The sequence below is a fragment of the Oryx dammah genome, unplaced genomic scaffold (genome assembly GCF_014754425.2).
Source record: "Oryx dammah isolate SB20612 unplaced genomic scaffold, SCBI_Odam_1.1 HiC_scaffold_5, whole genome shotgun sequence".
Taxonomy (NCBI): domain Eukaryota; kingdom Metazoa; phylum Chordata; class Mammalia; order Artiodactyla; family Bovidae; genus Oryx; species Oryx dammah.
Window position 1 is genome coordinate 32,874,349 of NW_024070189.1, and position 144,179 is coordinate 33,018,527.

Here is a 144,179-nt window from a genome sequence, read left to right on the forward strand (position 1 = left end):
CATGGGGTCGCAAAGAGTCAGACACGACTGAGCGACTGAACTGAACTGAACTGAATATATATACTTAGATACACACACACACTACATTTATAAACACACATATATACTTTTATCAAATTCAATTTATGATTGTTTTGATCTATGGGTAATTCTACATAGAATTGGTCTGGTACTACAAAAGAAAGAACAAGAAAACAGAATGCTGGGTTTCCAAGCAACTTATTTTAACAGCAGATTCCTTGGCATTTACAAATTGTAAGTTAAAAGAAAAAAAAATTTTTAATTTTTCCTTTTCCCTCTCTCTCTATCCTACTTCTTTTCCTTCCTCCCTCCATCCCTCCCTGACTTCTCTCCTTTTCTTAATTTTTACTTTTGCAGATGGCCCTGAAGTGAAAATATTCTTTCCTCATGTGAGATATCCTCCCTTCAAATTCAGATGTAAATGTAGATTTACAGCTATAGCTAGTTTTGCGATAAACAAACAAATGCAGAATTCATAGTAATAGAACTAGCCAGATAAAGAGAAGGACAATGAATATGGAAAGAAGGTAGCTTTTTTCCTCTTTTAATCTAATCTGCAACAAAATGTCTAGAAGAGCTTTCCTAAAATGTTTTATACAAGAGAGACAGTTTATTAAGGATTGTGTTTCAGAATAAGCTAATTTGTACTATGTTCTTACTTCAGAAATCTTTATTAACTCATTCAAACCCCAAGGGCATTATTTAGCAAATGCTTGCTTTAGTCAACCAGCTAAGAATGCAAAGGAACTTTAGATATAGCACAGAAAAAATGTTACAGAATACATATTCTAACTTCAGTCCAAAATTTCTATTTCTCTTTTGCTTAATGTTGTATCAAGTTTTCTTTGTTTTAAAATATTACTATTTCTTCCTATTATTTTTGAGGAGATCCATTAATAAGGGGTAAGATACTGAAAGTGAAATAAGAAAGAACATATTAAGAAAAATATTGAGCACAAACTCTTTCTGGGTCAATTTCCTGAGCTTCTCTGGGTATCAGGTTTTATTTTGACGAGATAGTTTCCACCATCCTCCATTGCAGACGTTACTTATTCTAAGCTATGTTAAAATGCACAATTAGTGCTTGAATAATTGCATTAAAGATTCTATGGTCTAAAAAAATTAAAACCAGCTTATTTAAAACAAAAACTTAAAATGTTACAATAATATATGACTTTTAAACCAGTGACAATAGCCCAATTGCAGGCCAAGTTTCCCAGGGCCATTATTATTCTCACAAGTTCCAACTTATCAGATACGATTTCAGCAAATCTTTAATATTAAAAACATTACAAATATTAACACATATGACCTAAAATGACAACATAGGTTTCATTATAACAGAATTTCTTTTAAAAATTGCTTACTACAAAACTGTTACTTTTTATGTTACTTGAAAAAAATACATTTTAAAGCATTAATCCCTTATGTCTCCAGGCTTTAATAACAAGCAAGAAACTTACAGATATTTCCAGCATTTATTTCTAATCTATAACTTTCCTGGAGTCTCTCTCACTCCATGACATTTGGATAATTATGCAATACTTTTAAAGTTCCACATTCCCTGTTATAATTAACGAGAATCATTAGGAAGCATTGGTAATTCTCTAGGTCCATAATATTTCCAGATGTCTTAGTTGGCATTACAATTAAGGAAAGAAATCCTTTTTATGTATGTATGTATGTATATATTTATATCAGTGTGGTCTCATTGATATTTATTTGATTCAGTTATTTTATTTATTACCATTGGATGCTCAGCTTATACATCCAGATCATATGTCCAGATATGATCAGATAATTCACTTTCACATGTAGACACCTAAATTTTTATCTGCCAGGCTCTATCTTCTCTTACAAATTTTTCAGAAATGGTTTTTTTTCCCACTTCCATTTACTTAGTTCATATGGAGTGGCCATGTTTTTCAGTGGGACACTAATAAACTTGTCCTTGTTTACTTTTTATGAATGGCCACATGACTCAAACTAGTGAAATTAAAGTCATCTCTGTATATGCCACAGGCTAATTTGTCACTGGAAGTCATCTAACCCTACTCAGGATTTGGAAATGAGATTAAATGATAATTACAATTTGGTAAATCCTTTACATGGAAAACAAATTCATTTTTAAGTTATAAGTGACAACTACTTGAACACTCTTCATGGATCACAGCCTTGTCATGGCAAAGGGGCTTGCCTAACTCAATGACATTACAAGCCATGCCATACAGGGCTACCCAAGATAGCTGGGTCATAGTGAAGAGTTATGACAAAATGTTGTCCACTGGAATACAAGCCATTCCAGTATTCTTGCTTGAGAACACCATAAAAGCATTATAAAAAAACAAAAAGATATGACGCTGGAAGATGAGCCTCTGAGGTCGAATGTTATCAACCATGCTTCTGGGGAAGAGCAGATGGCAATTATTAATAGCGCCAGAAAGAATGAAGCAATTGGGCCAAAGTGAAAATGATGCTCAGTTGTGGATATGTCTGGTGGTAAAAGTAAAGTCTGATGCTGTAAAGAACATTATTGCATAGGAATCTGAAATGTTAGGTCCATGAGTCAAAGTAAATTGAACATGGTCAATCAGGAAATGGAATGATTGAATGTCAATATCTTAGGAATCTGTAAACTAAAATGGATGGGAATGGGTGAATTAGTTCAGATGATCATTATATCTGCTACTGTGGGCAAGTAACCTTAGAAGAAGTAGCCCTCAAAGTCAACAAAAGAGTCTGAAATACAGTACATGGGTGCAACCTGAAAACAACAGAATGATCTTGGTTAATTTCCAAGTCAAGTAATTCTGAATCATAGTAATCCAACCACTGATGCCAAAGAAGACAAAGTTGACAAGTTCTGTGAAGACCTACAACAACTTCTAAAACTAATGCCAAAATAGACATCCTTTTCATCGTAGAGAATTGGAATGCAAGAGTAAGAAGTCAAGAGTACCAGGCAAGTTTGGCCTTAGAGTACAAAATGAAGCAGGGAAAAGGCTAACGGTTTTGTCAAGAGAACATGCTGGTCATGCAAACACCCTTTTTGAACAGCACAATAGATGGCTCTACACATGGACATCACCGATGGTCAATGCTGAAATCAAACTGTTATGTTCTTTGCAGCTGAAAATGAAGAAGCTCTATACAGTCAGCAAAAACAAGACCTGGAGCCGACTATGACTCAGATCATGAACTTCTCATTGCAAAATGTAGCCTTAAATTGAAAAAAAAAAAAAAAAACAAACAAGTGCAGAAAACCACTAAGCCATTTAGACATGACTTAAACCAAATTCTTTGTGATTATAAAGTGGAAAGAAAGTGAAAGTGAATGTGAAGTCGCTCAGTCATGTCTGACTCTTTACGACCCTATGGACTGTAGCCTACCAGGCTTCTCCATCTACGGAATTTTCTGGGCGAGAATACTGGAGCTGATTGCCATTTCCTTCTCCAGGAGATCCTCCCAACCCAGGGATTAAACCCAAGTCTTCTGCTTTGTAGGCAGACGCTTTACTGTCTGAGCCACCAGGGAAGTATTATAAAGTGGAGGTGATGAATAGATTCAAAGGATTAGATCTGATAAAATGTCTGAAGGACTATAGATAGAGGTTTGTAACATTGTACAGGATACAATGATCAAAATCACCCCAAAGAAAAAGATACGCAATAAAGCAAAGTTGTTGTCAGAGGGGGCTTTACAAATAGCTGAGAAAAGAAGAGAAGTGAAAGGCAGGGGAGAAAGAGAAAGACATACTCAACTGTGAGTAAGTTCCAGAGAATACCAAGAGAGATATGAAAGCCTTCTTATGAACAATTCAAAGAAATAGAGGAAAACAATAGAATGGGAAAGTCTAGAGATCTCTTCTAGAAATTTGGAGATATCAAAGGAAAACTTCTTGAAAGGATGGGTGCAATAAAGAACAGGAACAGTAAGGATCTAACACAAGCAGACAAGATTAAGAAGAGGTGGCAAGAATACACAGAAGAACCATGCAAAAAAGGTCTTAATGACCTGGATAACCATGATGATGTGGTCGCTCATTTAGAGCTGAACATCCTGGAGTGTGAAGTCAAGTAGTCCTTAAGAAGCATTACTATGAACAAAGCAAGTGGAGGTGATGGACTTCCAGTTGAGCTATTTCAAATCCTAAAAGATGATGCTGTGAAAGTGCTGCACTCAGTAGGGCAGCAAATTTGGAAAATAAAGCAGTGGCCACAGGACTGTAAAAGGTCAGTTTTCATTCCAATCCCAAAGAAGGGAAATGCCAAACAATGTTCAAACTACCCCACAGTTGAACCCATTTCACGTTAGAAAGGTAATGCTAAAAATCCTTCCAGCTAGGCTTCAGCAGTTCATGAACAAAGAACTTCCAGATATACAACCTGGATTTAGAAAAGGTAGAGGAACCAGGGATCAAATTGTTAACATTGGTTCAGTTCAGTTCAGTCACTCAGTCGTGTCCGATTCTTTGTGACCCCATGAATCACAGGACACCAGGCCTCCCTGTCCATCACCAACTCCCAGAGTTCACTCAAACTTATATCCATCGAGTCGGTGAAGCCATCCAGCCATCTCATCCTCTGTTGTCCCCTTCTCCTCCTGCCCCCAATCCCTCCCAGCAACAGTCTTTTCCAGTGAGTCAACTCTTCGCATGAGGTGGCCAAAGTACTGGAGTTTCAGCTTCAGCATCAGTTCTTCCAAAGAAATCCCAGGGCTGATCTCCTTCAGAATGGACTGGTTGGATCTCCTTGCAGTCCAAGGGACTCTCAAGAGTCTTCTCCAACACCACAGTTCAAAAGCATCAATTCTTCAGCGCTCAGCTTTCTTCACAGTCCAACTTTCATATCCATACATGACCACAGGAAAAACCATAGCCTTGACTAGATGGACCTTTGTTGGCAAAGTAATATCTGTGCTTTTCAATATACTATCTAGGTTGGTTATAACTTTCCTTCCAAGGAGTACTGTCTTTTAATTTCATAGCTGCAGCCACCATCTGTAGTGATTTTGGAGCCATTATTACTACCTAAAAGCTGATTCCCAATAAGGTAATCCATTCTTCTGTATTATTTTAAGAACTAATCTTTATGAAGATAAAATGTTAGTGGGAGAAGAGCACTCCTTCCAAGGAGTAAGGGTCTTTTAATTTCATGGCTGCAGTCACCATCTGCAGTGATTTTGGAGCCCCCCAAAATAAAGTCTGACACTGTTTCCACTGTTTCCCATCTATTTCCCATGAAGTAATGGGACCAGATGCCATGATCTTCATTTTCTGAATGTTGAGCTTTAAGCCAACTTTTTCACTCACCTCTTTCACTTTCATCAAGAGGCTCTTTAGTTCCTCTTCACACTGGGCCATAAGGGTGGTGTCATCTGCATATCTGAGGTTATTGATATTTCTCCCAGCAATCTTGATTCCAGCTTGTGCTTCCTCTAGCCCAGTGTTTCTCATGATGTACTCTGCATATAAGTTAAATGAGCAGGGTGACACAGCCTGCTTATTATTAAATATACAGCCTTGACGTACTCCTTTTCCTATTTGGAACCAGTCTATTGTTACATGTCCAGTTCTAACTGTTGCTTCCTGACCTGCATACAGATTTCTCAAGAGGCAGGTCAGGTGGTCTGGTATTCCCATCTCATGGAAAAAGTGATATTTACATTTAAATATTATTCGTTGACCACACTAAGGAAACGGCAGCCCACTCCAGTATTCTTGCCTGGAAAATCCCATGGATGGTGGAGCCTGTAGGCTACTGTCCATGGGGTCACAAAGAGTTGGACACGACTGAGCAACTGCTCAATGCTCAAAATCTTTTTGACTGTGTGGATCACAACAAACTGAATAATTCTTAAAGAGATGGGAGTCCAGACCACCTTACCCAGTTCCTGAGGAATGTGTGTGCAGGTCTAGAAGCACAGAGCCAGACATGAAACAATGGACTGGTTTAAAATTGAGAAAGGAGTATGATAAGGCTCTATATTGTGTAGCCCTGCTCATTTAACTTATGTGCAGAGTACATCATGAAAAATGTCAAGTTGAATGAATCACAAGCTGGAATCAAGATTTCCAGGAGAAGTATCAACAACCTCAGATATGCAGATGGTACCATTGTAATGCCAGAAAGTGAAAAGGAACTAGACAGCCTACTGATGAGGGTCAGAGAGGAGAGTTAAAAAGTTGGCTTCTAATTGAACATGAAAAAAACCTAAGATCATTGCCTCTTGTCCCATTACCTCATGGCAAATAGAGGAGAAAAAGTGGAAGCAGTGACATTTTATTTTGGGGGGCTCCAAACTCACTACAGATGGTGACTGCAGCCATGAAATTAAAAGACACTTTATCCTTGGAAGGAAAGCTATGACAAACCTAGAAAGCACATTATAAAACATCCCTTTGCTGACAAAAGTCTGTATGCATTGTTAAAGCTATGGTTTTCCAGCAGTCATGTACGGAGAAGCTTGGACCATAAAGAAGGCTAAGTGCCAAAGAATTGATGCTTTTGAACTGTGGTGCTGACTTTCAGAGTCCTTTGGACTACAAGGAGATCAAACCAGTCAATCCTAAAGGAAATCAACCCCGAATGCTATTGGAAGGACTGCTGCTGAAGCTGAAGAGCCACCTGATGTGAAGAGCCGGGTTGTTGGAAAAGACACTGATGCTGGAGAAGATTGAAAGCAAAAAGAAAAGAGGGCGACAGAGGATGAAATGGTTACATAGCATCACTGACTCAATGGATATGAGTTTGAACAAACTGTGAGATATTGGAGGACAGAGGAGCCTGGCATGCTGCAATCCATGGGGTCACAAAGAGTTGGACATGACTTAGCAACTGAACAGCAACTTGAACACAGTTAATTTGCTTTCTGAATGTCCTATCATAGTGGATTGAGAACATTTTATATCTCATCTTTAATGTTTATTCATTTGTTTTTTGCTTCTAACTAAGACATGGCTGGCAGGAAACATTCAGTCTATATCTATACTCTCTTGTCTTTACATCATTAAGATGCCTGAATTTCTTACAAATAGCCCTTAGGCAATATTTTTTACACTTACAATTTCCAGTTTATCCTTTCCTACTCCTATCCCTAATATTAATAGAACAACTACTGTATACTTTTCCCTCTACCATAAAATTTCACCTGTTCTTCTTATTTGCCTGATTTAAAACATCTTCCTTATGTCTTATGTTCTGAGAGTGGAAGAAAAAAGCAAATCAAACTTGAAGTTCACTCTGAGTTAATAACTTGGGGCAGGGAAAGGGTTTATAGCCTTTGCTAAAGGAAATGTTTGCCTCAACAGAAAGAATCAGATGACATTCTTCCTTGATAAGATATAAAGGGCATTATGGTGTTCTGATTTACATATCTTATATGAGTATGTAAATTGTAAAAGCTATATATAGGCCATTAAGAATAAAACATTCCAGTGTGCCTTATCATTTAATTCCTATGTATAATCATACTATGTTGCTCAATCAAAATCACCTTATAAAATGACAATATTTTTTCCCTTCAGTGCCTCTGCTAATCATTTTAAAGTAACTCAAAAGATAAATTCATGTTTGAATTTACTAGGAAATATGTTCTCTGTGTGTGTATACTACCTATGTATTGTTTTATATTTCCATTCTTACCTCCAAAGAGGTATTTCCATTCTTACCTCCATTCTTACCTCCAAAGAGCAGAAAACTTTGAATCGATTTTATTGCCCAAATCTGACAATCCAATGAAATAAGCATGTGAAAACATATTGGTTTTTATTTTAATGATTTTTCTTCAACATTATCCTTATATGCATTTCCCCAAAGTTTTATGACTTTAAACAAATAATAAAAATATGTAACAACTTATAACATGAGAAACATATTCTTGAGAAGAGATGAGCAATAAAAAATGTATCAATCATAGATTTTGCCAAAGTTGGTTTATTTCTTTATGAACAGAATCTTTAATTTGCATACCCTGGTGACTTAGGTCCTGAGCATTGAGATGATATGGCACACAAATAGTAACCTATAATGTGTGTGTATCCCTCATTATAGAAAATAATTACTGTCTTTATCCTACCTTTTACTTTTGCATGCCTCACCTGAAGTTCATTTTACCTACTTCTGTACTGTTTTGGTCAATTCTACTTAGTTTGATTCTACTTAGATTCATTCTTACTTGGAAACTATAGAAATCACACCACTGATTCTATAATCTTAAATGTCAAAAGAAGTCCTTGAGACATTAATAAACATGGTTTTACTTGATCTCCATCCTCAAATATATTTTTAATTGTTTTGGATAGAGCCAAGGCATCTGCCTTTTTAGCAACCTCCCCAGATTATTCTGTTACAGATGTTCCAAGGACCATATTTTGCAAAACACGACCTTAGAGTAATGTAGACATTAACTTGTTTCTTTGTACCTGAAGGATTCTAAGGGAGTCCCTCACCAGATGCCTTCTTGCCTAGGGCTTGGCTAAACTAAAGCATTTCAGGGAGAGGTGAGTTAACTTCTCCAGGCTTCCTCAAGACTATTCAGTCAACCAGAAATTGAATATTCTAATGAGGAGAAGGAGCACAGGAGCATATTCCTCTTCTAGGTAGCAAACCTGAATAAGAGCAGTGGCCTCCTGAAAGAAGAGATATTCAAAGATCAAGGCACCCTTCTCTCAGATGGTGAGAAATGGATGCCCTTCAGGACTGAAAATTCTGTCACTTAATTGGACAAAGGAACCAAAAGAAATGTTAAATGATGTGCTAAGTACAAAGATTACGAGAAATACAAAGGTTACTGCTACAAGTTGAAAGTTTAAATACTAAACATAAGATATATTTTAAAAGTATAGGGAAGGTGTCACTTACAACTTTTCAAATTGTTCTGATGAAGATATAATGGCAAACTGAAATTGGGTCTTTGAAAACTTAGGACAAGTAGTTAATCTTAGAGGGTCTATTTTTTATATTTTTCACTTTAATAGTATTTTTTTTTAAACATTAGTAGATAAAATATAGAATTAAAGAAAAATAAAAAAATTACTCATAGTCTCATCATGCAAATATATATGCTGGTATCTTTTTATAAGGACTTCCTCAGGATCAGTTTTATTATATATAAGAAACATTTTCCAGCTTGGCATATGAATGCTAATTTATATATTAATATTTCAAATATATTTCTGTAAGTACTTTACCATTTAATAATTTTTATAAAAAATTTCAAATATGGCTGTGTTTTAATTTTCCAAAAGTGTGTTATCAATCCATCCCTTGCATTTGGATATTGTAGATGTTTAAGTTTCAATATAGTAATAACAATAATGACAATGATGATGATAATAATGATAATTATAATAATATAACAAAATGTCTATTATTTATGAATGTTAACTATTTGCCAAATACTATTCCTAATGTCTCTGTATCTGTTACTTGATATAAAAATTATTATATTACAGAATATATAGGGATTATTAGAAGATACATTTAAAATAATCATAAGGTTAAATTTTGGAGGATTTGCTCATGTGACAAAAAGGAAACCATTCTACATAAAAGAAATCTTCTGCCAAGTGATGATTTGTTATTTTAATATTTAAAATTAACATGTGAATTTGCAGAGGGGAAAGGAGACAATTATTCAGCTTACTATTTGAAAAGATAAAACATTTTAATAGCTACATTTTTAAGCAGATAGAAAATGTAGCCTTGATGCTTTTTTGTCACTTTTTCCATCACCACACTGATTTTGTATGAAAGAGGTAACTAGTAGAATTGATCTCAAAGCTAACAAAGACAAAAAGAAAAATAGAAATAAAATAGCTGATTTCCCTCTAACTTCTCATCTTTTTTTCTGAACTTGAAGGAGGATAAAAACACTAGGTTGGCCTCATGTAAAGAAGCCCCTCTTTGTCTAGTGGCAGCTATAGATGGGAAGTGGGTAAAAAGGAGTCACCAAAAGCCTTACCTAGCAGATTAGGGATGTTCAAAGATTTGGAAAAGACATGAAAGCATATATTTTACAGTGGCTAACAAGGACATGGCTTTTCTCTTTGCTAAGGCCTGCACTTTGTATCATTTATTTATTTGTTTTGGCCCTTTGGTGCACCTTAGCAAAACACTAAGTGGATTCTCTGTAAATATATGACATAGATTAATATTGGCATCACTGAACAGAAGAAACTTCTCAAATAAACCCTTTGTATTGTGGCTAATCTTAGTTATTTTGTGGATAAAAACCATTTCAGAACCATGAATTGCAATATTATTAAAAGATCCCCTTTATAAGATCAAAGAAAGAAAATATTTCAATCTTATCCATCCTTCCTTCTACCGTAACTTAGAGATTTTAGGAACAGAATAATCTTTCTTCTTAACTAGGATAAACTATATTTGGAGTAGGTTAGAGATTTATACATTTTTACCTTTCTACTCATTTTTTTTTAAACCAGAAGTTGCCTTTACATGGTGATTTCCACTTGCCCAAATAGTCCTAAAACCACTACTAAGAAAATACTTACAAATATAAAATTGCTACCTAGGGTTTGATCAATTATGAAAGAAAAGCTATCATTTCTCACACCCTTAAAAATGACATTTTCAACTGTCTCACACAGAGTATGCCCTGGGGGGTTCTTGGAGATGTAGAAGCAAAAATTATCCATTTTCATTTTTCAAAATTTTAGAAGTATGAGGCATATTTTCCTTAAGTTTCTTCACCAAAAATCACAAGTAATAATCTATCTCTTTGTACTCATGAAATAATTCTCACTCACACTTTTTCTTTCTGATCAGGAATATATTTATTTTTGAGGTAAGACCTTGGCATCCTTGTGCATTTTTTAAAAGGGTGAAAAAAAAAAACAAAAAACAAGGACTGTACATAATTTACTAAAGTAATTGAGTAATTGAATTCAGATTATATAGTGATAAAAAGTGGAGGGGGTGGTTTACAGGGAAGAATAGGAAATTGAATATAAACAAACTAGTTATCTTTTACCTCAGGACTTGACTAGAAGCAATTACACAAGGACTACATTAATAAAATATCAATTGTTTAACCATTTAGAAAATGATTTTATGTATTGTCTCTAATTAAAAAAGAAAAATTAAGAATGTTACAGTTTGAGTAGAGTTCATGTGTTAAGAAAGCAAAACCAAATACAGTTTCTCTTTTCAAGGAGGGGATTCAATGAATCCCCTTGAAATCCCCTTTTCAAGGGGATTCAATGAATTCTACTTTCTTGAGGAAAATCAGAATATATTCACTATACTGAGGTCTTCTGAAGAGTCTTTAAGAAAACAAACACCCAACTTTATCCAAATATTTGCCAATTCTATTTGATCATGGAATGGGTTTTTCACGAGACATAAGATAGCTTCTTGTGGAAGGACATCCGTTGCCCATTGCTCAGTGAACACTGAACTAGAATGATACCATTATGAATACATGAAGAAGTCAATACCTAGGCTATTCCCTCAGCCACAACCACAGGGGCATTCAAACAAATCAAAAACAAGGCAAAATAATGTAGGTTAAAACTTCAATGTTCCATTAATTAATTAGATAAAATACCATATTGAAAAATGAATTTCACCAGATGCTTTGCCTCAGAAATCTTTCATTAATATTGCTACTATTTTAAGTGTTAGTAGCATATAAATAAAACTTATGTTAAATTATGGTTCTCAGAAAAGGGTGAAGTATTACCTTTATTTGGTAGAAGTGAAATATAATAAATCATTGAATTCTGGGCAGATGTCGTGAAAAAGAGACTAATGTGCCCACATACTTTTAAACATAAGAATGAATGATCCAAGTGGAGAGTTCCAGGTGGACCAAATGGAGCAGGAATTGCAACTAAAATTTTCAAATGTGGTAACTGATGGTGTTCAGGACAGGCTAGCTCAATATATGATACCTTGCCATACTGAATATTTTAAGCTGAAGACATTTGAAAAAATAGCAAATAGAGGAAAGGCTTTCTGACCTCTTCTTCTTTCCTGAAGCAAGTCAAAAGACCCTCATGTGAGAAATTCCCTATGCTTGGAGAAAAAGAGTATCCTTCTATCTGAAGTTACAAGGGAAACAGAGGAATCTGAACAAACAGGCCTACTATGCTTCCCTCAGTTTACTTCCATTAGCTCATTCTCCTTTGTTCCATCACATTTCCCCATGACTTTCCATTCTCGTCACGGCTGGTATAAAAATGTTCAGGTTTAACCATATCTGCGGGCCTTCATTTCCTCATTAAGGCTCTTGTGTCATATAAAATTTGTATTAAATAAATGTGTGTGCTTTTCTGTTATTAATCTTTCGTCAGTCCCATTTATAGGATCCCAGCCAAGAAACCTAAGTTGAGTAGAGAAAGATTTTTCCTCCCCTACACACTTCCAGTTACCTCAATTACTAGGCTCCTTCTTGATATTAACAATAGAAGAATGAAAACTGCTACATCAAATAAAATAAAGAATGAACATGATAATATGTCTAAGCACACTGGTTCAAATTTAAAGGAGATATCTTGGTTTATAAGGGAATTTCACAAAGTCTGTGACCTTGCCACCCTCTTGAGCATTACAGACCTGTGTCTGCTAATGTGGCTATCATCAGTGTAAATAATTCCATGTTGTCTGACCTCCTATCTATGAGGAAATCCCAGAACTGACCACTGCTGTGACTGGTAAATCAGCTTAAGTTATCAGCAATTAGAGGGGCTTCATTCTTTAAATATTCTCCCTTGTCCTTCTTGACACCAAGGAAGTTGCTCACGATCAGACCGTAGTTAAAATCGGCTATTAGAAACATTTTATCTATCTCCTATATTTCAGTCAAACAATTTTAAAAATCCTTGAGATTGATATAAATCAAAATGAAAACCTGTCCACTTCTAGTCACAAGAAAATAAACTAGCTTTGATAAAGACTTTGAAAAATGGAAATTCCTTAACTATCCTTGGTAATAACAAAACATTGCAAAGTTAAATAAATAATAATAGTTAACATCTGTGTGATTTGTTAGCACTATGTATGAATCATTCTTCTAAATTCTCGTGCAATTCTGAGATGGGTACTACTATTCCAGCGTGCATGTTCAGTCATGTCCGACTCTTTGCCATCCCATGGACCATAGCCCACCAGGCTCCTCTGTCCATGGGATTTCACAGGCAAGAATGCTGGAGTGGGTTGCCATTTCCTACTCCAGGGACTACTATTAATAAATTCTTATTAAAAAAGAATGAGCTTCCCTGGTGGCTCAGATGGTAGTGTCTGCCTGCAACGTGGAAGACCCGGGTTTGATCCCTGTGTTGGGAAGATCCCCTGTAGAAGGAAATGGCAACCCACTCCAGTACTCTTACCTGAAAAATCCTATGGATGGAGGAGCCTGGTAGGCTACACTCTGTGGGGCTGCAAAAAGTCAGACACGACTGAGCGACTTCGCTTATTACAAAAGAAGGGATTTCCTAGGTGGCGCTAGTGGTAAAGAACCTGCTTACCAATGCAGGAAACTTGAGACATGGGTTCGGGTTTGATGCCTGGGTGAAGATGATCCCCTGCAAGAGGACATGGCAACCTATTCCAGTGTTCTTGCCTGCAGAATTCCAAAGGCAGAGGAGCCTGGCATGTTACAGTCAATGGGGTCACAGAGAGTTGGACACGACTGAAGCAACGGAGCATACATGCACACACTTTACAAAAGAAAACTCTGAAATACAGAGAAAGGCATGATTTGCCCAGTTATCAACATTACAAACAGTACTCAATTTTCAAACACAATTTGACTTTAGAGCTTATTTGCATAAACGTTATTCTATATGAATTAGTCTTCAGTGACTGCTGTTAACAAATTACCACAAATGTGGTACTTTAAAGCAATAGATATTCATTCTCTAAAGGTTCTGGAGGCCAAAAATCTGAAATTAATTTCACTGAAACCTGAGGTGTCAGCAGGGCTGTGCTCTTTCTAGAGGCTCAAGTGGAGATTCCAGTCCTTGTCTTCAGCCTATGGTGGCTCAAGGCATTCCTAGGCCTGTGACTTACCCTGCTTGATAATCTCATTACCTTTTCTAGTTCTGTCAAGAAACCTCCTTCTGCCTCTTTCCTACATGAATATTTGTGACTATACTTAGAGCCTACCAGATTATCCAGGATAATCTCTCCATCTCAAAATTATTAACTTAATCATACCTGCAAAGATCCTTTTTCCATATAAGGTAACGTTCACCGGTTCCAAGGATTAGGACCTTATACCTTTATGGACATTATATGGCCTACCACACAATACATTCTCTTACATGCTTGTGCATATCTAATTTAAGACTCTAATGACACTGATGACAATCAGTGTTCTTCAGTTAGTTAGAAAGAAACTCAACCTAATGATTCGTGAGTTCTTCTCTTGTACTTGGTAGAGACACAAGATTAGGGGGTTAACAAAAGGGGCTTTTGACAAATTCTCCAAGAAGAAATGGAAACATGGGCCTGGATTTCCTTTCTGGAAGGCTTAGCCCAGGGCATCATGTCTATCTAAGGCTGCAAAGCATGGGATTTTGGAATATCAAAAAAGAGCATCCTATTTGGGATTACTCCATGAATCTAGTCAGGCAAACTTACACAGCATCACTCTAAAATAAGAGATAGAAAAACAAGGTAAAATAAACAGTTTTGAGAAAGAAAATAGATTTAAAACCTGGGTGTAATCTTTGAGACACTGAAAGTAGGTCCTGGAGCCTTATTTAGAATAAAGGTAGAGGTTGAAGACAGAATAAAGAAAGTAGAGGGAGTAGGAGAACAAAAGTGGAAAGGAATAATCTGGATAATCAATTCAGTGTTTCTTTGTTAATGTTACCAACATCTAACCAATTTCTTGCAAAAGAAATATGAGAGTCATATGTGGCATCTTCCTCTCTGTCCATATCCATTTCACCCCACTGCTGCTGCTGCTGCTAAAAGTTGCTTCAGTCGTGTCCAACTCTGTGTGACCCCATAGACAGCAGCCCACCAGGCTCCCCCATCCCTGGGATTCTCCAGGCAAGAACACAAGTGGGTTGCCATTTCCTTCTCCAATGCCTGAAAGTGAAAAGTGAAGTAACTCAGTCATGTCTGACTCCTAGCGACACCATGGACTGCAGCCTACCAGGCTCCTCCGTCCATAGGATTTTCCAGGCAAGAGTACTGGAGTGGGGTGCCATTTCCTTCTCCGAGTTAACCCCACAAGACATAATGTTAGCCCTTAGAGAGCTCCCAAATCCACTTATCATCAGCACTGTCTTTACTCTGCTAAGAATAGCTCGTACCAGGATAATTTTAATAGTCTACCAACCAGCATTTGGGAAGATCCCATGGAGAAGGAAATGGCAGCCCACTCCAGTATTCTTGCCTGGAAAATCCCATGGACCACGGAGCCTGGTAGGTTACCATCCATGGGCTCACAAAGAGTCGGAAACGACTGAGCAACTTCACTTTCACTTTCAACCAGCATTCAACATGACGTGTAGCCTATTTTCTGTTGATATATTAAAAGTTCAATGTATGTAGTATTGTTTAAGAAGCTAGAGTGGTTATAGTTCTCAGACATTCTAACAAGAGCGGTTATAGTTCTCAGTCTAACAAGAATTCTCTACATAAAGAAAATTTTGTAATTCAGATATAAGCTACTAGCCTAGAATTAATATTAACTAGAGTGTAGATGTGAATGTCATGAGAAATGGATCAAAGATATGTGAAAACACATTTTATGATATTAAACTAATGTTTTCCCTTCAAAAAATCCATTAAAAATGAGTAAGAGTGAGCTCGTATCCTTTGTTGAAATTTACAAAATGATTTACTAAATTATATTAAGCTCCTGAAAGAAATGACACATATGGGATGACTTTTTATTTGAATTTTTGTTTCTTATACCAGGGTTCATCAAGCTGTTTCATATTTATTTCTCTGATTAATAATATGTCAAAATTCTAATTCTAGTACCAATTTATGGTGTGTTGGCAACTGGAGAATGAAACAGCAATGTAGACAACAGGCAAAATTGATTTTTATCCATCTTAGTTGAATTCCAGTAAATGTTTCCCAAATGTGCTTTTTCTGTTTCAACCAAACTAAATATTATAGTCTTATTTCTTTCAACTGTTAATTATGTTATTTCTGAGAATAAGAATTTCTTAAAGCACAACAGTATAGCTGGATGATATGATTTAATGTGTCAGTCATTCTGAATTAGAGGCTGCACGTTTAAGAGTTCCTACTATTGTTTCCTCATTCATAAAGACACATCATATCTTTATTTAGTCATTTAGTGCAAATGGGTTTCATAAGAGTTTTTAAAATAAACATGAATGCTCTGAATTAATAAGAAGTGAAATAAAACTGGATGATTCTATTACATATGGAGTCAATCAGAAAGTGAAAAAGTAAATGAGTTAATAAAAAACAAAACAGAAAATGAGAAAGAAAAACTTACACAGGAAGTGCCTGGAAAACCCAGTGCATCTATTGAGAAAGTGGAACACTTATTCCACCTGTTTAACAAGTGAGATAATATCAAGAGAGTTCTAAAGAAATAAGCACTTCTTCCAGAGGCAATCGTAGCACCATCAAAATGGAGATTAGGACATTGAAACTGCCTGTGTTTTCAATGTTCTTATGGATTCAGGGCATGAACTATTGAGTCAGATGAGAAAAATAACTATTGGCATTCATGGTAAAATGCTAATAAGACCAACTTCTTATTCTCTTTCTATATCAAACAGTATTAAAAAATATCCCCAAAACCTGTTTGTAAAGATTAATGAGCATATTCTTTCAGATATAACCATCTTTGCCAAAGTTCAAATAGTGCAACCGTGCTTAAGAACACACAATTCATACTTAAGAATCTTGCCACTTTACGAGTAATGACAAAAATGTTATTTCAACAGTATTTATCAAACAATACTCCTTGGAGACCTGATGATAATGGGATTTTGAATGTTGACTACAGGGAATGCTGCTTAGTCCATTTCAAATCACTGTTGCAACAAGTCATCTTATTCTACCAGGGGTTTAACTTATACAGGAGTTAATTGGTGACATAGAGGTTCACCTTCCTTCCATTAGTCAAGGAGAAACTGGAGTCCTGCATGCACAATCAGTACATATCTAGGGATTAGGGAATGTGACTCAAACTGAGAGACTTAACTTAAAAGTTTGAGAGATGCCTGATTAGTTTTTCAAACAAGATGCACTTCAGGTATAGATGCAAAGAAGAAAATATGTCTGTGTAGCTGAAAAGTGCTGCACATACCCCTTGTAGAACCATTTCATAATGTTGTAAAGATATATCATTTGAGGTCACTCAGGTTTAGTCTCTCCTTTTATCTCCTCTATTTTCTTCTTGGGGATTATATCGTCATCCCTGTGTATAGGCTTGGTGGGAAGGTTATATCTATTGCTAGTTTCCCAGATTGGATGATAAAAGGACTGAAGTTGTAATTCAGAGATCCTTTAATCCTCTCCTGTCTGAGGCGATCTAGGGGGCCAGTTTGTGATTTAAACACTGTTAATCTCCCAGGTGCTAGGAAGTAAAGAGGAGGTGATATACACAGGTCATTCAGCAGAGTGTTATCCATTCAACATCCTGACTACATTGTTTCAGTTATAAGACCACACTGGGCATCTTTGTTCTTGCCTTCTGCTTATTTCAAAGTTTCGTCCTCCAGTTTCCTGTTGATTGACTGAGCCTCCATAATAATTCCAAAAAATTCATTTTACTTAGATGTAGATATCATCAGTGAATTCATATTGAAATGAGCAAAATAGAAAACATTAGAAATGAATTTATTGCCATGGGAACAATCTCTAACATTAATACATTGAGTTAGATTTGAATTTTGTTCACTTTAAAAATGAACAATTAAATCCTTAAGAGTATATTCATGGACTTTTATAATTTAAAAGATCCTTAAAACTTTCTAATCTAATCTCTCATGTGTGGTTCCCTTGACTCTGCATGAATAATGGCAGTGATGTAAGTGCAAGAACACAAACTATCTCTGAAAAAAATTCATAAACTTGGTGTTTAGAAGGAGGAATAAAAATTCAATTACTTTTATTTCTGTACATTCAAAATGATACGTTTAAAAGAGAGAAAATTAATGCTTTTCTTATCTTGCCAAGAATTTTGAGGGGTTTTATACAACTGTTGCAGTATGCAAGACATCCCTTTACCTTAGGATCTCAATTCGTGTCTAACGATGGGGGTTAGACATTTAAGTTTTAAAAATATTCTCAATCAAGTCACAATATTTATTGAGTAATTATCATATGATTAACTCCGATACACAAAAAAGAAAGCAATGAAGAAATAGTCAACGGTCACTGTATCTTATTCTCCAGTAAAACATATTGGGGATTGAGATCCCTTATTAGATGACTCCGTATAGCATCACTATTAAGACCATAAATGCTAAGACTAAAATGAACTATAGGATTGAGATCCCTTATTAGATGACTCCGTATAGCATCACTATTAAGACCATAAATGCTAAGACTAAAATGAACTATAGCAACAGCTTATGTATTTTATGAGACATGCAAAACCTCCTGTATAACATGGTAGAAACTGAAATATACCAATAGGTTTAAACTACAGGGGGGCAGAGTTGCAGTTTGAGAAAACAGATGTGTACGATAAGAAAAGTTTTCCAGTAGAAAAGAAAGAAAGCAGGGACATCTGCCTAATACCAAAAAGCCCTGCCAGCTCTACGTTTCTTTTTTGTCACTCTTATGTCCTAGCCAGACTAACTCTACAGATCTGTCACTGGGAGTCTTGAAGCTTTTTGATAAGTGGACACATAACTCAAACTAAAATGACCCGGCTCACTGAGAATATGGAGTCTGTTTCCATCATGATTTTGGAAAACACTTGGTGTTGATGATGTTGAAGACCACAACCTGGAGTCAGCAATGGTGAGAGTCAAAGATATCAGTGCCCTGAAGCTTGGGAGAATAATAGGCATTTTCAGGAAAAATAGTTCCAAATCCTTCTTGCCCCTATATTCAACTGAGAACATATCCCTTTCTCTCTCTCTCTCCCTGGGAAGGAGGGGGAAAAAAAGCTCTTCTGTACTCTTGCCTAATTTAAACACTGGACAGAAAATATGGGATCTATTTTAAAATCCATATAGAGATTCAGGATATATTGGAAGGAGAAAAGCTTTCACAAAGCTAAGCAAGAGGGTGCATCTGTGATTGGAGGAGTCAGACAGATGCACCTGATGCTCAACCAATTTCTGAGGAGCCTTGGAAAAAGCAACACACTTCCCTTTTTATTGGAAATGAATCACAACCATTCTCTGCTTATGGTGTTGGAACACAGTTTCCTATTTTTATTCAAAGAAGCACTATCTGGCAAGAAAAATGAAACAACACCCATGCACTTAAAGAAAAATAAGTGCAAAAGAAAATGGCATTAATTGATCCTTCTTAACAAGTTCCTCCACATCTCCATTTTAATTTTCATCATCATCTCTTTTAAATGAGTCTTTTTCTTCCCTGTTCTGAATTACTGCTTAAATTAATATTGTTCTTTTAAGTCAATGAAAACAAATAAAAAAGAGGGCACATACAGAAAAGCATAATTTTCTTTGAATATTGGCATTCAGATACCATAAGTCATGATTATCAGAATTAAACAAAAGGAGATATAAAAATAAGTTTTCTAAGGATTTGAAAAAGAGGTACCATAGAAATTATGGGTCTTATATCATTATACCTGCCTACTTCATTAACATAGTATATGGTTGCCTACCTGTGCACTTTTGGGTACATGGTTCTATTCTTAAAATTAGTTTTTGAATCACCTTGGTCAGCTCCCTCATTATCTTTAGTGTCTTCTTCAAATCCTGAATAAACCTGGTTTTTGATCTTGGCTTAAATTTCCCTGGTTTTAACTCTCCTATTTTTCCCCTTTGAATTCACACTCTGGCTCATCCTTAGTCTGAACACTCAGAGAAGCAGCTCACACGATGGGAGCCTTGGCACTTGGGATCCTTCCTAGAGCCAGCCTGCTGGATGGCTTTACATCTCATCCCCACCCAACACCCCTAACAAGTTAGCAAATGTATGATAGAACAATAGTAGTTATTCAACATTTTAAAATGTATTTCATATTCTGAAAAGTAGAAAGGTGAAAACAAACTCAGTAGGGGCAATTACAGAAAACTCAAAGTAGATTCTTATTGGCATAATGTTTGCTTTAATATGTTGGATTTCCATATATTTGAAATTATGATAAGTAGGACATTCTGTATCTAGCTGAATAAAATGAAAGGAGAAATTATTCATCTAATAGATTATAATTATTAGCATACTCTGGAGTAGAATGTGTTCATTTAATTAACCATTTGATCAACACAGTTAATTTTAAGTAATTCTTACTGAGAATGGTATTACTTTGCTGCAATGCTTAGAGCTCCTTGCGGTGCTTTTTGCTTATGGTAGTAATAACGTTGCAATTAGTTAGGTGTTTACTACTTTATAATAAAGTAGAATTCTTTATCATGGTTTATATACAAAGCTCACTTTTCTTTCACTTCTACATTAATCTCCTTCAGTGCTTAAATATAAAAATACTTGATAAAGCGAATAATTTGGAGTTCCTCTACGTATTAAGTATTTTCTGGTGCTATTTTATTAGCAAGAGTCTATCTTCTCCTTTCATGATTCTGATGAACTATTATTCAACTATCTCTCAGGACATATCAGCCATCATTGTCTTTGGAAGCCTCTCCTGACCAAATCTCCAACCAGCCCCTCTAGCATGACTGTTTCCTTTTTCTGTTCTTAAATCATGCTCTGTAGGTACTTCTATCTCTCACAGAATATGTGGCACAAAATAAATATAGCTTTTACTTCTATCTTCTCCAATCTGATCCCAGCTAACTTTAAACTCCTGGATCTTATTTCTCCCATTTATTCTCAGATCCAGCACAATATCTGACATACAGGAGGTACTCAATAAATATTGTTGAACTGAGTAGTATTTGTTAATTATTGCTAGTTTTCAGTGAATAAAACCTTATGCTGTTACTAATGTTTTAAAGATTAAAAAATAATTCATATGAAGACTGAGAGGATGCTCTGATGCTTTTTAAAATGTCTACAAATTAGTTGATACCATTTCTTTTAAGAAGTAGAGCTTAATTCCTCTCTTGAGTATAAGCTGGACTTAATTAATAACTTGCTTTGGATGAATAACAGGTGATGAAATAGCAATGTGAAATTTTCAAGATTAGGTCACGTACGCATTGTGGTTTCCTTCTTAGCTCTCTGTCTTTCACCTATTCTAAGGAAAGTGATCTGCATATCAATGAGAACACTCAGCAGTTTATGGAGCGACCCATGCAACCAGGAACTTGAGGCTTCCTGCCAACAGCTATGTGAATGAGTTATCTTGGAAGCGAATATTCCAGCCCCAATTCAACCTTCAGATAACAGCAGGCCCTGCTGACATCTGGAATGCAAATTCATAAGAGACCCTGAACTAATGCTACATGAATAAGTCATGCTGATTTTTCATCCCTGAAATTGTGAGGTAATAAATGTTTGCTGTTTTATTCCACTAAATTTGGGAGGCTTTTTTATCGTAACAATACCTAAGTAATTGTTGTTGTTGTTTAGTCACTAAGTCATGTCTCTCTTTGCAACCCCATGGACTGTAGCCTGCCACTCTCCTTGCTCAATGGGGTTTCCCAGGCAAGAATACTGAAGTGGGTTGCCACTTTCTCCTCCAAGGGATATTCCTGACCCAGGGATCAAACCCAGGTCTCTTGCATGGCAGGCAAATTTTTTATCACTGAGCCACTAGGGAAACCCATACATGTCCTTTAAATAACACTTAAATAGTGCAATATAGATCTTTTATAATTCTTTTACTAATAGCTAAATATTGTCAACCATAGAGAGATATAATGGAACAGTTATGAGACCATACATTAATATAAATGGAGAAAAATTTGAGACCAGAGGATGTTTATTATTTAAACGGTGACTTTTCTAATAAGAGTATGAAACACCAATATAGGCTACTTAAAGGATATTGCTGCATCTCCCAATGCTTCTTAAATGAAATAGATTGAATTTTGCCTGCGTATGACCTCTAGTAAAGCATAAGATGTTATTATCCTATAATATCAGAATTAACTGTTTCCAGAACTTGATACGTGTATTGCAGTCCTGTCATGTATATCACGTAAATTATGAATATTTACTTTAATCTCACTAAAACTCATGAGTAAAATGAAAACTATATAGGGCCTTTTAAACCTATTTGCTAAAAATAAATATAGTACAATCAATGGGCTTGTTGAATACTTAAGAAATTTGGAATATGATACTCAATACTAGCTATACATCACAATTGCTTGAGGAAATTTAAGCAAGAATGATGAATGGATCTCACTCTTATAAGATCTGATTCATTAGGTTAAGAAGAGGCATGGATATTTGGATCTTAAAAATGTCCCAAGATTAATCCCTGGTCAGGGAATTAAGATCCTGCAAAAAAAAAAAAAAAAAAATGTCCCAAGATGATTCAAATGTACAGCCTCATCAACACCTAATTACAACTATGAAGTGGCTCACCAAATTATACACCAGTAGTTCATGAATGTTAGGGTGCGTAAGAATCACTTGCAGAATTTGTGACATACATAGCGTATTGAGTCATGATTCTAAGAGGTTTCAATTCATTAGATCGAGAATTGGGCCCAAAATACTGCAATTAATAAGAATCTTAGAGGATTTTTGATGCATGTGGGACATACAATCTGAAACACTGACCTACACAAAAAAGACCAATAAACTCACTAGTAAGATCACTTAAAACCTAACAAAAAGAAAAAAAAAAAAAACACTCCCAATTTAAAAATGAGCAAACCATTTGTAGAGACACCTCACTAAAAAAGATGTACAGAAGGCAAATAAATATTACTCAACATAATGTCAGCAAAGAAATACAACTTAAAACAACAATAAATACCACTATAAACTGATTAGAAATAGCTAAAATTAAAAAAAAGAAAACCGGTGGTAACAAGTGCTGACAAGGATGCAGAGCAACATGAGTCCTCATTCTTTAGAGAATGAAAAACGGTACAGTCACTTTGAAAGTTGGTTTGGCTGTTTCTTACAAAGCTAAACAAAGACAACACACAACCCATTAATTGCCATCCTAGGTATTTATGAACATGATTTGAAAATGTATGTCTGTATGGAAACTCTCACAGCTTTATTCATAACCACAAAAATGGAAACAACCAAGATGGTCTTGGATAGGTAAATGGACCAGCTAATTGTGATGTATCCAAACCTTGCAGTAGTCAAAAGGAATAAGCTCTTAATCCACGTTTAAACATACATGAATCTGAAATGTACATTGCTATGTAAAAGAAGCCAGCTTGAGAGAGCTTGATGGAGTATGACTCTATTTATATAACATTCTGGAAAATAGAAAAGTATACCGACTACAAACAGATTATTACTTGTTAGGGGCTTGGAAGAGTATTAAATGGAGGGAACACAGGAGATATTTTTAGAACTATGCAAATATTCTGTGTAGTACTGTAGTTGAAGATTCAACACTAACCATTTGCTATAACCCATAGAATTATATGCAAAATACAAAACAATAAAATCAACTAGAGGATAGACAGAGGTAACAAAATGGAATGAAAACTATGAGAGAAGAATCTAACTGTATTACAAAAATATGACATAATCTCACTGAAGGGAATTAATGAGGAGAAAGCTATGCTGACCTACTATATTTTAGTTGATAAAGTTATTTTCCATGGGAGTGTAGGTTAGCAATTCTGAAACTGCTGTAAATTCATACCAGGGTTGAACAAGTATGTAAATGAATGTCAGTTGGAGGAAATCAGATTTCTTAATGTTGGAGTGAGAAGTTACGGACCGGCAAGGGCCATGTCCCACCACGCTCCTCTGTCCATGGGATTCTGCAGGCAAGAATACTGGAGTGGGTTGCCATTCCCTTCTCCAGGGAATCTTCCCAAATCAAGGATTGAACCTGGGTCTCCTGCATTGCAGGCAGATTCTTTATCATCTGAGCCACCAGGGAAGTCCAGAAAGTAATTAAATGATAAAACAAAAAACAAATATGTCAAAGGGACACAGGAGCCAACTGAAATAACTCTCAATGGCAAAGTTACAGCAAAATAAGTAACAGTATTGGATTTTAATTCAAAATGTAAATATCTATGAATCCATACTGATACAAAAAAAAGCACTGAATTAATCAATCAATGAATATGGGAAGTGACACATTTCTGGTATAGAATTGCAAACAATTTATGTAGATACTCCTCACTCAATAAAGTGGAATATAAATCTTCACCTCTCAACTGTGGTCTACACTTAATAATTTGCTTTCAGAGTGTGGTATAGAAGAAGAAGTGGACAAGTTTACTATCACCAGTAATAAGTCATGATGATAAGATGCATGTTATAGTATGCATGAAATGCTGTGTTGAGAATAGCATTTCTACCTCTCTGATCTTCCTCCTAATAACTCATAATATCAGTTTAACCATAAGAAAAATAGCAGTCAAATTCAGATTGAGGGATATTCTATAAAATACCCAACAAGTATGCTTTAAAAGTGTTAAGATAACAAAAAAACAGGAAAAGTATGAAAAAAATTCCCAGTCAAAAGGAGCCTAAGAAAACATGATGATTAAATGTAGTATCTTGGATAGGATCCTGGAATAGACAAGGGACTTTATAAAACAAAAATGAAAGTCTGAGTAGTGTATGGAGTTTAACATCTGTATATCCATATTTATCCATTAATTGCAACAAATATACTACAGTAGTACATCAACAAGAAGGGAAATTACATACTGGGTGTATAGGAAATCTCCATACTATCTTTGCAACTTTTCTGCAAATCTAACCCTCCTAAAATAAAAACTTTATTTACAAGTGATAGGCCCAATTCCCCTTGCCTATGGCATAAAGCAAAGCATGGTCCCAGTAAATTATGGTAAAAGAAGCAGCCTTAATTAAGCTCTCTCCCTAGACTTGAGGGCTTAGCTGGGCCTAACGTTTTATTGAAAAACAATGAGCGAGTTTGCTCACTACGGCAGCAGTTTTTCAAGTTCACGTAGCTCTAACAGAAATCTATTAAAGATAAAAAGAAGCTTAAACAGCCTATATTACTACTTCTTGCTTTTGTTTATACACAGTGAAGAGTATTCAGAATGGACCTCATCTCAAGCTTGTGCTAATCCTTAAATAATTACAATTCATCTACTCGATGCTGGAAACACCTCCTGGAATGTGACTTTGTTCTGCTGGTTTGTCTAATCCGATTCAATTACTTCAGTTCCCTCTCCCAGAGGCTTCACACTCAGAAACTGAGCTCTGTGTGGAAAGGAAAACTTGGGAGGGGTGATTCAGTTTCAACAGAAATGGGCTGAACAGTAAAATAAAATTTCTGTAGTCCTTTCCCAAATATCAGTGCATCAGTAAACACGAGAAACAGCATGTAATTCACAAAGTTTTTGGCACCTCTGTTGTGATAACGGCAGATTGGTCTGGCTGAAAGAATGCTGGAGATGGGAATAGTTCACTGGCTTGGACCAATTCGAATGGATGGAAATCACAAAAGTCTCTGAAGCTGGAGGATATGAAGTTCTGAAGCTGGCAGAAGCTTGTCATCTACATGCAGAAAGCGACAGAGAGATTACAGATTTCCGGTACAAAGGGAACTCCTTCAGTCACCTGTAAAGTGTTCCCTTGTCAATTAGGGCCTTCAGAGAAAGGCCGCAACAACTAAGCGGTGCCTCCTTCCTCTCCTTGCCAAGAAGAGCCACCTGCCCAGAATTAAAACTTTGATTTAAAAAGAGAATAAAATATCAGAGTTCAGTGATTGCTCACAGAATTCCATAAAAGAAATTGCAATCCAAAAGAGCCGAGAGGCAGAGCACATGCTCTATCACACATAAGGATGAGTCTGAGATTGTGTGATCTTCTCAAGATGAAAAAAGAAACCAAGGTCTTAATTAATCACCAATTTTTTGCCAGCAGTAAATGATGTAATGAAATAAAGTGTATTGTCATTCTCTCTTTTGTCCAATTCCTGACCCTTTGTTATATTACTTTCAGTGAATCATGTCTTTTATCTCAAAATCATCTTCATCACTTTCCTAAACTGCCTACAATTTTACAATTGAAGAATGAATAATGAAACATCAGGATGCATGAGAGATGAATTTAGAGACAGTGATCTTTAAATGGAAATTTATGTCTTTTTCCAGGTTCCTGCCTGCAGTGAAAGTGAAGAAAAAATTTACTCCTCAGAATTTAAAATGTGTTTTGCTGTTGCTGTTATCTTCTGGGTAATTGGCAAACTTTCATGGATGCTTTTAAAAGCAGCTAAACATTCCAAAATAAATGCTGCTATATGAAAAACACCACAAGCATTTTCACTTCTGGAAGCTTAATTCTCTTCCCTGACATTGAGAGATGATGGTAGACAGATTATCAGGATTGGGGGATGTGGCTGAACACAGATTAAAGAGCTGTTTCCAGAAGCAAATAGACAGGAGTGTGCTCAGTTGCTAAGACATGTCCGACTCTTTAGTGACCCCTTGGACTGTAGCCTGCAGGCTTCTCTGTCCACGGGGTCCTCCAGGAAAGAATACTAGAGTGGGTTGCCATTTCCTCCTCCAGGGGATCTTTCCAACCCAGGGATCCAGCTCATGTCTCCTGTGTCTCCAGCAATGGAAGGAAGATCCTTTACTCCTAAGCCAGCTGAGGAGTCCATTGCTTCTTACTGAATGATTTGGGGTTAAATACTTGAATACTTTTAGCCTCAACTTCCTGTAAAATAGAGACAGCCATAATACTTAATATAGTATTGTGGGGGTTAAGAGGATTCTTTCCCAGCTGAGCCAGAAGGGAAGCCCAAGAATACTGAAGTGGGTAGCCTGCATTGCAGGTGGATTCTTTACCAACTGAATTATTAGGGAAGGCCAGTAAAATATATATAGTCATAATACTTACTATCGTGTTGTGGGGATTAAGAAAGACAATGTCTGTGGAGCATACACCTGCAGAGGTTATCACGTTAGAAAGTATCCAATCTTTATGATAATATTCTGGAAGAAACTACATTTATACTATGGTGAATGTTTCAGATAAGGGAGACACTTAAAAATCTAGTGGGTGACATAAAAAGAGAACGTAATTCATTATCTCATTTATTCAGAAAATGTTTACTGAAGTTCCCTTGTATACCTGGTACTGTTTTTTTTATACTGAGGAAAATGCTACAATGAAAAAAGCTAGACAAGATCATTGTGCCTAGGAAATTTTACATTCTGGCCTAATATGCTATCGTATTAAATCAAATGACTTAAAATTTCAAATTATTTTTGTAAAGAGACTATTCATGCCATCACTGGTTTTTTATTTTCCCAGCAACTATTAGAGAAATTACTTAGAGATATTAAAATCAATTTTTACTATACACTTTGACTAAGTTGATTTTATTGTCACAAAGTAAAGGATAGGGGAAGTTTGGCAAAGAGATTTCACAGACAGCAAGGTTTTTAATTGACTGTTTTGTATAAATATCTTTACAGCTTATATTATTTATTACACCAAGTGATCTACCTGGATTCAATCTCTGGGTCTGAAAAATCCCCTGTATTCTTGCCTGGAGAATACCATGGACAGTGGAGCCTGGTGGGCTCCATGAGGTTGCAAAGAGTCAGACATGACTGACTAACAGACATATACACGTATACACACACACGTGATCTTCGACAAATCTTGATCCTTCTGAAATGTAGCCACTTAAATGGATAAACATAGTAGCATGAAAGAATACTGCAGAGATGTTTTCACTAAATTCCTAGGTGGAATTTTAGTCATAGAGATTTCAAATGGCCAAAGTTCTCAAAAGTTTATATATGAACCCTCACGTGGAATCCACAAAAAGAGTAAAGCATCCTTCCAAAGAGTCCACCCTGTGGAACTGTAAGGGTACTGAGGCATTCAATTCAGTTCAGTCGCTCAGTCGTGTCTGACTCTTCGTGACCCCAGGGACCACAGCCAGGCCTCCCTGTCCATCACCAACACCCGGAGCTTATTCAAACTCATGTCCATTGAGTTGGTGATGCCATCCAACCATCTCATCCTCTGCCGTTCCCTTCTCCTCCTGCCCTCAATCTTCCCCAGCATCAGGATCTTTTCAAATGAGTCAGCTCTTCACATCAGGTGGCCAAAGTATTGGAGTTTCAGCTTCAGCATCATTCCTTCCAATCAACACTCAGGACTGATTTCCTTTAGGATGGATTGGTTGGATCTCCTTGCAGTTCAAGTGACTCTCAAGAGTCTTCTCCAACACCATAGTTCAAAAGCAACAATTCTTTGGTACTCAGCTTTCTTTATAGTCCAATTCTCACATCCATTGGAGAAGGTACTGGTGACCCACTCCAGTACTCTTGCCTGGAAAATCCCATGGACAGAGGAGTCTGGTAGGCTGTAGTCCATGGGGTTGCTAAGAGTCGGACATGACTGAGACACTTCACTTCCCCTTTTCCCTTTCATGCATTGGAGAAGGAAATGGCAACCCAGTCCAGTGTGGTTGTCTGGAGAATCCCAGGGACAGGGGAGCCTGGTGGGCTGCCATCTATGGGGTCACACAGAGTCAGACACGACTGAAGCGAATTAGCAGCAGCAGCACCACATCCATACATGACTACTGGAAAAACCATAGCCTTGACTAGACAGACTTTTGTTGATCCAATCTAATAGTTATTGATATTTCTCCCGGCAATCTTGATTCCAGTTTGTGCTTCTTCCAGCCCAGCATTTTTCATGATATACTCTGCATATAAGTTAAATAAGCAAAGGTGACAATATACAGCCTTGACGTACTTCTTTTCCTATTTGGAACCATTTGCATATGTATATATTATATATATATGTGTGTGTATACATATATCAATAACCTCAGATATGCAGATGACACCACCCTTATGGCAAAAAGTGAAGAGGAACTAAAAACATCATGATGAAAGTGAAAGAGAGTGAAAAATTTGGCTTAAAGCTCAACATTCAGAAAACTAAGATCATGGCATCTGGTCCCATCACTTCATGGGAAATAGATGGGGAAACAGTGGAAATAGTGTCAGACTTTATTTTAGGGGGCTCCAAAATCACTGCAGATGGTGATTGCAGCCATGAAGTTAAAAGATGCTTACTCTTTGGAAGGAAAGTTATGATCAACCAAGAGAGCATATTAAAAAACAGAGACATTACTTTGCCAAAAAAAGGTCTGTCTAGTCAAGGCTATGGTTTTTCCAGTAGTCATGTATGGATGTGAGAGTGGGACTGTGAAGAAAACTGAGCACGGAAGAATTGATGCTTTTGAAGTGTGGTGTTGGAGAAGACTCTTGAGAGTCCCTTAGACTGCAAGGAGATCCAACCACTCCATCCTAAAGGAGATCAGTCCTGGGTGTTCATTGGAAGGACTGATGCTAAGGCTGAAATCCAATACTTATAGCCACCTCATGCGAAGAGTTGACTCACTGGAAAAGACCCTGATGCTGGGAGGGATTGAGGGCAGGAGGAGAAGGGGACGACAGAGGATGAGATAGCTGGATGGCATCACTGACTCAATGCAAACGAGTTTGGGTGAACTCTGGGAGTTGGTGATGGACTGGGAGGCCTGGCGTGCTGCGATTCATGGTGTCACAAAGTGTGAGACATGACTGAGCGACTGAACTGAGCTGAAGTATTTATCTTCTGTATCTTAACTGAGCTGAAGTATTTATCGTCTGTATTTCTCAGAAAAAGAAACAACAAAGACAGTTATAGACCCAGTAATAGATTTTTAGATACATTTGCATACACATTTTATATATGTATGTGCATATATATGTATTTACTTAATACGTTGAGCAGATGTTTATACACATGTAGGTGTTTCTGTACACAATTACGTGGACACACAGAAAATCGCATTTGATCCAATCTAATATACAGTCAACAAAAACAAGACCAGGAGCTGACTGTGGCTCAGACCATGAACTCCTTATTACCAAATTCAGACTTAAATTGAAGAAAGCAGGGAAAACCACTAGACCATTCAGGTATGACCCAAATCAAATCCCTTATGATTATACAGTGGAAGTGAGAAATAGATTTAAGGGCCTAGATCTGATAGATAGAGTGCCTGATGAACTATGGACAGCGGTTCATGACATTGTACAGGAGACAGGGATCAAGACCATCCCCATGGAAAAGAAATGCAAAAAAGCAAAATGGCTGTCTGGGGAAGCCTTACAAATAGCTGTGAAAAGAAGAGAAGCAAAAAGCAAAAGACAAAAGGAAAGATATAAGCATCTGAATGCAGAGTTCCAAAGAATAGCAAGAAGAGATAAGAAGGCCTTCTTCAGTGATCAGTGCAAAGAAATAGAGGAAAAAAACAGAATGGGAAAGACTAGAGATCGCTTCAAGAAAATTAGAGATACCAAGGGAACATTTCATGCAAAGATGGGCTTGATAAAGGACAGAAATGGTATGGACCTCACAGAAGCAGAAGATATTAAGAAGAGATGGCAAGAATACACAGAAGAACTGTACAAAAAGGATCTTCATGACCCGGATAATCACGATGCTGTGATCACTCATCTAGAGCCAGACATCTTGGAATGTGAAGTCAAGTGGGCCTTAGAAAGCATCACTATGAACAAAGGTAGTGGAGGTGATGGAATTCCAGTTGAGCTATTTCAAATCCTGAAAGATGATGCTGTGAAAGTCTGCACTCAATATGCCAGCAAATTTGGAAAACTCAGAGTGGCCACAGGACTGGAAAAGGTCAGTTTTCATTCCAATCCCAAAAAAAGACAATGCCAAAGAATGCTCAAACTACTGCACAATTGCACTCATCTCACACGCTAGTAAAATAATGCTCAAAATTCTCCAAGCCAGGCTTCAGCAATACGTGAACCATGAACTTCCTGATGTTCAAGCTGGTTTTAGAAAAGGCAGAGGAACCAGAGATCAAATTGCCAACATCTGCTGGATCATGGAAAAAGCAAGAGAGTTCCAGAAAAACATCTATTTCTGCTTTATTGACTATACCAAAGCCTTTGACTGTGTGAATCACAATAAACTGTGGAAAATTCTGAAAGAGATGGGAATACCAGACCACCTGACCTGCCTCTTGAGAAATCTGTATGCAGGTCAGGAAGCAACAGGTAGAACTGGACATGGATAACAGACTGGTTCCAAATAGGAAAAGGAGGACGTCAAGGCTGTATATTGTCACCCTGCTTATTTAACTTCTATGCAGAGTACATCATGAGAAATGCTAGACTGGAAGAAACACAAGCTGGAATCAAGATTGCTGGGAGAAATATCAATAACCTCAGATATGCAGATGACACCACCCTTATGGCAGAAAGTGAAGAGGAACTAAAAAACCTCTTGATGAAAGTAAAAGAGGAAAGTGAAAAAGTTGGCTTAAAGCTCAACATTCAGAAAATGAAGATCATGGCATCCGGTCCCATCACTCCAAGGGAAATAGATGGGGAAACAGTGGAAACAGTATCAGACTTTATTTTTGGGGGCTCCAAAATCACTGCAGATGGTGAATGCAGCCATGAAATTAAGACGCTTACTCCTTGGAAGAAAAGTTATGACCAACCTAGATAGCATATTCAAAAGCAGAGACATTACTTTGCCGACTAAGGTCCATCTAGTCAAGGCTATGGTTTTTCCTGTGGTCATGATGTTATGGATGTGAGAGTTGGGCTGTGAAGAAGGCTGAGCGCCAAAGAATTGATGCTTTTGAACTGTGGTGTTGGAGAAGACTCCTGAGAGTCCCTTGGACCTCAAGGAGATCCAGCCAGTCCATTCTGAAGGAGATTGGCCCTGGGATTTCTTTGGAAGGAATGATGCTGAAGCTGAAACTCCAGTACTTTGGCCACGTCATGCGAAGAGTTGACTCGTTGGAATAGACTTTGATGCTGGGAGGGATTGGGGGCAGGAGGAAAAGGGGATGACAGAGGATATAATTGCTGGATGGCATCACTGACTCGATGAACGCGAGCTTGAGTGAACTCCGGGAGTTGGTGATGGACAGGGAGGCTTGGCATGCTGCGATTCATGGGGTCACAAAGAGTCAGACACCACTGAGTAACTGAACTGAACTGAATTGAATATAAATATTACTTAAAATGGAATTCTTCCCAGGTGGCCCTAGTAGTAAAGAACCCAGCTGCCAATGCAGGAGACTTAAGAGAGGCAGGTTTGATTCTTGTGTCCGGAAGATGCCCTGGAGGAGGGCCTAGAAACCCACTCCAGTATTCTTGCCTGGAGAAACCCATGAGTAGGACACAACTGAAGCAACTGAGCGTGCCCACACACACTCTAGATATTACAAGCCTCATTCTTCCTCTCTCAGTCAGGGAGCCTCTCCCCATACTCCCGTAATTCCCTCATCTCGGCTCCTCAGCTCTTATTCTCTGTCCCTCTGTCTGCCTTTTAAGTTAACACTCTTAAAAACCTTCTTTTAAATGTTTACTAAAGCTAGCATAAGACTATGTTTCTTCCCTGGTGTTAAATCAACACTTCCCACTCCATCTAGTTTTTGACTGCTGAGTTTAACACTGGGAGGAGGTGAGGATTTCTGTGTCTGCCAATTGGCACTGCTTGGGAGGAAATCTGGCATCAGAACAATTGCACATTTAAAGTCTATGTCACCCGGCCTCTTTTCACTGGGCATTTTCTCTGTTCTTTTCATGGACTTTTGTTCCCCTGAAACTTCAGATCACTGTCACAATGAATAATCAAATGAGTGTTAGTGTTTCTAGAAATTATATTTTGCACAAAATGGAATGGGTTATCTGGGCATGATAGAACAGAAAATCAGGAGTGAATATCATAAGAAAAAGACTTATGCTTTAATATGATTTAAAAACCAAACTGTATCTAGACAAGAATAAGCTTTTTGTAAAAGTAAATTGAAATACTTGGTAAACTGACAATTGAAGATCAAGAAAACGAGATAATGCACTTTGAAAAAGTGATTATTCTGAGGTTTGTCCTCTGGCAAGGAGATACTAGGTTAACATTTTTACTATAAGAATCAGAAAGAAAACTGGATAATTTGTAATAACAATTTTATGGAGATTATATTTCTAAGGAAAAAAAAATATTTGATGGAAAAAGATTTGAGAGAAGAAATAGCCCTTGCTAGGAAGACTGATAATTATTGTGCAGTGTGCTTAGTCACTCAGTCGTGTCTGACACTTTGCAACCCCATGGACTGTAGCCCACCAGGCTCCTCTGTCCATGGGATTCTCCAGGCAGGAATACTGGAGTGGGTTGCCATGCCCTCCTTCAGAGGATCTTCCCAGCCCAGGGATCGAACCCAGGTCTCCTGCATTGCAGGCAGATTCTTTATTGTCTGAGTCACCAGGGAATATTGTGGGTCTTTGCTAATTCTGGTTTTAAGCTAAAGGTTAGGCCTGGGCTGAGCAGAACAACTAAACTAAAGGGAAAGAAAAACTAGCTAATTACTGGTGGTCTGACAGGCTGGCATGATAGATTGAAATCTACAAAAGTTCCTAAAGCATGGTCAGTTTTCCCTAACTGAAACCGGCTCAGTTCTGAGGCAACATGGGAAATTAAGGCGCTCATCAGAAACTAATAAAAGGCATAAAGAAATCTTCACCTTTATCATAGTACTTAGGAGGCAGAGTCATACTGGAAAGCTGTCGTGTGCCTGAGGCTAGATCTCCTTCTTCACAAATGCCACAGCATAACCTTCTCTGGGCAGGAGTCTAAGGATCTTGATTTAAAATCTCTAAAGAGAACTGTATTGCTTTCCATCTTTCAGAGCTAAAGAAACAAAGGATGGTGAGATTCTCAATCAAGAGTCTGCAAGAGAGACTTTGAGGAACGGGGGACACACTGCACATGGATTAAGAGTTATTAAAATTGCCACTCAGACCCAACCCCTACCTGATTGTCCGGAGTGATTAGAACCTCACAGCACTGAAGGGGAAACTTCTCTGAAGGGGAAAAATCATCTGTAAATTCTATAGTTCTCCTACCAGGGGTCCCCAACCTCTGGGCCACCAACTAGTGCATCCTTTCAGATCAGTGGCAGCTTTAGATTTGAAATAAAGTGCACAATAAACATAATGCTCTTGAATCATCCCCAAACTATCCCCCATACCAGTCCGTGAAAAAACTGTCTTCCACAAAACCAGTACCTAGTGCCAAAAAGATTGGGGACCACTGTACAATTTCCAGATTGCAATAGAAACTACAAGGCATTCAGAAAAGGCGCAAAACATAACTTTATATATTTTTTAATGTAAAAAAATAAGACTCATAGATATTCCTGGTATTGACATTTTCACACAAGGACTTTATTATAAATTTGCTTAAAAACACAAGTAAAAGAATAATGGAATTGATAAAAAGAGTGAGAATTTCAATAGGAAATTGGCTTCTTAAAAATGGGATGAAAATAGAACTCTAGAATTGAAAAGATAATTAGTTTTACATCAGAAAGTATGATCAGTGACCTCAAGGGAAAAAAGAAATAGCTAAACAGGAGCATAGAGATATTCAAGAAGTTTAGCAAACCTTAAGCAAGAAAAATAAACATAAAACCATATTTATGTGCATCTTAGTCAAATTGCTAAAAAAAAAGTAAAATATTAGCAGCTAGAGAAAAAAAAGACATATTTTGTTCAAAAGAGCAATAATATGGCTGGTGGTTGCTTTTCAACTGTTACTGTATTTATCAGAAACAATAATGACAACTATAAAGTGAAGAAAGAAAGTAAAAAAAAAAAAGAATTTCAAACTAGAATTCTACCTTATGTTAAACAATTCTTCAGAAGTGAAAGCAATAGAAAAATATATTAAGGTTAAAAATAATGAGATAATTTGTCACCAAAAAACCTACACATTAAAAGACAAGAATAAATTTCTCCAGATTGAAGCAAAATGATGCTACAGAAGAGCATGAAACTTCAAGATAAACAAGGATTACTGGAAAAAGTACAACTGTAGAAAGACCCATAGATAATTACTATTTAAAATAATAATAACTATTTCTCTGTGGGGCTATATTATACACAGCAGGAAAATAATCTGATGTCAGAAACGAAAGAAGGTGAATAAAAACAGTTAAACTGTCATAAAGTTCTTATGTGGAAATATTTTAAGATATTAAAAAATTACAAAAGATTTTAATAGGTAAAAATGCATCTGGTGATTTCTAGGATAATCCATAACAAAATAATAGAAAATATGTAATAGCAAGGTAATGGAACATATAAAATATAAAAAGGAAGCAAGCAAGCAAAGGAGATATCAAGGAACACAGAACAAATAGAATGTATAGAAAAAGTCAATTATATCAACAATTACATTAAATATGAAAGTGAAAATGTGAAAATATTACTTGCTCAGTCAGTCGTGTCTGACTCTTTGCGATCCCAGAGACTGTAGCCTACCAGGATCCTCTGTCCATGGAATTATCCAGGTAAGAATATTGGAGTAGGTAGCCAATCTCTTCTCCAGGGGATCTTCCTGACTCGGGGATCAAACCTGGGTCTCCTGCATTGCAGGCAGACTCCTTACCATCTGAGTTACCAGGGAAGTCCTACAATAGTGCACTTAAATTGAGACACAGATATTGTTATAGTGGATTTAAAAATAATTATATCCTGCTTTTAAGAAACATGAAATATGACAGAGGTTGAAAACATTAAGCTGAAAAAAGTAGTATATTTATGCAAACATTAACCAAGAGAAAGTATAGCAGTATTAACATAAACAAAGTAGACTTTAAGGCAAGTAGTAAATGAAATGTCATAAGGAGGGGTACTTTAATGTGATAAAGGAACAACTGGATAGGGAGATATAATAATTCTATGTATTTGTACACCTGATAACTTAGCTTTAAAAGAACAGAAATAAAAATGAATGTAACTACTGAGACAGACAAATCTGTAATTCTATAGGAAAATATTAAACAATCTCCCGAAATAATATAAACAACAGATAAAACCCAGTAAGATTTTAAAAAGCTGAACATCACATTTAAATAATGTGACCTATTGGCATAGTTAGAACAGTACACTCAAAAAACATATAATACATATAAGTTACAGATGTATTTGTGATAATTATCAAAAGAGAGCTTTGAAAAGACTGTTCAACAAAGAGTACAAAACAGTGCCCCAAAACAATTAAGAAGGTGTTTTTAAAATATCATTACTAATTAAGGAATACAAATTCAAAAAAAAAGAGTATGTATACATTAGAAAACTTAAAATTAATCAAGTGACAAAGAACAAGAGTTGGTGAGTGTATAAAATAAGTGGAATTTACATACAACTGTTGGTGGGAGTGTTAAAGTAGAATAATCCCAATGAAAAGTATTTAGCGTGATCTATGAAAGGTGGAGATACACAACCTCCATCCAAATATATCTATTTCCTAAAAGTGTGTACACCCCTGTATGAAGAGATATATACAAATATGCTTGTAACAGCAACGTTAACTAAGAATAGAGTAAAACTAGAAACAACTTGAATGTTTATCAACAGTAAAATACATAAATAAACTGGGATACATCTATAAACTATTCTATAGCAATGGAAACAAACTATACAACTGTGTAATATGAATCTAGTAACATAATACTGAGTAACTGATGCCTATCACAAAAGAATATATATTGTTTTGTTTCTATAAGTATAAAGAAAAAGCTGAGGTACTAAATTGTAATGTCTGGAGATAGAAACATGCTTAAGTGGTTAAAATATAATAATAACTTAAAAAAAAAAACACCTAGAAAGGATTACCATAAAACAAGAGTGATTACTTTGTGGGGAAAGGAGAGGTATATTAAAAGTGAATGAGGGAGGCTTCAGGAATCTACAAATATCTTATTTCTTAATGTCCATGATGACCAGAAATATCTTGTGTAACATTTCATTGAAATTTATATTTCTATTACCCTTTTCTGTATTGATGTTATATTTGGCACAAAAATTACTAAATAAGACATTTCTGTAGATTTGAATATCACGTCATCTATATTTGATCTATTCAAGAAGGCCTATTTTTGTGTAAATGAAAATATCTAATGAAGAAAAATATTAAAAGATAATTGAGAAGACCTGATTTTTTAAAGGAATCTCAATATAGGGGTATAAACATGGAATGACTTTATTTGTCCCAAACATTACCTTCTAATTTCCTATATTAAAGCACATTCTCTTGACGGCAATGGTTTCTTCCTCTCATTTTGTCCTGATTCTGTAACTCTTCATCCAAGTTCAGTTGTTAGAATGATCGTATTCTAATACTGAAGAATTGGTGTTTGGAGCATAGGCTACCTACTTCCTCATGAAACACATTCACTGCTTTCCTAGGGCATGTGGGTAGAATAGATATTTATTTATTTATTCCCTCACAGTTAGATGTGAATAAATGTGACATTTCTGGCTAATGGAACTGATCTGTTTCACTTATGGGATAAACCCTTATAAAAAGCACTCACACAGAATCCTTAACACCAGTAATATCAGAGTCCATGGTGCTCTAGGACACTAGGTGGTACAGATGGCAAAACCCCTGCCAGCCTTGGTTCCTGAACAGTAGTTGGAGCATTTCACCTTCTTGTTTCCTTAGGGCATACTGATAGTTTATGAAAGTAAGAAGAAGGTCTGTTGAGCTGAGAAAATATTTTAGTGTTTGTTATAGACAGCAGTGTTATCTTCATAAAACCTCAATCTTACACTTGATTCAAAGCTTTTTGTCTTTACCCTTAGAACTCTGGAGCAGCAGCTCAGTGACTTGAGTGAATAGGAACTGAAGGTATACAGGCTGAAGGATTTCAGGAGCCTCTTTCCTGTTGTCACTTCTAGACTCTTACAGGGATAGGTTACGTATTTTTAGCCATTTCTAACAGGAAAATTTTACTTGGTGCAAAATACAGTTCTACTAGATCAGCAAAAGTTTGGAAAAGAATTCTATGAAATAAATTCTGAGAGGAATGCATTTATGGCCTCTAACTTTTGCTGGGAGGGATTGGGGGCAGGAGGAGAAGGGGACGACAGAGGATGAGATGGCTGGATGGCATCGCTGACTCGATGGACGTGAATCTGAGTGAACTCTGGGAGTTGGTGATGGACAGGGAGGCCTGGCAGGCTGCGATTCATGGGGTCGAAAAGAGTCGGACACGACTGAGCAAATGAACTGAACTTTTGTTTATTTTTTATCCCATTTATTTATTTTTTATTAATTTATTTTTAATGAAGAATAATTGCTTTATAGAATTTTATTGTTTTCTGTCAAACCTTAACATGAATCAGCCATAGGTATACATGTATCCCCTCCCTTTTGAACCTCCCTCCCATCTCCTGCCCCATCTCAACCCTCCAGATTGATACAGAGCCCCTGTTTGAGTTTCCTGAGCCATACAGCAAATTCCTGTTAGCCATCTATTTAACACGTGGTAAAGTAAGTTTCTATTTTAGCATCTGCTGCTGCTGCTGCTGCTAAGTCGCTTCAGTTGTGTCCGACTCTGTGCAACCCCATAGATGGCAGCCCACTAGGCTCCCATGTCCCTGGGATTCTCCAGGCAAGAACACTGGAGTGGGTTGCAATTTCCTTCTCCAATGCGTGAAAGGGAAAAGGGAAAGGGAAGTCGCTCAGTCATGTCCGACTCTTAGTGACCCCACGGACTGCAGCCTACCAGGGTCCTCCATCCATGGGATTTTCCAGGCAAGAGTACTGGAGTGGGGTGGCATTGCCTTATCCAATTTTAGCATCTAAATTCCCATAAATATTTTCTGGAGAAGAATAAAATCTCCAGGTTAATCAGGTAATTAATAAATGAACATTTTAAGTCATAATTCCTGCTTTGAATGAAATGTGACTACCCTTATTTTTTACCCTGAAAAGAAAGAGCTTTAAAAGTGTTTTGTACAGGGCCCCCTAGTGATACCCACATTGGGATCATTGCCTTGTGGTAGTTGCTATTTATTAGAGTATCACAGAAATCAGTGAAATTCATCGTTGTGGTCTGCCAAAGAGAGTTCCTTTCAATCTGTTCCTGACTGCCAGCAGAAGACAGAGAAGGTACACAAGGGACCAAAGGATGCAGGTTGGAATAATAAACAAGACTGTGATATCTTTTTTTTTTTTTATGATAAACAGAGACAGCATATGAAACCTGAAGGAGCTGGCAATGTATTCCCTATTACCAAATTAAACCCACCAGAAATGCTGAGGCCTTTAAATTTTTTATTATAAAAACATGTCCCTGAAGATTAAAAATGGAAACTAAATGAAAGATGAGCTCACTCATTTGAGAATAGGTAAATGAACATTACCCTTCTTTTCTTTTAAGGTTTACACACATTGAGACAGCAAACACATGCAAGTGTGCACACACGCAAACACACACTGTAATTGGCAACCTGCTGATCAGGAAACTTGCCAACAATCTATAATATGATTCTGTCTCTTGGAAAAGTCATAAATTATGAACATCGTAGAAAGTTCTGTATCTTTCTTCTTTATATACAATTTAGCAATGTACTATTGTTTCTTCCTTCTTGAATACCTCTGAGTTTACTCCTTTTCCTTCTTTCTGACAACGCTCAATCTCTGAGTTACTTCATGCCTAAATTTCTTCAGTATACTTCTGATTTCAGACTTTCTTGATGTCAGTCTATTCAGTCCCACTAGCAAAGACATCTTTCTGAAATAACAAATTTCATTAAGACATACCTCGTTTCCAAGCTCTATAATTAATGACTTCTTTGGAGAAATCACTTTGGAAATTGCTCAAAACTGCATTGTTTTTTATGTCATGTTTAAACCTATGATACTGTTTTACAGCTTGATGGAGAAATGCCTTTAAGATAAGACTATATAACAAGGAACTTCTATGAGCATTTTCGAGATGGTAAGGTACGTGAGTTAATTAGCAAGGCAAATAAATACAAAGTACAGAAAAACAGGATATGGCAGACATCCTGGATATGCATCAACTATTTGAGTACTTAAAAGATGCTTTCTGCATGGGTTGGTGTATCTCTAGTAGTATCTTAAATGCAACAGGTTCAAAATTAAATGTAATATATCATTCCCCCCAAAGTATTCCTCCTTTCAAGAATGGCACAACCAGACTCTGTGCTGACCAAGATGGAAACTTAGCAGGCCTCGCTGTTCTATTTTCAGTCCCTCAGTTACATCCGACTCTGTGATCCCATGGACTGTAGCCCGCCAGGCTCTTCTGTCCGTGCGGATTCTCCAGGCAAGAAACTGTAGTGGGTTGCCATGCCGTCCTCCAGGGGATCTTCCCAACCCAGGGATAGGACCCAGGTCTCCCGCATTGCAGGTGGATTCTTTCCCATCTGAGCCACCAGGGAAGCCCAAGAATACTGACGTGAGTAGCCTATCCCTTCTCCAGAGGATCTTCCCAACCCAGGAATCAAACTAGGATCTCCTGCATTGCAGCAGATTCTTTACCAACTGAAGTCCTAGCAGGCCTAGTCACGTCCTGTGAATTCTATTTACTTCACACTTCAGGACCTGCCTCATTTGCTCCATTCGTAAGCCATCTCAACTCTAATTCAGTTTCTTGTTTTCCAGTTTCCCATTTTTCCAATGATTCATCACACTTCTTCCAAATCCACATTTCTGCCATATAAATTGTACTTAAAACCTTCAATGGACTGTGATCCATAGGATAATTCAAAATTATTAACTAGTCAAATAATGATGATTAGCAGTCATCATATTAACATCATCTTTTTTCTAGGTAACTCCAGTCTTCTTACTTTTTTATTCAATCCCCCCTTAACTTGAACACTTTATCTAAACTTATGATTCACGAGTGACTTACCTCTCAACTTCTCTTGTTGAACTAGTTTATATGCTATTGCTGTTGTTATTTAGTCAACAAATCTTTGCGACCCAATAGACTGCACCCTTCTAGGCTCCTCTGTCCATGGGATTTCCCAGGCAAGGATACTGGAGTGAGTTGCCATTTCCTTCTCCAGGGTATATTCCTGACACAGAGGTGGAACCTGCACCTCCTGCATGGCAGGCAGATTCTTTACCACTAAGCCACCAGGGAAACCCAATTTATATACCTATTGCTTTGTATGCCACATTTGCTGATTTTCCATATAGGCATATGCATGTCTCTTGGACTGTACATAGTACACAGTACTAATAGAACCAAAATACTCACTTTACTTTCTGTGTATTTTATCCCACTAGTTTCTATCAGTTTTATGCCCACTTGCAATGCTTAGATAAATAATCAGTCTAGTTCAGTCACTCAGTCATGTCCAGTGCTTTGCAAGCCCATGGACTGCAGCATACCAGGCTTCTTGTCCGTCACCAACTCCCAGAGCCTACTCAAACTCATGTCCATTGAGTCAGTGATGCCATTCAACCATCTTATCCTCTGTCGTCTCCTTCTCCTCCTGCCCTCAATCTTTCCCAGCATCGGGGTCTTTTCAAATGAGTCAGTTATTCCCATCGGGTGGCCAAAGTATTGGAGTTTCAGCTTCAACATCAGTCCTTCCAATGAACACCCAGGATTGATCTCCTATAGGATGGACTGGTTGGAGTCTTCTCAAACACCGTAGTTCAAAAGCATCAATTCTTTGGCACTCAGCTTTCTGTATAATCCAACTCTCACATCCATACATGACTACTGAAAAAACCATAGCCTTTACTAGATGGACCTTTGTTGGCAAAGTAATGTCTCTGCTTTTTAATATGCTGTCTAGGTTGGTCATAACTTTCCTTCCAAGGAGTAAGCGTCTTTTTTTTTTTTAATTAATCTATTTTAATTGGAGGTTAATTACAATATTGTATTGGTTTTGCCATACATCAACATGAATCTGCCACAGGTATACACGTGTTCCCCATCCTGACCCCCCCTCCCTCCTCCCTCCCCATATCATCCCTCTGGATCGTCTCAGTGCACCAGCCCCAAGCATCCAATATCATGCATTGAACCTCGACTGGTGACTCGTTTCAATTTCATGGCTGCAATCACTATCTGCAGTGATTTTGGAGCAAAAAAAAAAAAAAAAAATCAGCCACTGTTTCTCCATCTATTTGCCGTGAAGTGATGTGACCAGATGCCATGATCTTAGTTTTCTGAATGTTGAGCTTTAAGCCAAATTTTTCACTCTCCTCTTTCACTTTCAACAAGAGGGTCTTTAGTTCTTCACTTTCTGCCATAAGGGTGGTGTCATCTGCATATCTGAGGTTATTAATATTTCTCCTAGCAATCTTGGGGATTTCCTCATAGCTCAGTCGGTAAAGAAGTTGCCTGCAGTGCAGGAGACCCCGGTTCAATTCCTGGGTTGGGAAGATTCTTGGGCTTCCTTTTGGCTCAGCTGGTAAAGAATCTGCCTGCAATGTGGGAGACCTGGGTTCGATTCCTGGGTTGGGACGATCCCCTGGAGAAGGGAAAGTCTACCCACTCCAATATTCTGGCCTGGAGAATTCCATGGGCTATACAGTCCATGGGGTCGCAACGAGTCAGACACAACTGAGCCACTTTCATTTTCACTCTCCTGGCAATCTTGATTCCAGCTTGTGCTTCCTCCAGCCCAGTGTTCCTCATGATGTACTCTGCATGTAAGTTAAATAAGCTAGGTGACAATATACAGCCTTGACGTACTTACTCCTTTTCTTATTTGGAACCAGTCTGTTGCGGATTATCTTTTAAGTCTTCATTCCGTGAATAAACAAACAGAAGGATAATTTTAGAGAGATGGACGGACATGTGGATATTTCTTTCCTAGTCTAAAATTTCATTATTTCATGAGTTCTTAATGCAGTTCTGCTTTAAATTGTGAAAATCCTGGATAATGAGATTGAGTAGAAGAACTCAATGTGTCAAGCCCCCAGAAGAGGACAAAAATCACAGGATCTTTTCTTTCCAGAAGTAGAAACCAGAAGAAAGGTTAGAAAGGCATGCATTAGGTATATTTTCTTTTTTACCTTGAAAACTGAGTTACCATGTGAACCAAGATGAGATTAGGACCAGAATGTCTCACAGCTTCAGTGGGACTGGCACCAAGAAAACAAACAAACAAAACATTCAATTTAAAAAAAATTCTTATTGGAGTATAGTTGATTCACAATGTTGTGTTAGTTTCAGGTGTACAACAAAGTGACTCAGTTATACAAATACCCACTCTTTTTTAGATTTTCTTTTTTCTCATATAGGCCATTACCAAGTATTGAGTAGAGGGCCTGTGCTTTACAGTAGGTCCTTACTAGTTATCTATTTTATATATAGTAGGTGTGGATATGTCAATCCCAGTCTCCCAGTCTACTGCCCCCTTATCCCCACAGTAATTCCCCACAGTAACCATAAGTTTGTTTCCTACATCTCTATTTTGTAGATAAGTTCATTTGTATCCCCCCTTTTTTTAGATTCCACATATAATCAATATCATATATTTGTCTTTCTCTGAGTTGCTTTAGTCAGTATGACAATCTCTGCTGCTGCTGCTGCTGCTAAGTCGCTTCAGTCACGTCCAACTCTGTGTGACCCCATAGACGGCAGCCCACCAGGCTCCCCCATCCCTGGGATTCTCCAGGCAAGAACACTGGACTGGGTTGCCATTTCCTTCTCCAATGCACGAAGGTGAAAAGTGAAAGTAAATCTGCTCAGTCAATGACAATCTCTGAGTCCATCCATTTGCTGCAAACGGCATTATTTTGTTCTTTTTATGGCTGAGTAATATTTCATTGTATATATGTACTACATCTTCTTTATCTGTTCCTCCAACTGGACATTAGTTTAGGACATCCATGTCCTGGCTATTGTAAATGGTGCAATGATGAATATAGGATGCATGTATCTTTTCAAATTATGATATTCTCCTAATATTTGTCCAGGAGTGGAATTGCTGGATCATACAGTAGGTCTATTTTAGTTTTTTTAAGAGTCTCCATACTACTCTCCATAGTAACTGTACCTATTTATATTCCTACATATGTAATAGAAGAGAACTCTATTCTCCACACCCTCTCCAGCACTTAATGTTTGTAGATTTTTTGAGATGGCCATTTTGACCAGTGTGAGGTGATACTTATTAATCTTTCATTATTAAAAAAAAAATCCAAAATCTTACCAGGTTTACATGGAAATGTTTTACCAGACAATGCAGAACAAAACACTGACCCAGTTCCTTCAAAGAACTTAAAGGCCAGTAGGATAGGCATATTTAAGTAATTGCATAAAATATACTTAATTTTCCCTGAGTGAAAATGATAGAGAAAAACTTCAGGGTATTAAGAGACTATGAGAGGACAAGGCACTTTTATGTAACCAGGATTTTCAGAGAGGTGTAGTTTAAGCTGGGACATGAAGAATAAAAAAAAAGGCTAAAGTGGTTGAAATGAAGGTGTTGTGGTAGGTACATGGAAGAGGAAAAGATGCATGGTTTCACTAACTTAAGAGATTTCATGGCACGAGTTCCATGATCATTGTCCATGATGGGTAGTAAAAGTCATCCAATTCAAAAACACTCCTTGGCTGTCATTGGATTTGGGTTATAACAAATTATAATAGTCTGAATTTAAGTGGAATTTAGAGTTTCCTGTAATTTGAGGATTTTATTATAAATTATTTTTATATAATGAGATTCTGACCCATATTAAATCACTGTCACCTCTGCCACCAAGTCAGTGTTAATTAATGGAAAGGCTATGATTTTCAAATCAAGTGATATTCAGAGTTAAATTGACTCTACTGCCTTGTTTGATAAACAGCAGTCTGGTCAAGATGGACTATTGAGAGATAATTTTTTAAGAACAATTATGAATTGGCATAGCATAAGTACACTAATTTAAGTAGATAGAGTATGTTCAGTTTATTGAAATGAATCTTTTCAGTAGAAGAAAAAACACCCTTGAGAATGTTGTTAAGACAATATAACAAGTTAGATTAATATAGATTTGACCAGCAAATGATTCTTCACTTACTGGCCTTTGGATTTCAATAATATTTAGCCAGAGGCTGTTTTTCAAGTGCTGTCACTTGGGCTTTTTATAATGAAAGTCAGAAAGGAAGCTTTAATGAGCTCTATCCAAGTTCATAACATTCAGACTCCAAACCCAGAAAACAAAACCAGCCACCTGTAAATGTTTGACCTATTGTTCAGAAGGGAATTCTTTGAAGAGAGGTAGAGATTTGCAGAATATAGAAGTGAAGTTGGGAAAATACCAAAAGGCAAAACTTCCCTACTTGAAAATTTAACAAAGTCAGCCTGATTCTACTCTTTCAGGTAAAGTTATTCAGAACTATATTCCCAGAGTGATCTAGAAAAATAGCTTGCATTGAAAATTGTGTTCAATGTGCTAATCTGTTATTCCCAAAGTTATAGTGAATGTGTTGAGTATTTCTTTTTCCTGATAACCCCAAATTTCAGTATATTTTTGGATATCTTTAGAAAGAGTAAATCAGGCTATATCTCAGGTCTACATCTACCATTTGCTCAGTGGGTACTGATAGATATTAGCAAAAGAGAGAAAAGACCTTATGATAGTACAAAATGAAATGTTCCACTTATGGAGTGCGTGAGCACTTGGCTAGAAATTTTATTATGGCCAGTCTACGAAGGAGGTGTTTCTATTTTCAGTTGAGTTCAGTCACTCAGTCGTGTTCGACTCTTTGCGACCCCATGACGGCAGCACACCAGGCCTCCCTGTCCATCACCAACTCCTGGAGTCCACCCAAATCCATGTCCATCGAGTCGGTGATGCCATCCAGCCATCTCACCCTCTGTCGTCTGCTTCTCCTCCTGCCCTCAATCTTTCCCAGCATCCGGGTCTTTTCCAATGAGTCAAATCTTCGCACGAGGTGGCCAAAGTAACCGCTAACCCTAACCCTGCATTTTATCTGGCAGCCGCACTTTAATTACTTTTTTCCTGATGCATCATGAGTGAAAAATAAGCTCTTTGCTGTGTCCTATGTGCTTTAAAAAAATCATAACTCTGCTGGTCACTGTCTATCTCTGTAACTGCAGCTCATGCCGTTGTCTTCAAATTAGTGTGTTCCAGCCATATTGATTTGATGTCAATTTTTCCAGTGAACTTTTTTTTCCTCAGAGACTTTGCTCATCATCTCTTTTATTTTTCCTCATCTTTCAGCTCTCACCTTAGGTGGCATGTTTTCAGAGGGGGCTCTTGCCTACTTACCTAGGTAGATTCCCTATTCACTTGCCTCTAAAACCACAACTTGTAATTATCTGTTTCTTCAGATCTTGTTTTAAGCATCTTTTAATTCCACAAGTTACTTGAGGGCAAGGACCTTGTCTGGTTCCTTCAGCAATGCTTACTGATCAGTTAGCAGTGCTTTTGGCACACACACAAAATCTGCTAAATAAACACTTTAAAATTATTTAAAAATAAATGTGTCCATATTGTTTCAAATAATAGTATCTCCCTCAGACTATTGTGCACATTGAATAATATTCACAGAGTATAGAGCTATGTATTGACACAGCCTACGTGATCAATAACTGATAGTTATTTGTTTTACTTCTACTGATGATACTCTATGAAATGATCCTATTCTGGCAGATATAGCCTTGTGATAATTTTCTTTTAGGAAACCAACAAATAAACAAAGAAAGTCATCTCTTAAGAGCCTTTTGAATACCTATTATTATTAAAACTGCCCACTCCAGTATTCTTGGGCTTCCCTTGTGGCTCAGCTGGTAAAGAATCCGCCTGCAATGTGGGAGACCTGGGTTCGATCCCTGGGTGGGGAAGATGCTCTGGAGAAGGGAAAGGATACCTACTCCAGTATTCTGTCCTAGAGAATTCCATGGACTGTATAGTCCATGTGGTCATAAACAGTCAGACATAACTGAGCAACTTTCACTTTCAGTATTAAATCACCTCTAAACTAAACAAATATTTTCCATTTATTAGTTTATTTTTAAAGCTCCTATTTTCTCTCCCCTTTCTATGTTTCCAAAATTTTCCCTTGACAATTATTCTCCCAGATTACCATCACCTTCAGAAGAGACTACATTCTTTCACCAGTAAACAAACAAACAAACTAAAGTAAACAGAGTATTAAGGAGGGCAGAGACAGTCTGGCCACCTTGAATGATTTTTTTTTTTTTTTTGTCCATTGGCACAATTAATAGAGTATTATTGGAACATTTCAAATTACTGAAAATTGTTAAGCATGCAGAATGAAAGAACTCAGATCTTCTCATAAGGAGCTTCATTCAATCTCCTTACAATTATTCACTGAGCAATCAGTGCATGTAAAGTACTTATGCTAAGGGCCAAGGTGTAATACATGCTTCTCATTTAGTGAGGGACAAAAATAAAAATCAATGAGATAAACCTCTTAAGGATGTGAGAAATATATACAAATATCAACTAATAATGAGAGAATCAATAAGATTTGGTAGAAATGATGGCTTTTCAGGTAGGTTATGAAGGATAACTAATAAATGTATATGAGGAATAAAGAGAAATGAATGTTCTTACCAACTACATATAGAACATATTTTGTTGTTTGGACATTTTGAGTTTTTTTTCTTTTTTTTGGCTATAGACCAGTCTCACAGAGAACCTTTAATAACAATTTAAGTTAGTCAGCTCTCTTTAAGTTATAATATAGTAACAAATGACTTCAAAACCTTGGTAGCTTGCAATTAGAGATTGATTTCTCAGTATTACTACATATACTTTGTAGAATGGCTGTAATCACCCCCCACCCTGCCATCTTATTTATTCTGGGACCAAGATTTAAAGTAGATTCCTTACTGAGGGAATGGTTAGGTTTACAGGAAAAATAAAGTGGTAGGGCCACGTAACCGCTCTTCAAGTAGCTGCTCAGAAGTGGTATGTGTCACCTCCACACAAACTCACTGGCCAGAGAAAGTCACATGGAAAAACCTAATGGTAATGGTGCTGCCCAGAAGCGCAATGTGTACCTGTTAAAAACTCCCCTCTATTGAGGCATATACCACAGGAAATACCAATATGTTAAATATTAATTAGATATTCCAGTTTGCTCAACATGGAGCCTGGTGGGCTGCCATCTATGGGGTCGCACAGAGTCAGACACGACTGAAGTGACTTAGCAGCAGCTAATACTAATGCTGATTATAATTTATTTGCACATTTTTATTGCCTTTGCCTAGATGCTCTAAGAAATTAAATATTCTTTGTAAATCCCTTGAATTTTAGAAACATTTTTTGACAGACATTTTAAGAAATTCATTTTCTAAACTTGCAGAAGCCCAATAGAATATCTCCAATTTTCATAAGAGTAAAGAAGTAACAGTGGTAAGGAAATATGAGGGGGGCTATTGGGGGGTGGCTATAAGATTGGCTGGTGAATGGGTACCTGGGTAGAAGGGGATTTCACAGCTAAGGAGGAGTGGATAACATAGTATAATATCACCAATAGGAAGAGAAACAGTGCCTCCATTAGACTGACAGCCACATTCAGTTGATAATTTACAAATAGTTTTGTTTTAAAATCATTCTCTTGTAATTATGAAAAAATTGATTAATTCATAGAAACTTCAGTTTTAAATTCCAAACACAACTTGTGATATGGAGTATCATGTTTTTTAGGCCACATTTTACCCTTTATATGGTTTATCTTTACATAAAGACTCTACATTTAATTTGTTTGGGGGACACATAAAACAAGTAACTCTCAACCTGGAGGATAATTTTCTATAGAAATTGTGTGTCATTGTTGATGGCCTTTGAGAATGCACTCAGACTTTCTACCATCTATAGACAATTTTAAATATTCAACAAAAGGGGAACTTATCATACTTATACTGCATATAAGTTTAAAGCCAAAATGAAAGTGTTTTTATATTCCCTAAATTTGTGCAATGTAAACTACTTGCACTGGCCCTACTTCACTAATTTTTAAAATATAGATATGGAGAAGACTCTTGAGAATCTCTTGGACTGCAAGGAAATCAAACCAGTCAATCCTAAAGAAAATCAATCCTGAATATTCATTGGAAGGACTGATGCTTCAGCTGAAGCTCCAATACTTTGCCGAATCATTAGAAAAGACCATGATGCTGGGAAAGATTGAAGGCAGAACAAGGGGGTGACATCACTGGATGGCATCACTGACTAAATGGACATGAGTTTGAGCAAGTTCCAGGAGATGGTGATAGACAGGGAAGCCTGGTGTGCTGCAAAGAGTCAGACATGACTGAGTGACTGAACAGTAACAATGTAAATCCCTCCCATTCTCCTTAAAAACCTTCAAGAATTTCTCATTTTCTTAGGTTAAAGCCTACAGACCTTTAAAATGGCTATAAAAGACAACATGATATTGATACCCCCAAAAAATGTCTTTAACACAGTTTCAAATGGACACCATGGTTCATGAATCAATTTAAGAGAGGAAAACAGCCAAAGAATAAGGAAAGAAACCCATATATGGTGAAAATAGAAAACTCTGCAAGTTACTGAAAAGAGCAGGGGTAGATAAGTTTAAGAGGAAATTCATAAATCATGAATCGTAAATTCTGTTGTGTAGTGTGGCTGCATTATATATCATCAAATTGATAGGTAGAACAAAATCTACTGTTTATTGGGCACTTTTAAATCCTGGACTCATATACACAATATCTCATTTAATTTCAAAAGAAACCTGCAAGGTGGATGTTAATAGTACCATTTACACCTAAGGGAAAGAAAGGCTGAGAAGTCAATTAAAAGGGGAAAATGTTATATAGCAAGTAATTGAAAAAGCCTGGGTTACAAACCCATATAGAGCAAATTTCAAAAATCTTTCCAAAACTACATAAGGTTATCTTTTTATAGAGAATAAAATGGCATTTAAACTTTGAAATTTATCCAAGTTAGTGTGTTGACTCTAAATTTGGTCTGTTTATACCTTGAAAATGGAGAGTTTGAAACAAGGACTTTACAAACCATGCCCTCAGCCTTAGCACCTGATTACATTTAGTTATATAATATTTAAATTCCTGAAATGGAAAAATATTAATACTAATTTCTTAAAACTCTATTTTAGAGGAAAGGAAATTCTTTAAAAATGGGTTTTACTTCTGTTTTCTTTCATTTTATTTGTCAATTTCCCAAGGACCAAAGCATATCACAAAGAGAGCAGGGTAAAATTTTCATGACAAATACTGGTTAACTTTTAAAGACTTTTTTCATCTATTTGTGCATACTAGATGAATGACAAGAAAGACAAGATCTAGCGGGGTAATTTGTTAAAAATTATTATTACAGTTAATATGGTTCATATTGTATTTTTTTTTATTTTGTAAGAATCACATAATCCTATGTCCTTTGCAAAGCATTAATAATAGAGACATTATCATATGAAAAAGCCACTAGAAAGGACATTGCAGGAGTGGTTTTTGTCTATTCACATGACACTAATCAACTTTAAAGCTGATTATGAAGTTTGATAAGAAAAGCAAACTTCAAATTTATACCTCAGTTACTAAGATGGAGTCTGCTTTTATGCTGTTGGTTGTTGCAGTTCTTTATAGGGGGTAATTATGATATTACTGAGACATAATTTTTAGGTTATGTACTTCTTTTTTTAAATCAAAACAAAACAATTAGGTCTGTCTTAATAGCCTACTGGCTTTTATATTACAGTTCTCTAATTGTAAAAAAGCAAATCAGGAAGTGTTCCAGATTATTTTCACATATAATAATAATTACATGTTCTCAATTCTTCCTTAAGGAACCAACAGTAATTCAAATATAAAACAGCAAGGTTAATAAAGCACCCCATTGAGGTCACTAATATAGTATATTACGTATAGTATATCATGATTTCTGTTGATTCTGTTTTCTGGCCTCATCAAAAGCATCTATCAGCAACAACTTCCTGTATACATTTGAAAAGTAAGATCTTGCCTAAGGATGTTGGCATTCTGCCTCACATTTATCATGTGGTAGGGAACAGACAAAACCAGACCAGATGATCTGCATTGCAAGGGCACGGTTAAGAACTGGATGGTTTAAAACATCTGAAACTTCAGAATGTCCTTGAACTTCCGTCTACTTGTTTTTAAATATAATGTTGAAGTAACATGCATTAAATTACATAAAGGGAAATAACAGATTCAGAGTGAAATAAGTCAAAATCATTTCAGAGTCTTTTATCCCTAAAACATAAAGTGCATGGATTCTGTATGACGGAGTACAAAGGAAAGACTTGGATTTAAATCCTCTCTCCTAACTATTGGTTGTGATTCTGAGCACTTGCATATTATGGACCAAAAATACCTCTCTGGAGTGATATATGAAGGCAGGATCACAGCCCCCATATGGAGTAGTTAATTGGTCTCTGCATTTTCTCTCTGTTCCTAAATCTTCAGTTGTCTTGGACCCCTGCTTCATCCTTTGTGCTACATCAATGCTATGCACGGTGGATTTAGAAAGGCAGAGGAACCAGAGATCAAATTGCCAACATCTGTTGGATCATAGAAAAAGCAAGAGAATACTGGGAAAAAATATCTACTTCTGCCTCATTGACTATGCTAAAGCCTCTGTGTGGATCACAACAGACTGTGGAAAATGCTTAAAGAGATGAGAATACCAAACCACCTTCCCTGCCTCCTGAGAAATATCTATGCAGGTCAAGAAGCAACAGTTAGAACCGGATATAAAATAACAGACTGGTTCCAAACAGGGAAAGAAGTACATCAAGGCTATATATTGTTACCCTGTTTATTTAATTTATATGCAGAGTATATCATGAGAAATGCTGGGCTGGATGAAGCTCAAGCTAGAATCAAGATTGTTGGGAGAAATATCAGTAACCTCAGATATGCAGATGACACCAACCTTATGGCAGAAAGCGAAGAGAAACTAAAGAGCCCCTTGACGAAAGTGAAAGAGAAGAGTGCAAAAGCTGGCTTAAAAACTCAACATTCAAAAAACTAAGATCATGGCATCTGGTCCCACCACTTCATGGCAAAGAGATGGGAAAGCAATGGAAACAGTGACAGACTTTATTTTCCTGGGCTCCAAAATCAGTGCAGATGGTGACAGCAGTCATGAAATTAAAAGATACTTGCTCCTTGGAAGAAAAGCTATGGCCAACCTAGACAGCATATTAAAAAGCAGAGACATTACATTGCCAACAAAGGTCCATCTAGTCAAAGCTATGGATTTTCCAGGAGTCATGTATGGATAGGGCTTCTCTCAGAGCTCAGTTGGTAAAGAATCTGCCTGCAATGCAAGAGACCCGGGTTTGATTCCTCAGTTGGGAAAATCCCCTGGAGAAGGAAATGGCAAACCCACTCCAGTATTCTTGCCTGGAGAATCCCATGGACAGAGAAGCCTGGTAGGCTACAGTCCATGGTGTTGCAAGAGTCAGACAGGACTTAGTGACTAAATCACCATGTATGGATGTGAGAGATGGACTATAAAGAAAGCTGAGTGCCAAAGATTTGATGCTTTTTAACTGTGGAGTTGGAGAAGACTCTTGGGAGTCCCTTGGACTAAAAGGAGATCAAAGCAGTCAATCCAAAAGGAAATCTGTCCTGAATATTCATTGGAAGGACAGATGCTGAAGCTGAAACTCTAATACTTTGGCCACCTTATGTGAAGAACTGACTCCCAGGAAAAACCCTGTTGGGAAAGATTGAAGGCAGGAGGAGAAGGGGATGACAGTGGATGAAATGGTTGGATTGCATCACTGACTCGATGGACATGAGTTTGAGCAAGCTCTGGGAGTTGGTGATGGACAGGGAAGTCTGGTGTGCTGCAGTCCATGTGGTTACAAAGGGTTGTACATAACTGAACAACTGAACTGAACTGATGCTATGCACACCAACCCTCTGCAAATTTATTTACTTTTCTCCAATTTCATTGCCTCAGTCTTCTCAATGAAACTTCTACACCAATCTTTTAATCTAACCTACTTCCTTGCATCTGATTTTCTGTCAGTTCTGTAACTTTCAAAGACGTCAGTAGCCATACTGGGACCTTCTAAATTGTGTCTTAAGTGTTATACTCAGAAAATATTACATTAATTTTTTTCCACACAGCTCTAAGTCATTTGTCTCAAATGTTGTTATTACATGGATGTAAATTTTACTCAAGTACAAGTGTCAGTTGCTTCAATTATGTCCAACTCTGTAACCACATGGATTTTTGCCCTCAAACCATGGAATTCTCTAGGCAAGAATACTGGAGTGGGTTGCCATTACCTTCTCCAAGGGATTTTCCCAACTCAAGGATCAAACCCAGGTCACCTGCATTGCAGGCAGATCCTTTACTGTCTGAACCTACAGGGAAGCCCAAATTGTACTCAGCCTAAAAGGCAATTGCCATCTTCTTTATAAAGAATTTCCAAATCTCCTTAGTTTTGATTACTGCTTCTCCATTCAAGATCTGACCCTCCTCTCTTTTGTAAAATAAAAACAATTCACAATGAGGATATCTAACTATAGATTCCATAAAGATGTAATGCTATAAATTTGGTAACATATAAATAACAATTGATGAAGCACAAGCTGGAATCAAGATTGCTAGGAGAAATATCAATAACCTCAGATATACAGATGACACCACCCTTATGGCAGAAAGTGAAGAGGAACTCAAGAGCCTCTTGATGAAAGTGAAAGAGGAGAGTGAAAAAGTTGGCTTAAAGCTCAACATTCAGAAAACAAAGATCATGGCATCTGGTCCCATCACTTCATGCAAATTGATGGAGAAACATCTAAAGATGGCTGACTTTATTTTGGGGGGCTCTAGAATCACTGCAGATGGTGACTGCAGCCATGAAATTAAAAGAAGCTTCTTTATTGTTTTGGGTCTGACTTTATAAACTTTTTTTGTGTTTCCTGTCTAGAGAATATCCTTTAGGATTTGTTGGAGAGCTGGTTTGGTGGTGCGGAATTCTCTCAGCTTTTGCTTGTTTGTAAAACATGTATAATATCATATAAGAAATGAATCGTCAGTCTAGGTTCAATGCAGGATACAGGATGCTTGGGGCTGGTGCACTGGGATAACCCAGAGGGATGGTATGGGGAGGGAGGTGGGAGGGAGGTTCAGGAGTGGGAACTTATGTACATCTGTGGTGGATTCATGCTGATGTATGGCAAAACCAATACAGTATTTTAAAGTTTAAAAAAAAAAAGAAAGAAAGAAAATAAAATTATCTTGTAAATTAAAAAAATAATAATAATAAAATTAAAAAAAATAAAAGATGCTTACTCCTTGGAAGGAAAGTTATGACCAACCTAGAGAGCACATTAAAAAGCAGAGACATTACTTTGCCAACAAAGGTCCATCCAGTAAAGGCTATGGTTTTTCCAGTAGTCATGTATGGATGTGAGAGTTGGACTATAAAGAAAGCTGAGTGTTGAAGAATTAATGCAAACTATGGTGTTGGAGAAGACTTTTAAGAGTCCCTTGGACTGCAAGGAGGTCCAACCAGTCTATCCTAAAGGTGATCAGTCCTGAGTGTTCATTGGAAGGACTGATGTTGAAGCTGAAACTCCAATACTTTAGCCACCTGATGTGAAGAGCTGACTCATTTGAAAAGACTCTGATGCTGGGAAAGATTGAGGGCAGGAGTAGAAGGGGACGACAGAGGATGAGATGATTGGATGGCATCACTGACTCGATGAATATGAATTTGGGTAAACTCTTGGAGTTGGTGATGGACAGGGAGGCCTGGGGTGCTGTGGTCTATGGAGTCACAAAGAGTCAGACACGACTGAGCGACTGAATTGAACTAAAAGAATGATTCTTTTGAATCTGGTCCTCTGTTTACTCCACTTAGTACTCTTTTTGTTGGAAAGTGTGTGTTTTGTGTGTGTATATGGGGGTATGTGAGTGTGACTGAATACTTACAAATATCTTATTTCCTTTACTAGATCAGAAGTTAAGTTCCATGCAAAATTCATGTCTGATGTATCCCCTTTTGCCTATTCTAATACTTTCTACACTGTGGAGACATTTGATGAATGCTTGGTAACTGAATAAAATTTATTATTTTATTTTCTGATGTTTTTATTTACTCAGTGCTTTGTTTCTAAATAGTTATAAATTAATGTGTTTTCCCTGTCATTTGTATTAAAAGAAGTATATTCATAAAGTGTTCTTAATTGGCTTATTATATATCTTGAGGGAAAGTTGAGTCTTTTTGTTAATTCCCCAACCATATTAATATAGAGGAAGTTATTGAATATTGGGCACAGGAACATTAATTCCTTCCCCCTAAGATTTATTGTCAGTCATCCAGATATTCAGCAATATTTAAATGTACTTTTTTGAGAGCACTAAAAAGGTCATATTTCTCTTTTATTTTTCTGCAAGATTACTATATTTGTTTTATAAATTATAAATAACTTTAAATTTTTAATAAACTGTATAATCTGAACACATTTGTATGAATAAAATTATAATTTTAAATACACTATGCTTACAACAATTGTAGTAAGCAGCATAAGACCCGTCCTCAAAAGATAAATCTACATTAAACTGAAGCATCATGAAAAATGCATGGGAAAATGCAATAGGAAGAAACACAATTACTATGGATTAAAAATTTTGCATGGGGGTGGAGGAGAATAAAATCTATCAAGTCACTAGATTATATTATCTTTATTGTGACACATTAACAAAATGATTAACACTATTACTCTTAAATTATAGGTTAAAATGGGCTTGAGGCCCTCACTTTATTCAACTGGCTAACATTTGACATTTGATTCATAAGTCACATGAGGATATGCATAAGAGACACAGGATCTAGTGAAAATACAGGGCTCCAATCCAGGCTCCAACTATGGATTCCCAGATTTTGATTCAAGTAGAGCAGATCTAGAGTGCCTGTAGATTATTTGAAAGGAATTACAAGAAAATATAAGAGCTATCTTTCTATTTCTGTCACAAAATGGCTTACTACCTTTTCTTACTCATCCCTAGGTTTCAGAAAATTGATTCAAAGCTATGAATTATAGACTGAAGCAAAGTACCTTGGTAGCTTTATAGATGACACTGGAAATTGGCATCATTTAACTAACTTTGATAAGCCATAAAAATTCCCTTAATACTTAAATTAATCTGGAGAAATGTTTCTATTCAGAATCCTTATAAATTTTCCCCTTTCCTTAGACATCTATCTTTGAAGGTCACTATATTAATCTGCCATGGATTCAATAGTGTAATGGACAGGGTGGCTTAAACAGCTGAAAAATATTTTCTCATAATTTTGGAGTCTAGTAGCCCAAGATTGGGATTCCCTGTTGGCTCAGCAGTAAAGAATTTACCTGCCAGTGCATGAAACATGGGTTTGATCCCTGGGTCAGGAAGATCCCCTGGAGAAGGAAATGGCATCCCACCCCAGTATTCTTGCCTGGGAAATCTCATGGACAGAGGGGCCTGGCAGGTTATAATCTGTGGGGTCACAGAGGCAGACACGATTTAGCAACTGATCACCCATGCAGCCCAAGATCAAGGTGTTGGCAGAACTGTTCTTTCCCAAGGCTTCTTTCTCTCCTTGGCTTGTAGATGGCTGTGTGGTGTCTTCATATGGCCTTTCCTCTCTGTTCTACTTTCCTATTTTTATAAGGATGCCAGTTAGATTGGGGTTCACCCAATATCTTTATTTTAAACTAATTATCTCTATAAACACTCTATCTCAAAATATGGTCACATTTTGAGGTACTGTGGGTGAAGACTTCAATCATGATTTTTGATGGGACATGATTCAACCCATAATGAATACATTCTTGAAGAAATTTTCTCCAACGTCCTCAATACTGCCCCCAACCCATTCATGTTTCCAAAAATTACTATCTTAAGAGTCGGATACGACTGAGCAACTTCACTTCCACTTTTCACTTTCATGCATTGGAGAAGGAAATTGCAACCCACTCTATTGTTCTTGCCTGGAGAATCCCAGGGATGGGGGAGCCTGGTGGGCTGCCGTCTCTGGGGTCGCACAGAGTCGCACACAAATGAAGTGACTTAGCAGCAGCAGCAGCAACAGGCTTTAACTTTATTTATATAATCTGCCTTGTATCAGTTTATTTTCCTGAAGGGAAACAGTGATCTGTTCTCTCTGTTGCTTTCTCTATAGAGATTTTCAATAATTATATTTATTTCTTAGTACTGTCATGAATGGCGGGCTTCCTCGGTGGCTTAGTAGTAAAAAAAATCTGTCTGCAATGCTGGAGCTGCAGGAGACATGGGTTCGATCCCTGGGTCAGAAAGTTCCCTGGAGGAAAGCATGGCAACTTGCTCCAATATTCTTGCCTGGAGAGTTCCATGAACAGAAGAGCCAGTCCGGCCATAGGGTTGTAAAGAAACCATAGAGTCACAGAGTCAGACATTCTTTAGCAACATGCAACTTAGCATGCACACACACTCTGTCATGAATATTATATTTCAAAGTTAATTTGCCATTGTGTTTAACACATAATTAGCACTTATAATCAATAAAGGATCATTCTCTGCATCTCTCTCTCTCTCACACCTCTCTCTCTCTCTGTGTCTCTGCCTCTCTTACATACATAGAACATAGCACCATTTTCAAATATCTACCTTTAAAAAGGGGCTAGATACCTGCTCAAACTGACTTTCCTCATTTTCTTCCAGGGAAGCCCTGACATAGTCCATAAGAAACATACAGAATTCTGTAAGTTTCCATGGATTTGCTTCAGTTTTTTCTAAGAATGCTGTCAATATCCATACTGACAGAATATGATTTAATATGAATTTAGCTTTTTTCTAGTTAATTTTAATAAATAACTGTATCTACCATTGCCTACATACAACTATGTTCTTGGCATTTCACATATATAATTGGATTTGATATGATAACCATGTAAATAATGCAGGTATTATGTTCATATTTTACAGAATACACAATATATTCTAAGAGTGGTTAAATAAAAGGTCACATAATTAAACAGTAAAGGAATTTTAGCCCAGGTATCTCTGTGTCAAAGCTTGCTGCTCTTTTCATTATTCTATTTTTTTTCTTTGTCTTAAACCAACAATAATCAGAGGACAATGACAAAATGACTGCACGGCTGAATAATGTCACCTTGAAAAATTCATGTCTACCTGAAATATGTGTATTTGAAATACAGTTTTTGCAAATGTAATGAGGATAAGCTGGACTAGGGATGACCCTAAATCCAATAGGATTGATGCCTTTATGAGAATAAAATCCAAAGTTTGCAGCAACAAATTCTGACAGACTTTCTAACCTGCCAACTTGACCTGTGGATTTGGACTTGCAGCCCCCACAATAATGTAAGCCGATTCCTTTCAGTAAGTCCCCTTAAATATCCTATCAGTTTCGTTTCTCTGGTGAGCCCTGATAGACATAGTGATCCTATGAGCTCTTGGCCTATTCTTCTGGTAACTGTCACATTTCTCCATTCCATCTTAAAAGACCTACAAAATTCTCATTGTACATATCCTTCATTTCCAAGATTCAATTTATTCCAAGATAGTCTATTTTTTATGAAATTGTAAATGAAATTGTTTTCTTAATTTCCTTTTCAGATAGCTTGTTGTTAGTATATACAAATGACTAGAATTCTATATTGACTGTATATCACTGCCACAAACTTTCCTCTTAAAACAGCTTTTGTAGCATCCTGTAAGTTTTGGTTTGTACATTGTCACTTGTCTTAAAATATTACTTGATTTTTCTTTTGATTTCTTCTTTGACCTATAGGCTATGCATAAGTGTGTAGTTTTAATCTCCGCATATATGTGAATTTTCCAGTTTTCCTCTTGTAACCGATTACTACTTTCATACCACTATAGTCAGAAAAGATGCTTCATATGATATTCATCTTCCTAAAGTTATTAATATTTGTTTCATGGTATAACATATGATATATCCTGAAGAATGCCCCATGTGTACTTGAGAGGAATATGCTTTCTTCTGCTTTTGGATGGAATGTTCTGTAAATGTTTGCTAAGTCCAACCAGTCTATTATGTCATTTAAGTTCAAGGTTTCTTATTGATTTTCTGTCTGTATGCTCTATTCATTATTGAAAGTGGGGTACTGAAGTCCCCTGCTCTTATTGCATTTTGAAGGTTTATGTCTGTTATATCCCTTTATATCTGTTAATATTTGCTTTATATATTTAGGTGCTTCTGTACTGGATACATAAATAATTGGAAATATTACTTTATTGAATTGATCCCTTTCTCACTTTGCCTTAAAGCCTATTTGTATTACATTGTATATCACTAACAAATTATTATATTTATAGTTATTTTTATCTCTTTCCATTTTAACCTTCCTGCTAGATTTGCAAGTGATTAACCCACCACCATTACAGCACTAAAATGTTCTGAATGTAACTATATAGCTACTTTCAACTGAGATTTATACTTTCATACATTTTCCTGTTATTAATTAGTGCTCTTTCATTTTATCTTAAAGAAGTCCCTTTAACATCTCTTAAAGCTGGTCCAGTGGTGATAAACGACTTCAGTTTTTGCTTGACTCTGCAACTATTTCTCTCTCTTTCAGTTCTGAATGAAAATTTTGCTGGATAGAATATTCTTGGTTGGGAAATTTTTTGTTTTGTTTTCTTTTCTTTTTTTCTTTTAGCCCTTTGAATCTATTACACTATTTCCCTCTGGCCTTCAAAGTTTCTACTGAAAAATATGCCGCTACTCTTATGGGGGTTCTTTTGAACATAAGGAGTTGGTTTTTTTTCTGCTGCTTTTAAGATTCTGTCTTTAACATTTGATAATTTAATCAAAATAATCTTGGTGTGAGGTGCTTTGGTTTCATCTTATTTTGAACTCCCTGGAATTCCTGTATCTGTATGTCTATTTCTTTCTTCAGGTTCGGGAATTTTTTAGCCTCCATTATCTTTTCAGATAAGCTTTCTGCCCCTTGATTGCTCTTTTCTCCTTCTGGGATTCCTATAATATGGATAATGGTCCATTTCATTAGCCCCTTAAGTTATCTTAACTCTTTTTCTTTTTTTTTTTGGTGACTCTTGTCTTTGAGGATGTTGATCCTTTTCTTCTGCTACTTCTAGTTTCTGTTCTTTATTGAATTTTCAGTTTAGCTATTGTATTCTTCAGTTTCATAATTTCTGTTTAGTATCTTTTAATATTCTCTATCTCTTTTTGAAAACCTTGCTTTGTTCACACATTGTTTTCATAAGTTCAATGAGGATCTTTATACTTCTATTTTGAACTTTTTATCAGGAAAATCATTTGTCTCCTTTCACTAAGGTGTGTTCTTGGGGTTTTATCTTTTTTTTTTTTTTTTTTCATTTGGAATATAGTCCTCCATTTCATCATTATCCTTGACTCTCTGGTGTTTATTTTTGTGCATTAAATAAAAGAGCCACTTTTCCTAGTCTTTAAAAAGTGAAAGTGAAACTGTAGTTACACAGTCCTGTTCAACTATGCAACCCCATGGACTGTAACCTGCCAGTCTCTTCTGTCCATGGAATTTTCCAGGCAAGAATATTGGAGTGGGTTGCCATTCTCTTTTCCAAGAGAACTTCCTGACCCAGAGATTGAACCTGGATCTCCTGCATTGCAGGAAAATTCTTTACATCTGAGCCACCAAGGAAGTCCCTTTAAAGAGGGGTCTCCTGTAAAAACAAAACAAACAAACAAAAAGAATCTTACTGTGTAGCCTGGCCCTAGTTCTTAGCTGTTTCTCTGTGATTATTCAAGCTATCTCCCTTGTTCTTAGTGGTTCCCAGCAGTTGAGGGTATGCCAAGATCTGTTTAGCATCCCAAAAGGTAGGATCTCAGCTCCTTACTAGAGTCAGCATGCGTAGAAGTCAGAGCTTCAGGCAGCAGCTTTAGAAGTATGAAAATGCACCTGTTTCAGGGAAAGCTGGGCAATTGGTGTTTCTGTCTGTTCATGGTGTGCTGAGTTCTACAGGGATCTTTGGTTAAGAACTGTTTCTTTGTTTGCTATAATCCTGTGGAACTCCTAAGAGCTAGCCCCCCAACTACCAGGGTCAGGTAATCAAACTGGTATGTCCCCTGAGTGTCAGCCACAAAAGTCAGGGTGCCAGATATCTGTATAACCTCCTTCCAGGGATAAAATGAACATCAACGTTTTATGAATCAGTGAACTAAAATGGACCAGAATGGGCGGATTTAATTCAGATAAACATTATATCTACTACTGTGGGCAAGAATACCTTAGAAAAAATGGAGTAACTCTCATAGTCAACAAAAAAGTCTGAAGTGCAGTACTTTGGGGCAATCTCAAAAACAGCAGAATGACCTCTGTTCATTTCCAAGGCAAGCCAGTCAACATCACAGTAATCCAAGTCTATACCCCAGTCATTAATGCTGAGGAAGCTGAAGTTGAATGGTTCTATGAAGACCTACAAGAAATTCTAGAACTAACACCTGAAAAAGATGTCCTTTTCATCATAGGGGACTGAAATGCAAAAGTAGGAAGTCATGAAGTACCTGGAATAACTGGCAAATTTGGCCTTGGAGTATAGAATGAAGCAGGGCAAAGGCTAACAGAGTTTGGCCAAGAGAACACACTGGTTATAGCAAACACCCTCCTCCAACAATACAAGAGATGACTCTACACATGGACATCACCAGATGGTCAATACCAAAATCAGATTGATTATATTCTTTCTAGTCAAAGATGGAGAAGCTCTATACAGTCAGCAAAACCAAGACCAGGAGCTTATGTGGCTCAGATCATGAACACCTTATTGCCAAATTTAGACTCAAATTGAAGAAAGTAGAGGAAGCCACTAGACCCTTCAGGTATGAACTAAATCAAACCCTTTATGATTATACAGTGGAAGAGATAAAGAGATTCAAGGGATTAGATTTGATAGACAGAATGCCTGAAGAACTATGGACGGAGGTTCATGACATTGTACAGGAGGCAGGGATCAAGACCATCCCCAAGAAAAAGAAATACAAAAAGGCAAAATAGTAGTCTGAGGAGGCCTTAAAAATAGCTGAGTAAAGAAGAGAAGGAAAAGGAGAAAAGGAAAGATATACCCATTTGAATGCAGAGTTCCAAACTAAAGCAAGGTGAGAAAAAGGCCTTCCTCAGTGGTCAATGCAAAGAAATAGATGAAAACAATAGAATGGAAAGTGCTAAAATCTCTTCAAGGAAATTAGAGATACAAAGGAAACATTTCATGCAATGATGGGGACAATAAAGGACAGAAATGGTATGGACCTAACAGAAGCAGAAGATATTAAGAAGAGGTGGCAGAAAAAACAGAACTATACAAAAAAGATCTTAATGACCCAGACAACCACAATGGTGTGATCACTTACCTAGAGCCACACAACCTGGAATGCGAAGTCAAATGGGCCTTAGGAAGTATCATTATGAACAAAGCTAGTGGAGGTGATGGAATTCCAGTTGAAATAATTCAAATCCTCAAAGATGATGTTGTGAAAGTGCTGCACTCAATATACCAGCAAATTTGGAAAACTCAGCAGTGAACACAGGACTGGAAAAGGTCAGTTTCCATTCCAATCCCAAAGAAAGGCAAGCCAAACAATGTTCAAACTACCACAGAATTGCACTCATTTCACAAGCTAGCAAAGTAATGCACAAAATTCTCCAAGCCAGGCTTCAACAATATATAAATCATGAACTTCCAGATGTTCAAGCTGGATTTAGAGAAGGCAGAGAAACCAGTGATTAAGCTACCAACATTCTATGGATCATCAAAAAAGCAAGATAATTCCAGAAAAATATCTATTTCTGCTTTATTGATTATGCCAAAGCCTTTGACTGTGTAGATCTCAACAAACTGTGGAAAATTCAGAAAGAGATGTGAATATAACCTTACCTGCTTCCTGAGAAATCTGTATGGAGGTCAAGAAGCAGCAGTTAGAACTGGACATGGAACAACAGACTGGTTGCAAATAGGGAAAGGAGTACAAGGCTGTATATTGTCAATCTGCTAATTTAACCTATATGTAGAGTTCAGTTCAGTTCAGTTCAGTCACTCAGTCATGTCCAACTCTTTGTGACCCCATGAACTGCAGCATGACAGGCCTCCCTGTCCATCACCAACTCCTGGAGTCCACCCAAACCTATGTCCATCGAGTCGATGATGTCATCCAACCATCTCATCCTCTGTCGTCCCCTTCTCCTCCTGCCCTAAATCTTTCATCAGGGTCTTTTCAAATGAGTCAGTTCTTCACATCAGGTGGCCAAAGTATTGGAGTTTCAGCTTCAACATCAGTCCTTCCAATGAACACCCAGGACTGATCTCCTTTAGGATGGACTGGTTGGACCTCCTTGCAGTCCAAGGGACTCTCAACTCTCAACCCTCAACTCTCAACTCTCCAATACCACAGTTCAAAATCATCAGTTCTTCAGTGCTCAGCTTTCTTTTTAGTCCAACTTCACATCCATACATGTCTACTGGAAAAACCATAGCCTTGACTAGACGGACCTTTGTTGGCAAAGTAATGTCTCTGCTTTTCAATATGCTATCCAGGTTGGTCATAACTTTCCTTCCAAGGAGTAAGCTTCTTTTAATTTCATTGTGGCAATCACCATCTGAAGTGATTTTGGAGCCCAGAAAAATAAAGTCCGACACTGTTTCTACTGTTTCCCCATCTATCTGCCATGAAGTGATGGGACCAGATGCCATGATCTTAGTTTTCTGAACATTGAGCTTTAAGCCAACTTTTTCACTCTCCTCTTTCACTTTCATCAAGAGGCTCTTGAGTTCTTCTTCACTTTCTGCCATAAGGGTGGTGTCAAATGCATATCTGAGGTTACTGATATTTCTCCCAGTAATCTTGATTCCAACTTGTGCTTCCTCCAGCCCAGCATTTTTCATGATGTACTCTGCACATAAGTTAAATATGAGGGTCACAATATACAGCCTTGATGTACTCCTTTTCTTATTTGGAACCAGTCTGTTGTTCTATGTCCTGTTCTAACTGTTGCTTCCTCACTTTCATACGGATTTCTCAAGAAGCAGGTCAGTTGGTTGGTATGCCATCCCTTTCAGAATTTTCCACAGTTTATTGTGATCCACACAGTCAAAGGCTTTGGCATAGTCAAGAAAACAGAAATAGATGTTTTTCTGGAACTCTCTTGCTTTTTCCATGATCCATCGGATGTTGCCAATTTGATCTCTGATTCTTCTGCCTTTCTAAAGACAACTTGAACATCTGGAAGTTCATGGTTCACGTATTGCTGAAGCCTGGCTTGGAGAATTTTAGGCATTACTTTACTAGTGTGTGAGATGAGTGCAATTGTGTGGTAGTTTGAGCATTCTTTGGCATTGCCTTTCTTTGGGATTGGAATGAAAACTGACCTTTTCCAGTCCTGTGGCCACTGCTGAGTTTTCCAAATTTGCTGGCATATTGAGTGAAGCACTTTCACAGCATCATCTTTCAGGATTTGAAATAGCTCAACTGGAATTCCATCACCTCCACTAGCTTTGTTTGTAGTGATGCTTCTTAAAGTCCACTTGACTTCACATTCCAGAATGTCTGGCTCTAAGTGAATCCTTTATTGAGCCCATCTTTGCATGAAATGTTCCCTTGGTATCTCTAGTTTTCTTAAAGAGAAGTCTAGTCTTTCCCATTCTATTGTTTTCCTCTATTTCTTTGCACTGATCACTGAGGAAAGCTTTCTAATCTCTCCTTGCTATTCTTTGGAACTCTGCATTCAAATGAGTATATCTTTCATTTTCTCCTTTGATTTTTGCTTCCCGTCTTTTCACACATGTAGAGTACATCATGCAAAACGTAAGGCTGGATGAAGCACAAGCTGAAATCAAGATTGCCAGGAGAAATATCAATAACCACAAATACAGAGATGACACCACCCTTATGGAAGTGAAGAACTAAAAAGCTTCTTGGTGAAAGTGAAAGAAGAGAGTGAAAAAGTTGGCTTAAAATTCAACATTCAAAAAACAAAGATCATGGCTTCCAGTCCCATCACTTCATGGCAAATAGATAGGGGAACAATGGAAATAGTGACAGACTTTATTTTCTTGGGCTCCAAAATCACTGCAGATGGCGACTGCAGCCATAAAATGAAAAGACATTTGTTCCTTGGAAGAAAATCTATGACCAACCTGCATAGCCTATTAAAAAACAGAGACATTACTTTGCCAACAAAAGTCTGTGTAGTCAAAGCTCTGGTTTTTCCAGTAGTCACGTATGGATGTGAAAGCTGGACTACAAAGAAAACTGAGCACCGAAGAATTGATGCTTTTGAACTGTGGTGTTGGAGAAGACTCTTGAGCGTCCCTTGGACTGCAAGGAGATCCAACCCATCCATCCTAAAGAAAATCAGTTCTGAATATTCATTGGAAGGACTGATGCTGAAGCTGAAACTCCAATACTTTGGCCCCCTGATGGGAATAGCTGACTTATTTGAAAACACCCTGATGCTGGGACAGATTAAAGGCAGGAGGAGAAGGGGACAACAGAGGATGAGATGGTTGGGTGGCATCACTGACTCAATGGACATGAGTTTGAGTAGGCTCTGGGAGTTGGTGATGGACAGGGAAGCCTTGCAGACTGCAGTCCATGTGGTCGCAATGAGTTAGATCTGACTGAGCGACTGAACTGAACTGAGGGAGAAAATGATGTCTTAAAGTGGGCCAGTGGGAGAACATAGAGGCTGTGCTAATTTCCCTTGTCTCCAGAGAGGAATGGATTCAAATCCTAAAAGTGTGTTATAGTTGAATATTGATGCATGCATGCTGCAGCTTTTATGCAAATCTGCCTCTTTCTTAGAAGGCCATAAGATAGGTGTTTCTGTCTGCTTCCTCTACGTTGTGCTCTCGCGGAGACAGTTTATTAAAAACATTGTCTTTGTTTACTAAAATCCTGGTGGGCCTATGAATGAAGCCCCTCTGGGTGGTAGATAAAAGAGCTGGGGTGCCTGATGTGTATACAAGCTTCTTTCAGTGAGATACCAGTGAGCAGAGCACAGCAGAGAGTTAGTGCAATAATGCTACCTGTCTCTGGTGAGCCTTGCAGTTAGCCAGTAGTTTTTTATTAAATCTGGAGCCTGACTCTCAGGCTACAGCTTATATATATATGTGTGTGTGTGTGTGTGTGTGTGTGTGTATTTGGCTCCACGGGTCTCAGTCACAACATGCAGGATCCTTAGTTGCAGCAGGTGAGATCTAGTTCCATGACCAGGGATTGAACCCAGGTCCCTTGCATTGGGAGCACAGAGCCTTAGCCACTGGACCACGAAGGAAGCCCCAGGCTGTAGCTTTTAAGATTCATAAATAGAACTCCTTCCCGGAAAGACTAGAAGATAGGCATTTCCATCTGTTGCTTGTGCAGTGAGACCTACAGGGACAGTTATATAGGCATAGAGAGTCCTCTTTAGCCTATCAAGAATTGTTTCTTTGTCTTGGGAGGGAGTCATGGACAGAAACCCTGTTGGCTTTCAGAGCTAGGAGTTTTTGCGGTTCATCTTTCAGATAGATAGAAGTTTTAAATATTCAGGCACTAGATATTAGGTCCAAACTCTTTACTCCTCAGGGAGAAGCTGGGATTTACTCCTTCTGATCTGTATCACCATGCCAGGGTTGGGTGGAGTTTGTGATGAGACTGTATCTCCACCTCTCCTGCCTGTTTTGATGAGCTGGTTTTCTTCTTCCAGATGTGGAGGAGTCACTCAGCTAATTTGGGGATTCCTTTGAGAGGGAATTGTTCTGTGTGTACATTTAAAATTGATGTGTCCACGAAAAATGAGGTCAGTAGGCTCTTGTGTTACTGTCTTGAACTTGGAATCTGCCAACTCTGCATCCCATGGACTGCAGCCTACCAGGCTCCTCTGTCCGTGGGATTTCCTATGTAAGAATACTGGAGTGGGTTGTCATTTCCTAGTCCAGGGGATCTTCCTGACACAGGCATCAACGTTTTTGTCTCCTGCATTTGCAGGTGGATTCTTTACCACGGCACCACCTGGGAAGCCCCAAAACCTGTTATAGCATCCTAGAAACCTATAACACAGACTTTAAAATGAGCATAACTTGTCACCTCTACATTTGTGAACAATGTGTTCATTTGAGCACAAAAGGAATAAGAAAATGGATTCCCTTAAAAACTTCAATAACTGATAGTATCAGAAAATTTTCTCCCATAAGTGCACCTTGTACACTTGTTAGTTATAGGCACAGAGGAAAAGTAAGCAAATGTGCTTATCCTTCTGTGAGGTGCCTACTGTATACCAGAGTGATGAGGCAAAGAATGTGTAGCCTGCTGCAAAACTTCCTAGTTTATCAGGTTGCAAACTTTACCAGCTCACTGTTCGTTTTTTTTCTGACAATATTCTAGGCATTACTACATTATCTCATTTAATTTTCACAAACTCTTGTTACATGGGAGATTTGACATGTGCTAGCCATTTTACAGAAGAGAAACTGAGATCCAGAAAGTGTAAGGTTACACAGCTCTAAGTTAGTATTCAAAGTAATTATGTCCAATATTTTTAGCTCATTTGTCATAGATACAGACTCAGCTCAGCTCAGTTACTCAGCTGTGTTCCACTCTTTGTGACCCTATTGACTATAGCCCATCACGCTCCTCTGTCCATGGAGTTTTCCAGGCAAGAATACTGGAGCGGGTTGCCATCTCCTACTCCAAGGAATCTTCCTGACCCAAGGATCAAACCTGTGTCTCTTGAGTTTTCTGCATTGGCAGGCAGATTCTCCACCAGTAGCACCACCTGGAAGCCCCAGTTTTAAGTGTTTTTGAAGTGTTTTATGAGCCCATAGTTTTAAATGTTATATAAATTGTCCATAATTTTGCTTCTCAATCTTAATAGAGAAATTATAGTAAAGATAAGTAGAAAAAAAGTTAGTTTGGAATGCCATAAAAATATGCCCTGAAAAAATGATTCCAATTCAGTGGTTTATTTGGAAGGTAAAAAAACTACAGCTAGTTGAATGAAGAGTTAAAACAAAAACAAGACCACCAGGAAATGCGTCATCAAGGCAGATATAACAATGAGCAAAGGATTGCTGTTTGCTAGAGATAACCTGGGAGTCACTGTAAAACTCAGACCCAAGAGTGGTCTTACTCAAGGGTGAGGATCTAGGGTAGTTAATCCTCAAGTCTCCACATGTCATTGGTTGAGGGCTACTCCTAGGATGCTGTTATGTAAATTTCCTGCAGTCTTGGACTGATAATGACAAAGCAGCCTTCAGCAGCAAGGAAAACAAAACAAAACAAAAACCTCCTATCAAAGAAACTCAGACTCTGGTAGTGAGATATCTGGCTAGTTAGTTCTTAAGTGCTAAGGGCTGGGGATATTCCAGTAGTCCTGTATGGATGTGAGAGTTGGACCATAAAGAAAGCTGAGTGCCGAAGAATTGATGCTTTTAAACTGTGGAGTTGGAGAAGACTCTTGGGAGTCCCTTGGACTAAAGGAGATCAAAGCAGTCAATCCAAAAGGAAATCAGTCCTGAATATTAATTGGAAGGACTGATGCTGAAGTTTCAATATTTTGGCCACCTGATGTGAAGAACTGACTAACTGGAAAAGACCCTGATGCTGGGAAAGATTGAAGGTGGGAGGAGAACGGGACGACAGAAGATGAGATGGTTGGATGGCATCACTGGCTCGATAGACATGAGTCTGAGCAAGCTCCGGGAGTTGGTGATGGACAGGGAAGTCTCTGTTGTGCTACAGTCCATGGGGTCACAAAGAGTCGGACCCAACTGTGTGACTGAACCAAACTGAAAGGGCTGGGGATACAGAAGAGCATCACCCATGTTTGCCACAGAGATCTTTGCATATTACCACAACTCAGAGGGGCTGGATGGCCTTGGAGAAACAGAGCTAACCTATCTGTAGCAGAAGTTAGTTGGAACTGAAGGGATGGACCACAAAAGGAAAATAAAAGATTAAAACTATAGGACTATTTTAAGACTGTTTATAAGTTCCACTAGAAGAATGGCTTACTTTTGTAAATAACAATACTTTCATTGCATTTTGAGAATAGAGCTAACACTCTTGAGAGAGAATAGTAACTCAGCCATTTATATTTATTATTATTATTATGTTTAATTGATTTATGATCTTTTAGGCTATATGTTTTCTAATTTCTTTCACTTTTTATAATATTCAATTATTCAATCACACAGTGGTTTAACCAGCCAGCATATAAAGTCAATTCACACACACATACACACAAAAACAGTCTTTAATCAAACAATGGCAAGTAATATCTTGCAGGGTCACTACAGCAAGAAGTGGCTTGACGAATATTTCCTTCCTTTGAGGATTTTTGTGGCATTTTTTTCTGTAAGAGCCAAAGTATATTTCTACTCATAAACATTTTAACAAGGAAAAAGTAGTGCACTCATCACTACTAAGTTCCTTCTTTATAGGACCCTGGACATCAAAAGATAAATTATTCACCCCCAAAGAAAGTAGCATACCCTACACAATATTTGAAGTGTTCATCACAGAAGAAGGAAATGCCGCCCTGCTTCTTTCAACCAGAGTAATCTTTGCCAAACTAAGAACAGAATGACCCTCAAAGAAGACAGTCTCTATGCTAATCAGTCTTACACCTTTCAAGTGGAAAAAAAAGAAAACTGATTGCATCAAACTGTGTGTGCCAAGAGAAACAAATGGAAAAAAGAAAAAGGAAAAGAAAAATCTATTTGAATTTCCCTTTGAAGCCAGAAGTAACAAGGGATTCCTGCCTTTCAACAATTTAAGTTTGTCATGCATGTGGGCAGCTCAGAGCATGCACAAGGACAACAACCCTAAAGCTGCAAAGCCTCTGTTTTCCATTAAAACTGTTATTATCCTATCTTGGGAGGCTGAGAGTGAGAGCAGAGAAAGAACAGAGAGTGCTTCTATGACCTTCTACAAGAAAAGAAAAAGGCCATGTAAAGCCATTATAAATTCACAGCTAATTAAAGGTTAAACACAAGTTGCCAATTAGTATGAAAGATAATTGTTCTCCTTTGGCAACATGATTATGTGTACCATTTGGTAAGGAAGAATGACTGTTTTCCTATTATCGGTGAATGTGGTCACCAGTGCACGCTGCAGCTATAACTTTCAAGAGTCTTATCCTTGGAGGCCAAGGTTGAGATGAAACCCTCCACTTTTGTTTGGGAGAAATGAACTCATATAATTTGCAACACTATGTATTTGTGATGGTTGTTATTATTGTGTAAGATCCTTTAATCCGTGGGGTTAAGTATGAGGGAATACACAGAAAATTGTCTATTAGAGAACAAGAGACTTTGTCCCATGCCTCTTCTTTGTTAAAATCAAATAGTGTATCAGAAAACACAGTGTGCGTATTAAGCACAGGAACATGAGTAGACAACGCAAGATACATAATGAGAAAGATATATAGAGGATTTGTGTCAGCAGCGCGTGTATGTATATTAGCATTTAGAACAAAGTGACAGTTATGCAAGGATTGTATAGTGTGGAGAGTCTGCCTAGTGATATCACCACATGCCACTGAAAAAGGATCTGAGGATGAGAACTCAGAAATACATAGTTTCATAGCATAGCAACTTCAAGCACCTTGTGAGTACTACCCAAGGATAATTTTGTTAATGGTGCCATGAATTGTTGGCTCTAAAAACTGAGATGTAGTTGAGGTTGAAAGGCTAATTTTATGAACTGTATTGGTAACCTGTTTGTTATTTCTTCATTGTTTTTAAGAACTTTGTAAATCTTTGTATAAGTGGTTGATATATTATTACTACATGTTCACATATAGTAATAATAATAGACTTTTTGTAACGTTAAATATATATTTACCTAGGTATATCTAATAGAATAATTACTCTCATTAGATGTTCAATCTAGTTTAATAATCATTTTATGAGCAACTTCTATGTGCCAAACATTGCTTTCATTGTTGCAATATAGAGAAAATACCCTGGTACCGCTTTCAGCTGTGTGGTTTTGAGTATGTTGGCTCATCTCTCTGAACCAACATTTCTTCTTTGCTCAGTCACTCATGCAGGGAAGGCGAGGGGTGAGTGAGAGTGGGAAGTGAAAGTGAAAGTCACTCAGTCTTGTACTACTCTTTGCGACCCCAAGGACTACACAGTCTGTGTAATTCTCCAGGCAAGAATACTGGAGTGGGTAACCATTTCGTTCTCCAGGGGATTTTCCCAACCCAGGGATTAAACCAAGGTCTCCCACGTTGCAGGCAGATTCTTTACCAGGGGAACTACCAGGGAAGACCAAGAATACTGGAGTGGGTAGCCTATCCCTTCTCCAGTGGATCTTTCTGACCCAGGAATCAAACGGATGTCTTCTTTACCAGCTGAGCTATAGGGGTGGAGGTGTTGGGGGGTGGGGCGGGGCAGCAAGAAAGGTGATAATAGCTTGCTTTAGGGTGGCTATAAAGAGTACAAAAGGCAATATACATGAGAATATTTAACAAAAAAATGAGAAGGATTAAATAGCTATGTTCTCCCCACATCATGTTTTAAGATGTTCTAGATTTCTAGGGAAATAAAGGGCAAAAGGACCCTGGCTATATTTCCAAGACCTGAGTATTCAAACATAAACACCAAATTCTGATACTTTTCAGATGTAGTCCCAGAGAAAAACTCATAGTACTGGAAATGTATATTAGTTTGAGAAGAAGGGATATTCTGTCTTTAAATTACATACATCATAAATGTGTGACAATATTTGTAAGAAATTTTACTTAAATAGGCTTGAGGAGGAGAGAGCTTTTCTTAAATTTTGGAAACTAAAGAATGCTTGTCAGAGAGAACTGACACTTCACCCTGATACCTAGCAATCATTTCCCTGGTGACTCAGCAATAAAGAATCTGCCTGTACTGCAGGAGACAAGGGTTGGATCCTTGGGTCAAGAAGATGCCCCGGAGAATGTCATGGCAGCCCACTCCAGTATTGTCTGGGAAATTCCATGGACAGGGGAGTCTGGCAAGCTATAGTCCATGGGGTTGCAAACAGTCAGACATGACTTAGCAACTATACCACCAAACCACTTCCGAATGTTCAGAGAATGCCAGGAACTGGGACAATAAGTTTACCTGAATTAAGTCACTGACTCTTCACAATAATTCTATTAGATTAAGTAGCTTGACCAAGATACCCACAGCACTTTAAAGAAACCTCTGAAGAAATGGGCTGAAAAATCTCCTGTTTCAATGTGTGTTCTTCATTTTGCCAGTACACTATAAAGAACTTACCAAGAGAATATGCAAAAAATATTCAATATAATCACACATAATAGAGTCAAAAAGATAGCCCAAGTATTTTCCAAGAAAATGGTAGTCCATATAGTCAGTATATTAATAACATGAAGTTCCAGGATATAGACCAAACCACAGCCTTCTGAAGTCTTAAACTTGAAAATATTCTACACAAATTTAAAAGTGCAGTTATAACCATGAACATCAAAAGTATAATTTTATAATACAATTCTCATATTAGATAGATGCTGCTATTTAAATACAGACCTGATTTATAATGATTAGTCTAGAGAACATTGATTGTAACATAAAAGTTTCAGAGTAATCACATTTTTTTTCTGTTTTCTCCAAATAGTAGTCAAATCACCTCAAAATTAATCATTTCATTGACATACATTATTTTTGGTTACTTTAAAATTATAACTCACAGTCTTTTTCTCCATATAGGTAAAGTAAAATCTGACAATGATATTTTCATGATTTTTATCATGAAATCCCTGGCTGATATGATATATAAATGGCTATGACAATTTAATTTCTGGAAATTAATAATAAAAATAGAGAATATACAGTATCTGAGATAGTTATACTATAAAGTTATATTGTTTATTTGCTAAAGCTTTGATTTTATATATTGCATTAGTAAAAATAAAAAAAATCATGATCAGAAATTAATATCTTAAAATGCACAACACATTAAAATTATAAGCAATGAAAAGATTTGATCTTTAGTTTATAGTTTTTCAAGTTCACTTATAATTGGCAAGTCCAGTTTATGGTAGTTGTGATGGTAAAGAATTTGCCTGCAATGCAGGAAGAATGTGTTTAATCCCAGATTTGGGAAGATCCCCTGGAGATGGGAATGGCAACCCACTCCAGTATCCTTGCCTGGAGAATTCTATGGACAGAGGAGCCTGGTGGGCTATAGACCATCAGTCACAAAAAGCTGGACATGACTTAGCGACTAACACACTCATTATTATTGAAAGGTACCTGATAACTATATGCAAAATTGATCGGATTTAATAAAAAACATGCCAAACCAACCAAAAAAAAAAAAAACCCACCCTTTTTTCCTGAAAAGGAGATATTTCCACATAATAATTTGATGTTTTGGAGTTCTGGTCCTGAAGATAAATTATGTAGTTTCAACCCTAAATTTTGAAGTTTATTAGCTCTATGACTCATTGGAAAAGACTTTGATGCTGGGAGGGATTGGGGGCAGGAGGAGAAGGGGACAACCGAGGATGAGATGGCTGGATGGCATCACTGACTCGATGGACGAGAGTCTGAGTGAACTCTGGGAGTTGGTGATGGACAGGGAGGCCTGGCGTGCTGCGGTTCATGGGGTCGCAAAGAGTCGGACAAGACTGAGTGACTGAATTAGCTCTATGATCTTGAAAAATGTACCTAAACTGCCTTGTAGGATTCTTCTGAGGTATCAGTGAGTTTATAATCTTGTAAGTAGCATGCTGTGCCTAGCAGAGAAAGTATTTAATGCCCATTAACTATTATTATTTTTCATGTACTTAAAAATATTGGAGCCAAAACCACTCTTTACAAATGACCAAACAGGTAAACTGCAGCATTGCATAAATGATGGTGTGTCTTTGTATAACAGAATGCCTCTGATTCCAAGTAATTAAAACCTGGGAAATGAATTATTTGCCATTTATTTTGATTTAACCTGAATGGTTACATCTAAGTCTTGAATTTCTATACAGCTTTCCAACATCCATTCTGAAGCCAACTGAAAGAAATTGCTTAGTCATTCTTTATTTCTATCTCTGACACATTTTTCTCTCTGTTTTATAGCACCAAAGGTCTTAACATAAAATAGGAGAAAGTTTTCCAAAAAGTAGGTAGATATTTTAGAATTCATTTTCACTTGAACTTCGGCTCAGAAGTATATTTAGAAGAAATATAAATCCTTTCTAACCTCATTCAGTCAGTTGCTTACATTTTACGTTGCAAGATTTCAAACTGCACTCTATATTTATTGAGCTCAGTGAGGCAAATGTCTATTAAAACCTCAGCAAGCAACTTAGAAACTATTAAAAACCCTCCAAAGGGACGTCACTGTTAAAGTCAGTCAATAAATTAACCACTAGGTTAGGCAGGATGGAGACTCATCTGTCTTTCAGAGCACTGTTAATGAAGCCTACATTTTTGTATGTTAGCTCCTGCAGAACTGTCTGTGACACATGTTTCCTAGCTACTCTGCCTCATGTCCAGGCATTAAGTGTCTCATAGTTCATTAGAACATTGATGATGTGTAATTATCTCACAAAGGTTGTCACCAAATGGAAATTTAGAGAACAATTATAAAGTCAGAAATTATCATTAGAGACTCCCATTATCTGAGCATGCTACATGGTTGCTCTTATCCAGATTGAAGAGGCTTCAATGACAAATCCATGTACTGACCACTTGTAGTATTACATTTTTTATATATTCCAAGTAAGAATATTTAAAATCACACATGCACACACACACACATGCAACTTCTTCTTCTTCAAAAAAAGAAAATTGTTTTAAATTTTTTCTTAATGTAAATTCCAAAGTCATTTTGATCAATGATATCTGATTTGATATCATTGATCCCTCATTGATGGCAATTGTGAGATGTTCTTACATTATGAACAATATCATAAGCAAAACTGATTTTGAAATGGAAACTTATTATCAATCAAATAAATAGAGTGATTGTGCTCAACATATATTTTCTTGCAGGCTTTAATTATGAAAATCATCAAATTTCTAGAAAACTGGTAGGTCTATAGATAATCTTGTGGTGCTGATATGATTTAAGAATGGAGGAAGTATTCTACATTTTTAAAATTTAATTAGGTTTTATGACGGTGTAATGATATTAGAACCTAATGATGTAATCAAATGACATTTCAAAAATGAATGATGACCTGGGATTTAATGCAAAGATTAAATGACAATGACATGCTCAATTATGTTTCATATTTAAGCATCTCTCATTACAGAGTTTTGGGGTAAAGTCTCTTCTTTCAATGGTAGCTATGTAACATTCATAAAATCAGAAAACAACAAATAAGTAGGAGAGAGAAATTATTTCAAAGAATCAGGATTTATGAAGCCTAATATTTTTCTAAAGTATTGTTTCCAAATCATTTTCAGCTTATAAAATGTTATCACACTGTTTAATAATTAGCATTTTGCATGCGCATATGCTTTCTGTGGGACAGGTGTTGAGGTTTGATTAAAATGGAGAATGTTTTCCATTTTTCTTGTTTCATTGCAGTAGTTCTTCGACTGAAGACTTCTGCTTAAGATCCATTATTCTGACAGATTTTTATGAGAAAAAAAAGTCACCCATCACTGTGAAGATTCAGATGCCACAGAATCACATGACTCATGTCCCTGAAAAGTCCCAGAAAAGAAGAGAAAATGATGGTCTTTTTAACAACTATGTTCTCAGACTCTGGCACGTTTGTAGACATAGTAAGTGCTGAATATATGCTGTAGAATAAACCAGTAAAAAGTATGACAAGCAGAAAATATGAATATCATGTGAGGGCAGAGTTAGATTCATTTTTTAAATTGATTAATCAATAGGACACATTTTATTAAGAATATAGAGAAGAACTAGACAGCAAAAATATTTTGGATATATATGGATGTCTTGGGGGGAAGATAATTATATAGGGAGAGAATATAGCATATCAATAATACATAGATAATACAATATTTTCAGGGATATATGAGGAATTTATTAAAGCTAACCAAATATTATATATTTCTAAAAATCATAAGTTCTATAAATATGGAATAATATGAATAATATTCTCTGATAACAATGCAGTAAAACTAGAATTGAATTAAAAATTTTACAAACAACATTATACCTGTAAAATTTTAAATGCTCCATTAAATAACTTATCCAAAAGAAGTACAGAACAAAATTGCATATTTATTAAAGCTAATGGTAATTTAAAAAATCCCTACATTAGAATCTTATATACATAAATAAAGGAAAAATCATAGGAAAATATAGAGCCTTAAAAGTACACATACTGGAAAATGTTTGATGCCAAAAATATTATTCATCTCAAAAGTGTGGAAAGAAGAGCAAAGTAAACAGGAGAAATAAAGGAAACAAAAAATATACAAGTAGAAATAATAAATGATAAACATAAGTAAATGGGATAAAGAAGTTTTAAAGGTTTGTTCTTCTTAAAAAAGTGTCAAAAATAGGTAAAGTTAACAGTAAAAAAGCATAATAATACAAATAGTTTTGGAAAGATATGCTAGAAAGAATGACAAAAAACATGGAGTACTGTATGCCAACTGTATCTCAGTAAAACTGGAAAAAAACAAAATTACCAAAATTGTGGATCAAACTGAATTAATCTTAATGAAGCTGGAAGTAAATACAAATATATATAATTGTATTTCAGCCACTATTTGAGAAAAAAATGTTCTTGACAAAAAATTCTTATATTTTTCTGATTATAAACATAGTCTCTATTCACGACAAAACATTTCTAAAATAGAAGAAAATATTAAAAAAAGAAAATTCAACCATAATCTCACCACCAAAAAATATTTGCTGTTATTTTATTGATATAGTGCTTTCTTATCTATTTCTCTTTGGTAAATGGGTCTGTCTTCTATCTGTATGCATGTGTATGCATACATCTATATACATATCTACATCTATATAATATATTTTTAGTCCTATCTAGATAGAAAATATAGCCTTTTAAACAAATAGTCTAGGATAACTGTTCAGTTCAGTTCAGTTGCTCAGTCATGTCCAACTCTTTGCAACTCCATGAATCGCAGCACGCCAGGCCTCCCTGTCCATCACCAACTCCCAGAGTTCACTCAAACTCATGTCCATCGAGTCGGTGATGCCATCCAGCTGTCTCGTCCTCTGTCGTCCCCTTCTCCTCCTGCCCCCAATCCCTCCCAGCATCAGAGTCTTTTCCAATAAGTCAACTCTTCGCATGAGGTGGCCAAAGTACTGGAGTTTCAGCTTTAGCATCATTCCTTCCAAAGAACACCCAGGACTGATCTCCTTTATTTATTTATTTTATTTTTATTTATTTATTTTTTACTTTACAATATTGTATTGGTTTTGTCATACATCAAATGGACTGGTTGGATCTCCTTGCAGTCCAAGGGACTCTCAAGAGTCTTCTCCAACACCACAGTCCAAAAGCATCAATTCTTTGGTGCTATGCAAATATATAAACTTTGATCCATTCTTCAACTACATATAAAATTTAACTCAAAATTGAGCAATGGTATTTAACATGGAAAATCTAAAACTACAAAACTTCTATAGTACCACGATTAATATACTATAATATAATGCAAAATAATATAATATGTTGTTGGTTTTTAGTAGTTAAATTGTGTCTCTTTGGGACTGCATGGACTGAGGCCCTCCAGGCTCCTCTGTCCATGGGATTTCCCAGGCAAGAATGCTGGACTAGATTGCCATTTTCTCTTCCAGGGGATCTTCCCAACCCAAGGATGGAACCCATGTCTCCTGCATTGGCAGGTAGATTTTTTACTGCAGAAACACTTGGGAAGAATATAGTATGGTATAGTAGAGTAAAAATAAACAGAAGAAAAACTTGTAACTTTGGATTAGGCAAATATATCCCAAAGAAAATACCCAGACACAATCTAAAAAAGAATTGATTAATTTGACTTTACTAAAATTGCATACACACAATTTTTGTTTTTTAGGATACTGTTAAGAGCCAAACTTTAGTAGAAAACATTTGTATCATAAAGGTGATAAAGGAATTATATCCAGAATACATAAAGAAGATGTAAGATTCAATAATTAGTAAATGATGAATAAAATATGAGTAGAGCAGATTTTCACCAGAGTTTTAAAAGTGTATACTATATAGTCTTTATATAATTCTTTTTAAAATGTAACTTCATCTATAATGACAGAGTATGTTAATGATTATCTTGGATTATGGATGGGTTGAGGTTAGGGGTTAAGAACCCCTCAGAATCCTCACTGTCTTAATTTTATCAATGGTTTCCTAGTTTTTAGCTATGCCAAACACATATCAAACCACATAATTTCAGTGTATATAATTACTGAATATTAATTATACTTCAATAAGACTACTAGGAATAAATTCATGGGGAGTATATCTTAAGGTTTTAAATAGAGTAAACTTAGAAATTAAAAAAATGAAAACAGTAAGATATTTAGGAAAAAAACCCATCTATTTAGAAATAAATCAATGGACCTCTAAATATAAAAACTATGAAGTCAATCTCAAGGGAACATGGAAAACATTGAAAAATAAAAATTGAAAAATAAAAACATGCAACATCTGCAAAATAAGGGATTACTCTAAAGTAGCAATGAGGAGATATATAGTTTTATGGGCTTTTATTAGAAATGAAAGGTCTAGACTTAATCACCTAAGAGCCTATCTTAGTAAGCCAGAAAGAAAACAGTAGAGTAAATGCACAGTAGGAGAACAGATAACACTAGATCAGTGAAATATTTTACGGTAAGAAAATAAAAAGTGAAAACATTTGAAAAAATTAATAAAATCAACAAATCACCATATTGATCAATAAAAAAATTAGAACACAGATTATCAAATAAGGAATAAAAACAATTGTTCTTATTAGAAATCCTTTATATTCTAGGGAAGTAATAAGGAATTTTATACTTAATTTGACTATATCTGTCTAGTCAAGGCTATGGTTTTTCCAGTAGTCATGTATGGATGTGAGAGTGGGACTATAAAGAAAGCTGAGTGCTGAAGAATTGATGCTTTTGAACTGTGGTATTGGAGAAGACTCTTGAGAGTCCCTTGGACTGCAAGAAGAACCAACAGTCCACCCTAAAGGAGCTGAGTTCTGGGTGTTCTTTGGAAGGACTGATGTTGAAGCTGAAACTCCAATACTTTGGCCACCTGATGCAAAGAACTGACTCATTGGAAAAGACTCTGATGCTGGGAAAGATTGAGGGCAGGATAAGAAGGGACAACAGAGGATGAGATGGTTGGATGGCATCACCAACTGAATGCACATGAGTTTAGGTAGACTCCAGGAGTTGGTTTTGGACAGGGAAGCCTGGCATGCTGTGGTTCATGAGGTCACAAAGAGTTGGACAAGACTGAGTGACTGAACTGAACTGAAGGTAAAAAATTCCTCCCAAAGTACAACAAAATAGCCACAAAAGGAAAAAGCCAAGTCCTTTTGGTTTAACTCGTTAAGTGTTAGTTGCTTAGTCGTGTCCGGTTCTTTGCAACCTCATCGACTGTAGCCTGCCATGCTCCACTGTCCATGGGATTCTCTGGCAAAAACTTGAGTCGGTTGTCATTCCCTTCTCCAGGAGATTTTCCCAACACTGGAATTGAACCCAAGTGTCCTGCATTGCAGGCAGATTCTTTAAATACTCTCTTAATTGGTGGATTCTTTTAAATATTTAAAGAGGAAATGATACTAATCTTAAACTGTGTAAGACATTTCATTCACAAGAGAGTATCATCCAAAAACAAATCCTGGTGAAAAAAACTATTAAAAAATAATAAGAAGTTACTCTCTAATACATCCCATACAGGTAGATACCAAAGTTTTTATAGATAATTGTATACAGTCTTCTCCTAAGATTAGAAACAAAGAATCCCCACACTAATTATCTTGATTCATCATTGTTGGAAGTGACAGAAAATGAATTTCTAACAAGATAAAGAAATAAAATATAAGAGTTTGGAAAGAAAAAAGAAAGATGTCATTCTATTCAGTTCAGTTCAGTCGCTCAGTTGTGTCCAACTCTTTGTGACCCCATGAATTGCAGCATGCCAGGCCTCCCTGTCCATCACCATTATCTGTCTATGATTTCATTGTTTAAGAATCCTAAGCAATCTACAAAATAACTAGGAAAACTAGCCACCACCTAAATTTAGCATGAATCACAGCCTTGTCTAATTCAATGAAACTAAGTTCTGACAAAACGTGGTCCACTGGAGAAGGGAATAACAAACCACTTCAGAATTCTTTCCTTGAGAACCTCATGAACAGTATGAAAAGGCAAAAAGATATGACAATAAGTGGTAAACTCCCCAGGTGGAAGGTGCCCAATATACTACCAGAAGAGTGGAGAAATAACTCCAGAAAGATTGAAGAGATGGAGTCAAAATGAAAACAATGCCCAGTTGTGGAAGAGACAGGTGATGGAAGTAAAGTCCGATGCTGTAAAGAACTATATTGCATAGGAATCTGGAAGGTTAGGTCCATGAATCAAGGTAAATTGGAAGTGGTCAAACAGGAGATGGCAAGAGTGAACTTTGACATTTTAGTCATCAGTGAACTAAAATGGACCAGAATGGGCAAATTTAAATCAGATGACCATTATACCTACTACTGTGGGCAAGAATCCCTTAGAAGAAAAAGAGTAGCTATCACAGTCAAAAACCAGTCCAAAATGCAGTACTTGGGTGCAATCTCAAAACGACAGAATGATCTCTCTTCATTTCCAAGGAAAGCCATTCAACATCACAGTAATCCCAGTCTGTGCCTCAACCACTAATGCCAAAGTAGCTGAAGTTGAATGATTCTATGATGACCTACAAGACCTTTTAGAACAAACACCAAAAAAAAAGAAAAGTGTCTTTTCATCATAGGGGGCTGGAATGCAAAAGTAGGAAGTCAAAAGATACATGGAATAACAGGCAAGTTTGGCCTAGTAGTACAAAATGAAGCAGGGAAAAGGATAAAAGAGTTTTGCCTAGATAACACACTGGTCATAGCAAACACCCTTTTCCAACAACACAAGAGATGACTCTACACATGGACATCACCAGATTGATTATATTCTTTGCAGTCAAAGATGGAGAAGCTCTATATAATCAGCAATAACAATACCAGGAGCTTACTGTAGATCAGATCATGAAATCTTACTGTAAAATTTAGACTTAAAGAAAGTAGGGAAAACCAGTAGACCATTCAGTTATGACCTAAATCAAATCCCCTATGATTATACAGTGGAAGTGACAAATAGATTCAAGGGATTAGATCTGATAGACAGAGTGCCTGAAGAACTATGGATGGAGGTTTGTGACATTGTACAGGAGGCAGGGATCAAGACCAACCTCTCAAAAAAGAATGAAAAAGGCAAAATGATTGTCTGAGGAGGCCTTACAAATAGCTGAGAAAAGAAGAGAAGCTAAAGCCAAAAGAGAAAAGGAAAAATATACCCACTTGAATACAGAGTTCCAAAGAATAGCAAGTTGATATGAGAAAGATTTCCTCAGTGATCAATGCAAAGAAATAGACTAAAACAATAGAATGGAAAACAATAAAGATCTCTTTTAAAAAATTGGAGATACCAAGGGAATATTTCATGCAAAGATGGGCACAGTAAAGGACAGAAATGGTATGGACCTAACATAAGTGGAGGATATTAAAAACAGGTGGCAAGAATACACAGAATGACTATACAAAAAAATATCTTCATGACCCAGATAACCATGATACTGTGACCACTCACCTAGAGCCAGACATCCTGGAATGTGAAATCAAGTGGGCCTTAGGAAGCATCACTATAAACAAAGCTAGGGGAAGTGATGGGATTCCAGTTGAACTATTTCAAATGCTACAAGATGATGCTGTTAAAGTTCTGCACTCAATATGTCATTATATTTTGAAAACTCAGCAGTGGCTACAGGACTGGAAAATGTCAGTTCCATTCCAAATCTAAAAAAGGCAATGCCAAAGAATGTTCAAACTATTGCACAACTGTACTCATCTCACACATTAGCAAAGTGATGCTCAAGATTCTCCAAGCCAGGCTCCAGATACGTGAACTGAGAACTTCAAGATGTTCAAGCTGAATTAGAGAAGGCAGAGAAACTAGAGATCAAATTGCTGACATCCATTGGATCATAGAAAAAGCAAGAGAGTTCCAGAAAAACATCTTCTCCGTTATTGACTATGTCAAATACCTTGACTGGGTATATCACAACAAACTGTGGAAAATTCTGAAAGAGATGGGAATACCAGACCACCTGACCTGCCTCTTGAGAAATGCGTATGGCGGTCAGCAGTTAGATCTGGACATGGAACAACAGACTGGTTCCAAATTGGGAAAGGAATGCATCAGGGCTGTATATTGTCACTCTGCATATTTAACTTATATGCAGAGTACATCATGCTAAATGCCAGGCTGGATGAACACAAGCTGGAATCAAGATTGCCAGGAGAAATGTCAATAATCACAGATATGCAGATGGCACCACCCTTATGGCAGAAAGTGAAGAGGAACTAAAGAACCTTTTGAAGAAAGTGAAAGAAGAGATTGAAAAAGCTGGCTTAAAACTCAACATTCAAAAACCAAAGATCATGGCATCTGATCCCATCATTTCATGGCAAATAGATAGGAAAACAATGGAAACAATGAAAAACTTTATTTTCTTAGGCTCCAAAATCACTGCAGATGGTGATACAGTCATGAAACTAAAACACGCTTGCTCCTTGAAGGCAAAGCTATGGCCAACCTAGACAGCATATTAAAAAGCAGAGACATTACTTGATCAACAAAGGTCCATCTAGTCAAAGCTATGGTTTTTCCAGTAATCATGTATGGATGTGAGAACTGGACCATTAAAAAAGCTGAGCACTGAAGAAATGATGTTTTTGTAGTGATGTTGGAGAAGACTCTATATCCCCTTGGACTGCAAGCAGATCAAACCAGTCAGTCCTAAAGGAAGTCAGTCCTGAATATTCATTGAAAGGACTGATGCTAAAGCTGCAGCTCCAATACTTTGGCTATCTGATGCAAAGTACTGACTCAGTGGAAAAGACCCTGATGCTGGGGAAGATTGAAGACAGGAGGAGAAGGGGACAACAGAGGATGAGATTGTTGAATGGTATCACCAACTTGATGGACATGAGTTTGAGCAAACTCCTGGAGTGGTGATGGACTGGGAAGCCTCAAGTGCTGCAGGCCTTGGGTCACAAAGAATTGGACAAAACTGAGTGACTGAACTGAACTGAAATTTAGCAAGATTGCAGGATACAAATTTAATATACAAGATCCACTGTATTTTTATATACAAGTAGCAAAAATTTGGAAAATTAAATTTTTAAAAGGTGCTATTTTTTAAAGTTAATAAATAAATAAAAGAATAAGAAAGAAATTTCACAAGAGGCATGGAAGAACTCTACTACAGATGATTAAGAAACATTCCTGAGAGATTGTTAATGAAGAGTTAAATATAGCTCTTTGATGGTAGAAAACTCAGTGCTGTTAAGATATCATATATTCCCAAAATCATGTGTAGATTTGATTCAACTCTAATGAAAATCCCTTCAGCCTTTATTTTAGAAGTGAACAATCTCACTCAAAAATCTATATGTAAATGCAAAGAAACTAGACTATCCAAAGTAATATTTAAAAAAATAAATTTGAGAATTTACACTACTTGATTTCAAGACTTCTTTAATGCTACAGAAATCAAGGTAGTGTGACTCTGTAACAAATTTTGGCAAATATATCAATGACACAATATGAAAAGTTCAAAAATAGAACTTCCCTGTTATATATATATATATTTTAAATAAAACTACATTAGCAATCCAATGGAGAATAGCAAGAACAACAAAATTATAAGAAATTATTCTAGAATAACGGTATCTATAAGAAAATAAACTCCAACTCCACTTACTCCATATACAAACATGAATTAATTAGAGATGGATATAGACTTAAACATAAGGTCTAAAATCATAAACCTATTGGAACAATATCCTGGAAAATATCAGAATGACTTGTGAGTAATATACTTTTTTTAGACAGGACACAGAAAAGAAAACGTTAAATGAAATCTTATCAAAGTTAAACACTTTTTCCTCATCAAATAGTCTACATATAGAGAGAGATAATCATAGCGCTGGCAATGCATTTTATTTTTCCTCCTGTTGATTGAGAAAGCCCAGATCAATGACAACTCAGTAACAGTGAATATACTGAGTGCCCAGGTCTTGTTTTCTATATACCACACAGAGTTAAGAGGAATCAATTCTTTTTGGAGAAATGTTTTATTCCAGTTGTGAGTTAGAGAAAGTGAACTTCAGAAACTGATCATGACAGAGGGCATGGCAAAATGGTGGAGTAAGAAAAATCCCAGTTTTGTCTCCTTCTACATATACACAAAAATTATGACTAAATATAGACAAACTATTTCTGGAAACAACCTAAAGAGTAGCAGAAAGGATTTTCCACAAGTAAAGATAAAAAGGAAAAACTCACTATTTTTGGTATAATTTTTCACAAAAAAAAATCTTGAAGAAAAGTTTTTGATTGACATAGTACATTAATTATTTTAGTTTTTTGCTTCAATATCAATATCAATCTAATTTTGAATATGATACCCCTTTCCCTTAGCCTCTTGGGCCCAAATTAGGATTCCACAAACATTTTCCCATAGAGTAATGATATGACCCAAAATTATAAGATGTAGATGAAAGGCATGCTTTAGAATTGACATTTCCTATTCTAAAGAATTCACCCCCTAAAGAAGAAAGTCTTGAGAATTGAATAGGAATACGGCAATATGGAGGCTGGAAAGTGTGAGTTTGGAGAAAGAGTAAAAATCTTTGTGACTTTGTACCAAACTAAGTCTATAAGGACCTTGTTTTTGCTGTTGTTATCGTTCAGTAATTAAGTCTTGTCTGACTCTTTGCGACCCTATGTACTGTATGCAACATCCCAGACTTCCCTGTCTTTCAGTATCTCCCAGAGTTTGCTCAAACTCCTGTCTATAGAGTCAATGATGGTATCTAATCATCTCTTCCTCTGCTACTCCTTAATCTTTGCCCATCTCTTTATCAGTGAGTCCGCTCTTCAAATCATGTGGTCAAAGTATTGAAGCTTCCTTCAGCTTCAGCATCAGTCCTTCCAATGGATATTTAGGGTAGATTTCCTAAGTATTGACTGGTTTGATCTTGCTGTCCAAGGGACTCTCAGGAGTCCTCCAGCACCACAATTTGAAAGCTCCAATTCTTTGGCATTCAGCCTTCTCTAAGACCTTACATTCCTTATTTGCAAAATTAGTATGAAAATGTGTAACTTGTAGATCGGTTGTGAAAATTAAATGAAGAATTAAAGCATATAAAGCATGTACTGGAGAGACTGTCACAGTACACAATACCATTGCCAATGATTTCAGTAAAAAAGACCTCAGGATACATTGCTAAATTGGAAGACAGTTAATATAAGATCAACTGTGCCATTAGTAATAGAAATGCCTTATATTTACAGCTCAGAGTCTCTGTGATGAATGAATGCAGAGTGTGGGAAAAAGACAATCACAGCCATTTCTTTGATGAAGAGCAATGAAACTGCAGTAATCATGGCCTGCTAATGTAAGCTATTAAGGAAACAGCAGGGAGCAAGGTTTTGTTCACTGTAAGGGAATGCAATATTTATCAGTGCTCATTAGACTGTGCACTTTATATGGTTTTGCTCTTGCTGAAAAAGGCCACTGTACTAAAAATTAAACTGAACTGCAAAAAGCAAATATGTTTTGTAGCTAGATTGTCAGATAAATTTGTTTTTGAGTAGTCAAGGAAGGTGGTGGTGGTGGTTTAGCTGCTAAGTCATCTCTGACTTTTGGAACCACATGGGCTGAAGCCTGTCAGACTCCTCTGTCCACGGGATTTCCTGGACAAGAATACTGGAGTGGGTTGCCAGCCCTCCTCCAGGGGATCTTCCTGATCCAGGGATTTAACCTGGGTTTCCTGTATTGCAAGTGGATTCTTTACTGATTGAGTCACCAGGGAAGCTCAGTCAAAGGAGGCTCCTTACTAAATTAAATAGCAGAGGTGATTTTGCTGGGAATTCTATGTGGAAGTGGAGTTAGTTATATGTAATACATCTTGCAAGAAAAAAGAAAAACAAAACCGTATGCCAGTGTTTTCCTCTTTGTTCCTATATTGCAGTGCTATAAAACGCTTAGGTTAGATTAGGTTTATTTCAAAAAGCCTTAGGACTCTGGTGTTCCTGAGATCTATGAGGCTATTTGTGCCATCCAGTACTAACCCCATTATCATTATTGTCATGTCTGACCATACATATCTTTATATTTTCTCCTGTTCTTACTGTGCTTCAGCCACACTCTCCTCTGGCTATTCCTACAAAATTTGAGGACCACTGCCACCTCAGAAATCCACACTTGCTGTTCCTTCTATCTGCAAGTCTCCTATCCCAGGTAGCAACAGTTTAGCCCTCATTTTTGAACTCTGCTAAAGGTCACTTTCTTAGTAAGCTCTTCCTTACCAGTCTTAAAATAAGCTTTTCAAATTCTGAAACATTTTGTTTAAAATGGAAAGCAATTGCTGCTAAAATAGAGTAAATGCAACTTTCATTTTCCAGTAGGCTATGGAAGGCTTGTGTTGAAACGACTAGAAAAGATCTACATGAATTTAACAATTATATATTTTAAAAAATCAGAGATGTTTGGAATCAAATAGAACTAGATGAACTAAAATAAGGGATTTTTTTTTTAATCACAGAAAAATAATGTGAGAGGAAGCAAAATCAGATGATAGAAGCTAGACGAATTTTGAGAGATATCAATTTGGATTGATATCTGACGTAACAGAGTGAAGAAGACCAGTTCTTTCATGTGTGTTGAGAAAGTGAGAAGAGCTAAGTAGTAGGCTAAATGTGTTGCAGAACTATGACAAGACTCTTGATTCAAGACCCAAAAGCTTAAGGCAAATCTGTGGAGTAGAGGTGAAAATAGAGGGATTGGTTGAATGTCCGAGTAAACGAGAGGTTAGACCCTGCCTTAGGCAAGGATGGATTTTAAGGAGAATAACCTAAGATGAGGATTCTTCCTTTTTTAATTAATTTATTTTTAATTGAAGGATAATTGCTTTACAATATTGGTTTCATGTCTGTCATACATCAAGATGTTTCCCTCCCTGTTGAACCTCTTTCCCACTTTCTGCCCTTCTCCACCCCTCTAGGTTGTTACAACGGGCTTCTCTGTTGGCTGAGATGGTAAACAATCCACCTGCAATGCAGGAGACCTGGCTTTGATCCCTGGGTCAGGGAGATTCCTTGGCAAAGGAACAACCCACTCCAGTGTTCTTGCCTCAAGAATCCCATGGACAGAGGAGCCTGGCAGGCTACAGTCCATGGGGTCACAAAGAGTTGGACATGACTGAGTGACTAAGCACAGCACAGGTTGTTACCAAGCCCTGGTTTGAGTTGCCTGAGTCATACAGTATGTTTCCGTTAGTTATAAGATGAGGATTTGTATGTGGGTGATTCATTGAGAAATATTTTTAGGAGAAATCTATAAGGATACAAGGGAAGCAGGATAGAGCAGAGGAAGAAGCTGAGCAAAATGTGGTTTGCTGAAATCTAATCTCAGCCTGATGCCATAGGAAGTTGTAGAGTGTGAATGTCACCACAGAATTTTCTCCCCTTCGGGAAAGGAGGTAAGTTTTTGTGCTCTCATATGAGTGGGGCCTGGGCAATATTTTTAATAGAGCTATATGAACTCAAGTAAGCCATATTGATCGACTGATTAATATTTTGAACAGTGGAGTAGAGAAAATACATGTACACACTGGTTTATTATCCATTCAGTACACATGAAGATTCTTCATAGCCTTAAGGCACTACCTTTTCATCTTCAACTCCAGAATCATATATTTGTATTCTAGACTGTCAAATACATCATTTCTGAGTAATTCATATATTTCACTGAGTGAACAATGTAGCAATGTTGTTGTTTTTCTATTAAAACAATATAAATCTTCTGGCTTCTGAAGTTACTACTATCGTTTATTTAAGGTTAGACAATTTCTCATGGCCCACTGTGTTGCTCAGGAATAACAGATATTATTGACTTTCTCAAAGGCTGTAACTATACTTTGTTGATGATGAACACAAGTATAAGTCTGACCAGAGCACATTGGAATGTGTGAATGATATTTTTTTTCTATCATTTTAGAATTTTAGCATAAAGATAACAAAACACTCTTTTCAACTCTGTCTTCTGTTGGGCTCTATTGGCTATAATCACTGTGTTCATGGTCACGATATTACCATCCCATCCCAATCACAAACAAGGAGAGAGATGGGGCCCATGGGCAGAGTGAGAAGAGCTATCAGCACAAAGAATGTCCATCTTTTGTTCGATATGGTTGAACACTAAACTAGGGCAATGCAACCTCACCATGTTAGAAAGAGGCGAAAGATTAGAACTGTAAAAAAAATGAAAATGACCTTAAATATTTGGGGAGGAAATAGACAGAGACAGTAGAAGCCCATCAGACATGAGAAGTAGTTTCTGCAGCAGGCTGATGACACTGACAAAGTGTGAATAAAATAAAGCATACCTACTGCCCCCCTAACACCACTGGAGTCGATAGAACAGATGGAGGGCTCTGGGGGGAACATGGGTGACAACAGGCAACACATGGGCTCACACACAGGCTCAAGCTCACAGGTCAATGATAAATCAGCAGCAGCCAAGAGATCTGCTCTCATCTTGCGTCTGATATAAATGAGTCACTGCAAATTAATATTTTGGTAACATTCCGGTGGCCTGAACTCACATGATTTTTAAAATAATGAAATATCTCAGTGGGAATGAGTCATAGACTCACTGCTCTTTTGGAATTGAAGTCAGCCACAGAGACTTCCACAATATACCTTGTTGACCTCACGTCAGTGGGTAAGGAAAGAGCCCCGAAGTGAAGAAATGGAATATATATATAAAGTTTAGGCTTAGGACTTTACCTATTCCTGAATCTTTCTGGATAATTCTACTAGCCCCAAGTGGCCCAAGACCTAAAGGGGAGATTTCTGCCAAAGAAAGACCTCTGAAACACAGGGACACTTGGAACACTGGCTTTCACATCTCCCTTAGCCTCAAGAAAGGATGCTATACTTTCCTTCTCTTTGGAAGCTGAGAAGCCCCATATACAAGCTTTTCAGAGACCAAAGCTTGGATGATTCCCAAGAAAGTGGCCATGTCCCCACTATGAATCCATGCCAGTAAATAAGGGTTGTACCTGCACATAGCACATTCAACTTTTTATATAGTTTCTCACTGTTAGTATAAATCAATAATCAAAATTTAAAATCTCCTACTTGGGAAAAGGAAAGACAGGAAAAATAAGCAAATTCAAAGACACTGGAGGAAGCAAATAATGCAGGGTAAGCTAAATACTTCAAAACCAGTTTACTCAGAGAAACACACAGAAAAAATATTACATATGAATGACAACAAAAATAACTTTATAGAGAAGAACATTATGAGTACAATACAAGGAGTTCTGTATGAATTAAAATAATAGCATAAATATAATCTAAAAAGTAGATTAAATGCTTAGACGCAAAATAGAAATTTACTCCCAAATAGAACTGAAAGAGGTAGAAAATAAGAGAGCCCCAAAGTCTCATTAAAAAATAAAACAAAAGAAAAAACACTATGAAAGGAAAGGATTAACAAGGAAGGTCAATGCCAAATCAAAAGGGATAGCTATTAATATTAAAATGGGAATGAAATAAATTAACAGAAAATAATAATAAAATATAATTTGTCAGAAGCAAAGGATACAGACTTACAGATTGAATTGAAAAGGGCATATGCTAAAGCATGTTATTAGGAAATATCAGGAAAAGAAGGAATAAAGAAAAAGTCTTAAATTTTTCCAGCTTGTAAACAAATAAAGTATAATAGATAAAAATGATCATAGTAAAGAATTACATATCAGAATAGTATCAGAGAGTTCCACTTCTATCATTGTTGGATTGTTCAATGTCTTTTTATGAAACATATTACCTTGCTTTTCCTTATAAAGTAGATGTTAATTTTCAAAAGGATTATACTTTAACCCATTAAAATTAATTCAGGTGCTTCACATACTGGCTGATAAAAAAAATGTGGTGTACTTGGACTTGGATTAATAAATAATATTTTGAAGATGAGAAAGAAGCACATTTTTATCTTGTTAAATTAAAACAGATGATAGATCGACATAATAAAAAGGAGACAAGTAAATTTAACAATTTTACCAAGGAGAATATATCAAGAAATGCTGATGAGGTATACCTCTGACAAGCAAAGAGGAGTCTATAAAACTGAGCCCACTTCCTCCTTGATGTGAAAGAAAATCAGAAAAAAGGATAAGACAATTAGGCGATCAAGTAACACGTCTGAGAGTTAGGTGGCAAATGGATGATAATTTAGGCAACAACAAGAACATTATTGTGGAGAAGCATTAATTATATTGACACTCTGAAAGCTGCATTATAGAAAAGTGAAGGATCTGAATAAAACCCTCAAAAGTCTGAAACGTTCAGTTTAAACCGTAACTCTTCTCTTACGTCTGTTTGCAAAACTTGAAACACTCCATCAGGTATAAACAACTGGGGATTCCCTTTCAGTTCAAAAGTACAGGTTGCCACATTACTGAGGGAAGAAAGGTCACATGTATACACATACACACGACCCATAATCCGTATAACCCCTTAATTTACTAATGTTTTTCTACCAACAAGCTGGCTTTCTCATTTTCTAAATAAAAAACAAAGATTCACTTCTCAGAGACTAATGCCTGATTTATCCCATTCAGTCCTATGATAAAGTAAAAGAGCAAATGTTTGGCTTTCTGCTTAGACTTAACATTGCCAACTATTTTCCTTTTATTGGTGTTTTTCCATTTCATGAAATCTGCAAAATTTCTTTTTCCTTTCAGAAAGTGAAAGGATATGGAAGGCAAAGATGGCATTAGGCTTTATAAGGACAGAAATTAAAACCCTCGGGGCAGTTTTGGCAGTTAGTCTTGAGTGATTTCCAGGAGCTTTTTAGAACCACAAACGTAGGCAATAAATTAGGTCCAGTACTTCTTTAACTCCTTGTAAGTTGTAGTAGAAATGTATTATTCTGAAGTTTAAAATCACATTTGGTTAAAATATTCAGCATTTTGACATAAATTTATGACTTTATAGAGCATTTCACTGAAGAAGCAGAATTTGTGTTTTTCCCTATTGCTGTTTTAAATTACATTTAACTGATATTTTAACTGATTTATGGCTGAATTGCTCCTTTTTGGAAGAGGGAAGACAAAGACATCTTAGGAATATGTATTTGCAAACATTAAAACAGTAAGTGAACTACGAAATTAAATTAGAAATAATATATTATAGCATGAAATGCACTATAAATTACAAATTTAGCAGTGTGGTCAAATTTGTAAGGCTACTCATTGAGGAATATGTCAAATCCTGCTGTGAGAAATCCAGTTTTGCTATTCAAATCATTTTCTTATCCTAGCAGTAGCCAAAATGTGTTTTAATTAAAAAATTATAAAATTTAGGGGTGTGAAAGACCTTGCAGATAATCTAGCCCCACAGCATCATTTGACAGAATGGGAAACAAAAACCTTCAATGATCAGAATCTTACCTCTTGCAAAATACAATTTACATGTTAATCTAGCAGGTGCTGTTATTGATATTTACAAGATTCCAAATATTTTATTTGACTGATTTTTCTACATTCAACTACCTATTTGAATTGACTAATTTATAGTCAATATTCAAACAAATCTGGAAAAACATATCAACAATTACTCTATCATCATCTAAAATAGATCTTGCAGAAAATGTTCACTGAGCTTAAATATCTTTTTTTTTTGGCTCTCAGATTTATCAGTCTCTCCAGTAAATGAGAACTTCCCACTTCATTTAACCTGCCGCAAAAAGGGCCAAAGGTAGGGAAAAAATTGTGTCTGAACAATATGTGACTCCATAAACAACAACTAGATGTCGAGGGAAAACCATGAATAAATAGTGACTCTGTAAACCAAATTAGCATATAACTTTAAAAGAGGAAAATAGGAAAAAAAAAATACAAGCTGAGCCAATACTTTTCAAGGGGTAAAAAACAAACCTGTCCATCTCTGCTGAACCCAATTTTGTCTCTTGCCCTATTTGCTGGCAACATGTTTAGAGTTTTGCCTTTTTGTGTGTAGGTACTCCTTTATTTCCCGTTATTGTTAGCAGCCCTATCCATTCTTCTAACAACAGAAATCTCAGGAGAACATTTTCTCTAATCCTACTCCCAACTGCTAGTTTGGTTTGTTTATCTACTTTCTTGACTCACAGCCCAAACCTTCTGTATCGGTTTTGTTCCCAACAAGGAGAGCAGGAAGAAGACTCGTATGGCATTTTTAGAGCCATTTGTTATTGTGGCAGTGAGGAATCTGTAACACTCTGCACAGATTGTCAGTTTGTCCTATGACGAGAGAAATGGTAGTTAGACAAATAGAAAATGTGTGGCTTGCTTTCTAAAAACTCGTATGCATTTTTACAATCATGATGGAAATGAAAGTGAAAAGAGCCTAGGAAATGAGAGTTAGGAGATAAGTGTTACATCTTCCCTCTTGTTATAAATTTTAATCTCAAAGAGGATAGGGGAAGGAGTTTACAGTTTTGCATTCCTCCATTTAATATGTCTGGCTCATTGATAACCCAATACACAGGTTCATAATGCCTGCTCAATATGCATATACGACCCTTCTCTGTTTTCTCAGCTACAAAGAGAGGAAACTGAGTGAGATTAATGTAAGGTAACCTTCCAGCTCTACCATTCTATGAGATGCTCTATCAAATCAATAAAGTAGAGTATATACCATTATTTGGCTTCATTATGAAGAATATGATAAATCATTTTTACTCTTTTTATTGAAGCTGGAATTTTTAGTTTCTGAAAAAAATCCTTCATGACATTCATTTGAAAATGAAATTTACTTTGCTTTGTTGTAGTTAGTTTTAAAGCAGAACTTCCTTAACTCAATGTTTTCTTTCATTAATCTTTAAAAAAAATTATATTACTGCAGTGTGGAAAGTTGGAAAATAAATTTTGTGGCATGGAAACCCACATTTTTAGTACAAATGCAAAAATAATTTTAATATATTTTCCAGTGTCTTTCAAATCCATTTTATATACAATCATGCTGCTGCTGCTGCTGCTAAGTCGCTTCAGTTGTGTCCAACTCTGCGGGACCCCATAGCAGCAGCCCACCAGGCTCCCCAGTCCCTGGGATTCTCCAGGCAAGAACACCGGAGTGGGTTGCCATTTCCTTCTCCAATGCATGAAAGTGAAAAGTGAAAGTGAAGTCGCTCAGTTGTGTCCGACTAGTAGTGACCCCATGGACTGCAGCCTACCAGGCTCCTCTGTCCATGGGATTTTCCAGGCAAGAGTACTAGAGTGGGTTGCCATTGCCTTCTCCAATACAATCATGAGGAATGGTATACTATCATTTCATATTTCCACATATTATAAATTAAATGTTTTCTATGTTGCCTCACAATCCTCAAACCATTACTATTTGAATGGTTGAAAGTGAAAGTGAAAGTTGCTCAGTCCTGTCCAACTCTTTGCAATCCCTTGGACTGTAGCCTACCAGGCTTCTCTGTCCATGGGATTCTCCAGGCCAGAATACTGGAGTGGGTAACCATTTCCTTCTCCAGGTGATCTTCCCAACCCAGGGATTGAATCTATGTCTCCTACATGGCAGACAGATTCTTAACCGTCTGAGCCACCACAGAATGTTAAAATGGTGTAATTATCAAGAGGAACTACCCACATTTTCTAGTTTATTTCATAGTGTTGGACATATAGAAGGTTTATAACAATTTATTAATAAAAAGTTGGTTCAATTAGCAAGTCTGAGAAACTTTTTTCTCTATATAAGATGATTTTCATTTCTAGATAATGAAATTTTGCATAAATCTAAAGTAATTACAAATCCATGTAGTCATGAATTATCACCTGTTTTTCCCCTCTCCCTGGTGCTCTCCTAGACCCATTTTCTTAGTTAATCTAACTTGAAATTTTTCTCTAAGCCTCAGCCTAAAATATTACTTCCTTAGGGAGCCCAGCTCTGAGAATCTCCATTATAGGTGACTCCCACAATTAGGTACTCCCACAGTACTTCTCTTTGGTGTTTTTAGATGTTACATGTTTAATATCAGTCTTTTCTAAAAGATTCTAATCATTCTGAAGAAAGGAAGATACCTTTCTTGCTCATCACAGTAACCAGAAGCACCTGCAATAGTGAATTCCTAGTGCCTAGTACATATTTAGCAAATCATAATTTTTAATTTCATTAATAAGAATAAAACTTGTATACATTGATAGGTGACAAAATATTTATACATGTTTAAAATAACTTTTTGGAAGTATTTTAATTACAACAGCTGCTTTTAAGTGAAAGATAATTAAAACTCAAATAGGTTTAATGAAAACAGCCAGAGCCCCCATAGAAATGACTGTGTTTGAACAAGTAAGTTATGAAAATAAAGACAAACACTGTTTTTTGTCCTTCACTCACCAGAGGTGGTTTCTTTCTTTCATAAAATCTTTCCCAAATTGCTTTCAACTTTTCTAGTTGGATCCAAGTACGTGTTAGAAGGATCCTTTCAACATTGTTTTAGTATTTTCTCAGGTACATTGTTTGGAATTCCCATGATAAAATGTCCACACAGAAGAAGATGATAAAGTCAGTAATGAAAAGAAAACATTTTACAGAAATTCAAATTAAGAATATCACATGAATGCATTTTGCCAAGAGTGGGAGTATTTCTTTTAAGTGAACTGGGTTTCAAATATGAGCTGGCAAAACAATAACAAAAAAATGAAAATTCATGCAAGATTTTGGCATCCTGTGCCTGTTTTTTTTTTTTTTTTTTTTTAATGAAGTTGCATAGAAACTCGGGGTTATTTGCAGGCCACTCTAGGGTATAAGAGGAAGACTCAGTGAGGTGGTCTTATTCTTCCTAGTTTCATCTTTTTAAAAAAATATTGAACTTTAAATGTAAAAGTTTTCTTGGTAAAGAGTTTCTATCACTAATCTATTTCTTTTTTCCTCTAAAAGATTTGAGAGAAATTAAATATTTGACTTTGCTGGTGGCTCAGATGGTAAAGGAGACGGAGGAGTCTGGTAGGCTACAGTCCATGGGGTTGCAAAGAGTTGGACAAGACTGAGCGACTAAACTTTCTTTTCTTTCAAATATTTGATTAAATACTTAAACTCATTATTTCTTTTTTATAGTGTTTATAAACATAAATTTTTTGGCTAGTAATGTGATATTTAACAGGAATAGAGGATGAATAAAACATGACTGTTGAAAATAGGAGACACATATGTAAATTTCATTGATGTATTAGTTATGTGCAAAATGCTGTGGGAATGTAGGAATAATGCTGCCTTGGAAAAATAACTAAAAGCTTCAAATTTGAGCATGTTCTGGATGGATAAATAGAGGACTTCAAAGTAGAGAAAGTATGCAAGGGTATTTAAGACCAATTCATGAAAAGAACATAGCTGAAGATGAACAATTCATGTTGAAGAACATGGACAGATTGTGAAAAATTCCCTGTGGCCAAATTCTAGGATATGTGATGTCATGTTGAAAGAAATACATTTGGAAAGGTAATTTGTGGGGGCATATTTTGAAGAAATTAGGTTTCAAGAATACTATGAAAAAAAAAAGAGGAAAAAAAACAACACTGAACTGGGAGATAGAAAAGTTCTTTGTTAGGTTTTATGTTAAGGGCACCATATAACACTATCAAAATAACACAGATGAGAATTAAGGAGGACTTAAATCACAAGAAGTATACCATAAGGGTACAGAATGCAGAATAAACTGATGAGCAATTTCTGGAACAGGTTATATAGAAGTTTGTGACTGGTTGTGAGTAGCAAAGATGAAAAAAGTATGATTTCTGGGAACGCATGTACACCTGTGGTGGATTCATGTCAATCTATGCCAAAACCAATACAGAATTGTAAAGTAAAAATTAAAAATAAATAAATAAATTTAAAAAAATAAATAAATAAATAAATAAATAATCTCACTTGAAAGGAAATCCTGCAAGGTCATAGAGAAGCAATAGAGAGTAATTTAGGAGACAGACCTAGGTTTGTACACTGACTCAATCTCATTTGCTACTCAAGTGATTTTTTAAAATTTATTTTTGTTGGGGCATAACTGCTTTAAAATATTGTTAGTTGCTGCTATACAATGAAGTGAGTCAGCTAAATGTATATAAACACCCCACTCTCTTGGTCCTCCCTCCCATGCTCCCATCGCATCTGTCTAGATTACCATAGACCACTGAGCTAAACTCCCTTAGCTATATAGTCGGTTTCTACTAGCTATCTGTTTCACATGTGGCAGTACAATACAACAGTTCCAATCTCCCAATTCACCCCACTCCCCAACCTGTATCCCAGAAATAAAACCATGCACTTGTGGTCACCTAATCTATGACAAAGGAGGCAAGAATATACAATGAAGAAAAGACAATCTCTTCAACAAGTGGTGCTGGGAAAGCTGGACTGCTGCTGCTGCTGCTGCTAAGTCGCTTCAGTTGTGTCCGACTCTGTGCGACCCCATAGACGGCAGCCCACCAGACTCCCCTGTGCCTGGGATTCTCCAGGCAACAACACTGGAATTAGTTGCCATTTCCTTCTTCAATGCACGCAAGTGAAAAGTGGAAGTGAAGACGCTCAGTCATGTCTGACTCTTAGTGACCCTATGGACTGCAGCCTACCAGGTACCTCTGTCCATGGGATTTTCCAGGCAAGAGTACTGGAGTGGGGTGCCACTCCAGGGGAAAGATGGACAGCTACGTGTAAAAGAATGAAGTTAGAACCCTCTTTAATACCACACACAAAAATAATCTTAAAATGGATTAGAGACTCAAATGTAAGACCAGCCACTATAAAACTCAGAAGAAAACATAGGCAGAACACTTTGACATAAATCACAGCAAGACCTTTTTAAATTCACCTCCTAAAGTAATGAAAATAAAAACAAAATAAACAAATGGGAAATAACTAAACTTAAAAAGATTTTGCACAGCAAAGGAAACCATACACAAGACAAAAACACAACCTTCAGAATAGAAGAAAATATTTGCAAACAAAGCACCCGTCAAGTAATTATAGACAAGTTTCTTCACTTTCTAAGACCCAGTCTCCTAAACTGATTAAAACAAATGTTTTCGTGAGTACTCAAATGTCTTAAAATGTGCTGTGTAGTATCTAGCACACTATTAAGTGTTCATTAAACTGTTAATATTATCATTATTGGCTCAGAGGCCAATATTTTATGTAAAGTCATAAGATCCCCCATTCTTTCTGCCAAGGGGTTGACCTTTTCTTTTCCAGTATATTAGATGTGACTATCTAACATGCACATAACAGTCCTCCTGCCTTTATTCTATTGTTCCAAATGATGGGATTGCAGTGGATTTCACAAATATTTACACAATTCCAAATACGTGTCTGGTACCCTTTCAGGACACCTACATTAAAAGGGCAAGACTCAAAAAAAGAAAAAAAAAGGGACAGAGAAAATGAATAGACTTTTTTTTTTATAACCAAGGAAGACATGCACATGGCCAACAGGTACCTGAAAAGGTGTTCAATATCACTAATCATCAGGGACATACAAATCAAAACCACAGTGAGTTATCACTTCACACCTCTTAAAATCGCTATTAGCAAAGAGACAAGAGATAACAAGTGTTGAGGATGTGGGAAAAAAGGAACACCTGTGCACTGTTGGTGGGAATGTAAATGGTGCAGCAACTATGGAAAACAGCATGGAGATTCCTCAAAATATTAAAAAATTACTGTATGATCCAGCAATTCCACTTTGGGTGTATATCCATAGGAAACAAAATCACTGTTGCAGAGACAGGCACATGCCTAAGTTCACTGAAGCATCATATACAGTACTCAAAACACGGAAACAACCTAAAAATCCATCCACAAATTAATGAATAAAGATAATGTGGTATATATGTATATTACACAAGGAAGTATTAATCAACAACAACAAAGAAGGAAATCCGGTCATTTGTGATAACATGGATGGACTTTGAGGGCATTACGTTGAGAGAAATAAAATAAAGACAAATACTATGTGATCTCACTCATATGTGTAATCTTAAAAGGAAAAAAAAAAAGAACTCATAGAAACAATGGGCAGCTTGGTGGTTCCAACAGGTGTGAGTAGAGGATGAAGGACATGAGTGAAAGTAGTCATAAGGTACAAACTTTTAGTTTCAGAATTAATAAGTTCTTGGAATGTAATGTACAACAAGTTGACAATAGCTAATGATACTGTATTATATACTTGAAAATTGCTAAAAGGATAAATCTTTTAACCCCTTACCACAGCAAAAAATAAAATAAAATAAAATAAGTGTAACCAGATGAACTGATGAACATTAACTAAACTTACTGCAGCAACCATTCACTATATATATATATATATATATATATATATATATAAATCAGTAAATTGAGTCGCTCATTCTGTTCAACCCTTTGAAACACCATGGACTGCAGCATGCCAGACTTCCCTGTCCATCACCAACTCCCAGAGCTTGCTTAAATGCATGTCCATCGAATCAGTGGTGCCATCCAACCATCTCATCCTATGTCGTCCCCTTATCTTCCCGCCTTCAATTTTTCCCAGCATCAGGGTCTTTTCCAATGAGTCAGTTCTTCGAAGCAGGTGGCCAAAGTACTGGAGTTTCAGCTTCAGCATCAATCCTTCCAATGAATATTCAGGACTGATTTGCTTTAGGATGGACTGGTTTGATCTCCTTGCAGTCCAAGGGACTCTCAAGAGTCTTCTCCAAAACCACAGTTCAAAAGCATCAATTCTTCGGTGCTCAGCTTTCTTTATAGTCCAACTCTCACATCCATAAATGACTACTGGAAAAACCATAGCTTTGACTAGGTGGACCTTTGTTGGCAAAGCGATGTCTCTGCTTTTTAATATGCCATCTATGTTTGTCATAGCTTTTCTTCCAAGGTGCAAGTGTGATTTTGGAGCCCAAGAAAATAAAATCTTTCACCGTTTCCATTGTTTCCCCATCTAATTGAGATAAATGATGGAACTGGATGCCATGACATTTGTTTTTTGAATATTGAGTTTTAAGCCAGATTTTCACCCTCCCCTTTCACTTTTATCAAGATGCTCTTTAGTTCCTCTTCACTTTCTGCCATAAGGGTGATGTCCTCTGCATAGCTGAGGTTAATATTTCTCCTGGCAATCTTGATTCCAGCTTGTGCTTCATCCAGCCCAGCACTTCACATGATGTACTCTGCATATAAGGTAAATAAGCAAGATGACAATATACAGCCTTGATGTACTCCTTTCCCAATTTGGAACCAGTCCATTGTTCCATGTCTGGATCTAACTGTTGCTTCTTGACTTACATACAGATTTCTCAGGAGACAGATCAGATGATCTGGTATTCCTATCCCTTGAAGGATTTTCCACAGTTTGTTGTGATCCACACAGTTAAAGGCTTTGGTATACTCAATAAAGCAGAAGTAGATGTTTCTCTGGAACTCTCTTGCTTTTTATATGATCCAACAGATGTTGGCCACTTGATTTCTGGTTCCTCTGCCTTTTCTAAATCCAGCTTGAACATCTGGAAGTTTTCAGTTCACCTTACTATTGAAGTCTCGCTTGGAAAATTTTGAGTATTACTTTGCTAGCGTGTGAGATGAATGCAACTGTATGGTAGTTTGAACATTCTTTGGCATTGCCCTTCTTTGGGACTGGAATAAAAACGGACCTTTTCCAGTTCTGTGGCCACTGCTGAGTATTCCAAGTTTGCTGGCATATTTACTGCAGCACTTTAACAGAAACATCTATTTTAGGGCTTGAAATAGCTCAGCTGGAATTCCATCACCTCCACTAGCTTTGCTGGTAGTGGTGCTTCCTAAGGCCCGCTTGACACTGCAGCCCAGGATGTCTGACTCTGTGTGAGTGCTCACACCATTGTGGTTATCTAGGTCATTGATATCTTTCTTGTATAGTTCTTCTGGGTACCCTTGCCGCTTCTTCCTAATATCTTCTGTTCCTGTTAAGTCCATATTGTTCCTGTCCTTTACTGTGCCCATCTTTGCATGAAATATTCCCTTGGTATCTCTAATTTTCTTGAAGAGATCTCTAGTCGTGCCCATTCTATTGTTTTCCTCATTTATTTGCATTGATCACTGAGGTAGGCTTTCTTATCTCACCTTGCTATTCTTTGAAACTCTGCATTCAAATGGGTATATCTCTCCTTTTATACTTTGCCTTTAGCTTCTCTTCTTTTTTCAGCTATTTGTAAGGCCTCCTCTGACAGCCATTTTGCCTTTTTGCATTTCTTTTTCTTGGGGATAGTCTTGATCACTGCCTCCTGCACAAGGTCATGAACCTCTGTCCATAGTTCTTCAGGCACTCTGTCTATCAGGCTTAATCCCTTGAATCTATCTGTCACTTCCACTGTATAACTGTTTAGGTCATACCTGAATGGTCTACTGTTTTTCCCTACTTTCTTTAAGTCTGAATTGTGCAATAGGGAGTTCATGATCAGAGCCACAGTTAGCTCCCACTCTTGATTTGCTGACTGTATAGAGCTTCTCCACATTTGGCTGCAAAGAATGTAATCAACTTGACTTTGGTACTGACCATCTTGTGATGTCCATATGTAGAGTCATCTCTTGTCTTGTTGGAAGAGGGTGTTTATTATGACCAGTGTGTTCCCTTGGAAAAACTGTCAGTTTTTCCATTTCATTTTGGACTCCAAAACCAAACTTGCCTGTTACTCCAGGTATCTCTTGGCTTCCTATTTTTACTTCGGGCACCCTAAGATGAAAAGGACATTTTTTTAGTATTAGTTCTATAAGGTTGTAGGCCATCATAGAACCGTTCAACTTCATCTTCTTCAGCATTAGTGGATGGGGCATAGACTTGGATTACTGTGATATTGAATGCTTTGACTTGGAAACGAACAGAGATCATTCTGTTAATTTGAGATTGCTCCCAATACTGCATTTCGGACTCTTTCATTGACAATGATGGCTACTCCATTTTTTCTAAGGGATTCTTGCCCACAGTAGTAGATATAATGGTCATCTGAATTGAATTTGCCCATTCTGGTCCATTTTAGTTCACTGATTCCTAAAATGTTGATGTTCACTCTTGCCATCTCCTGTTTGACCACTTCCAATTTACCTTGATTCATGGACCTAACATTCTAGGTTCCTATGTAATATTGTTTTTACAGCATTGGACTTCACTACCATCACCAGTCACATTCAAAACTGGGTGTTGTTTTTGGTTTTGCACTGTCTCTCTTCATTCTTTCTGGAATTATTTCTCCACTCTCCTCCAGGAGCATATTGGCCACCTACCGACTGGGGAGTTCATCTTTCATTGTCATATCTTTTTGCCGTTTTGTACTGTTCATGGGGTTCTCAAGGCAAGAACACTGAAGTGGTTTGCCATTCCCTTCTCCAGTGGACCATGTTGTGTCAGACCTCTCCACCATGACCCATCCGTCTTGGGTGGCCCTACACGGCATGGCTCATAGTTTCATTGAGTTAGACAAGGCTGTGATCCATGTGAGCAGATTAGTTAGTTTTCTGTGGTAATATATACAATCACAGTATATATATAGAGAGACATATATGTATATTTTGGTGTATATGCTGTATTGTATATATATGTATACATGTATACATACTGTGTTGTGTATGTTCAGTCATGTCCATGACCCCATGGACTGTAGCCTACCAGTCTCCTCTGTCCATGGAATCTTCCAGGCAAGAATACTTGAGTCTGTTGCCATTTCCGACTCTAGGGGATCTTTCTAATTCAAGTACCCAGCTGGCATCTCTTGTGTCTCTTACATAGGCAGGCAGATTCTTTACCTACCACTAATGCCACCTGGGAAGACTACACACACACACACACACACATTCATTATTTTGCACACCTAAGCTAATACAAAGTTATGTGTTACTTATACCTAAATAAAACTGGAGAAAATAAAGAGGAAAAAAGATAGAACTTATCTAAGAAAACACAAATAATCAAGCAAAGGGAAACACTCTGTTTCAGAACTTGTCTAACCATACAATTTGTAAACAATATCTGAATCATGTCAAATAATTAAAAAACACTTAAAGCATGAAAGTAGTGATCTTTCAAATAGAATGGCCAGGAGGGGTCTCTTTGAGGCATTCTGAAGAGGATAGAGATTGATATTGCAATGAATATGAGTCCTATAAAATGTGCTTGAAGATTACATCAGGCAATGTGTTGATCTCGTCTTCAGGAAAATGGAGAGAACTAATCTAGACCCATTTAATAGAGGGGCATAAAGTCTACATTTTTTCTATTAATATCACATTTCTCCTTCGCCAAGTGCTAAGTTCTATATCTTTCTGTATTACTAATTTTTGAAACAGAAAAACCTGGATAAACTGCACTCTATTTGTCTTATAATATTTAGTCTTGTTCTTTCTAGTTGTTACATAAGATCAGTGGGATTTTGGCATTTGCCACATTCACTGAAGCTAAATGAGGGCCTCCCAAAATCTGAGGAACACAAGAAATAGGCTAAAATCCATCAATCATTGTATGAGTATATGAATATGGTGCCACAGGTTTATGAGGATAAGACAGGAGGCTTTCAAGTGAAAAGTTTTAAATAAGGAGTGAAAACAGCAGAGGCAAGCTGATGACTCCGTCTCCCAATTCTCTTGGCATCACTCTGCCAGGAAGCTGCAGGAACTTGAAGGACTTAAATGTGACCACTAAAAAAGAATCTCCTGTAATTTACATGTAACTTGTTCATTCTTGATCGATTCTTGATCTAGAGCAAGAGATGTTCAAGAACCATACTGTGAGAAAACCATCTTCCCAACTTCTACTTACAAGATTTGCAGCTATTTATTTTCAAAGACATAGTTTGGAGCCTAACTCCCAGAGACTATTCAATAAAAAGCTAGTAATTATTATAATCCAGGAATAAAGATATGTCTATTTGTGTTTATTTTAAATATTGAAGATGTGTGTGTGTGTATATATATATATATATATATATATAGAGAGAGAGAGAGAGAGAGAGAGATGTGTTAATAAGTATTTTAAGGCAGTATAAAAGATAAGTATGCTGCTGCTGCTGCTGAGTCGCTTCAGTCCTGTCCAACTCTGTGCGACCCCATAGATGGCAGCCCACCAGGCTCCCTCGTCCCTGGGATTCTCCAAGCAAGAACACTGGAGTGGGTTGCCATTTCCTTCTCCAATGCATGAAAGTGAAAAGTGAAAGTGAAATCGCTCAGTCATGTCTGACCCTCAGTGACCCCATGGACTGCAGCCTACCAGGCTCCTCCGTCCATGGGATTTTCCAGGCAAGAGTACTGGAGTGGGGTGCCATTGCCTTCTCAGGATAAGTATGCTAGATACCACTTTTCTTTAGCTATCACATAATCCTATCTTTCATATACTCTGTGTCAATTTTTGGTCCCCCAATGTCAACAGAACCACTCATTTCACAAATTTCTTCAATCTGAGTGCTGTTGTGATATTTTACAGGAGCAGTTCATTTGTTTCTAACATTTTATCAGAACTTAGACAGCTTAATTCACACAGTACTGAATTTAGCCCTTCTTTTATAAGTTTCAGCATACAGTACTGAAGGGGTGAGATGGCTGTTGGCCTCAAATGACTGATTTCTACTCAACAAGGCATAAAGGAACAGAACTCCTGGGCAACTTGATATGAAATGTGTCATCCACAGGTCAACAGACTGCAACCACTCAAACTCATTTGTTTAGGCCTGATTAAGTCCAGCAGGGGGAGTATGAAAATGAATTCAAAAGGATCAAATAAGAGAGAAGTATCAGGGAAACCAAGTGCCGTATGCTTTCATTTCCTCCTACAATAGGAAGCTGTTGCCCTGAGCTGTCGGGTTCATGAACTTGCTAACAGCTTTTTATAGGAACAGTGTGCTTTCTACATTTGATCTAAAAGAGATGTATCTGAGTGTTCACCAGTGTCCACCAGCATCCTGAATTGTGGCAGCATGGAACTCTTCACTGTCTGACATTTAAAAACTGGCCTTGGATACCAATGTTTTGTGTGAGGCAAACCTACTGTACTCCCAATCCTTCCTTGAAAAGGTTGACAAGAAAACCCAAATGAGACCATGTTTCACTGTCTGGTTGTCACTGTACAACCGACTGCAAGTTGAGTTTGGGAGGGGAATAGGGTCAGGAAAGAAAAAGATAAAGCATTTGATTAAAGCACTCATATCAATAAGAAAAGACTATTTTTCTTTGATATATAAAGTGACATTTTTTATCATTAATAAGGGACACATGATATTTTAATAAAGTATCATTTCTGTTTTAAATACTGAAGTGCTTGATTTATGTGCTTTTATCAGCCCTTTTTTTGTTTGGTTGGTTTTTGTTCCACTTGTCTTTTAGACATTTTGGGAACAAAGGGACTCAAGTAGATGAAGAGTCTATGTTGCCCCCTAGTGGAATGCAATATTATAACCAGGATCTCCTTTTGGAGTTGGAATTCCTGCACTTGTGCTGGAATCCATCTTTGGATGGCACATATCCTCTGGCTCATTCTTTTAAACAGAATGAGCAGAGCAAAACTTTCACCTTGCCTCACATTCAAAATTTACTAGACTTTGAATGATTTTCTTTTTTAAAAAATATTTTTAATTGGAGGATAATTGCTTTACAATGTTGTGTTGGTTTCTGCCATACCTCAAAGTATACATATGTGCCCTCTGTCTTGAACCTCCGTCCCACCTACTCTAGGTTGTCATAAAGCACAGGGTTGAGCTCCCTGTATCAAACCAAATCCCCACTGGCTATCTGTTTTACATAGGGTAGTGTATATGTTTCAATGTTACTCTCTCAATTCATCCCATTCTCTCCTTCCCCTGCTGTGTCCAGAGTCTGTTCTCTATGAACACTTTTCTTCCTTTCTCTTAGTCATGGTTTCCTCATTCATAAAATGGGAATATCTAATACCACTTATTTCAAGGGGTTGCTATGAGAACTAAATCTGATAATGTAGGTAAAATCCATTGAACAATGCCAAACAAGAGTAAATACTCAGTAAAAAGCTTACTCTAATAATAAGTAATAGTAATATTAGTTGAAAACTCATATATGCAAAAAAAAAAAGCCACAGAGATTTTCCTACAGAGTCTGCTATTTATTCCGATGAAGAAAGCTCAATTGGTATGATTTGTGAAAGTTGAAATCAACAAGGGTCCTACCTGTTTTCACTGCTTTCACTTAGCTGCCTCACAACTGAACTCTACACACACTCTAGCAAAATTGCTCTGTTTGGAATGAACTGGTGGGCCATGAAATGTTCACAGTGTGGTTCAGGACCAAACACATGATTAAATTCTCTTATCTTTTGAGAAACTGCCACTTTTGAAAGGCCACACAAAGTGGCAGAAGTAATATGAAGACAAGTCTTATTTCACACCGCACTGGCAGATAGATATAAAATATCTATCCGAATAATTAATTCCTCAGCTGCCTCTGCCACCTACTCTCCAACAGATAATTCCATTAAATATGTGCTGAGCGCATATGTTAGAGGCTCTTTGCTGCAATTTACACACGTTGGCTCCTGACTTCTTTTATGAAATTTAAATGGCGAAAAGAGATAAACACTCTGATTATCTATGTGTCTGATAAATGAATGCCGCAACAAAATTTTACAGCTCAAAAGGTTATTTACTTAAGTGAGATTTTTTGTGTGCATTGAAAGGTCAGATTTTTTTCTTCCATGGCTGTGAAATTGCTTCTGCTTTTTAGCAAATCTTCTAAGACGGCTCTTCTCCTTGCAGTGTTGACAAGGACACAAGAAGGATGTGGCCTGAGGAAATCAAATGAGCAGCATAAAATCCTGGCTGGAATCGCAGGCAGCCTACAGTTTGTGGTTTTTGAAAGTCTGTCAAAAAAGTTGCGTAATATGAAAGTGGAGACAGGACTTCTGAACAAAAATCAATAGCTGGATCTTTTGAACTGCCCATGTACAAAGTTCTAATGAAAATGTCCTTGAGGGGAGTTTTAATAGTGGACTTTGAGATCAGCTTCACCACTGGTCTGATAACAGTACCGAGCATTTGAAGTTTTCAAAGAATTCAAGCCCTGAAAAGTTTGGCTCAAACACTGAGGATGTAAATGCCTCTGAGGGGTCTGAGAAATAGCAACCCACCGCTGAAGAATATACGATGTATGTGTTTCCTGAACCATGTCAAATTTTAGCCACAGGATACAATTTACTTCAAGGGGCTTGATAGCTCTCTAAAAAGCAGCACTCCACATTCAAACTAATAATTGATCAGGCACCAGGTACCATGTAGTAAGGGCATAGGGGTGACTAAAAATAAATCACCTTGGAGAGCTGATTAGATGATAATTTTTCTAAATACATTTTATTTAATTTTCTGACCAGATGAGTACTTATATCATATTCATTGATAGTGTTTTTCTTTTTCTTTTTTGATTTCTTTTTTTTTAAATATTTATGTATCTCAATTCAAGCTAGAAAATTATTCATGACTGTAAAAATCACCATGGTAGCACCGATGTACAAATCAGAGGTTAACATTTTAGGTCACTTACTGCCAATTCTTTTGTTTTTTCATCTCTGAATCTTAAAAACAGAAATATCCATTAGTTGTGGATGAAAATTTCTTATTTAGTAGACTGGGAAAAATCAAACAAATAAGCAAAATAACATGTACTAGCATTTACAAAATCTGCTCTCCAAAATTGGAAGTGTTTCAGTTCTCAATTGAGCTGCTTTTGGAAAATTTATACTAAAGCTATGCTTGAAAATATCAACCTACTCATTCATCAAAGGCAAGCAAAAATGTTTTTTTTTTTTTTGGTGGAGTGAGTGATAAAGAAAGTATTTTTTTCTGTTGTTCCCCACTCCGTCAAATCTCCCTACTCCATCAGAGTAATGTCTTAAAAATAAAATCATCAACTAATATTTATAGGATTATAAAACTGAACTATTTTTTTAATGTTAGGTAAGCATCACTATGAATAAAGCTAGTGGAGGTGATGGAATTCCAGTTGAGCTATTTCAAATCCTGAAAGATGATGCTGTGAAAGTGCTGCACTCAATACGCCAGAAAATTTGGAAAACTCAGCAGTGGCCATGGGACTGGAAAAGGTCAGTTTTCATTCCAATCCCAAAGAAAGGCAATGCCAAAGAATGCTCAAACTACCACACAATTGCGCTCATCTCACACGCTAGTAAAGTAACGCTCAAAATTCTCCAAGCCAGGCTTCAGCAATACGTAAATGGTGAACTTCCAGATGTTCAAGCTGGTTTTAGAAAAGGCAGAGGAACCAGAGATCAAATTGCCAACATCTGCTGGATCATCGAAAAACAAGGGAGTTCCAGAAAAACATCTATTTCTACTTTATTGACTCTGCCAAAGCCTTTGACTGTGTGGATCACAATAAACTGTGGAAAATTCTGAAAGAGATGGGAATACCAGACTACCTGACCTGCCTCTTGAGAAACCTATATGCAGGAAGCAACAGTTAGAACAGGACATGGAAAAACAGATTGGTTCCAAATAGGAAAAGGAGTACGTCAAGGCTGTATATTGTCACCCTGCTTATTTAACTTGCATGCAGAATACATCATGAGAAATGCTGGGCTGGAAGAAGCACAAGCTGGAATCAAGATCGCTGGGAGAAATATCAATAACCTCAGATATGCAGATGACACCACCCTTATGGCAGAAAGTGAAGAGGAACTAAAAAGCCTCTTGATGAAAATGAAAGAGGAGAGTGAAAAAGTTGGCTTAAAGCTCACCATTCAAAAAAGTAAGATCATGGCATCTGATCCCATCACTTCATGGGAAATAGATGGGGAAACAGTGGAAACAGTGGCTGACTTTATTTTGGGGGGCTCTAAAATCACTGCAGATGGTGATTGCAGCCATGAAATTAAAAGACACTTACTCCTTGGAAGGAAAGTTATGACCAATCTAGATAGCACATTAAGAAACAGAGACATTACTTTGACAACAAAGGTCTGTCTAGTTAAGGCTATGGTTTTTCCAGTAGTCATGTATGGATGTGAGAGTTGGACTGTGAAGAAAACTGAGTGCTGAGGAATTGATGCTTCTAAACTGTGGTGTTGGAGAAGACTCTTGAGAGTCCCTTGGACTGTAAGGAGATCCAACCAGGCCATTCTAAAGGAAATCAGTCCTGGGTGTTCATTGGGAGGACTTATGCTAAAGCTGAAACTCCAATACTTTGGCCACCTGATGTGAAGAGTTGACTCATTGGAAAAGACCCTGATGCTGGGAGGGCTTGGGGGCAGGAGGAGAAGGTGACAACAGAAGATGAGATGGCTGGATGGCATCACCAACTCGATGGACATGGGTTTGAGTAAACTCTGAGAGTTGGTGATGGACAGGGAGGCCTTGTGTGCTGCAATTCATGGGTTCACAAAGAGTCGGACAGGACTGAGCGACTGAACTAAACTGAACTGACTGAAATGTGCTATAGTTAATTTGTTAATATTATAACCTAGATAGAAATGTTACTTTTTGTTACTATTAGTTATTTGCTCAAAGTCACTAAACTATATGGCTCAACTATATTGCTGTTGCTGTTGTTTACTTTTTTTTCCCTATTAATTATACTCAAACAAATTATTTGAGGTTAGTAGATTATTTTAAACACAGTGACCTCAAGCTCTCAGGGAACTCTTCAGCCAAGCTGCCTCTGGAGATGCCATGATCAGCTGTTCAGACTCCAACATAAACAGCTCAAATTGCATTACCAAATGGTTCTGTGTTCGAATTCGGCAGCTAGGAGTCACTCTTTGAGTCTAAGGGTTTGTTACTGTCTTAGATAGGGCTCCTGAGAAGTAGCGTCTAAGACAACGGGCCTCCTGTAGGTGATCTCCTGAGGAAGTGCTCTGTGAACAAAACCATCATCCATAGACTGGTAGGGAAAAGAGAGGAGCAGAAAAAAAGACGCATGGAATGAAACCAAGAAAAGATATGGAAATTATGAAAATCTCATCTCAGACTTGATTCCAGAGGGAGCTCTGGAGAATGAGGAATACCATAGTGTTTCCACCTTGACAGGAAGGGGCTGGGCATTAACAGTCATATTGACTACTGGGCACCATGGTTGGGGGTGGGGGGAGTAGGGAGGGGAGTATACTTGCAGATATCTCTGTGGGTAGTGACTCCCATTGGGGAAGGGTAATTCTCTAAAGAAAAGTGTTTCTATGAGCCATTCAGTAATAATCACCGTAGCTGGGGGAAAAGTTGTCCTGTCCAGCAAACAGGATGTGTACAGGGCATGACAGCACCTTCTATAGGGAGGAAGAGAAGATAGAGTCTGGTTGAAACATGATATCTTCAGCGTACTTCGTTTTTCAGTGTGACTACCAGTATTCTGGAGGATTAAACTAGCTTCTTCTTCAAGTCCAATACTAATGTTCTCTTTCGTTAAATGTTTCTTAACTTTTTTTAGATCTCAAGAATCTCATTAGTAAAATCTGTGTTGTGGACCAGATTGTCTTTATGGTGGACTGTCACTTTTTAAATTATGTTTCAATAATTAGAATTTTCTCCCTAGAATAATTTCTTTTTTCTCTCCACAAACAAATTGTTTAGTTAATCTGCAGTTCTTGTGTCTGGGGTCTAATGATCAGTTTCCTAAAAATAAGAATTAGGTTCCCTGAAGGAACAGGAATTTCTCTTTTATCTATGGGAATAATCTTCTCCTTATGCACTACCTGCTATTCACATCTGCTTAGATTTTATGAAGCTATTGCAGACTCACTGTCTTATCCACCTATAATATTTCTACTAAAATTGGCCCCAAGAAATACATTGTTGGATCAGAAGAGTATCATTATTTTCCCCAACAATCAATTCTGAGGGCAAGAATCATTTTGGAGTCATATTCTTCCAGCTTTTATCACATCACACTTTCCTTCATGCATTTCCAGTTATCGCCATCACCTGAGATCACACACTTCATCCATGATGCCTATGAAACCAAGGAGCCATTCTTTTCCCCCGACCCACTGTACATACTGCTGCAAGGTGCCTTTCCACTTCATCTTTTTACGGAATTCCCTCCAGTATAAACAGGGAATAAACAAATGTTTTTTTAAAAAAGCATTTCCACACATACACACACACAAGGTAACTATGTGAGGTTCTGGATATGTTGACTGCTTTAATATGTAATTACTTCACAGTGCACAGGTACACCAAAACATCAAGTTGTATATCTTCAGTTCAGTTCAGTAGCCAACTTGTGTCAAACTTTTTGTGACCCAAAGGACTGCAGCACACCATGCTTCCCTGTCCATCACCAACATCTGGAGCTTTCTCAAACTCTTGTCCAGCGAGTAAGTGATGCCATCCAACCATCTCATCCTCTGCCATCCCCCTCTCCTCCTGCCCTCAATCTTTCCCAGCATCAGGGGTTTTTTCAGTGAGACAGTTCTTTGCATCAGGTGGCCAAAGTATTGGAGCTTCAGTGTCAGCATCAGTCCTTCCAATGAATATTCAGAACTGATTTCCTTTAGGATGGCCTGGTTGGATCTCCTTGCAGTCCAAGGGACTCTCAAGAGTCTTCTCCAACACCACAGTTCAAAAGCATCAATTCTTTTATGCTCAGCTTTCTTTATAGTCTAACTCTCACATCCATAGATGACTCCTGGAAAAACCATAGCTTTGACTAGATGGACCTTTGTTGGTCAAGTAATGTCTCTGCTTTTTAATATGCTGTCTAGGTTGGTCATAACTTTTCTTTCAAGTAGCGAGCATTTTTTAATTTCATGGCTGTAGTCACCATCTGCAGTGATTTTGACATATATATATATATGTCACTGTTTCCACTGTTTCCCCATCTATTTCCCATGAAGTGATGGGACCAGATGCCATGATCTTAGTTTTCTGAATGTTGAGCTTTAAGCCAACTTTTTCACTCTCCTCATTCACTTTCATCAAGAGACTCTTTATTTCTTCACTTTCTTCCATTAGGGTGGTGTCATCTGTGTAGCTGAGGTTATTGATATTTCTCCTGGCAATCTTTATTCCAGCTTGTACGTATATAACAATTTCTATTTACCAATTACATCCCAATAAAGTTAGAGAAATAAAATTTTAAAAAGGAATACACCAAACCCTAAAAATCTGTTAACATGGCATCCAATGACTTTCAAAAAATAAAGTACTTCCACGCCATGTTTACAACTTTATTTAAAAAGTAGAAGGTACACTACCAGGTTGAAAGCACATAAGGCAAAGACAGAGTGGTTGGAATTGCCTATTTACAAGTAATTGTTGTGTGGCCCTGGTCAATTTACTTCATTTTTCTGTTTCATTTCCTCTACTATGAAATAGAGATAATAAAAGTACCTACCATAGAGGAATTTTCTGAGAGTTAAAAGAGTTAATAAATGTCAAGTGTTCAGGTTAGTGTATGACACAAAAAAAGGACTCAACAAAATTTATTAGTATTATTAACTATTTCTCAGTTTTGATCAAACTGGTCTATGAAATTCTATGTAATATTTCTTAAGCTTTTCAAACATTTCTTTCATTGTTAATTCTTTCAACAGCTATTTACTGAGTGTCTAATTTGTATAATATATACAATACCAGTTTAGAGGTATAAAAAACAAAAAGAGACCATGCCTTTATGTCACTGCAATCTAAAACAAATGCAGACATTATTAATAAGAATTGCCAATAAACATCCACATCCTCATATTATGTTCTTGCTCTCTCTCAGTTGGACTGCCTCCCTCCTTGCTCTCTGTCTATTGATTTCTAACCTATTTTTAAAGGTCTAGTTCAAAGTCCAGGAATTTATTTCCTTGAAAGGGTATTCCTGTCAAAACAAAATTTTTACACTGAATATTCCTAGAGAAATTATGCTCTGTTTCATCAAGGAGTGACTAATTTATATATTGCCTATACTTTCTTTTAAAATTAACTTACAGCCTTATTGAGACCAACTCAAGATAGTCTCTGTGTCCTTGTTCAAGTTCCTATCAATATCTGGAATAGGAACTGTGGAAAGTATATTAATTGGAAAGCAATCAGTCCTTCAATCTATAACCTCAGACAAATATTGTAGCCTAATTGCCAATCGCCACAGATACTTTCTACCTTGCTTTGTAGAAATGAACTAATAGTGTTGGTAGAAAAGAAAGAATGTGACTGACTCAAATCTATTCCTGGAAGCATGTCAGACTCTTGGCAAAGGAGGACTTCAAGAAGAAGAACCAGAGGATACTGAAGATTAACTCTGATTTTTTCAGTGTAAAACAAGAGGCCCTTGTTACTGAAGGTGTAGCCTTGCTAAGAGGGAGCTCTTCAGGACGGTGAAGAATTTGTCTAGTTTAGAGCTGGCCAAACAGATTACAAGGACCTAGGATAAAGAGTATCATTAACTTCAGATCTTGTGCAAGCAAAGGGATTTCCTAGAACATCTATATTGCTTGCCAAAGAAGCAGAATTCTAGCCTGCCACACCAGCTATCACTCTCACTTCTTAGCTCTGGCTCAAGATCCATGCCTTTATTTGGTCTGATCCTACTTGCTGGCCATGCGTATGGTATTGGTCTTGAAATTCCTCTCTTGTATCACTTCGTCATCTTTTTATCCATGCCATTCCCCTCATTCTGAAAGCTTTGAATTCTCCTTGAATTATCTCAGTTTCACTCCAGATGCAAATTCCCAGAGATTTGAGGGAGGGGGGGCTACTTTGGTCAGACATTGTTCTAGGAACATGGGCTATAACCAAGAACAAAAGAGGCAATGCTCCTACCCATAAAGACCCATACTCAATAGAGGGAGGAGAAATATCAATAACCTCAGATATGCAGATGACACCACCCTTATGGCAGAAAGTGAAGAGGAATTAAAAAGCCTCTTGATGAAAGTGAAAGAGGAGAGTGAAAAAGTTGGCTTAAAGCTCAACATTCAGAAAACGAACATCATGGCATCTGGTCCCATTACTGCAAGGGAAATAGTTGGGCAAACAGTGGAAACTGTGTCAGACTTTATTTTTAAAGGCTTCAAAATCACTGCAGATGGTGACTGCAGCCATGAAATTAAAAGACACTTACTCCTTGGAATAAAAGTTATGACCAACCTAGACAGCATATTAAAAAGCACAGACATTACTTTGCCAACTAAGGTCTGTCTAGTCAAGGCTATGGTTTTTCCAGTAGTCATGTATGGATGTGAGAATTGGACTGTGAAGAAAGCTGAGTGCTGAAGAATTGATGCTTTTGAACTGTGGTGTTGGAGAAGACTCTTGAGAGTCCCTTGGACTGCAAGGAGATCCAACCAGTCCATTCTGAAGGAGATCAGCCCTGGGATTTCTTTGGAAGGAATGATGCTGAAGCTGAAACTCCAGTACTTTGGCCACCTCATGTGAAGAGTTGACTCATTGGAAAAGACTCTGATGCTGGGAGGGATTGGGGGCAGGAGGAGAAGGGGACGACAGAGGATGAGATGGCTGGATGGCATCACTGACTCAATGAATGTGTATCTGAGTGAACTCCGGGAGTTGGTGATGGACAGGGAGGCCTGGCGTGCTGCGATTCATGGGGTCGCAAAGAGTCAGACACGACTGAGTGACTGAACTGAACTGAAAATAGGCAAAGTATTAAATATACAATATAGTACATGCAAGGGCTTATAAAAGTGTAGGGCAAAAGATAGGATAAGAGGATGTAGAATGCCAACTTGATGGCATTCTCTGTAGGGAGTGATACTATTTTATATGGAGCAATCTGGGAAGGCCTCTTTTAATACAGTAGTTAAGAATCCAGGATCTAGAATCATGTTTCCTGGATATGAATCCCAGATCCATTGTGAACTAGTCTTATCATTTTTGGAAATGCTGTATTTTATTTTATTTTTTTTTATTTTAGTCTTTTAGTTGGAAAATGTGAATATAAAATGACATCAACTGCATAAAGTTACTGTAAGAATTAAAGGAGACGATGGACATATAGCACTTAGCAAAGGGACACAGTATATATTAAGTACCTCATACCCACTCACTGTTACTGTTACTGGGTCAAATCTAACTGCCAACCCCTCAAAAATAACAGAACACTGCTTCTCTGAAATTTAAAAAAAAATGACATTTAGGTATTTGTGACAACATGAGAGTGGACTTGAGGGTATTATGCTAAGCCAAATAAGTCAGACAGAAAAAGAAATATACCATATGATGTTACTCATATGTGAAATATGAAAACATACATATATAAACAAACCAAAACAAATAGAACAGAGTATTGGTTACCAAAGGAGAAGGGGCAAGGAAGGAAAATTGGTGAAAATGGTCTACTGTACGGTGACAGATGGAAACCAAATTTTGGTGTGAGTATGGTATAGTAGATACAAAAGTCAAAACACCATGTTGTACACATGAAACTTAATGCTAAAGACCAATGTTACTTCAGTTGAAAAGAAGAAAGTAAAAGAACACAACTTGCCCTTTCAAAAGAGTTTGAACATGAACTTGCCCTTTCGTTAGGTTTGAACATGTTTAGAGAAACAGTGACTTGAGGCAATTTGGCTTAGCATTTTATTATCTAGAAACCTCTGGTTCTTTTTCATGAAACATATGATGCAGTTAAAATATTTTTGATATTTAAGGGATTATAGCCAGGCTAAGGTATAATATATACAATGATCCGGTTTCTATGGAAAAGTACCAGGGAAACTAGTTGAAAGAAAAAAGAAATATACTTCTCCACACTAGGAATACCTCATTTATTAAGTATTATACTTAAATTTGGGCTTCCCAGGTGGCTTAGTGGTAAAGAATTCATCTGCAGTGTAGAAGACGCAAGAGCAGCCACTGGTTCAATCCCTGGTTCAGGAAGATTCCCTGGAGGAGAGCATGGTCACACACTCCAGTATTCTTGCCCTGGAGAATCCCACGGACAGAGAAGCCTGGTAGGCTACAGTCCACAGGGTCAAACAGAGTCGAATACAACCGAAGTGACAGAACACATTCCTAAAATTTAGATATCTCTGTAAATTCTGTAAAAAATTATAAATGTGCTCTTATATTCAACACTATGGATAATAGCATAATAAAAGCTATTCACAAATTCATTCTTCAAATTAATAGGCATGCTCAGTGACCATTTGTAATTTATTCCCCCAAGATCACCAGTGGATGCTAAGGAAAAGAGCCAAAATCATGCTTTTTGACTCCAGTTAGAGAATACTACCTTTTTTTTTTTTTTAACCATACCTTCCATAAAGACAGGAAATTCCAATGGATTGCTTCTTCTTCTATACTGCACATGAATTATTTTAATATTAAGCAAGAGAGAATGAAGTCAAAGAATTAATAATCACTTGCCTCTTGGTTAAGTTTATAAAGTTCATTTTCTCTCTTGGTGAATATTCACTTAGCTCTAATTGAATCAGCACTTAAATACCACAACTGGACAGAAATGTTTGGAGATATTTCTTCATCACAACCATTAAAGTATTTTCTGTGTTAGCTACGAAGTATAAAGGAGGCTGTGGTTTCCCACCACTGCAACAAATGTTTAAGTAATATAAGAAAGAAATACAAGAAATTTAAGGACAGTTGGAAATGTAACAAGATTTTTGCCATTATTCTCATTCCACTAATCTGTTTTGAAACACAAAATGCAAATCCAAAGGGGATGCTTAATATAAAACAATGAAAAATGAATGAAATGAATTTTTCATTATGTTTTTCAAACTAGCATAATATACAAAGAAGCAAGTTTTCTGCTCTACTAAAAACAAATCAAAAGACCACCAGGAAATTAAAATAAAACACAGCAACACTAAGAATTATAAAAGAAATGCAGTTTAAAGTCAAATAAAATGTCAATTAATTTTTTTGATTGAAGTAAACAAATGTGTTCTAGAAAGGCTAAATCTATTTTTTACTATAAAAGAATTAGCAAACTCTGCACGTATAGGACACTGGAGTGTTGACGTGATTTGATAGAGACAGATAAGTAATAGTTATTCCACTCAGTCAGGAAGTATTGGGTAACACTCTCTTTCTATGTCAAGTAACACTAGCATGACATGAGTATCTATACCGTATTTTCTCTCTAAATATATAGAATTCACTTTCATTATTATTATTAAATTATAATCTAGATGGCATTTATTGAGGCCAATGATATATGGCATAATACTTTATCAAGTGTAGATATGTCTGTCTATCATAACAACATTTTAAAGAACACGTTGCCAAATTCTCTCCCCACAGCAAAAGGCTGCTTCCGTGGAAATCCTGATCTGGCCAGTAATCCATCAAAGATCAAAGCAATGGAATCCTACAAAGAAGCTGATCTGTACAAGCTTGGACCGGGTGGAAGGATCTGTGACCTGTGACTGAACAGAGCCTCTGAGACCAGTAGCTTTAGACTTTGAAGTTGCATGGCTTGTTGAAGTGAAAAAATCAGCTTATTGTAAGAGGTTGAGAGGGCAGGCAAGAGAAAGAAAAAAGAATATATCTTCCTAACATTGAATTTTATGAAGTGATGTAACTGGTGAGGGAGAGATTATCTCAATTTGGGGATAAATTAACTCAGCCATTTTCCATTAGATCGGTTTTTTAAAGAACCAGGTCTGAGCATCCTCTCTTCTTGCTGCCTATTCTACCACTGTGCGAATAGACACTGGAGATCAGTTTAGCAATGTCTTAGGAAGTCATAAATGGGCTCTAAAGTTGGTAATATTAGTTCAAAATATAAGAAACTGCTATGTAGTGGATCCAAAATCACTATTAGCAACTGCAGGTGGTTTCACTGAAAAGAAACACCAGAATAAAGAATAGAGTACCAGAAAATTATTTACATGGGAACATTATATAGGGCATGTCATTAAATTGTCATGGGGCTAAACTGGCCAGTGGAATAGAATACTTCAACTTTCCAGATACCTGTTACTAGCAGCAAACAATCCTGTTTAAAAGACTTGGTGTATTAACAAGTTATGATATGGGAAAATATGCAAGGTATATTAAATAAAGCAAGTAAATAAGTATATGGTTAAACTTGGTCTACTTTTTATGAAAGCATGTTTATTAGTGAATATACAGGGTAAAAATAAGGCAAAGTATACATGGGAGTTTTCAGCAATAATTAGCAATGACTATCTCAGGTAGTGAGATTACAAAGGATTTTGAATTTCTGCATTGTATTTCTGAAATGTCTACATTCATTTTGCACTATGAGAATGTTACTTTGTGATCGGAGAAGTAAAAATACTTTAAATTGAATAAAGTGGCATTTATAATAAACTATTGACTATGTTTTTTTCCAGTGGTCATGTATGGATGTGAGAGTTGGACTGTGAAGAAGGCTGAGCGTTGGAGAATTGATGCTTTTGAACTGTGGTGTTGGAGAAGACTCTTGAGAGTCCCTTGGACTGCACGGAGATCCAACCAGTCCATTCTAAAGGAGATCAGTCCTGGGTGTTCTTTGGAAGGACTGATGCTAAAGCTGAAACTCCAGTACTTTGGCCACCTCATGTGAAGAGTTGACTCATTGGAAAAGACCCTGATGCTGGGAGGGATTGGGGGAAGGAGGAAAAGGGGTGACAGAGGATGAGATGGCCGGATGGCATCATGGACTTGATGGACATTCTGAGTGAACTCTGGGAGTTGGTGATGGACAGGGAGGCCTGGCGTGCTGCGATTCATGGAGTCTCAGAGAGTCAGACATGACTGAACGATTGAACTGAACTGAACTGATTGACTTGCCGGGTCGCTCTACCGTTCAGAATAAAGAGAAAATGATCATTAACTCCTATTCTGAGCAATGCAGAACTAGCTGGGGAAGTAAATGGGAGAGTTCATCTAGCTCTCAATCCCTTCCTACATCATGTTTGTTCTCTTTCTTTCTTTTATTTTTATTTTTTTGGTACTCACAGGATTTTTGTCATACTACATTATCTACATGATTTAACTTTAATTGAGGAAAAAACTTGAGACCTGGAGTTAGTTATTCAGTGATATGTCCCTGAACATAGAGCCAACAGGAAACCACCAAAAATTTATTTAGGTCTTGAAACACTGCACTATAAGCTTTTTCTTTAGTGTACCTTAAGTTTATGGTATTCAAGTAAGGGAACCTGGGGGAGAGCTACATTTATCAATATTTAAATCTGATTTCTTAAAAATCACACACACACAAAATAGTGATAACATTTTTCAGACAGGGATGCCACTGCAAGAGTTTTGAGAGACAAAATTATTGATAACATCTGACAGTACAATTAGGAGAAGTCCTAATGAGGAAGAAATCAGGAACTCAGTGAAAAAGAAATTCACAACAGGGTACAAAAGAATTAGAATCTTCAGGAATGAAAAGAAATGTTTGGCTAGATTGTAAAAATGGCAATAGGAAACCAAAGTTTTAAATGAATTAAGCTGGGAATAATAATACAAGTAACAATTGGAAATATTGTGGTATTTAGAATAGGACTAATAACTAGGCAAAGAACTGATGCTTTATGAAGGGTATATAGTATGATATAGTCAATACTAATTTTGCTCAATATTCTTTGTCAAAAACTCATTTTCAAATAAAAAATGTAGAATAATTGAAAGTCAATTAAGTGAACGAATTATTCTTAAGAGCCTATCTAAAATAGATTCAGATACAGATGAGCTGCATTCCAAGGTCCTGAAATAACTTAAAAATGTGATTTTTTTGGTATATAGGTAATATTTAAAGAATTATATACAAAGCTTTTTTTTTCTAAAATATGAATAAGTTAGGATTAAATAAACTGTGGGCCAGGGAGCTTGTAATTCATTCTGTGAAAATGTCAAAAAGCATGATGTATGAGTATTTAGAAAAGCAAGAAATGGTATTCAATACCAAATGCTTGTATCACGACTGGCTTAGGGTGCTTTTGATAATAGAATTAGACTAATAAAAGATTATTTAAACACAGTAAATCTGGAGTTGAGAAAGCATTTAACAACATATTTCATGGTATTCTTATAGGACATGATGAAGAAGTATGCTTTAATAATGATATAGGTGTATTTACAACTGGTACTAAATCCTTATCTTGAGATCCTGATGAAAGGATAGGTGACAATCTGGAGAAAATTCTCTAGTGATGTGGTATATAGCTCTACATCTAAAGTTTGTATGAACTTAACCTTGTACCATTCAACATTTTCTGGATGACTCGCGTGGGGACATTAATCTAATGCTGATTATATAAATTTGCATACGACCCTAATTTGAAAGATATGACCCATAAAGATCTAAAATATTAAGGATGATAGACCAAATCTAATGATGATACTTCATCAGTAAATGTAATTTTTGCATTTTGATTTATTTAGTAGGCAACTGTAAAAGAGCAGATGAGGCTTGTTGCTATTCAGTCACTAAGTCATGTCTGACTCCTAGCTGCTTGGGTTAATTTAAAATATTTTTCTACAAATATAAACATATTTATAATGCACTTTATACCATTAAAATTGCATATATAAATTATAGTTTAAGTTACGTATATATGTGTGTGTGTACATATACATATGTGTGTGTGTACATATACATAAAAAACACATGGTCTTTTTCTTTTATGTATGCCTAAACTCATTTACTCCTCATGTAACAGCAACATGGCTTCCATTAAAGAACCAGTTTTCTCAACTCTCAAGCCATTATCTGGCTCTTAATGTCTGATCCCACTTCCAGACTTCTGGATGTTTACGTGTAATTTAGGTATGGGCAATGAGAAATCTGCATCCCTATAGCCACAGGACTGGTTCAGACATAGGAAAGCAACCAGGCTGAATGAATTAAATAATCTCCAAGATTTTATAAGTACTATTAAAAAGACTAGCTTTCTACTAAGGTTTCTCAGCTGTTAGCTTGGAGCTGGGAGCTTCTGCAGCTACTTTAGTGACCTTTGGAAACAACTTGCCTGAGAATCAACCAACACAAAGGAAAGCCTAACTGGGAAATGGAAAGTCAGTTACTCTTGACAGCAATGTCTGAAACTAGGATTTAGATTGGAAAAGACTCTGATGCTGGGAAGGATTGGGAGCAAGAGGAGAAGCGGACGACAGAGGATGAGATGGCTGGATGGCATCACTGATTCGATGGACATGAGTCTGAGCGAACTCCGGGAGTTGGTGATGGAGAGGGAGGCCTGGCATGCTGCGATTCGTGGGGTTGCAAGGAGTTGGACACAACTGAGCGACTCAACTGAACTGAACTGAAAGCCAGAGATCATACCTGAAGCATTATTTACAATTCTGAATCTAATCCAAGTAAAGACAACTGAAGAATATTACATAGTGATTCAATCATCATGTGATTGACTTAACTAGATAAATTTGCTTCTAAGCCTTAAATGTAATTTCAAAAATTATTAAAATTTATAATTATAAAATTTCCATTCAAACTCAGCTTCTGCATATCTTATTAGGAATTGCATTTGCTCCTGAATAAAATTCTTTGTTCATTATTTAAAACATTCAGTTTTTTCACTCAGCAATACACTACAGTGTGATAATTATGTGTCAAGAATTTACACCTTAATTTAAGCAATATGCAATTGGGAAATAACTGTAACAGATAAACCTAATGCACATATTGTCAAAATAAATTTTAAAAACTTTAAAGAAAAATTCAGCAAACTGTATCTATACATTTTAAACTCTTCTAGTTAAAAAAAAATTACAAAAGGAAAGGGCAATAAAGTAACTTGAAAGAATATGTGCAAGAAGCAAAGTGTTACTATGATTGATAAAGAATGCTTTGAAATCAAGAAAAAGTAAAAAAGAGACAAACATCTCCCAACTAAAATGGAAGTGGATTAAGCATGGAAATTAGCTACAGAAAAAGCATAATTATCTATTGAAGCTTATTAAAAAGTCAAACTATATGAAAATAAATATTCAAATTAAAATAATGAAATTATTTTCCCCATTTGACAAAGATCTTCAAATTTTTAATTTTGTTCCTATCAGTCGATGGGAGTGAAAATAGAAAGAATATTTTTAGAGAAATTTGATAAATGTATCAAAAGCCCAAAATGTGATCATATTATTTGACTTGGTTATCACGTTATTTAGATTTAATCCTGAAGAAAATCAGCAATATAGAATGATAGCTGCAGCATTGTTTATGCTACTGAAACTGCACAGCAACTGCTACTGCTGCTGCTAAGTTGCTTCAGTCGTGTCCGACTCTGTGCGACCCCATAGACGGCAGCCCACCAGGCTCCTCCGTCCCTGGGATTCTCCAGGCAAGAACACTGGAGTGGGTTGTCATTTCCTTCTCCAATGCATGAAAGTGAAAAGTGAAAGGGAAGTCACTCAGTCCTGTCCGACTCTTTGTGACACCATGGACTGCAGCCTACCAGGCTCCTCTGTCCATGGGATTTTCCAGGCAAGAGTACTGGAGTGGGCTGCCATCATCTTCTCTGAAACTACCCACAAAAAAATTATTTTAAGTTAATTGGTTTTTACTTATATATTTGGATACCATGTAACTATTAAAAATTATGTCCTTAAAAAAACAAAGGTAAATACACACTACATTATTAAATTAAAAATACAATAAAATTCATGCTATGATTCCAATGATTATGTCAAAATATTGTTAAAAGTTCAAAATTTTTAGCAATTTAAATGGCTGAAATAATGCATTTGTTTTTGTTGGGAAATGCCTAAATTCTAAGCATAAAATTTAATAAACCCTCTGAAACCAGCTATGCCCTTTCAGTCCCTACATAAGAAAAAAAATAATAAGTTAGTATCATTCCTTTTGATACCATGAATTGGCATTAATTGCTTTTGAATTTTAAAAATGGAATAATATAATGTGTACAAGTTCTTGTGTGTGGCTTCACTGGGTCAAAATTATATTAATGAAATGTATCTATGTTTTGTGAAACTCCAATTTATTTATTTTCATCACTTTATTATATTTCATCCTATGAAATATACATCATAGCATATTTGTATCAGTTCTACTATTGATAAGTATTTGCTCAGTTTCCGATATTAGTTATTGCAAAGAAGGCTATGAAGATCCTCAAGGTTCCTTTCTTCCAGAGCATGCATCTATACATTTCTATAGGTTAGAGTCTTAGGACTGGAGTCACAGAACTCAACTATGATCAACCTTATTAAGCACATTAAAGAGTTTTCTAAGTGCTTTTCACACTACCATCAGCACATTTCCTGTTTTGCCACATCCTGATCAGCATTTTACATTATTCTGCTTTCTTTTCCTTTTTTTAGTTCTTCGATTCTAGTGGGCATGTAGAAGGTTTTTGTTTTTTTTTGTTTTTTTTTTTTGTAGTTTTAGTTAGCGTATTTTTGATGAAGAGTGAAATGGGATTATAAGTAATTTTTATTTTCTTCCTTATAATGTTTTGTTCTTTTAATTATCTCTACTATGAACAAGTGAAAGTCCAGTAATTATAAATAAACATTTCTAAGCAAATGGGAATGTATTATTGCTTTGTTACCAAATAATTTTTCTGCAATCAATTTTGTTGCTTATACACTTTATCTCAGAAATAAAATTACATCTTTAAAAACAAGGAAAACAATTCTTGTTACATTCTATATAATTTAGACCAGACTAATTATAATTTGGAAATGCCAGAAATTGTTTACAAGAAATTATTTAAATTTCTTAAGCATTATGTGAAGGCTTAGGCTTGATATTATTTATTTCTGAGGGAGGAAACAAAGATGTAGACTGAACTATTCCTCCTGCCTCCCCCAGTTCAAACTATGGCTCTCAGACCTTTTATGATTTTTGCATGTTAACTATGGACAGTCATGAACACTTCAGTGAAAAAAATGCATGTACTTTAAAATGAGTAAATGATATAAACTACTGCAAAATATCTGTACAATGATTTATATGTTCATCAATGATATCAAGTACTTAAGACATGTCTAGCATATAATACAATCAAAGGAGTCCGAACTAAACCTTTGCCTGGGAAATTCTACCATAACGCTTAGGTAATGACCAACCATACTGGTTCAAAATGATCTAGGTTCTAACACATTTCGCTAACAAAGAACTCTGCCAGAACAAATTATTCCTGGACTTATGGGAGAGAGCTGGCTCTTCCACTCTCTAAATCACAAACATATTTGACTAGAAAGCTGTCACTGTTCTATACTTTCCCTCAGAGTGCAGAGCAATATCAAGTTTTCATAGGTTGGGAGGTGAGGAGAAGGAAAAATCAGGGAGAAGTATTCATTTTCTTCATTGATATTTGACTACAGAAATTGTTGGTAGAAAGGAGGAAATCATTTTAGTATAAAAAAGCTGTTTCTGGGAAATACAGTGAAAGAAGCTCTACCTGCTGCAAAGGACACACCAAAATGTCAGCAAGTATAAGTGAATATTCGCAAAACTTAAATTAGCAGATCTGTCACCTCTTAAGAATTACCTTTATCTTTCTTATCCCTAATAAAAGATCTTTCAGTAGAGATATGTCCTCTTATCCTTTAGAAGGACACTCGGAGACATTAGAAAATATTTTTTGGTGGGGAAGTTATTTGCTTAAAGAAGAAAAGCATCACTATGTGTGGAAGGATGTCTGATACTTAAATGACAGAGTAAGGGAAAAGATTATGAAACATTTATCATATAAATCATAAGAACTGTTTAGAAACTGAATCAGATTTAAGAAGGTAAACGTGTTGTCATAAGGCATTTTGAATGACATTATTAAATGTCGTAAACTGGAGATTAACTTCCCTCTGTACAAATTTGCTTGTTTCTGAACCGCAAAGATTCTAAATAATCTCTCAAAAGACTGGGTAGACGTTGGCAGCTTGTATAAGCCTTTTACCCTTCTTTAATGTGAAAGTAAACTGCAAACGCTGTTATGTCTAAGAAAAGGGTAATCAAGAAAAATATCATTAAAGTGTATTTGAGATTAACTGTTACATGAAAGGGCTCGTCTGCTATCTGACATGAGTAACTGGATTTTGTTTTCCAGTGTATGCCGACTGACTCAACGGTCAGCACAGACTGAATTGTATTTTTTTAAGGCTCTTCAATAGGCAGCCAAATAAATAGCTTTTCCCCTGCTGCATGGTTTGCTGTTTGCTTAAGCAAAAATCCAATTTCTGGAGAGGACTCCACAAGGGCTAAATTCCCTGCCATTTACAAGTGTCCCATTAGAGTAGCTTTCTATATGGAAATAACATTCCAAGACAAGGAGAGAAACGTTAGGTCTGAGGTCCGCTGTTCCTGATGTGTTTTATTATTTCTTTTTCATTTGAAGAGTAGAGCTGTTCTCCCAGGAGAAAGAAGGAGAAAGAGCGAGTCATGTTTGAATACAAATGTCTCAAGAAACTGGAGCTTCTTTTAAAAGTGAAATCTCCTTTTTTTGGTATGCATCAAGGACGAGGGTAGATCTGTCAGCTTCACACTCAGGCTGCTTCTCATTAAAAGATTTTTTTTTAATTAAGAATTCAAAGGCAAAAACTCCAAGTGGAGTAGCATATATTAGAGATGGTGAGGCTTGGGTTTGATTACTGTTTCCTTTAGCACATCTGGAAGAAGCTTTTATTTGAAAATAGTCATGATTAGAATGAGACAACCTGTGTTTCTGACTTACCAGGATGCCATATAAAGACCCGGCAGTTTTGCAAAAGCATTTTTCTAGGAGGTGACAAAGATAAATTTTAATGAATGTTCATAAATTTCCAGGAATGTTTTAACTAATAAAACTCGTGTCATCAATGTTAAGAAAATGTTCATTGATTTTTAAACTATTGGTTATTGGGGTATGAAATCTTTGTAATGGATTGAAATGTCTAATCTAATATATGCTTGTTTTTTAAACAACTGATTTATAGTTCTTGTGAACAAATATCCATGTACCTTTACATTAGTTTTACTTGCATTTAGTTTTTCAATTTAAAGAAACAAAAACAGATTTAGTAATATAATAGTCACTCAGTAAGAATTTATCTAAAAAGAAAAACAAACTCATGGAAAGTCTTCTAGAAAAGGTAATTGTATTACAGTTTTAGCTTGTTTGAATTAAATAAATGCCTGTTGACTTGTTATACATAGCATTGGAACTGAAAGATAAACTGGTGCTTCCTTGAAAGCTTCACTCAAGAAAAAGTTTAAAATATTACCATATGAACAAGATGATTCTGTTTGTCAAATTCCTTTTCATATAGGGTGATATTGAGTTTCTTTGTTCAAGATCATCAGGGTTCTACTTCAATATTATTATGTCATTAAAAAAAAAAATAAAGTAAAACCCAAGCACTGTACATACAACCTTTTGAAAATAACTGAAATCTAGTCAAGTAAAGAGTTTGAAAGCTTTCTTTTTTCTTTCTAAGCCCCCTTGTTGTCTGATTTCATCTTAGGAAATAATTATTGTGAAACATAACTTGAACTGGAAGATTTCATTTAGTACAGAGACAAGCATTCTACTACTTCTTTGAATATCATGATTCCCACTTGGAAGCAAATGAGAAGAGACACATAATTCTAGACAACTAAGAGAACTTGACTATTAGGAGGTCAAGTGCTTTGACTCTGCCCAAATCTTTATACAAATATAGCCAGAGCAGGATTAACAGAAAGCATATGGAATAGAGGAGAAAACAATAGACTAAGGGCAAGATGTTTAACCTTTTTGCTTCCTTATTTGCAAAAGAAGGGAAATTTGACTAGTTTTCTTTTTTTTTTTTAAGTTCATTTGACCTTTCAACATGATGATCCTATATGATTTATAGGTCTTTATATAAATTCCTTCTCTCTTGCATTAAGCTGTTGTGAATTTTGTCACCTTTTCTTACTTATTTATAATGTATAAACAAACTAGCCATTTTCTTTACTATCTCTTTCACTAAAATGGTTGGTGTTAATAAGACAGATTTGGCCAAGATAGATTTGCTTTCACATACCGAGTGGTTTTTTTTTTTTTTTTTTTTTCATGGTTAGAAAGAGGACTTCATTTAGGAGTTGCATTGTTTAGATGGTAGAACTTAATTTTCAAAACTGTCAAATGTTTGCTCATATTCCCTTTACTTGTTGAAAAATAGTTTTATTTGATATGCTGTATATATCATATATGGAATTATTTCATGCTCTTTAATTACTAGTTGAGCTGAGAAACTGTATCAGCCACAGACCAAGATAATATTTTCAGGTGCTAACTGTATTGCTTTTAAAAAAGAATAGAATGCTTCATTCAGATTAGATAAACATGCTATTCAGAATTATTTGCAGGTGTCAGGAAAAGGAAAGAAAAATAAAGTGCCCTACACAATCATATTCTTTCCTGTCACCAGGACTTAGAATTTCATCTTTGGGAAGCACCTCTCATCCTTGGACAACTACTGAGCAAGAAACCTATTGCTTCTAATGGCATTTTAAGATGAAGTCAGCAAGGCATATTTGGTTCTGACCACTTAATGTTAAAAAGGAAAATAATACAGAAAGAACACTTATCCTTTTGTTTCTTGATTCAAGATTTAAATTGAGTAGTTGGGGAAGATGATACAATCTGCAGAGTCCGGATTCAATCCTCCAAAGACTGTTATCTTGCTTTTGTCATCACTTTTGATCCACAACTACTTTAGAATGAAAAACTTACAGGGCAGGCAACAGGAGATTTGCACTGGACCTGCCTCCTCAAAGCCAGGAGCTAAAATGAGAATGGGAATCCTGCGGACATTTTCATTTGGCAACATTCTACCTATTGCTGAGATCCTGGAGGCATTGTGATTGTCTCAGGAGAAGAGGGAGTCGAACAAATCCAGGTTGGATTTTTGCTGTTTTCCTTCCAGTAAGGAAAAATGGAAAGCTACATTTGAGTGAAGCCTGAGTGATCCATGACAGTATGTCTGGATTCAACTTGAAAAAACTATTTTAGGGAGTTCATAAAAGTCAAACAAAAACAAGCCTCTTCACTACTTTATATAATATTCTGTATATGATTTCCATAATGTTTAATTCTGACAATTGTATTTTGTGCCTAGTGACTTTAAGACTACCTTCTCTTAATCATTACATAAATATTTAAGATTTTTTTTTGCATGTCAGTTATGATTAAAAGTACTTATGGAACTTATGTTGACAGCTTCAGAATTCTTAAATTCTATAGAATCAAATTATAATGTCATTATAAAATTCATAATAAATAAAATTTATAATAAAAATTCATGATAAGTAAGATATAATAAAATTCATATTCATATTAAAACCTCATATGAATGAGGTTTTCATATTGGGTAAGTTTTTATTATAAGTGTAAAATTTTGGATTCAAGGAATTCTTAGTGTGAAAGTATAGAGATAAATGAACCTTCTCAGTGTGAGTGTAGGCAATGTTTCTGCATGCATATCTGTGGTCGCCTTTCCTTAGAACTGCTTATTACCTACCCTTACCTACAGCTACTGCCCCCAAGTGCCCTGCTTCAATTCTGATCCTATTACTTCTGTTGAATGAATAATAGCCCTCTTCCCTGCACTGAATGAAAACCTAACTCACATGAAATCATTGTAGTCTCCTTACCTGTTATTTGGAATTAGAATTAAGAGAGTCTATGTAGTGACAAGAGCCTTTATTTTTCTAAAACCAGGGCACCAAAGCAGAGAAAAAACAGTGTGTAGAGAATGAAATGAGCACATGTCCAAAGAAGAGACTGAAGAGCATATAGCATCAGAGAGACTAAGATACTTTCCTATCATTCCAGTTCTTTTGTGCATTCCTTTTCAGAAGAAGAACTATACTACACCACCTTTGACTGAGATGGCCCTTATTATTTTGTAAATTCTATTCTTTGTCTTTTTCTTTCAGCACAGCTAGTCTGATTGAGGTGTCTATTGCTTGTAACCAAAAGAATCTCATCTGATACAGCAGACAAGAGAAAAAAAAATGAACTATCCTCAAGAAAAGAGATAACAAGCAAAATAATTATTCAAAGCAAGTTTCAAAGAGGAATCGAAACGGAAAAATACAGTACATTTCATTAATATATTGGACTGTCAAGCCCAGCACTTTCTTAATTGAACAACATTTGTTTTAGAAAGCTCAAGGGATGTTCTGAGCCGAATCCAAGTTTGTCCATACCACTTCTGATCTCTGCCTTATAAGAAAACAGTTTGAAATCTTACTCCTGAGACTTGCACTTTGAATCAGATTCCTACTTTAATACTCATACTTTGAAAACTTTGAAATAACTCAAAATAGATGTATTAAAAACTGTGTTCTGAGATAGTACATGTCATCATGGAGTTCTGGATTTTATGCTTAAGGCAGGAATAATAAATATAGAATTGCATTAATCTTGTTCAAAGAATTTTCTACAGCATCTCCTTCTGACAATTATATTTTATACCAAAGTCAAATTTAAATCAAATTTTTAAAGATTAAGAAGCACAGGAAACTTAATCCCTTACAGATCCAGGAGATACAGTAATGGTAGATTTTTAAGGAAAATTTTAATCTTTAAAATAAGAACTAAGACAGAAACAAACTCAATTAATTATGTTTCATTTCTTTTAGACAGCTTAAGTTTTAGAACCATAGCACAGTGTCTTCACTTCTTAATAAAACAGATATTCTCATTAATCTAACAATGTGACCGATTTTCTGTAGCAGTGTAGTGTCAGTTTTAAATCATTATGTTAGCAATGTGATTTATGTGGACATATGTGCATCACCATTCATATACACATATATCAGTCTTTATTTTGGTTTTTGATAAAGTGCTACTTTAAATTAGCACTGTCAAGAGTTTTAATGAATGTGCAGAAATTGCTTTGTGATTTAAGAATAAATTTTACCTCCATGTAATTTACTCTTGTTTCTCTCCCTGCCCAACTGTCAATGCAATGAATATTTTCATAATATATTCAAAAATTGATATTTCAAGTGCCATTAAAGAATCTGATCAACAATTTGCCACGGGAAAATCTAGAAATTCACACTTGAAATAGTAGAGATTCTCAGTTCCTTTTTTTTTTCCCCACTAAGTTTCCCTTCCATCCCTTCAGATTCACATGCATAGTGATTCAGTTTCCATATTAAGCCTTGAAACATCTACCAAAAGTACTGAAATTTAATGTACAAAATTTATTTCATGTTTTATTATTTGATTACTATCTCTGAGACACACTTATGGAATAAAACCTTAAGCACGACTGTTGGGCGATTGTCTGTCATTTTATAGCTTTACTGAAACTGCATAGATGGACCAAAATATGTCAGAGAAAATTGTTTCTTTAGTCACTAAGTCATGTCTGACTCTTGTGACCTGATGGACTGTAGCCCACCAGGCTCCTCTTTACTGGAGTGGGTTGTCATTTCCTGCTCCAGATCTTCCTAACCCAGGGATCACACCCAGGACTCCTGCACTGCAGGTAGATTCGTTATCACTCAGCCACCAGAGAAGCTTGAGTTCCACTTGCAATGCAGGAGACATGGGTTCAATCCCAAGGCTAGGAAGATCCCCAGGAGTAGGAAATGGTAACCTACTCCAGTATTCTTGCCTGGGAAATGCATGGACAGAGAAAGCTAGTTGGCTGCAGTCATGGGGTCACAAGAGTCAGAGACAACTAAGCGACTAAGCCACCAGCACCACAAAGAGCTTACTATTTTTCACGCATTATTGTTTGCCTGTATTAGCTGGTTAATAGCCTTAAATTTTATGTGTTTTGTTGTTATTGCTATTTAAAGGATGAAAAAATTGAGCCACAGAGATGGTAAACAGCACATCTAGGATGACAGAGCAAGTAAGTTTGTAGAGATGAGATTTGACATCAGGCCAAATGTACTTTACCAACAAAGGTCCATCTAGTCAAAGCTATGGTTTTTCCAGTAGTCATGTATGGATGTGAGTGTTGGACTATAAAGAAAGCTGAGCACTGATGAATTGATGCTTTTGAACTGTGGTGTTGGAGAAGACACTTGAGAGTCCCTTGGACCACGAGGAGATTTTATCAGTCCATCCTAAAGGAAATCAGTTCTGAATATTCATTGGAGGGACTGACATTGAAGCTGAAACTCCAATACTTTGGCCACCTGATGCAAAGAACTGACTCATTTAAAAAGACCCTGATGCTGGGAAAGATTGAAGGTGGGAGGAGAAGGGGATGACAGAGGATGAGATGGTTGGATGGCATCACTGACATGATGGACATGAGTTTGAGTAAACTCCAGGAGTTGGTGATGGACAGGGAGGCCTGGTGTGCAGCAGTCCATGGGGTTTCAAAGAGTCAGACATGACTGAGTGACTGAACTGAACTGAACTGAAATGTCTCCTCAGTTGACACTTTCATCCATTACACTTTGTCACCTCACCCCCTCAAAAAAAACAAAAGAGGGGGAAAAAAAGACTCTCATAGCTTTGTCAAGGTATATGCTGAATAATGTATTATTTAACTTATACAAAAATTTCTATTTATAATAAAAGATAAAGTTCCAGGAGATTCAGTAAGTTGCCCATTGACACACATATTTGGTCTTTCCTCTAAGTTACAATGGCTGCCTATATCAGTGGGGATTCTTTTAGTTTATAGCTGTTAAAAAAGAAAGCCAAACACAAATTGACCTTAACAATGTAGCAGCCACTATAATGGACCACCTCATTTCCTTTAGGATCAAAGGACTCAGTCTCCCAATTGCTAGGAATGCTTTGAGAATTGGGAATTGCCTTGACCAACCAAGTTGCTGTGACCCAGATGACATCACCTTAGGGCAGTCCACATCCAGTCTACTTGTCTTAACTTAGGACTGATCCAAAGGAACATAGTTCAAAAAAATTAGCAATTAGCATTGAAGCTTAATTTCTTCCTCTGCTCAATCCTTTTTCCTTCCTTTCCTTAGATGTTTATCCCATGAATACTGCATAATAAATTTCTTGCAGGTTGATCTCCAACTAAAAGTTTACTTCCCAGAAAGCTCAACATGCTTTGTGGGAATTTACTGCTTTCTGGGAATTTATTGGCTCTCATAATTGAAAGTTTAGAGGTAATTTTGCCTTCAAAGTTCATTTCATTAAGAGGCTAGGATTAATTTTCCTATTCTTCCTTTCAGTGCCAGCTTCATTCCATGGCTGATTTCTTGCAATGATGGCAAAATCATTACACCATTTCCAGTCTTCACATTTGCACATCATTCCATCCAGAGGAGGAGGAGTCTCGCTCAGTCGTGTCAGACTCTTTGCGGCTCCCCGGACTGTAGCCTACCAGGCTTCTACCTCCATGGGATTCTCCAGGCAAGAATACTGGAGTGGGTTACCATTTCCTTCTCCAGGGGATCTTCCCGACCCAGGAATCGAACCCAAGTCTCCCGCATTGGGGGCAGATGCTTTAACCTCTGAGCCACCAGGGAAGCCCTATTCCATCCTGAAGGAGACTCTAAATGAAGTTCGTTGTGATTGGACTATTTAAGGTTGAGGGTCAGAAAGTACTAATTTGCTTAAATAAATGAGTGCCCAACCCAAGAGCCTGAAATGGGGTCACCTTCCCCTCTGTTGCTTTGAGGAAAGGGAGCAAGGCCAAAGGAAAATCTGGCTACTTTTAGAAAGAGAGGATTGAGTAGGATTGTGTAGTACTAACAGAAGTACTGTTTGAAAGGAGGATTGAGCTCTGAGGTGTTGCATGCTGGGCCCTTGATAAACAGCATCTATAATGCTCCATAAGGGGGTAAGAGAAGCATAATAGTCCTCTCCTTTTGCATTCAATTCTTTTCACATTTTTCAAATGAGGCATATTCCCCTCAGTTTTTCACTCGATAACTCAGATTATTCATAGTTTAAAAGTCAGTTTGTCCAGGGTAACTTCTTTGTCCTGTCAAAGACAAGTTCAGAGGTCTCCACAATATTCCCCCAAAGTAATATGTTGACCTGATCATATTTTATTTACTCATTTGTTTAATACTTTTTCTCTTCTCGTGGACAATTAATTTCTGCAGGGCATATCCTGCATCTTAATCATCACTGTATGATACCACTGGTATACCAGGCCTGATAAGCCACACACACACACAAAATTCATTGTTTGGGGATATATGCATCAATTAAAGGGAATGTTGGCTTTTCCAGGACACATCCCAAGAGGTTTTGTAATAGTGATGAAGGATCCATAATTCTATGATCTCTACTGATGAGCTTATTAATGAAAGAAAAAAAGAATATACAAAGATGAAGAAAGCAAAAGACCCCTCTATCTTACTAGACAGTGACTTCCCAGAGAACAGAAAATATAAGCATATGTTGTATTGGCCATTGAGTGTGTGCATGTTAAATGTATATTCATGAATCAGAGGACAAGTCAGAGTCATTTATAAAGACATCTGAACTGGTGAGATTAAAAAAAAAAACAACAACACTTTGAAGGAAGTATTTCACAGAGGCGTGATGAGGACTGATCATGGTTTTAAGGTGCTAAATGAGTTTGAGGTTATTAAACAAGATAGGAAACACAACAGAGGAGGCGTTTGCCTTTTGAGGATGGCTCATAAGTTTGTTTTTGAACATGCAGAAATTAGAAACTCTAAGAAGATTTAAGTGAACAAATGCAGAAATTAAGGAGAATCTCCAGTCTGAAATAGCTGATACATCCATTTTAAGGGAAAATGTAGTACTTCGTCTGTAAAAATAACTATTTCCTTAAAATCTGTATTGTAATTAATGCTACTGGTCTGCTTAAAAGATCAAAATACCCATTCCCTTGCTTCAATTTATTCCTAGAAACCTTACTGCTATGAAAAAACACAGTAACGTGAAAATATCTTTCTTTAATTCTAATGAGAAAAATTACAATGCAGTCCAACCTAATCCAAGATATACACTTTTATAGGTAGAAATTATATAAATCAACATGTAACGTAGTGAAAACATATTACACTCCCCAAAGCAGGATGTGTCATAGCGGCTGGTGACTGGCAGAGACTGTGTGTAAGGGAGTCATTCTTCAGAATGAAAATTCATTCTTTTCGCTGCATTTTCTTCACCAGTTTCACTAACTTTACAGGCTCATAGTCATCTTGCTCTCAGTTCAGTTCAGTTCAGTTCAGTTGCTCAGTTGTGTCCGACTCTTTGCGACCCCATGAATCGCAGCACACCAGGCCTCTCTGTCTATCACCAACTCATAATCATAGAAAACTAGTCTTGCACTCACTTTATACTTAAATATTAAGTTAATGTATTTTTGGTGCAAAACTACAGACAAATATCTGGATACTTCAAAACAAGTGCAGAAACTAAATATGTAAAACAGATAAATATTTATAGACAAAGTTATCTCTGCATCCTTCTCACTTACCATACACAGACAGACAAAAGCATGTTAGGATCATTTGTAATTGAAGGGTATACAGTTCAGTTTTGTTCTATATGATACGTTCTGAATATAAACTATTGTATCATGAAAATTAATGAGTGTTTCATTGCCTGGAATTGTCATGTGAAAACACCACTTCTCGTAGTATAGTTATTTATTATGTTTTAGGATTAAAAATTCATTGCACTGAAAAAAAAGCCATTGTCAATAAATGGTTCAATTTTTAAAGAGCTGCTATTGCAAAAACAAAATAAAACAAAACAAAAACTAAGTGAAAAATTGAGTGAAGTTTCTGCATTTTATTATCTATATATCTTATTATATTAGAATTTAATACATTAAGGAAAATATATTGCTCTCATCACCATCAAGTGTCTTTATTCCCATTATATTTTTACTATTGTCAAAATAGTAATAAATATTATATTTTGGTTTTATAGATAGTAGTCACTTGATTTCATTATTGAAACAAAAATGAATGCAGTTCTTTACGTGCCTACTATGTCCCAAACATTAGATATTATATACAAAATTATGACTATTAGAATAAAAATATTTGGGGTACTGTAATTCTAATCAATTTTCAAAAGTCATACTAAATACTCGTTTTACCTCAAATACATGTGACCGTTCCTGAAATACTACAAATTTTTTTGAATTTTAAAAATATATAATACACTCAATGATAAAAGCACAAATTATAGTTTATGGCAGAATGTATTTTTACAAAATTAAGAAAGCCCTGAATCCTGCATCCAAGCAAAAAAACAGAGTATCATTGGAACTTCAGAAGTATGCTTCTTTACAAACTGCCTTCTCAAAGGGTAACTGCCATTTTGACTTCTCATGTCATAGTTTAGAATTTATATAATCATATAGTCTATACAAAAATAAATATATCTCTTCTTCCATTAAATAGTATGTTTCTAGGATTATCCACATTGTCATATATTTTAATAAGTGATTAGTTATCACAATTGTAGTGTATTGTTCATTGCAGTAATACAGAATTTATTTTTCCATTCTACTGAGTATTTTTCTCCCCAGTTTTGGACTACTATGAAAATATATTCTTAATATTCATGTACAAGTTATATATTCTACAATTCCTGTTGATATGTTTTCATTCCTTTTGGGTAAATACCTAAGGTTTAAATGAAAATTATATACTTAATAAGGAATTTTTTTTTCCTGTGGGGTTCTACAATATTCTATTTTCACTGGTGTATCATTTTAAATTTCCACCAGTTATTGAGGAAAAATGAGAGGAAAGGATACCTAGCCTTATCCTTCTGGGTGTTTGTACTTATATGCAATAGGCAACAGTCTATCATATATATGTTTTGAAACTATTTTCTCTCTGTTTCTGTCTTACCTTTCCATTGTTGTAATTGTGTTATCAAGGGCATAAAGTGAAATTTATCCCTTTTTAAATGACTGTTTTTTACTTCCTAATTAAAAACTATTTATCTATAAAAATATCACTCCCAGCCCCACCTTCCCACTGTGTCATAAGGAATTTCTCAAGTGTTTATATTTAGAGTTATATTTTTTTTTGCCTTTACCTTTAGGTACATCATCGATCTTGAATTAATGCTTGTAAATGGTATGAGATAGGAGGAGTTAAGGATCGTCTCTTTATACAGATCTTGAACTGTTTTATAATCATTGGTTGAAAGACTTGCTTTTCACCCATTATATTTCTTTGATGGCTTTGTTGAAAATATACTGACTATGTATGAGTTCATTTACTTCAGGACTCTAATCTCTCTCTTTTTTAATTAATGCAATTATTTTTAATTGGATGATAATAGCTTTACAAAGTTTTGTTGGTTTTTGCCATACAAGGTCAATCAGCCATAAATACACATATGCCCCCTCTCTCTGAAACCTCCCTCTGAAACACCCTTTAAGTTGTCACAGAGCACCTGGTTGAGCTCCTTGTGTTATACAGAAACTTCCTGCTAGCTATCTATTTTGCAGATGGTAATGTAATCTATTCTGCTTTATTGCCCTAACTTTATGTCGATACCACATTGGTTAGATTAATGTAGCTTTACAATATGTTTGAATCAGATAGTAAAAGTTTTCCCGTTTTTTCTGTTTTTATAGAGTGTGTGACTTTTTAAGGTTGGCTGCATTTTCATATAAATTTTATATTTATGTTATCAGTTTCACCAAAAACAAATTTAAAATCTGATGGGAATTGTATTGAGGTATCATTTTATCTATAGATCAATTTGAAGATAATTGATAGTTTATTTATAGTAAGTGTTCTAAATAATTCATTTAATTAATGCAATTAATTTAGATATTCTTTCAATTCTCTAGGAAATATTTGTACATTTTTTCATACTGTGAACTTCCTAAATATAATAGCTCTAGTATATTTTTGGCAGATGCACTAGGACTTCTAACATTCATGTTGTGTATAAACAAAAACAGTCTTACTATCCCTTTTGAAGATCTGTCTTTTGTTTTACTTCTAAGTAGGCCCTATTACATATTGTTGAAAGAACTGGTTGTTTGTCTTAACTGCTAAGTAGTGTCCAACTCTTTGTGACCCCATGAACTGTAACCCCCCAGGGTCCTCTGTCCATGGGATTTCTCAGGTAAGAATACTGGAGAAAGCTGGCATTTCCTTCCTTCTCCAAGGAATCTTTCTCACCCAGGGATTGAACCTGATCTCCTGTATTAGCAGATGGATTCTTTAGCACTGAGCCACCAGGAGAGGCCATACAAAAAGTTTGGCTGTTAGTAAACACTTATATATATTACAGTATAAACCTCATTATAAGCTTTTACGACAACAAAAAATTCATCAACTATTAAAGAGTGTGATCCAAAAAAAAAAAAAGAGTGTGATCCTAGTAGCACATATACCTTCAAAGAATCACACACACACACTTTCTAGAGAAGTAAAATGCAATCAGACCCAATTCTCTATTCTCCATTGAAGGAGCATTAGGGACTTACATGAAATACAGGAATGAGCTGAAAGCTTTAAAGAAAGAACTGGTAAGAGGATTTACATTTGCTTTGTTCCTAATCATAGAAAGAAAAATTATTTATTCTTTCAATATTAAATATTTTGTTAGATGCAAGATCTTCTAAGATGATCTTTACCTGAATAAGAAAGTGCTCCTTTCTTTCTAGTTTTCTGGATGTTTTTATCATAAATAGGAATTTATTTTATCAAATGTTTCTTCTGCAATTATTGAGATGATCATATTCATTTTATTTTTCATTTTTTAGTCTGGTGATTCATTTTAAATGTTGAACAAACTAGCACTCCTGGAATTAAAATGAATTGGCCATGGTGTATCATCCTTTATACATATATTACTATCTTCAAGTTGCTAATGATTTGCTAAGAACGTTTACATTAATGGTCATGAGAGATGTTCAGTGTAATTTTTTTTATCCTAATGTTCTTGTCTCATTTTGATGCCACAATTATGCTGAGGTGTAACATGTTCCCTCTCTTCTTCTCTATTTTCTGAAAGAATTTATGGAGGACTGGTATTACTTATTTCTTATATACATCTGGGCCTGAACCTTTCTTTGTGGAAAATTATTATTTACAAATACAAATTAATTTCTTTAATAGAAATAAGGCTACTCAGTCTTTAACCCTTCCAGTGTCAATTTTGATAACACGTACCTTTCATTTCAATTGCTAACATAATCAAAATTGTAAAACATATCTGTATAAAATTATTGATAAATTTCCTTATTTCCTTTTAGTAAATATAGGCTATTTAATGAATACTATCTTTGACTGCACTTGTTTTCTGATTTTTTCACTGTAACTAGTGGGGCCTTATATCAAAGTTTTAATATTTTTAAAATGTCAATTTTTAATTCATTGTCATTTTCCAGTGGTTTCTACATTTTACATGATTGTACTCTATCATTTATATTGAATTTAATTTATTCTTATGTTTCTGGTTCCTTAAGTTAGAATTTTAGATCATTTATGTTTAGTTTCTTTTTTTTTAATATAATCATGTCAAGCCATAAGTTATTCCCTGAGCACCACTTTGCTGTATTCCACAAATTTTGATATATCTTTTACTTTTGTTTCTATTCTAATGATTACCTACTTCATTTTCTAACTTCTACATTGATCCAAAGGTAATTTAGAATCATTAGGAATATGCAGTTTAATTTCTAAATTTTGAAGAATTTCAAATTTTGTTCTGATATTGACTTTTAAAATAAAACCAATATAGTATTGCAAAGTAAAATAAAAAAAAAGAAAAATTCTTTTCTAATCAGTGAACACATCTTGGATGAATTAAATCCTTCGATATTTACTGAAAAATTTTATAAGGCATATAGTATGATCTATATCATGAAAAATATAAAGTGCACTTTCAAAAAAAACATGTGTTTTGTTGATGCTGATTGCATTGATCTATGAATGTCAGTTAGTTTACGATGGTTGATAATACAAGTAGGTTGTTTAAATTATGATTAATTTTTTGTCACCTTGCTTTACCCACTTCTGTTAGAGAGGTACAAATCCAAATCTGAGTGTGAATTTGTCCTTAGTTCCTGTTAGATTCTATTTTCATGTATTCTAGTCCCCTTTATTAGGGTACATACATATTTAGGGTTGCTATATCTTGACTTATGGTAGGTTTAATCTTAAATAAATTCCCTATATTTTGCTAGTAAAATGCATAGTCTTTAGGTTTAATTTTTCTGATAATAATATATCCAGTTCAGCTTTATTATGATTTACTGTTCACATAGAAATTTTTTTCATCATTTTACTTTATGTGTCTCCTAAAATTTAAATTTATTCTCTTGTAATACATTTGAGTCTTAACCGCTTTCATTCAATATGACAATTACTCCTTTAAAGGTTTTATCAATTAATATTTAACACAATTATTGAAATGGTTAATTTTAACTCTACCATGTTACATTTCCCCATTTTTCTTCTCTTCATTTCTCTTTTTCCTTCCTTTCCTGCCTTATTTTGATTACTAAATTATCATTTGGCATTCAACTTTTATCTCCTCTATTGACTCATTAGGTATCCATTTTTTAAAATAATCATTATGATTTCTGTAAGTATTAAAGTATACCTTAAATAATATTCATAACTTCACATATAATCTTAGAAGCTTAAAATAATATCATTCAACACTATCCACTGTTCTGTGTTATTGCCCTAATCTATTTTATACATATTTTAAATCCAAGCATATCACTGCTATATTAGATATTAATTTTTAATAAATAATTTTATTTACCCACATATTAACAGCTTCCTCTATTTTTCATCCCTTCATGTAAATCTTAGATTACTTCTAATAACATCTTCACTCATCTTGAGGAGTAAACACCCTTTAATGAAAAATTTCCTTAATGAAATTCTGCTTATTACAAATATTCCCAGCTTTAGCTTATATTAAACTATCATTGTTTCAACTTTCTCATTAAAGAATATAACTCATAGGATTAGATTTCTATGTGGCTCTTTCCTCTATAGCCTTTAAAAATAGGATTCCATTATCTATTGTCTTACATTGTATCAGATAAGAAGTCAGCAGTTTTTCACTGTTCTCTCATATCAGTTCAGCTCAGTTCAGTGCTAAGTCATGTCAGACTCTTTGCAACCCCATGGACTGCAACCCCAGGGACTGCAGCACACCAGGCTTCCCTATCCATCACCAACTCCCAGAGCTTGCTCAAACTCACGTCCATCATGTCAGTGATGCCATCCAACCATCTCATCCTCTGTCGTCCCCTTCTCCTCCCACCTTCAATCTTTCCCAGCATCAGGGTCTTTTCAAATGAGTCATTTCTTCACATCAGGTGGCCAAAGTATTGGAGCTTCAGAGTCTGCATCAGTCCTTCCAATGAATATTCAGGACTGATTTCCTTTAGGATGGACTGGTTGGATCTCCTTGCTTTCCAAGGGACTCTCAAGAGTCTTCTCCAATACCACAGTTCAAAACCATCAATTCTTCAGCACTCAGCTTTCTTTACAGTCCAACTCTCACATTCATACATGACTACTGGAAAAACCGTAGCTTTGACTATATGGACCTTAGTTGGCAAAGTAATGTCTCTGTTTTTTAATATGCTGTCTAGGTTAGTCATAGCTTTTCTTCCAAGGAGCAAGTGTCTTTTAATTTCATGGCTGCAGAACCATCTGTCATGATTTTGGAGCCCAAGAAAATAAAGTCTGTCATTGTTTCCCCATCTATTTCCCATGAAGTGATGGGACCAGATGCCATGATCTTTGTCTTTTGAATGTTGAGCTTTAAGCAAACTTCTTCACTCTTCTCTTTCACTTTCATCAAGTGGCTCTCATATAAAGCTTCCTTTAATTTCTGACTGCTTTTAATATTCTCCTTTTTTTCTGCTTTTCAAAACTTGACTATACATAAGTTTTCCTTGGGTCTGTGAATTTTACATTTTGTCAGGTTTGGAAGTTCCATCTCCTTTCTTATGTCTTCAATTACATACATTAAAAGACATGACTTTTTTTATTTTCTACAAGTCATTAACACATATTTGTTTTTTCTGCCTTTTTATATGCTTTAATTTGTTTCATTTCTTCTGATATGCCTCTAAGTCTATTAAAATTTCTCTTTTTTATTGTCTAATCTACAGCTCAGCTGTATAGAAAAATTCCATTTCTTAAATGTCCACTTGTTAATAGGTCTATATTATATAATTTTTCAGCTGGAAAAATTATGGAACTGGAAAAATAATGGAACTTCTCCATTTGTCACTCTTTTGTATACATTTTCACTAAAACACTGAACATCTCCATAATAGCATCTTTAAAGTTCTTCTCTGTTAAATCAAATATACTTGGAACCTCTAGTGATATTCTACTGACTGATCTTTCTCATAATTATGCTTCATTTTCCTTTTTTAGTTAAGGGGAAGAGGGAATGGTTACTTATTTTAGAGCTATAGACACTATTTTTAGAGTCTAAATTATCTTTCTTTGTTTGCTTTTTTTTTAAAAAACCAGTTATTGAGTTGTACAGTTTCATCCCACTGAAGCCTTGTTTAAAGGTTTGTTAGAGTGAAGTTAAAATAAACTTACTGCAAAATTTAGGCTTCCCAAGGGAATAAATAGAATGTTTGGTGAGTTCAGAAGGGTTTCTCTGCTGACTGTATGATCACCAGTGTGGCCCATCATTGTGTAATTCTTGTTTTGTTTTGTTTTGCTTTCATCTCACAGACCTTCAACAGCTGTTCTCTATCAAGTATAGTGCTTTACCCCATGCACATATTTGGCCAAATATTCAAGTGAAAACTTATGCAGATGCTCAAGATTCCTCTCCACAAATCTCTTGTCCCTAAGACACTTATCCACAAATTCCAACACCCCTCACCAATCACAAAGTGTGATTTTTACTCTCTCCAGTGAATTCCTGGTTTCTATTGGAGCTCCATTCCCTTCCATCACATTTTAGAAAGCATCTCAATATAAAAATCCAGAATGGAAGTAGAACATATCTTTCAAATTTCTCTTTTTTGAAGAAACTTCTCCAATATTGCCTATTTTCCAGTACCTGAATGTTGTGACCTCATATATCTTAAAAATTCCATAATGTATATGGAGGCAAGTTAGGGATACAAATTACTCCATCCTAGTTGAAATCAGAAATATATCCATGACATCCTAACAATTTTGGCATCCTTTGTGTCATGAGGCACTTGACTAAAATTCTGACCTCTTTTTTGACTATTTAAGCTACTGTTTGGTATAACTGCCTCTTTGAAATAAAGCTGAAAAAATGTCAGTAAGCCATAGTAAATATACCCTTCAAAATGAATGAACTGAATCTAGTGATTTTTGCATGAGAGGAAAAGAGAAATTAAAATTTATTTATATAGATTTTAAATTATAAAGCTTCTCTAAAAACAAAGAACATGATCTGTCCTTCCTGATAACTATTTGGCAATTGAAACAACTCAATGCCATACAAACTTTAAAAAGAATAATATCTGAATGGCAAGACTATTATGCAAATTAATGTAACTACTGGTGACTCATTGTTAACTATCTTCAAACCTTTGGGTAAATTTATCAAATGAAATAAAAACTTTGTGGTTCAGATGTTTTTATTGCCTGCATGGTGTCTAGGAAAGTCAATCATTGATACTCATTGTCTGAATAAGGAAAATGAAGTTAAGGATTCACAATGTTAGATTAATATCCATTTCCATAACAAATGAATCTTTCCTGATTCAAAGTCTCAATGATTGTTCATCAAGAATTTACAGAATTGAATGAGAGATAGAGTACTATTAATATAACCTAATTCCTTCATTTCACAAAGGAGAAAATGAATGTCAGAGAAATAGCACAGAATGGGAGGAATGGGAACTTTGGGATGAGATAGGTCTAGTATGGAATATCATCTCTACTACTTAACAGCTATATTATATGAGACAAGTCAATGAATAGCTTTGAAGTTCAGTTTCCTCGTCTCTAAAGTGAGTATAACATTGTTAAACTTACAGAATTATTATGGAGAATAACACTCAAATATTTGTAATTCTCCAAAGTTCAAAATTTTTAAAATTATATCTTCTTTCTATTTTATTTGTCCAAAGACACATCAAAAGTAATCAGCACCTCTACAGTGAGGCCCAATGTTCTTTATCATATACACACACCATGCTTCCCAATGAACAATATTCATTCCTACCTAGAAATTCACCTACAGAAAACAGATAAATTATATACTCATAATTTTATATGTGTATGACCAAAAATAACAATATACAATGAAACGGTAAAAAAGTTTGCTGCAAGGGAAAGTTCAAGTACTTTTCAAAGGACCTATTGCTACTTTTATAATATATTTTTTATGTCTGATTAATGAGAAACTTTTGAAACAGTTTATTCTATCCAGGGATGTGAATGCTAGTTTCTATTTTTCAAGCTTGATTATAGAAGAACTTCTAAAGTAGTTTAATTCGTTCAGGGATGCTAAACAAATATGTCAACATTCATTTTGCATTTATGTCTGCAGCAGTTAAAGGAAGAAGTGGGGAAATAAACAGAATTTAGAATTTGCTCTCTCTCTTTTTAAGAACTAAGAGACTCTGGTGCATTTCATTTTTTATGCAAAGAATTCAAAATCCTAACTGAGATAAATGTATTGCAGATTGAAGTTTTTAGTAGCTTTACCAAGCAGTTTATGGGTTGGCATTCTGCTGTAAAGTGATCTAAAACCTTATAGTTCACTATTATGCAAGTACAAATTTGGCAAGAAGACATGGGTTTTAAGAATTTCTCTGTGGACAATCACATATATTAAATTTTGAATACAAAATTATGTTTGACGTTTAATTTGAACCTGGTTTACCCTTAAAAATAAGTAATATAAAACTGTCCTGTAGTACTTGGGTTGAGACAAGCTGTTTTTTTCTAAATTTCAGGTTTATTCCTTTATATCTACAGTACATATATGATGTACATACATATACATGTTTAGGTATATATATAATTTGGAAGTTTCTCTTGAGAGAAACATAAAATGTTGTTTCAAAAAATAATTATATGTTATAAAATATATTTTAAATAATTAAACATATTCAAAATTGTTAAAATTCATATATCCAATCACTACTAATTAATTTTACATAATGAGGCTGACAAGTTTACATGGATTCAACCATGTTTTACAAAAAGTTAATGCTGGAGATTGACAGATAAAATATAATCAAGTTGGATGTGAGTAATTAATCTGGGAAAGGTCAATTTGGGGAAAAAATGTTTTCCCTGCCATCTTCTAAGTTTAGTATATAGGGGTCAGTACCACAGCTGTGGCAGACAATATTTCCCATCACTCTTGTACCTACTAAGCTAGTATGATGCAGACACAGTCCCCTGTCAAATCTCAATGATATTGAATTAAGCTAAATAATAGTTTTAATATCTGAAAATATACAGAACACGTGTGGACTATTTACAGTTTTCCTAACAATAAAATACAATACATATCTGACAAGTTTAATTTTGATGTGCTAGATAAATCAGCACACACATTAAGCAAGATGTATGACTTAAAATTCATTGCAAGTTTGTAGGTTGTTCTGTATTGTTTGGGGATTTTCACTATCAGATTAAATTGCATAATGAAACACCTCCAAAGAATCCAGAGATTCTATAATATAGAATAATGAAATGTACAGCATATGAAATAAACTATTTCATATTTTAACTTTATGCTAAGTGAACATAGCAGGTAGAAGCGGACATGTATTTATGAAAGTGTTTTCTTAATTTGTTGGGAGGAAAACTTAAGCATATTGTGACATATTATTTAGTCTCTAGGCTCTGCCACACACCAAGTAAAATGCATTATACTGCCAACTTCCCTGGATTTGCACTCACTGAGGCAGTTGAGGTCAGCACTCTCTGAAGGCATGACATTTAGTATAATTTAAATGATTTCAAAAAGCCAATCTAAAAATATATTCTCTGCTTGCCATCATTGTAATTGACATTACCATTATTTCTAAGCCTTCTTGATAAGGCCTTCACCTATCCATCAGTCCATGCATTCAGCTACTACATAGCCTACCATTCAACCACCCTT